This window comes from Equus caballus, chromosome 25 (genome assembly GCF_041296265.1).
Source record: "Equus caballus isolate H_3958 breed thoroughbred chromosome 25, TB-T2T, whole genome shotgun sequence".
Lineage (NCBI taxonomy): Eukaryota > Metazoa > Chordata > Mammalia > Perissodactyla > Equidae > Equus > Equus caballus.
In genome coordinates, this window is record NC_091708.1 from 32886294 (window position 1) to 32993658 (window position 107365).

A 107365-nucleotide genomic window follows, 5' to 3' on the forward strand; every position below is an offset into this window, starting at 1 on the left:
GGAGCGGTTCCCGGAGGCACGGTGTTTTCCAAAACTCAATATTTTAAGGAAGGGTTTCTATTTTCGTCTAAACACACAAAACAACACGTGCGCGCACGCACACACGCGCCCACGTATTCCCTATGAATTTGTGTCTATCAATCAAGATAGCTATGGAATTTAGCGTTGGGTTAGAATTTTTGTTTAAAAGATACAAACAACCTTTATTTTTGCGAATTGGACAAAGGCTCCCTTCTTTGGTTTTGTTCTAATTACTCAGAGGCACCCATTAAATTCTCTTTATGGATTAGGGTCCCGTTTTTTTTCTCGACACCAAACTGGAGTTGGGAATTGTCTTTTACTTCTTTGATTTTGTTTTTTAACTTGAGGGGTGTTTAAGCTTCCCGCCCACCCAAGGCAGAGCTGCTGTCGTCCAGCTCATGACAGAGAGGCTGACCCTGCGGGATAGAGAGTCTTGCTGGTGAAAGGAAGGTCTTGGAATGCCAGCTGGAGGGGCCGTGCCCGCTTGAGGACAAGCAAAGGATCTCAGGGGCCTCCAAGACAAGCAGTCCGTGGGGCCATTCATTTTTAAGAGAAAAGGATTCAGTTTCCAGTCTCTGTTTTTTTTTTTTTTTTCTTTTTCTGCTTTATCTCCCCAAATCTCCCGGGCACATAGTTGTATAGCTTAGTTACAGGTCCTTCCTGTTGTGGCACATGGGACCCCGCCTCAACGGGGTCTGACGAGTGATGCCACGTCCTCACCCAGGATCCTAACCATCGAAACCCTGGGCCACCCCAGCAGAGCACGTGAACTTAACCACCGGCCAGGGGGCCAGCCCCTCCAGTCTCTGTTTTACAAATTTATTGATTCTCAGTCAAATCCATGAAGAATTTGGGACCTATAAAAAAGCCATCCACTGGTCCCACCTCTCCCACCCACCCCTTCCTCTCCACCCCAGGCCGGTGTTAGTGAAAAGAACAGGCAACCTGACCTCACTCTCTTCATGTGCCACATCCTGTTTTCAGATTAATGAGCTCATTTGGTGGAAATTCACCAAGGGAAATAGTTTAATTTTGGAAAGTACCAAAAACTTATCTGTAGTCACTTGGCTTATTTTGGGGGGCTCTTGAAATAGAGGGGGCATCACCGGAGGATTGCTATGTGCTCAGCGAACGGCAAGGCTGCAGGAATCGAAAGCAGAGCCCCATGAGGCTCGACCTGACTCAGAAAGGAGACCAAACTGTTTGGAGACCACTCATCTCTACCGAGTAGAAAAATTTTTTTTTCTAAAAATAAGTTTAAAAACAAAAGTAGTCCATCTGGCGAAGGCCTAAGATCTGGCGGTCTGCGCATGGGGCCGTGACTGAGGAAGAAGAAAGCGAACGCAGGGCAGTTTGTGCCTCAGCAGCCGTTTCACATCCACTTCTGCTCTGCCCGTTCTAAGAGGCACCGGAAGGCTTCCATGCTCCAGCTCTGCCCCCATCCTTCTGCTGTCAGGCCCTTGACACTGGCATGGCCCGCCTCACTTCATAGCCTTTTGAGCTTGTGGCTGCTGCAAGAAGCTAAGGACTGAATGGCCCAGGGGACTCAAAGTTTTGTGAGCCTTTCTGCGTTGAAGATGGTGGAGCACATGTGACAAATCCCCTAAGTGCCTGACCGTCTCCTGGCCTGCCCTATTTCCTAGGGTAAAGATTTTTTCTTTCTTTTTTTTTTTTTTTGAGGAAGATTAGCCCTGAGCTAACTGCTGCCAATCCTCTTTTTTGCCGAGGAAGACTGGCCCTGAGCTAACATCCGTGCCCATCTTCCTCTATTTTGTATGTGGGACACCTGCCACATCATGGTTTGCCAAGCGGTGCCATGTCTGCACCCGGGATCCAAACCAGTGAACCCCGGGCCACTGAAGTGGAATGTGCGAACTTAACCACTGAGCCACTAGGCCAGCCCCTAGAGTAGAGATTTTTAATTCCTTCCAAGATGCAGAATAGAAAAGCGGTGAAAACTGACAAGGCCTTGACAATTAGTACTGGGATGAAAGGAATTGTGGCTGCCTCCTCTCTGCCCCATCTGAAATCTGTAGTGATATATTGGAGGATATATTTATATATTGGAATGAGCACTGGACTAGGAGTCAGCAGACTTGTGTCCTGTTTTTCCCCCTGCCGCTAAACCAGTTGTTTGAGGGAGAAGGGGTGGGAAGATAGATAAACAAACACTTAAGTAATCATTCAAGAAATAATAGTTCTTAGATTTCTTTTTTTTTTTTTTAGTGGAAAATGACCTTAAAGATCTTGGAATGTTTTGGATTTTTCAAACTTTGTTTTAGCTGTAGGACTGTGTCTTCGAATGCTTTCTCACATGGAACCCAAATACACAAACTAGCCAGAAGCAGAGATGCTCTGTTAAGCAGAAGATGTGGCCGGGAGCCTATGCACTGGCCCTCTCTCCTCCCCATCCCGACCTCTGGGCTCTGGGGACACAGTTTGAAAATCATAGACCTAAGGAGATGTTCTCAGGTCCCAGATGTGGAAACTGGGCTGGCTTGCCTCTGCTGTCCCAGCCTGTCCCAGCCCGTTTGCCAACAACTGTGCCTTTGCTTGTGTTATGGTTCAGGGTGCTGGTGGCCAAGGGCCTTAGAAGAGGGAGAGATTACACTGGCCTGGGTCCTTAGCCTTCCGGAGGGAGGTGGGACCAGACTGGAGCCCAAGCATCCTGAGGACTGGGGTCTGAGGTCGTGGTAAAAATAGTAACGGTGACAAAATAGTGATTCCCCTTTATTTAATATCAGACACTGCTCTCTGCATGTCACGTGCATTGCTCCATTTGCTAAAATCTCCAAGAAGGGGTAAGAAAACTATTTTCTCCTTTCCAGATGAGAAAACTAAGGCTTAAAGAGTTAAGCCACTTGGTCGGGCCAAGCACCCAGTCTTTGACTGGCAGGGGGAAGGGCGTTCAGGTTCTGTGTTTTTCCACTTGTTCAGACCAAGCTGGGATCTCACCTGGTTCCTCACTGGCAAGCTGCAAGTTGTTTTCCCACCCTGGGCCTCAGTTTCCTCATTTGTCAGGTGACAAGGATGGAACAGATAGTCCCTGGGATCCTCTGCATGCCGTCACTCTCAGTTTACAAAATCCAGGCCTGAGGGACAGGTAGGTAAAGGGGGGCCACTTGACGCCCGAGCCCAGTCCGGTATGCCAGCCGGTTCTCCCGCCTCTTAATTCTTGACATTTCTTTAACAAGAGACAGATCCATTTCTTTTTCAGTGAGGGGAGGGGAGCCCAGTCACTGTGACCTATACTTCCATTTACGTGTCAGGAGGAGTCTTTCCTGAGGGCAGGTTTGCAAGGCAATGGGTGGGTGGGGGGGGGGGGGTGATTAAGAGTCAGGTCTCTGGGGGAGGTAGGCTCCATGGAGGGGTAAAAGGGGTGGAGGGTGGGTCACAGTTGCTACAGACATTTTCATTGACTTCGCCCCACACAATTTTACTGAACACTTGCAATGTGTTAGGCCATAAGCAAGGCCCTGGATTATAGCTGTGAATGAGGCAGACATGGCTCCTGGTCTCATGATGGCTACCTCCTAGATGTGCATGAACCAAGCAAGTGAATCCAGTCAGCTGATGACAGCCATTTGGGCATGCTCCTGTTTGTCAACAACCCTTAAAATGTGGAGCCCGGAATGGGCTACGACTCCCTCTACTTATAAATACCACATATGCCCAGTTTTGCCCCTGTATGCCTTCTTTTTATCGCCAGCAGCTTTCTTTGTTCCTGGCATATTCACAGATTGTGTTTAGTAAAAACAATTCATGAACAGCTTTCCTGTTAGCATCATCTTAATTTCCTCTGATAACTTCTGGTTCCTGAACCAGGAAATTTAATTAAATAGATGATTACAGGTTATCCACCACCTAGTAGATTAGAAGACCAAATGGCATTGGGTTCTTCAACCCAAATTCAATACCTCCCTGTGGTAACTTACATACAGCTGACATCAACAACAAAGAAATATACCAAACGACCTTGTAAAGACTGTAGCCTATAGTATGCGTTCTCTGCTTTGATATGATGATTAAAACTGTCTCAAGTTTCCTCTGTTAATCCCCATGTTGGTTCTTATTACACTTACTATAACTGGCAATTTACAAAATGTGCCGGTTTACAAGGTTTTTTCCTTTCTGCCTCACTAGAATCTATGAATTATATGAATATAGGAAATTAAATGAATTAAAAGCATTACGGTAAAGCTGTGTCTGATTTCTTCATTATCGTTTCCCCTGGCTCAGCACAGTTCTGGGGGCATAGGAGGCATTCCGTAAACATCTGTTCAATGAATGACTAACCTGCAAGACCCTATCCATAAAGATTTTTACTTAAGGTAACAATAGTGAATGATGATTTCACCATCATCAGAAAACATTTATTAAGCGTCTTTGGCTGGGCCTTTTTCAGGGTGTTGTGAAGTTAGAAATAGCATTCTAACAAAAATTCGAGAAGAAATCTGGGGTTGTTCGTTGAGGGGAGTTTTTAGGTCTGGTGATTTTCCTTATCTCAACAGATTTCCAGATTTTAAGGAAAGGAACAAAGCACCTCTGACGTTCCTTGAATTGGAGGCTCCAGAGCTGTCCCCAGGGTTTTTCCAGTTATCTGTGGGAGTGGCCACTTTGAAAGTGCAATGGGATTTCAGTTTATGATGGGGGTGCCCATGACACTCATGGGGATGGTGATGTGGTCCCGGGGGAGAGCTTGGCAGACGGACCCTTTGATAAGGACAAGCTCCTGGCACACCAACGATGAGGAAGGCAGACATCTTTGGATTAATACTAGCCCATCTACTGCTTCTCCTCGCCGTCTGTGGCCACTCGTTGCTCTGTTCTAAAAGATTGGTTTTGCTATGTGTCATCTTCCTTCTCTCTCAGACTCTGGCAATAAAGACTCCCAAAGGTGGATATCCCGGGGCTCCAAGGCTTTTGCTGGGCTATGGAATTATTCCTCTTCCTTCACACCTACCTTTGTGAGGCTGGGTTTCCTGGGGTTCTTGGCTGGAGCAGAACAAGAATAACTCGGTGTTCTAGCTTGACAGCAGTCAACATCTGGCGGAGGAGGGACGCAGCCTGGTGGTCTTCATCTTACTCTGTCCTGACGACTTAGCCTGAGAGAGAACTCAGGGAGTAGGGAGAGCGCTTACTCAGGAATCACAAGATCTGTCTCCGCCATTGACGGCAGGCCTGCAGGGAAAGTCCGTCCCATCCTTGGGGCTCACTTTTCTCATCTGCAAGGTGGGAGAATGACAGAGGAATTCTTCAGGGCAAACGCTTTAGCCATTCCAACCCTGGTGCTGGGGAAGGGGTATAACTCTCCCACCTGTCTAAGGGCTGCTCTCCCCACCTGGACCAGGAACCCTATAACAGATGCTGGAAGCTTCTACTAAATGCCTGGTCTTTTTGGATCCAGACTTTTCTTTCTTTCTTTTTTTTTTTTTTAAGAGAAAGCAATGTGAAAAACCTCCTCTGATGGATTTCTTTCAGAACTCAAGCCAGATGAATTCCCAGCACAAGCCAAGACTTGGAAGCAAGAATGTGGGGTGGGGAGTAAGAGGCTAAGAACCGGGGCTCCAGCTTGCACTCCTTCAAAGCATGCCCAAGGTGGGGGCTGGGAGGGTTGTGAACGTGGGGTTGGTGTTGGCTCATCTCTTCCAACAATCTTGTCTTACAAAAGGGCAAATGGGGGCCCAGCGAGGGAAATGAGCTTGCACCGTAAGTCACAGGTCCAGAGGTGTCTTCTGCTATGCCCTATGCCTCTGTCTGGTGCCCTTTGTCCCCAGATGTCTCAATACCACCCTATCCTTTCTTGTTCTGCATTCATATCTCTTCGGATATCTCTCCCCAAGACTGAGTTTCCTGAGGGCCAGGGAGCAGGGCATGTTCACCTTTGTAGGCCCCTCGTGCCCAGCCTACAGCTTGCACACGGTGGGGGCCCAGTCAATATCTATTAACAGGGACTGATTTGCCATCCTAAGAGGATCCAGAAATATTAGGAACATATCAGCCCTACATTTCACACTTGTGGGTTCCCAAAATGTATTTAACAAATATATTTTTAGCTTCTACCATGAGCCCATTCGCTCATTTTTAAAAGACCCATAGTCTATACATCTACCAGTGCTTTCTGGGGAGATCATTATCTTCATCATTTTGGAGCTATAATTGAGGCATCTTTAAAATGCAAAATCAAGCAGACAAGAAAACCCATTCTGTCTAGCTGCCATCCTTGGTTACTATCTTCTGTCACCAGTGTCCAGCCACGCAGCCGGAGAGCCTTGGGTAGGGCCCACAGCTCCCTCTGGCCCCTCTGATTGCTGAAACTGGAGCTGCCCGGGGGGGCTGGGCCCTGGCAGCAGCTCCTGCCGGGTCCTGCTTCTCCTTTCACAGAGAACACGTCTGCACATGAGCCCTCCCCAGTCACCTTGGAACCCCTCCAAGGACAGACCTGGAGATGGGCCAGGAGGGAGGGTGCTACGGGAGGACACATCTATGGGAAGCAGAGATTGTGGCATGCAGGCACACACACACAAATGCTTGCACGACAGCCAGATCTTCCAAGGTTTCAAGAGAAGCTGGAAATCTGGGTTTTTACGTGAAATGTCTTGATTTTTAGAACACTCCTTGAGCCAAAAAACAAACCCAAACCAAACGAGCCTCCCCACAAACGGTGTCTGCGGGCCACTGTTTGCGACCTCTGATAGAGCCTGGCACGCCATACACACAACCTAAGCAGATGAACTAATGCCCTACATGTAGCTCTCCTGGACTTTGCACTTCGTACGTGCTTATCCAGTAGCAGACCCTGCGTGCACATAATAGAGACCAGTCATCAAACATGTATATATATATATGCTGTCTCCCAGGATGCCGTTTTAATAGGTTCATTTACCAGCTAAGGAGACTGAGTATGGGAGATCTCCAAGGTTGTGTAGCTAGTGGGTGGCTGGACTTGCATCCCAGGCAGCCTGACCACAAAGCCAGTGTTCGGAGCTGTCACACAAACTGCCTCCCGGACGCCCGCACTCTGCACTGAAATGCCTGCTAATTTGCATCCCTGCCTCAGCTCAGCTCCCTGAGCTCAGGGACTGTGTTTTATTTGCTGTTGCATTCCCATCGCCTAGCACTGTGCCCAGTGGGACATAGAAGGCGCTCGATAAGTACTTATGGGATTGCCCACAGGCACACAAACACGTGTAGAGACACAGACACACGAAAAGCCACACACAGTCACTCGACTCCACTGTGCCCAAGAACACCTGAGCGCTCATGCTCCCACAGGCACACCACCTACCCCCAACCCCCACCTCCCAGGACATCAGAACCCCACTGGGCCTCCCCAAGTCCCCCTGCCAGCTTTGCCCAGAACCTTCACAAATTGTTTCCTGGAAATCTTGAGGCAGCTATGGTGTTCTTTTCCCTTAACTCAGGAGACAACTCAGCAGTTTTGTTTTTCAAAGTCTGGGACTCATAAACCTGGAATCCTTCATTTTTTCCACTAGAATTTTCCTTGGCCTGGTGCCTTTCCCCGGGGCCTTGGCTGGGAGTTTACGCTCAGAGCGCCCTCTGCCGGGCACAGTCCGCCCAACCTAGCGGGCAGTTGCAGAGCGGATGGAGAGGACCTGTCTCAGATGCGACTGCTTTTACAGATGGGGAAACTGAGTCAGATGGTGGTAGTGGGGAGAGGTTGGGGGATGTGGTCTCGTTCCAAGCGTGTGCCAATACGTGCGACTGCTAAGTGGTTTTGTGAGTTTTTTCATGGTTGAAAATAATAAAAGAAGAAATAGCCTCCAGAGCTTTGACACAGAGAAAGGCCCCCTGCTGTCCCCCGGCCTCCGTGTGGGGCAGATGGCAGAGATTTAGGAACTTCATCACATTCTACTTGATCCTTGAATCCCTCCCCCAACCTTTAATAGGTGAGGAAATCTAGACACAGAGAGATGGTGGCGGAGGAGCGGGAGGAGTATTTATTGAGCATCTGCTATGTGCTAGCTATGCTTACAGATCCTCATTTAATCTTCACAGCAACCTGGCGAGGTAGGCGGTTTGGTTTCCATTTTACAAATTAAGACGTAGAGGCTGAGCGAGGTCTCAAGATCAGAGGGGCAGCGGAGAGCTGGAATCCAAATCTGCTGTTTTCTTGGCTTCACAGCCTCCTGGATTTTTCCCACTTGGCTCCAGTGGGCCCGGGGCGGAGCCTTTGTAGCTGGACTCATTGAGGCAAAGTTTCCACCGCCCTCTGCTTGGAAAGGGGAGCCCCTCTCCCCGGCCTCTTCCAGAGGGCAGTGCTGGGGACTGTGGAGAGATGGTTCGAGCAGCCCTATCAGGCTTGAAGCTGAGGGCCCCGAGGTGGAAGGAGGGTCTCGGGGCTGGCAGCTGTGCCAAGGCCCCTTGACTCACCATAAAAACAGGATTGGATGTCTTTATAAACCAAACTCATGAGAGGTTCCAAAGGGCAAGGGTTTTCCTGGAAAAGAAAGCAGGTCCTGGAAGGGTTTTGTTTTGTTTTTCTTCTTAATGGGGCTCTGGTTAATGACTCAAGGAAATGAAGAACACATTTCACTAAGAGTTAGTCACTGCATCCTCCATCCCGCTGCTCTGTCCAAAACCTTCCAAACTTCTCACTTCCTGCAGGAAAACATCCAAACCCCTTATCTTGTTTTCCTGGTCTGGCTTGGCCTTATCTTGCACTTGTCTCATTTAAACAAACCATCCAGGGGTGTCTGTACACACCTCCCTCAATTCCCGATGCTGGGCATTTGCTCACTTTATTTCCTCTCTCTGAAAAGACTTCATTTCAGCGTATCCAGATTTTGTCATTCTTAGGACCCAGCTCAGAGGTTGCCTTCTCCATGGAGCCCTCTCCACTGTGTCCAATAAGATCTATCCTGCTTTGTGCTCATCTTAGGATGCACATTGTAGTTCCCCTAATAGACTGAGATCCTGGAGAGACAGTGTTGGATTCATCTTTGATTCTCCTATATGGGCATGCGCGCGTGCGCACGCGTGTGTGTGTGTGTGTGTGTGTGCGCCCTTTAAACTGCTTAACAATATGATACTCTAGAAAGAGCCCTGGGATCCTCAGCTCTGCCATTAAGAGATTAGGGTTGAAGAAGGATTGTGCTGGAGAGAGCTGTCGTGCGTCTCCCCTTCTTGAGGCAAGAGAGAAGGACTTCATGAAGTCTACTTAGAGCTTGCTACGTGTCTACCGTTGTTTGAGATGGGGAGACATGGTGGACTGGCATCTGACAGCCACCAGAGAAATTGAAAGGACGAGAGATGGGTGCCAAAGGAGAGTTGGCACTGCTCGCATCAGCCTGAATGCCCAAAGTTGGTTTGTGCAAAGGATGCTGTTCCCTTGGACTAGAATTGGGCCATGCACTGGAAGAACGGATGTGATGGCCTCTTAGGTCTGTCCAGCAGGGGGGACAAACTGAAGGGACCGCTGGATTCCTAGGGCTGCAGGAGGAGGGAACAGAGGGATGCAAGGTAGTGCGATGCCCGGATAAGGCTGAGAAGTCTTCAGAGCTTGGGGGGAGTATCTGAAGATTCCACGGACATGTCCACACACAGTCGGCTTTAAAGCCATCTTACAATAGTTCTGGTCAAGGAGGAGCTCTCCTGCTCCCCTTTCTTCTGCTTCTCCTCACTCCCTCACCTCTCTGGCCCCGGAGAGGTCAGAAGTCACAGCAAACCCGGGTGGGAGTTCTGGGGAAAGAAAGAAGTGGCTGTCCATGCCCCCGTCCCCAGCTATAGGGGTCCCACCTGCAGAAAGCCCTGGTTGGGAGAAAAGGTGGAAATTTAAATCAAATTTGGAATTTTCCTTTTGTATGGGACTGATTTATGAATGGGGTTTGTTTGGTGGCTGGTAATCACAGGACTTTTTATTTCCTAAGAGTGATCAGAAAAGTCATAGGATGCTTGAATTTTCATTAAAGGGCAGAGAATGGACTTCTCTCCATTTTCTCTGAATAAATTTTTATGGGAGTTGGGAGATAAAGTTGATTTATAATTACACACTGTGAATCTTATTTCCGCAATGTATTGACCATATTTGCTATTGTGAAATAGGTTGCCTCCTTCCATTATGTTTTCTAACTGGGGGTGTCTGCTTCTACCACTTCCTCCAAAGCGATCGAGTCCCTGTGCTCACCTCAGATGGAGCCACTTGACCATCGCCTGAAGGTTCAGCTGTGCTTCAGGCGTCAGACCCATATCTTCTGGGGGTCTTAAGAAGCCCCATGTCCGAAGGTCCACAGACTCGGTATGAATGTGCCTTTATCACTGGTTCCTGTGTGACAATCAAGTTCTGATTCTGTTGGTGTATTGCATGTAACAGACTTTCATGTATATCTCGCCTGTGGCACGTCTTGTGCTTAAGGATACAGAGAGGAACAACCCCTGTCCTCGGGGAGCTCACGGTGATAGAGGGACACAGACGAGCAGTCAGAACCCTCAGTGTGTGTAGGAGCTCCAGCATAGGTGTGCTCACAGGGAATGACTTACTGGAGCTTTTACTGAGTCTCCCCCCGGGGCTGCCACAAGAGCCTGGCCTGGGGTAAGCACTCTGCCCCGGGCTGTGTGCTTCTTTTGCAAAGGTCAGCTCTTCCGGGAAGTCTTCCATCTTAGCTCTACCTCCACACTGATTGCTTCTTTACTCTGCCATCCCAGCGCTTTGCCCTTCAGCCTTGTGTTCACCTACTGCAGATGTCCTGAACAGACAGAAGCTGCAGGGTGCAGAGACATGCAACTTATCCCAGGCCACTCAGAAGAGTGGGAACCAGGCCTTGAACCCAGACGGGTTGACTCCTGCTTCTCATCCACAGACAGTTATTACGCCGTGGCAATCACCGGCTTTGTGTGTATGTTCCATTATCATAAGCATTTTCTGGGTTCCTACCTAGTTTTTAGAATGATTCTCTTTAGAGGGGGCATGATATTTCATGGAATGTGTGTACCATCATTTATGTAATTATTTTTCCCTTTTTAGGCCATCACTTTATATGTCATATTTAACATATCACATAAAGTACTTTAATAAAGTATAGTGGGTTACTTTATAGAACATAGTCCCAGGCTGAAATATCCAATTGCTACTTGATATGTCCACATGGATGTCTAAAAGCCTTCTCAAACATAACGAGGCCCCCGCAGAAATCCTTATTCTCCTCTATATCAGATTCTAAGAGCTGCCATAACAAAGTACCACAAACTGGGTGTCTTAAAAGAAACTTATTCTCTCACAGTTATGGAGGGGAGAAGTTGGGAATCAAGGTGTCGGCAGGATCGGCTCCTTCTTGGGTTCTGAGGGAGAGGCTTTTCCATGCCTCTCTCCCAGCTTCCAGTAACAGCTGGTAATTCCTGGCGTTCTTTGACCTGTAGACACATCACTCCAATCTCTGCCCCGTCTTCACGTGCCTGTCTGTGTCTTCACGTGGTGTTCTCCTTTCCATGTGTCTCTGTCTGTGTCCCAATTTCCCTCTCCTTATAAGGACACCAACCACATTGGCATAAGGGCCCGTAAGATCCCTACTCCTGATCTCTTCTTACCTTGACTAATTACACCTGCAAAAGCCTATTTCCAAATAAGGTCAAATTCTGAGGTGCTTGGGGTTAGGGTTTCAGTATTTCTTTTTGAGGGACACAGTTTAACCAATAACACCTTCCTTCCTCCTTTCCCTAAATTTGCACCTTTTCCTGTCATTGCCAACTGTGTAAATGGCACCTCTAGCAGCTCAAGCTGAGAACCCATGAGTAATCCTTGATTCCTTGGCCTTAATCACCCCCATCCCACTCCCTTCAGCAAACCCTTTCAGCTCTACCTCCAAAAATATCCTTCACCCATCCATTCCTCTTCATCTCCATTTCTACCATTCCGGTTCAAGCTGCTATCATCTTTCTCCAGGATAGATGCCATAGTCCCTAACCAGTGCCCCTTCCTCTTTCTCAGCTACGGTCTGGTCTCAAGCCCGTGTTTAGTACTCTTTACTGAATAAAATCCAAATATCTCACCTGTGCTTGCAAAACCCTATTAACCTGGCCCCTTCCACTCCTCTGACCTCATTTCCCATCACTTGCTTTCCTTGATCTAGTCACATCAGCCTTCTTGCCGTTCCCTGGACCACTGACCTCCCTTTCCGGAAATGCTTTCTTCTGGCCCTTCGTATAACTGCCCCCTCTTGTCATGAGAATCTTAGCTTAAATGTCATCTTATGTAGTGACATTTGAGAGACCTTCTGTCACCACCCAATCTAGAGCAGCCACCCAGTTATTCTCTATCACAGACCTTGATTTTAATTCTTTGCAGAGAATTTAGTAAATATATTATTTTTCTCATTTATGTGGGTATCTGTTGTCTTTCTCCCCAATTATATCATAATCACAGGAGAGCAGGGACCTTGTTTATTGATTACACCGTCTAGGACTGTGTCTGGCACATAGGAGGAACTCGGTAAATATTTATTGAATGAATAATTAATCCTGCACAGAAGATCTTTGTGTATGAACTGTTTTTTTTCCTTTTGGGAATTTGCTTTATATAAATAATCCAACAAGAGGAGGATTACTGGATCAAGGAATATAAACATATTTTGGCTCTTGAAATGCACTGTCAAATTGCTTTGCAAAGAGCTAAGATCAGTTTTCATTTGTTAGACAACCTTTTGAATCCCACGTGCTAAGGTAGTGATTTCTGGTATGTAGGGGAGGAAGGGAGGCCATGGGCCGGAAGTGGGGGTGACAGGTCAGAGCTGCCGCCCCTGGTGGGCCAGGGTGCTCAGCAGCAGCAGTGATCAACTCAGCAGGCCCCTCATTCCAGTGCCCATCAGGAGGGGCAACAGCCTGGCCTCGCAGGCCCTGCCTGGGACAGTGCATGTAGCAGGACCCATCTACTGTGTGAACTTGGGTCTGGCTGTAGGGGCCAGGGTGAGCAGAAGAGCTGCCATGAGCACCTGCTCTTCAGCACAGCGAGGCATCCTGGAGGCCAGGCTGGGAAGCGGTGAGGGGGTGGAAGCTGAGGACATAAAGCGGGGCGTGGACCCGGTACTGGAGACCCTTTTGCAGAGGCTGCTTCTACTTGGAGTTTTTCTGCTTAGGACACGGAGTCTGGAACATTCGGTGATTCAAGCACCTCTGTACATAAACCTCCAGGAACAAAGAGACCTGTTTTGCCTGGTTCTGCACACACACAGCCAGGCCCCTTTGGCAGTGCCCTGCCCTGTCTCCCAGAATTGATACAAGAGCTAAAATAGTAAATATGTGTAAGGTGCTTGGAACTGTGCACGTCATGGGCATCATCCAAGAGTTGGCCATTTTTAGTCCGAGCCCATACTCCTCATTGGACTGTAAGCTTCCTGAGGGCAGGGACTATATTTGAGGCAAAATAGTCTAGTGCTAAGGAGTCAGGCTGCCTGAGTTCTAAATCCCACTTCCACCACTCGCTAGCTGAGTGACCTTGGGCAATTTACTTAACTGCTCTGTTCCTAGGCTTACTTCTCTGTAAAATGAGGGTAATAATAGTACCAAGCTCATTGGGCTGTTGTGTGGATTAACTGAACTGAGGAATGTAAGGAACCTAGAACAGTGCCTCACACATAAATGGTACTTAGTGAACGGATTAAGCGATGCCCAGACCTGCAAAGGCAGCTGGCTTTTCCTTTAGCGCCCTCCTTCCTCCTCTTTTTTTCTTAAGACCTCTTTCTGTTTGGTGCCCTGTGTTTCTCTTCTCCCCAGAATCCCTCAGCCTTTTCTGCCACCCATTCCTGAAAGGCCTTGTGCACAATTACTCTGAACGAAAGCGCTGGCGGTTAAAGGGCTCCTTCTCTCCCTGCCAGAATCCCTGACCTGATAGGATGCTCTGGAACCTTGTTAGGTCCACAACCAGCTCCATAGACGTCACCTGGGAGATGCAGCATCTCAGGCCACCCCAGACCTACAGAATCAGAATCTGCATCTTCACAAGCTCTAAGACAATCCTTCTTAAACTCTAAGGTGCCTATGACTTTCCCGGAGATCTTTTTAAAATACGGATTTCGGGGCTCCACTCCCACAGTTTCTGATTCAGTGGGTCTGAGGTGGGGCCCGAGAATTTGCATTTTCTAACAGCTCCCAGGTGATGGAGATGCTGCTGGTGAGGGGCCTGCCCTTTGTGAAACACTGTTCTAAGACTGACAGCCTCCAGGACTAACGGAATGAAGCTCTAATAGGGAAATTTGAGGCACTGGGCGAGATTGCTTCTTAACACCCTACCAGGCGGTCTCTGCCTGTGGTATCTTAGCACAAAGATGCTTTTTGACTATTAATGCTGTTTCCACGTTTGTTCAAAATTCTACAGTTCAAAAGTTCTTTCATTTGTCTGATCCTATTTCATCCTGCAGCAATCCTATAAGTTGAGCTGAAAGAATTATCTCATTTCCCAAAGAGAGAATTGAGGCACAGAGAGCTAGGAGAGTCCCAAATCCCGCAGCCAGCCAGCTGCCATGGGCCACCTCACACTGCGCCCCCGAGTTGGGACTTAGGTATTATTTCTAATCCTTACAGCCCTCAAGGCTGAGGACGCTACTCTCACTTTATCGGGGGGCAAATGGCGAGGCTCCAGAAGGTTCAGGAACTTTCCCAAGGTCACCAACCAGGGCAGTTCTCACTCCTTCACTGTATCATTTCCCCATAGTGACAACTCCTTCCTCTGTCTCTGTCTCTTACACACACACTATACACACAATGTAGTCAAAACGAGGGGCTGTTCTAATTTCCACATCCAGCATTTAATTACTGATTAGGTGACAATTCGGCCTTTTGCCTTCAGAGGTGAAAGGAGATGTCAGGAGGAGGATGAATGACAACCGACCCAGCCCCAAGGCCCCAGCAGACCCAGGAAACCTCCTTTCTGCTTTCTCCTCCTACTCGGGGCATATTTCCTTTCTTCTCTCTGTTCTCAGAGTTCAGTCCTGGCTCGAGTTTCCTGAGGATTCTCTACTTGGAAAAAAACCCCTATTAAGCCAAATAGTTCTTTCCTCAGCTCTGATTTCTCTTGCTTTAGTCAGCTTCAACCCCCCTCGACCCCCAACAACACCAACACAAAATGCATAAAACACACACACACACACCCAACAACCAAAACTCCAGCCAAACAAAAACCCGTCTTTCTGGGACAGTTTCTGATTTCTCTCATCTCATCTATGGGAAGTGTTAGCCCTGGACCCCCCCTGGGGCTCTGGTCTCTGCTCGCCCCTTAGGCCCAGCCGGCGGGAGGAGAAACCAGGCACTACGACAAGGGAAGAAGGGGCTGGAACCATAGCACCTGGCTCTCAGAGAGTCTCAGATGGCCCTTGGAGAGTCTGCTCCTTCCTGGCCTGTTTCCCCATCTGTGAAATGGGGAGAGCTTGATTAGATGATCTCCAGGGGATTTTTAAACATCCATATTTTATCATTCTATGTAGGAGGTTCACAAGGGGAAAAAGTCAACTCTGCTGGCAAATCAGAGTCCTTTGAGGGAGGGAGGAGGACCTGTCAGTTCAGAGTTCTACAAATTGGGTTGTATCCGTGTGGACAATGACTTCAGGACACATTTTGCAGATCCACTGAGTTTATGTCTGGTGCTGCCTTCCTTCATTTTTCTACACCAACTGCAGTGTTCCCACTGCCCTCGCACCCTGTACCGGCAGCCCTCACCTGCCTCACCTGTTGTCCTAGCATGGGAGATGGCTTCGAGAGCATCTAATGAAGCACACTCATTGGGCGATGGGGCCGCTGAAGCCCGGAGAGGCAGAGACTTTGCCAAGATCGCAAGAAGACGATGTACTACCCTTCCAGGGTGTGAGAAGGCTGTCCAGCTCAGAGGCTAGGAGCACGGGCCCCAGAGCCCAAACGATTCCATACCGCTTGTAAAGGGGTGTGACCTGGGGCAGGTAACAGCCTCCTGGAGCCTCGACTGCTTCCTTCTTGAAAGTAAGAGGATGCCAGTCATCACAGGATGGTGTGAAATGTTGACAGGAACTCCAAGAAATGCAGTCACTGTGATGCCAGGCAAGAAATTTGTTGAATTCATTGCTTACTGTGTGCCATGGATGTACTATGAACAACCACAAGTCACAGTTATTGTGCCTGGCACTGTGCTTATCAGGTTATATTCATGATCTGTATTATCTCATGTAAGTCTCACAGAAATCCTCCGAAGTGGGAATTATTAGTAGTCGCATTTTTAAGATGTAAAAACAGAGGCTTAAGGAAGGAAAGTAGATGTTCTCCTTTCTATTTATGGCCTCTCGGAGCTAAAGGGACATTGGATATCATCAGGGCGGACCCCCTATCATGAATCGCTCTTGCAACATTCTTGGAAGGTGGTGATGATGGGAACTTGGTCCCTCCTACAAAGCCTATTCTATGTTTGAATGGCTCGGGCTATAAGAAAATGCTTCTTTACAGGGAGCCAAAATTGATTTCTCTGTAACCGCCACTCATTTGCATGGTGGAAAGAACACTGAGCTAGGAGGCAGAGGCCATGGGCTTGTGTCCCAGCCATTGCACTTAACAGCACTGTGACCACTGGCAAGCTACTCCTCGGGGCCTGTTTTCCCAGGTGAAAATGAAGGAATTGGATGAGATGAGCTCTAGGTCCTTTCTGGTTGGACCTTTTAGGATTATATAATTCATGATTGTGTACGTAATACACACATATCTGATTATAATGATGGAAACAGTGAAGGAGTAGACACTGTGTTCCAAGGAACAGATCCATTTCTGCCAACATGTCTGTCAGGATGGGGACCCTGCCAGCTGAGAAGAATCCAGAAGGTTCTTAGAAATGGAGATCTCATCTTGTCTTAAAACAAAATCCCCTCCCTTCCTCTTTCCCTTCCCTCTCCTCTTCTCCTCCCACCCTCTCTCCTTCATTCTTTTCTTTCTTCCTTCCTTCCTCTCTTTCGGACACAGAGGCATAAAGGAGTATTTTAATCTGCCAGTCAAAGTTAAAGATCATGTCCCTGGTGACACGTTTCTCACATCTCGTTAAATATGCAGAATCAATCTGTTTTCAGGAGTAGGGAAAAACCCACAGAAACATGCTCAGAGTTGCTTTGTGTCTCTGAGAACCTCTCAGCTCTTGAGGCAGCAGTTTTCAGTCATGAAGTCCATGCATGGACTCTCATGGGGGCCTCTGAAATAGTATGCAAATTTGTGCATTGTGTGCATCTATGCATCTTATAGGAAAAAGGGTCTATGAAAGGAAAGAGCCGCCCTTGACAACTGGGAGCTGGACTGAGAGGGAGGCCTTGGGGTGCCTAGGAGCTGGCCTGGTTCTCAGAGCCAGGCTGTGGTGTTCTCTCTGTCTGATGTCACAGAACACTGGCATCAGCCAAAATGGATCAAGACAAAAAAACTTCTCCATAATCATGTTTGAGCAGAAAATAAAACAAGAACATTATCCAAACCACAAAAATGACCACATATCCCCCTTTCCTGGCTAACGTGAGTGATTGCTCCTGCTTTTCCTCCCAGTGAGACAGAATTAAGATGCTCAGTCACGGGATTACCCCTGCTTCCTGACAGCATCCAATCCAGAGCAAAGCCCCACTTCCTTGAACCCTCCCTAACATAATCCATCACAAGCCGAAATCCTATAAGCCCTTTCTAACACCCTTTCACTGAGAAGCTCATGGTTCCCACGATGTGTGTTCTCTCTCATTGCCATCAATAAACTCAGCTTTGTTCAATTACCAGCATCTCTTGCCAGGTTTACTGCAGTAGCCTCCTAACCGGTCTCTCTGTTTCTACCCTTGCCTTGTTTTCAATGTAGCAGCTAAAGTAATCCTTTTAAAAGGTAAGACAGACCAGGTCGCTCCTCTGCTCAAACCTTGCAATGGCTCCCCTTTCCTGCTGAGGACAGCCGACGCCCCTTCCATGACTTGCACAATCTGGTCCCTATGACCTCCCTGGCCTCATCTCTACCCACCTACCCCTTTGCTCATTCTGCACCTGTTACGCCATCTTCCTTGCTCTTCCTGTAACACACTGGGCACACTTCTGCTTTTGGTGTGGGCACTACATGCTCCCTTTACCTGGAACGCTCATCCCCTAGATAGCCATCTGGCTCGCTCTTTCACCACCTTCAAGTCTTTGCTCAAATTGCACCTTCTCATTGAAGCCCACCTTGACCTGACACCTTATTTAAAATGCAACCCCTCCCTCCACACTCCCAATCTCCCTTACTTTGCTCTACTTTTTTCCCCCATAGCTTTTATTACCTTCTAACATTCAAGGCCAATCCCCTAATTGTTGTCTTTGTTTATTGTATATCTCTTACAGATGGAATCCAAGTTTCACGAGGGCAGGGAGCTAGGCACCAAGCACCTAGAATTGGGCCTGGCCTACAATTACCGATCAACACATGTTTGTTGGATGTTGCTGAATAAATTTACATTACAGAGGCTAGAAAGTAACTCTGTCTTTGGCTCAGGATCCCTCACTGAGAAATACAGAGCGAGGCTGCCTGCCTCAAACTTGGCTCATTGTCAATTCTACATATTTTCTTAAGACAGAATTTCCTAAATTTCAATCATGTGCATGACAACCTCATGATTTTTGCCCTAAGGACAATCTATACTTCTACTTACTTAAAGCTTTTCCTTAGATAGACTTACTTTTTGACAAATAAATTTATTTTAAAAGGAAATTGTATATCACGGCCCTTGATATGTTAGTTATATTTTTTCTAATATGTTAAAATAAACATTTAGCTATTAAAATGAATAATGTTCCTCTGTACCACCTAAATCATCTTGTTTACCCCCAGTGGAAATGTGCCCTGGGCTTTTCCCTTCAACCAGAAAGATCCTCCTGCCCATCTCTACCTACCCAGATCCACCCATCCTTCTCTAAGAGCCCTCCAGAAGCTCCTCCAGGTCACACAATCACTCATTTCTCTGAGCTCCCTTCACACGTACAGAAAGAAATAGATACCCAGCATTTGGATGCTTACATGCCATGCAGTTTTGCTTTCTGTTTCATGACATAAGATTATAAAATATCTTCTTAGAGCTCTAAATAAAAGAGATATTAGAGTGTTCGACTCTCCTGTTTTACAGGTCCCTGAAGAGATGAAGAGGCTTGTCCCAAATCCCTGCCAGGGGCAAAGCCAAGACTAGAACTCGGGTCTTCTGATGCCCACACTCAGTGGGGCATCCGCAGACACTATTGAGTCCCTACAGTGTGTCTGGCCTTGTGCCCGGAACGGCAGACAGTGCTGAGTAGAAGGGACCCAGACCTGCCCACATGGAGCTTACAGGGGAGCCAGGCCGCCGTACACTAAACAAACAACTATACATGATTAAGTAAATAATTCCAAGGGCCTTGGAAGAGAAGTGCAGGGTTGAGTAGGGGCGCCGGCCTGGTTGGAGGGACGTGAAAGCCTCACTAAGGAAGTGTGTTTGAATGCATAGGAGTTAGCTGACGAGGTGCCGGTGGATTTCTAAATGGGGCCAGGCTCCCTCACAAAGGCTTGCTTTGATGTTTGAAAGCTCAGCTGCACTATGGATTAATTAGGCCACTGTGGCCCGACCTATTGGCCACGGTGCTCAGGGAGAAGGCAGCCCAACAGCTCAGAGACTCTGGGGCCTCCGGAACATGGCCATGGTCCCCTTCATCCTGCGTCCAGCAAGAAGGTGGCAGGAGATGCTTGGGGCCTGCTCTGGAGGGGCCCTCACTCCTGGCTGGCAGAGAGTTTGGGCATATTGGACACGTTGACTGTTTTTGCCAAGGGAGCGCCTACAATGTGAGCTTTGACGTTAACAAAAATAAATCCTTAGTTCCTGGAAGTGGAAAATCTTAGTATTTCTTATGAGGCACACTGCAAGGCCTTGTGCAGTTTCAACTAACTGGTAAAATACAGATTTTTCAAAAAGGGAATGTATTTCAGGCCCTGTTACTGTTACATCCAGAGTTTATCTTCATGTTTCCTTGTGCTATTTCACTGGGGCTGGTTAAATTATATCTAAGACACTCCAACTGCCTCCTGCCCTAGTCTTAGAAAATTGAACCTGACAACAATGTGAGGGTGTTGCAGTGTGGGAGAGGGATGTGTTGAGTGAGAGTCTTGAGGTTTGGTCTCCGACTCTGCCCCTCACTAGGCTGGGGAAATTGCTTCATCTTCCTGAGCCTCAATGTCCTCATCCTAAAATGGGGCTAACAATAATTCCTTGTACCTCGTCTTGAGACATAAATGGGAATCTATGTGAGAACTCTTACATGAGATCTAACGTGCTGCGAAGTGTCACCTTAAAATGAACCTTTGGCTGTGAATCCTGTTTTATGAAGCTCACAGTGAAGCCTCTAGTTAGGACCAGAACGAAGGTCTTCTCCTGAGTGCCGCTCAGTTTCTCTTCACCGTCTCACTGCACGGGGCCTGCCTTCCGAGACAGCAATTATCGGCAAGAGCAAGTTCTTGGGGGAAATGAATATGTGCTAGCGCGGAGGGAAAGGTGGGAGAGAGACCCTCACGGGGGTAAGGAGAGGGCAACAGAAGGGGGAGGGGCAAGGACAAACTCTCCTACCTTCTCAGTTTGCTAAGGGCTCTGACGTGAGGCCTCCTCAGGTCTCTGCCGCTGTCTTTCTCCTCCTCTCCCAGTTGGCCTGTCTTTGTGTGGTTGAAGCTGACCTAGCATGAAATAACAGGCTTTTTTGCTTTTTCACACATTTTGAAAGCAAAGTCAGGCTTTAATGATGAGTTTTCTGTTCCTCGGTATTTTCTTTCAAGCAAAGGCCATGTTTTTGTAAGATACTACATTTCAATGGGGCTATTCTTCCGTCCCCAGCAAACATTCCTGAGTGGTAGGTTTTAGGAGGCATTCCAATTTATTGCTCCTGGTGTCCCATAACCTTGGAATGAGTGTCTGTCTCCATGCCCCCCAGGGCCACGTTATTCCAGAAAGTTACAGCTCTTAAAACTGTTCTCTAATAAAAGTGCCACTAATTCTAAGTAAAGTGAGCTTTCCAAAGAAGACCAGCTGTGAATGTTAAAAAAAAAAAGAAAAAAGAAACTTCAACAAAAGGAGTCCATAGTGGAAACTGTACAAAGCTGAAGTTTTTCAGGCGTTTTCACAGCCGTTTAAAAAGATGTCTTCAGCAAATTCATCTAAAGTAGCTAAAAATGCTTGGCACGATGGACACGTTGCGTCTGCAGGCCAATATTCAATCCAGGTGGAGGAATCTAAAGGGTAGATGTACCTGCCGAGAAAAAATGAAAAAGAATGCCTGTGATGATGGCCGCAAATGGAGAGGAGCCGAATTCAATTGAGCCCAGGCTGTTCAGCTCCCAGGGGGCCAGGCCGTCAGCCAAACTCTTCCAGACCGGCCTCCCGCTGTAAGATCCACAGACCCCGGATGATTGTGAAGCTGTTTGGGGCTCCCATGGTTAAAGGCAGGAATGGCATCTGTTTTAATGTCTATTTTTTAAAAACAGGTAATAAAATGCATATTTTAACATATTCCTCTTTCCACACAGAGCAGTCTGAGAACTTATTGAGGGAGCAGACGTGGTAAAAGGGGGTCGGATGACGTCCCCCAGATTCATCATTAGACCCAGGAGCTCAGCTGCTTTATCCGTCAGCGAGTCCTCAGCTGCCCTGGTGGTTTTAAGGGGTCTTTTGTTTTAAACTCACATGATTTCATTTATGCTCCTAATGGTTTGTTAGTTCACAGCAGGGCACACAAGAAACACGCAGTGTATTTAAGAAGAAATGACATGCCGTTTTGGAGGGGAGCTCAGAGGCCACAAAATATTGGTGACTTACTTGAAACTGAAATTGTATTTTATCTGGAGGGCTTCTTTACCCATAATTAAATACTGTCTTCCTTTCTCCAGGTCAGCATGAGCACAGGATGTCTTTTTAATGAAGGTAATTTCAGCGTTTTTCTCGGCAACAGCTTCGCCTGAGAGACACTCAAGTAAGGTTATCACATTAATGTTACGATGTCATGATTATAAACTCTCTCAAGTGTTCCAGTTCCTCATGGCTATTTATTAATCAGAGTAAATTTATGTCTGCAGGCTAATGGCCAGTGGAGAGTGGCAGTGTCCATATGGTTAAGACTTCAGACTCTGGAGTCAGGCTGTCTGCGTTAAATCCTAGCTCTGCCACTTCCTGGCTGTGTGGCCCTGGACAAATGATTTATGCTCTCTGTTAGGACTCAGACCCTTATCTGAAAAATGGGCATAACGATAAAATGTACCTTGTAGAACTGTTGTGAGAGTAAATGGGTTAATATATGGACAGTGTTTAGAACACAGTAAGCACTATATAAGTGCTCATTATTATTGCTCTTGTAGAACCAGGAATTAAAAGAACCTCTCTATTCGAACACTAGTAATCTCCATAGGTTATATAGCAAAATAAAAAAGCATTTGATAGCTGGCAATGGGCAGCTTTGTAGAAAAGTGTAAGACATGAAAGACTTGGAAAATTTTAAGGAGGATAATTTTGGGATTCCCAAAGAACCCAGAAGTAGCCAAGATGCTGGTTCTCCTACCTGGAATGCATTCCTCCCCAAGTTGGCCTGTTGAGTTTCTACCCATCTTTTTTTTTTTTTTTAAGATTTTATTTTTTTCCTTTTTCTCCCCTAAGCCCCCCGGTACATAGTTGTATATTCTTCGTTGTGGGTACTTCTAGTTGTTGCATGTGGGACGCTGCCTCAGCGTGGTTTGATGAGCAGTGCCATGTCCGCACCCAGGATTCAAACCAACGAAACACTGGGCCGCCTGCGGCGGAGCCCACGAACTTAACCACTCGGCCACGGGGCCAGTCCCGAGATTCTGCCCATCTTTAAACCCATCATCAATTCTCAGAGTATCCGGTAAATATTCCTTGATGCTCTTTGTCATAACTCTCTCTTTGTCTCCCCCTTACTCCCATTATACGTGAATTTCTATCACGGTATTTTCCTTCACATGTCTATCTCCTCAGCTGAGGCGGGGACTAGGTCTGACTCATTGCTATATATTCAGAACCGATATCCACTGTTAAACTCTGGCGGAGTCATCCTAATTATGAAATCCTGAAATCTTCTGAACCTGTTGGTAAATAGCATATAATGGCAACTTTGTAAATGGTCAACTTGAGTAATATACATTCTACTGTACACATATTAGTTCAAGCTGATTTTCTTAGGCTCTCCATTAATATATGACTTCCGTTGCAGCACTGTCTAAGCAACATTGAAGCCCTGTTTGCCAATTCTGCCCCTGGCAAGGTGAGCCATGTGGCTGCACGGGGCCTTGTTATTATTTTTTAAAACATTTATTATGGAAGATTTCAAGCGTATTCAGAGGGAGAGAGAATAGTTAATTAACCTCAGCTTCCATGATCACTAATCTTCTTTTCATTTATATCCTCGCCTGTTCTAAGCATTCTGTGTTTTAGGAGAAACACCAATTTATTATTATTCTTGAACTACAGAGTTGCCCTTTAAATAGTTTAGTTTCTATTGTTAGTGTGCAGTAGTTCTTGTGTGAGTGTTAAGTGTGTGTGTTTTGATATTTATATAAATTCAAAATGTATGTGTATTAAAAATGAAGAGATAACAAAGAATGCAAAAGTTTCCTGGCATTTCCTTTTAAATATCCTAAATATGAATCTTTTGAGTTGACAGGAGATCAAAGAAGAAATGATATTAATAAGGAACTGGAGCTTGGGAATCATGATGTTGCACAAAATTCAGAACAGTCTGGAATGTCTTTTGATACTGTGCAAGAATTGGTACAAAATAAAACAAATAATTTATATTTCTGGAATGAAACCACTTGATTATTTTAGTAAAAATAGGAATGGCTTATTATTGCTTATGATGTGAATGTTGGATGCAAGTGGTGCTCAAAAGTTGGCTTGTGGGGCCTGCCTGGTGGCATAGTGGTTAAGTTTGCGCATGCTGCTTCAGCGGTCCAGGGTTCACAGGTTCGGATCGCGGCATGGACCTAGCACGACTGGTCAAGCCATGCTGTGGCAGCATCCCACATAATGTAGAGGAAGACTGCTGCAGATGTTAGCTCAGGGACAATCTTCCTCACACACGCACACAAAAGTTGTGGAAAGATCACAGTGCTAAACCCTTGCTTATTTTGTCAGAACGGTAATCGTGGTTCAAATAAAGAAAATTTGTCATCATCAATGGGAAACAATGAAGTAACATCACAAATCAATTTCATACAGTGAAACATTTAAAATAATGAAAACGAGAAAAATTTTTTATCAGAGTGTTGATCAAGCACATAAAAATTTGCAAAGTATTAGAATTAACTCTAGTGTATGGTTAAAAATAATCAAGCAGGGGCTGGCCCGGTGGTGCAGTGATTAAGTGCGCATGTTCCGCTTCTCGGTGGCCCAGGGTTTGCCGGTTCGGATCAGGGTGCACACATGGCACCGCTTGGTAAGCCATGCTGTGGTAGGCATCCCACATATAAAGCAGAGGAAGATGGGCATGGATGTTAGCTCAGGGCCAGTCTTCCTCAGCAAAAAGAGGAGGATTGGCAGCAGTTAGCTCAGGGCTAACCTTCTTAAAAAAAAAAAAAGAATAATCAAGCATTTTTAGATTGAAATACTTGATAGAATTTCAAAAGAGAAAAAATCAATATAAACACATTGTTGTAATTTAGCTTTATGACCCTACTCATTGCAAAATTTATATCTACTGAAATGAGAACACAGTTTTTTAAAAAATATAAATAAGATAAAATAAAATTTCCATCTTTATTGAGAAGATCAACTATTTAATATAAAAATTGTTTTAAATAATGTAAAATGAAAAATTGGGGACTTTGAAGATGGCTTAATGGTTTTTGTTGACCTCAAGATACTGGAAGGAATGACTGAACAACCTATCAAATGGTTTTGCTGAGATTTGAGGAGAAAGGAGCCAATGAGAAATATTTCTATGAACCCCTTATTGGTGCAAATGTAAAGCTAGGGGGAAGTCTGGGATTTCAGCAAAAATTCTGAAATTTCTAGGGGGGCCAGCCCCGGGGCCCAGTGGTTGGGTTCACCTGCTCTGCTGCAGGCGGCCCAGTGTTTTGTCGGTTCGGGTCCTGGGCGCGGACATGGCACTGCTCATCCAGCCACGCTGGGGCGGCATCTCACATGCCACAGCTGGAGGGACCCACAGCTAAGAATATACAACTATGTACCGGGGGGCTTTGGGGAGAAAAAGGAAAAAAATGAAACCTTAAAAAAAAATTCTGAAATTTCTAGCTATTTCAATTTGGCATTGACTGAACCACCTATCAAGTGTCTCTGGATAATTAAAAGATACAAGCCAAGCAAAAGTTGCTTTAAAGATTGTCTTCATAAATTTGGTATTTACTATCATATATCTAATACACACTAGATGGAACTAAGTAATAACATGAAGAGCTTAAAGAATTGCAACAACACAAACTGTAAAAGCATTGGGATTTGACAGGCAGCCCACAGTGCTGGAACAGCAAAGGCTGTTTGGAAATCCTATCAGGTCTGACAGATTCATTTTGATGGATATTGTGATACAGGAGTACACACTTACAAAGTGAGTATATATACTTTTTAATGAATTGCCTGTGATATTCTAGCGATTAAGTCAGTACCATCTTTAGGTATTCAAGAAAAAAATCTTTCAGCTTTAATAAGCTGACAGATGAATGAATGATAAAATTGATTGTGTAAAATTAAGTAAAGGAAACTATAAAGGTAAACAGCTGTTACAAAACGAAGAATGATATGCCGTTTGATATAAAGCAAAGTAAAACATCATTTTAAGAGAGAATCTAGTTATATGAAAACGATTTTGCTTTTAGTGGCAAAAGTGAAAAATATAGAGCCAGCCCTGATAGCCTAGTGGTTAAAGTTGGGCACACTCCACTTTGGCGGCCCAGGTTCGGTTCCTGAGTACAGAACCACACAACTTGTCTGTCAGTAGCCATGACGTGGTGGTGGCTCACATAGGTGAACTAGAAAGACTTACAACTAGAACATACAACTATGTACTGGGGCTTTGGGGAGGGGGAAAAAAGAGGAAGATTGGCAACAGATGTTAGCTCAGGGTGAATCTTTCCCAGTAAAAAAAAAAAGGGAAAAATATAATGAACTTTTATGTTTTTTAAAATTTATGAATCCTGAAACTTTGTCAAATGATTTTTCTGAAACTCTGAGAGTTGAAAAGGAATAAAAATTAAGAGAATTAGGAAAACTAAATATGAGCTTTCAATAAACCGTTTTCAGGATTTGGGTGATTATTAATAGAGATATATTGGATACGTAAAAATGTCAGATGGTATCATGAAGACTAGAAACATTTTGAATGTAATTATTGCTAGTGTAGCAGAAACTGAGAGAGGGGTCAGTACCATGAACAACACTGCTGCTATTAGGAAAAATTATTTATAGAGACTGTAGGTCATGTCATGACTATCAATTCACTGGAGATGTAACTGGAAAAGTTTTCTGTGGTTCCTTGTCAAATCAAAGCTCAAACAGGGGCATCCTACAGCGAGTCAAGTGAAATAACACTGACAACTTATAAAAATCAAAAACTTATTTGGAATTATTAGCATGACTTAATGAATCATTTGTGCTACAATTTATAACATTTGACAAGCAGTTTATGACATTTATATTTTCGTTTACTTAGAGAATCAAAGGGAACATTTTAAAGCGTTGTTTTACGTATGAATTCATTTTGTCATACTGGTTATTAAGTCTCTCATTTACCCTATCAAAACTCGCATGGCGTCTAACCCAAGGCTTTGCACTTAGAGGCTCTTTACAGGTTTCCCTGTTCCCACTCTTGCTCCCTCCAACAGAAGCCAGAATGATCTTTTAAAACCACAAATCAGATCATGTTACTTGCCTACCTAAAACCTTTATTAGCTTCCCTTTGGACTTCTAGACTAAAATCCAAATTTCTTGCCATGCCTTATAAATCCTTGTGTGACCCACCCTCCACCCGACTGCCCGACTCCTTTAAAAATGGCTACCTCCTACTACCATCTGCTGTAAAAAGCCATCTGTTATCTCACTGAAAGGGTTTCCCTCATTAATTCCATGTCTGTTTCAAATATAAAACTGGTTATGATTTGTAACTGTTTATTTGTCCATTTCCTTTTTGTTTTTTTTTAAATGTGTCTCCTCAAATAGAATAAAAGCTTTATGAAGGCAGGAACTCTGGCTGTCTTATTCATGTTGTATCCTCCGTACCTAATATAACACCTGGAACATAGTAAGCACTAAACATTTGTTGAATGAAAGAATGAAATGAATGAATTCTCACCAGCTTTGTAGACATCCAGGAGGGTTGCCGTGTATTTAACAAAAGCATTTTCTTCAGTGATGGATGTGATACTAACTTTATAAGCTGGTAAACAAAAAACAATTCATGCTTAATACCGCTAATGCCATGTTTAACAGAAGCCAGAGTTTGTCAGACAAATGAGAAATGAAGCATGGAGAGCTCTTATGGGCCCCCTGAGGTAGTTCTCACTTCTTCCAAGAAGTCTTCCCAAATACTCTCAGTCTGGTTTTACTGGTCACGACCCTAATGATCTGTTCTACTTGGAATCCTTAGCCCTGGCCACCATTATAGGCAGGCTGAGTAGGACTACAGCAAGATTAAGTCAAAAGACAGAAGCACACAAAACAAACAAAATAAGACTTTGTTGGATGTAAAGTTCAGAGGCTGATCTTTTTTTCTTTAATTTTGATTTTTAAAAAATTATTTATTTTTTATTATTGTATTTCCAGTTGTTTTATTGAAATCATAAAGGTTTATGACATTGTATAATTTCAGGTGTACATTATTATTTATCAATTTCTGTATAGCATCTGACTGCAGATTCTGATCCTTTAAGATTAGTGGAGTCATGCCCACGGGGCACTTCGAAGAGCCCCTTCCTTCTCTGTGTGGCCGCAGAGGGGGCCTTTATCTGCCATTCAGGCCCGCTACATGAGCCTCCTTGTTCCATTGCCTGATTCCTTGGATATCTCCACTGGCTTTGATCTTTGGTTTTTGATAGGATTCTGTTTTCTGACTCATCTTTGCTTGGACTGGCAACCATTTGACATGAGCCACTCACAATACTGTTTTCTCTCCATTCAGGCATCAATGTTTAATCCATGGTGTGTTTGACCTCAGTTCTGGAATGGTCAGCTTGAAGGGATCCACCCCTTCTATGCGGCCTGAGAAAGATTCTTTTATTTTTGCTTTGGATGGGGTTGAACGACCTAAAAGTTTTGCCCATTTTTGAGATCCTAGCTAGCTAGCTAGATAAATACAGGAATGAATGAACTCATTGTGGCAGAACCAAAGGCTGTGTAAATTCGTGGCTTAAAATAGATGAAAATGTTCTGAATTTCAGATTCATAAGTCCTTATCGTGGATATGGTCAACGTACCTACTGTGAGCTTTGGTGGAGATAGAATTGTTTTATTTTGTTTCTATTCTGTTATTCCAGCATCAATCCACAGTCTCCAAAAAAAGCCAGCTAAGTCTTTTCTTGAAAGTAATAAACTAAATTCCAATTGCATTTATTCTCTGTGTTAAAACAATTTTCTGATATTTAAGGTTAAAATTGTTCTAAAATGGAGAGAAGTAATAATTTAATGAAATTTTTGTCTGTTAAAACAATATAGTATTGTCTTTAAGTCTCAACCTATTTTAAAAACTGCAGTGGGTCCTGGCTGAGTTAGGCAGCTTTTTAAGTTTTTAAAAAAAGTCAAGATGAATTTGAAGGAAAGGCAGACTATAAACCATACAAAATTCATTCTGATGGCTGTCATTCCATTAAGAGAATTCAGGGTAATATAATGGAAGTAATATTGGAGACCAGAATGCATCCTAGTTCCACTACTTACTCCCTGTATGACGTTGAGCAAATTGTTTAATCTCTTTGAGCCTCAGTTTCTCACTGGTAAAATAGAGATAATCCTCTGTTAGCTCCAAGGGGTCTTATGGGACTGCAGTGAGAAACCGTACGTGAAAGCAGTTGGTAAACACAAGGTGCTGAATCAACGGTATTTATTTCTCATTTATAAATAACACTCTACCAATTTTCAAGAAAAGATTTGAGATTGTGTACAATATGCTCTTTCTAAAAAAAAAAAGCCAGAAATAAATATTAGAAAGTATGGCTAGAAAATAAAGGAGCCAATTCTATGAGGAACTTGAGACAAGACTGCCACTCCACTTGAGCATTTGATTTAGCTGGAGCTCTGAACAACCGGAAGGAGATGCTCCTTTCGAAATGGAGAGAGTCTCAAACATGGACTGCAATTCTGCATATGTTAAAAATTATTTAGTATTTATATTTTTACTTTGTCTTTGAAGGGATTTTGAAAAAACCCAAACCCCAAAACCACCTTTGTCTCAGCCTCTGCTCAATCAACTGGAAGAATACAGTAGTGAAATCTTATACCTTTGTGGCTTCTCAAAAGTCCTTTTTGAATATGTTTTAGAGTCTTTGATTCAATGGGGTCTATAGGAGTAAAGTGTCTTGGCTGGATGTGCATGTCACTCCTATTATTTTTAATGAAAATCACATTTCTCTGCAGAAGGATAAATAACTTTGTGTGCTTATGCTGAAAATTGATGCATTTTCCTTCAAGGGGACACGTGGAATGTTGTGTCCACATAGTCACTCTGTAAAGCTGTTGATCTTCCTCCCTGATCATATATTCATCAAACTCCATGTTTAATGGAACTGTGTATTGAACTTTTGAACTTACCATATGCAATCTCTGGTTTGCATGCTCTTTCTTTTCTAGTATCTGCCGAGATCGTCAGATTCAATTCTCTCTGCATTTGTCCACAGTCAGCTGGATTTCGTGAAAAATGGCAAAAGTTAGGTTAATGTAAGGAAGCAGACACTTTCTTTGCGAGTAAACACAGTTCTCGTGAGCCTGGAGACAATGCACTAGAATCTTACAAATACCAGATTCCTAAGACCTGTCCATTTTCTCTTCCTCCATAAAGTGAAACATTATATAAAGCAAAAACTAAATTAAAAAAACAAAACCGGAATCTTGAACATGAGACTTATTCTTAGCATAGGCAGTCACTGCACATTCAGCTCTTTAGAAAGGTTTGTGCTTCCACTGAAGAAAGGAGGAAAATTTCCCATTTTGAGTATAATCAAAAGTCCCTTGAAGGAACCAAAATGATAACTTGACTGTTTTCTGCCTAAAAGATGGTGCAATGACTACCTAAGAAATGTGCGGATATCAAGGACTTTGAAAAACAGAATAAAACCAACACCACCCCAGACACTCATGGAGTCAATTGTTGATTTTTGGTGAGTTCTGGGTCTTTTCCTTGGTCAAGAAGGCTGCCTTAGGGGCTGGCCCGGTGGCTCAGTGGTTAAGTTCACATATTCTGCTTTTTGGCGGCCCAGGGTTCGCCAGTTTGGATCCCGGGTACAGACATGGCACCGCTTGTCAAGCCATGCTGTGGTAGGTGTCCCACGTATAAAGTAGAGGAAGATGGGCACTGATGTTAGCTCAGGGCCAGTCTTCCTTAACAAAAAGAGGAGGATTGGCAGTAGTTAACTCAGGGCTAATCTTCCTCAGGAAAAAAAAAAAGGCTGCCTTGGATTTTCAAAAGACTGAATGGAACTGGACAATAAACAGAGAATGTCATTAACTGGGAAGGACAAGGGGAAAGAAAGAGGAGCTAGCGGCTCAGTCCTGGGCCTCTGCCTAGTACATTAAACAGATCTGGCGAAAAGTGAGAATTTCACATCATGTTATCCCTCTGATATCCAACAACTGTGTGCTGGTGTTTCTCCACCTCTGTACTGTAGCAACTATCGGCTTGTTCAGGACTTGTCGGGAAGTAGCTTTACAGGGCTCAAGGAGTCAGCTCTCAATCAGCTGAGACTACATTTCTACTTCTGAGAAACAATAGTTTGCTAAACAGCATCCCCCAGATTAGCCCCAGATTACGAGTGGCTGCTTTAAACAAGTGTGCAGCCTAAACATGTTACATGAAGTTTACCTTCTACACATCTGCACGTTGCTCCTTCGCAGACTTTCTCCAGTTTGGTACGGGACGTGCTGTAAAACATGGTGCACTGTTTATCTGTGGCAATGAAAGCGCAGTTAGGCGAGGTGGCTTGGTTAATGCGCAACACATTTCCCGATCGGTGAGTCTGATCACCTATTCCAAACCCTTCCTTTTGTAGCTACTGCCCAGGGAGGTTAAACTATGAATTGCCTGTGCTGGCATGGGCTCCTCTTACCCTCAAAATGGTCTCCCCTTCTGTGCTTGAAATTTTACTGTTCAATATTCATTTCTTAGAAAGAAAATATTTGGTGCTTCCATTAATGAGAGGAAATAAATTGTGTTACATGAAAGAGTTTTGAAAGAATTGTAATTGTTTAGGCCAGAGAAGAAAAGAAAAGAGTATATACAAAATGAATATATATGTATTATGAATTATATATTATATATATTATGTGACTATTATATATTATGAATGATATATTATATGATGAATATATATTCATATTCTATCTCTCAAGGGGAAGAGGGGCTAAGTATGCTCTATGTGATTTCAAATGATAAAACTAGACTGAACAGGTGTCAGAGTTTGGTTCACTTCAAGAATTTCCCAACAAGTAGAACTCCCTAAAGTGGAGTCATCTGTCTTGTGAACAAAAGAGCTCTCCAATCACTTAACAGTCTCAGAAGTGGCTGAGTGATCCAATGTGGGGTCGTTCATTCAATATTCACGGATACACAAAATGTACCTGACACTGTGTTAGGGACTAGGGGCATAAGGATGAAAACCTTCTGTCTGGAGTTGATGAGAAAGACATGCAAACAAATAATTACAATGCCATTTGACAACTGACATAAGGGAGCTCTCTGCAAAATGTGATGAGGATACAGATGGAGCAGAAGTTGATTCTGGGAGGATTAAGAAGTAGTAGGGTCAGTGGGCTTCTCTCAAACGGAGAGGTGCAATGAATACCGAAAGTGAACACCAAAGATAAACTTGAGGCAGAGAATTTAAAAGTTTGAAGCAATCTATCCAGTTATTTTGAAAATGAAGAAACTGAGGACCAGAGAGGTGAAATAATTTGCTCAATGTCATGCAGTAGTCTGTATGTCCAAGTTGGAACTTTTGTGAAGAGTGAGCCCTGAGAGAGGCGCTAAATGAAATTTACAGGCCTCTAGTGGATTTCTAAAGGTTCTGTAATAAAGAGAAAGTAGTCTTCTGAAGAAGTTTTAGAGCACAGTTGATTACCTGGTCTGTGGTATTCATACACTGTGAAAGTAGCAGGACTCAGAAACCCAACTTGAAAGAGTTCAAATATCCGGAATGGAACACAAAGGAACTCATTGGAAGGAATCTGTTCAACAAATTAAAAGCTTAAGGAAATTATAGGAGAGAAGAGATTCATAATATCTAACCTATAAATTCTGAAGAGTAATAGTAAATGAAGAATTACGGGAGGTGAAACTTACTGAATCCAGTTGCAGAATAACATGTCCATCTTTGATTTGGTAATCAGCTAATAGTTGATCCACCCCTTCCACAAGCTAAGAGAGGAAAGAGAAAAGCTTGAATTTACTTCCATGATCTTTTTCTTTAAATGCATTCACCTAAATGCAGTGTTAGCTCATGGAGTGTAATCCACTACTCAGGAAGCGAAGCAGCTCCTCCTCTCAAAAAAAGTCTGAACGTGTTATCCTTTGCACTCACATGTTTTGGACCATGCAAGTACATGCCCCCACTTCACCTTGAAAAATCATAACTTAGATAGATTGTTGGTTCGGAAAGAATATTCTGGGAAATTCTATGAAAGTGACATATGAGGATGAAAGAAAATAGCTTCGTCTGTAAAATAATGCAGCAAAGAAAACCCAGCATCCATAGCAATATTTAAAAGAAAACATTTACAGCTCTTAAGTCTTCTGGGTTTGCACCGATGCCAGTGGGCAAAGAGATGTCCATTACTGCATGAGAGGACCCGGAAGATGACTCTTCTTTGTCCGGCTTATAGCTAAAAAAAGAGATTAGGAAATGGAATAAATAAATGGATAAGATTCTTTAAGAAAAGGCCCTATTCCTTAGTAGGCTTTAATTTTTGAATTTGGGTCTCCACTTATTTGCCTCTCTACATATGCGTTGCAGTCTCCAAATTTTAGAGTTGCAAGTGAACTTTGAGTCATTACTCTAGCTCTTTACTCGCTTGACCAGTAATCTCAATGGACCACCATTCTGGAGATGGAGGAGATCATGGAAGTCATTCAGTCCAAGCTCTTAACTAACTAGTTGAGGAAACTGAGGATGAGAGTAAGGCACTTGTTCAAGGTCACATGACCAGTTCACCTCAAAGCTGCACAAGTCTCTTGATTCTCATTCTAGTTCTTTTCCTCATGGAACATATGCAAAGAAGAATTAGTTGTAGATTAGAAAGAGGCTCAATAAGCATATTCAGGAAAAGGCTGGGAGGAAATACACTCAATGCTAGCAGTTACCTTCTCTGGATGGTGAGATTTTAAGTGTTTATCGCTTTTCTTTTCCATGCTTTTCTCTACTTTCTAAAATTTCCACAGGAGATACTCTATTTTTAAAAAATGTTTCAAGGACTATCCTTTGTCTAGGGATTGTGGCTTGTAGGGAAGCTAAGGAGAAAGGCAAAAGGGGTAAAATGGGAGATTTGCTTCCGTTTTCTGGAAAGAGAGAAAAGAACACTGAAATGGGGAATCAGGAAAGGTGGGTTTTATCCCAGTTCTGCTGAAGGATTTCCGCAAATCATCTTCCTTTCCTAGAGCTCATTTTCTTATTTGGAAAATTAACTTTGAAGAAGTACAAACTAATGTTTTAAATTGATTATAATTCCAAGGCTTCGTTTTGAGTGACAGAGGCTTGGTGTGCTCATTAAGCAGAATTAGAAGATTTCAAAGAGGAGCGAGTTGGTGGGTCAGGGACTGGGGGCTGGGGCAGGGTAAGTGTGGTTCTGCAAAGGCTGAGTTTCAGGTTCCAGCTTTACGTCAAGATGCTTGAGAGGCAGCTGGACATTTGAGAGTGGAGCTTGGGAGAACAGTCACGACTGAAGCATGAAACTGAGAAAGCAGCTTCATGGGGGGAAGATGAATCGATCTCACCTAAAAGAATGAGTATTAGTGAAATGGGAGGTATTATGAGAGTTAGCGAGGTGGCAGGGGATCTCTTTTCCCCAATCACACCTTATAGGGCATTGATAAAGCAGACCCTATTAGAAGTTTTAGATGCAATATTTACCATAATAATTTAAAACATTACAAAATTTCTGGCTTGTAAAAATCTAACCCCATTCTTCACCAAATTAGCAATTTAGGACAAAACAGAAGGCAACTGGGAACTGTAATGACATCTGGACATCTCCCTAACTGGGTGGGTGAGTGTCACCAGAAGCAGAGAACGCTCGCTCACAGATGCAAATGCTCTGTCAACAGGATGGAGGAGGGCCTCCCGAGTGGAGAGTGTCTGTGAAAAGTTGCTGGAGCCTTGATGACTGGTTGCCATGGCGACTGTTTCAACCATGGAACAGAAACCTTCCTTTCAAGAAGCCCTTTGCCTGCTGCCAAAGACAGCAATCTTTCCCAAAGGCATTTTGTTCTGAGAGGAGGAGAGAAAATGAAATCCCTTTTTTCTTTTCTTATGAATACAACAGAGAGGTTGTAAAAAGCTAAGTACACGAAAGAGACCCCCTGAACAGAGAAACTGTGTGCTGGCATTTTTTTAAAATCAGGAGAGAGAATATTTGAAGGGAAGAATTTCTCACATGAATAAGTACTACACGGTTACTTTTGGAATTTATCCAACCCAACTTCAGCAGCGCAGAGCCAAAAGCATACTCCACCTGGCTTTTTTGAACATTCTGTCCCCAATTTGTAAAAACCAAAGGATAGAATGAATATTCGATATTGCATCTCTATTTGCTTTCTTTTTATATTAACAATGTGGAATTAGGCCTCCTGTCAATGAATTCAAAAGAACGAGTCTTTGGTGAGAGCCTTTTTAGGTAGAGCAGGGCTGTGGAACGTTAGAACTGAAAGAAGCTTTGAGGTCAGATGGGCCAATATCCTTGCCTCACAGAAGAGGCCGGGAGAAGTAAGCTGATTGCTGAAGGTCCCTTGAGTACCTCATGGTCGGGGCTGCCTCACAGGCGTCCCAATCCACTTTCCAAGAGCCCTTCTTGTGTCCACGCTAGGTGCCTCGCTGTAGGGTCCTGTGCAATCATTCTAGCTCCCCCTAGAACAAGTCTGCTCATCCCACCCTGTGACAAGTGCCATGGATTTAAAGACAACTGTGGTCACGCCTCCTCCCCCAGAAGAGAGGAAACCAAGAGTAGGAATGGCACTTAGGAGGAAGGAGGCTGCCTGGGAAAGAGTGGTCTCAATGGGAAGACGGTAGGGAAGGAGGACGGGTGTTTGAGGGGGAACAGAGAGGAGAGACTGGCCAGGGAAGGAAGGAGGGGTTGTGAGCGGGCTGCCTGGTGAAGGAATCCTAAGAAGAGAGTGACTGGGCTGGGGACCACAAACAAGGCTGGGAAAAGACTGGGAAGGAGGAGGTGAGAGAGAGCGTGTTGTTCCTCGAGGTCAGCGGTCTGGGATCACACTGACTGAAGGTGGTGGTTTAGACACTGGATTGGCTTTCAGGGTCTGGTTTGAGGCCCTGCCTCTGCCTCTAACTCTGAGAACGTGGCAGGTTACTTCACCTCTTCGGGGTCTCGAAAATCAGAGGAGGACTATATCATCCCTAAAATCCTTTTCAGCTCTAACCTGTGACACAGTCTATGGAATTTCTAATTTATCCATATGGAGGGCTTTGACATCATGTGTGATTATAGGTAAAAACAGCAAAATATCAGCCATAGAAATCGCTATTATTGAGAATGGAAGAGTTCAGGAAACAACACAGCAGGAGGTACTGAGGTCTGATGGAAAGAAGAGGAAAGAAGCCTGTGTTTTAGTTCTGGCTCTGCCACTGACTGATGGCTCTGTGTGATAGCTAAGGTATATACATGTACTTGTAAAAACCTACACTTTCATAAACATTTTAGGATGGTGCCTGTGGTAAGCAGAATAATGACCCCCAAAGACGTCCATGTCCTGATCCTCTGAACCTGTGAATATGTTACCTCAGGAGGCAAAAGGGATTTGTAGATGAAATTCAGTTAACAATCTTGAGATAGGAGATTATCTTGGATTATCTGGGTGGGCCCAATGTAACCAGAAGGGTCTTTATAAGGGAAAGAAGCAGGAAAGTTAGAGAAGGAGATGCGATGTCTGCATCAGGGGTCAGAGTCAGAGAGACATTGGAATATGCTGTGCTGCTGGCTTCAAAGACGGAAGAAGGGGCCATAAACCAAAGAATACAGGCGGCCTCTAGAACCCGGAAAAGGCAAGGAGGTGAATTCTCCCCTGGAGCCTCTGGTAGGAATGCTGCCCCGACAACACCTTGATTTTAGGACTCCTGACCTCCAGAATCGTAAGATAACAAATTTGTGTTGTTGTAAGCCGTTAAGTTTGTGGTAAACTGTTACCCAGCTGCAGTAGGAAATGAATACAGTGACCACTCTAAGCCTCTGGAGTTAGTGTGCAGAGGGTTCGGCATCAGTCGTCCACAATCCTGGTCACAATTAGAATGACCTCTGGGGGTGAGGGCGGCCTTTTGGGTAGTCCTAAGAGCTCTCCAGCTGACCTTCCTGTGCAGCCTGAGTTGAAGACCACTAACTGATTTTACCGGGCAAATGTGACTTTTCTAAGTCAGAGAGTAGAAGCTGCTGATGAGAGAATCTTTTTCTTTTCCTAATACTTATATCACATCTCTACCTTTCTGAAAGACAGAAAAAAATAATATTATAGTGTTTGAAATTAGAAGGTGACCAAAAACGGGAGGTAAAATGTGTACATGAGCAAAAGCAAAGCTGTTCTGTCTCGTAAGTAGCTATTTAGGGAATACCCATTATGTTCTGCATTTTAGAAAGTGGACAATTTTGCAACTTCTGGCTATGTTGAAACTCCAGAAAGATGTGGAGAAATAATACTGTGGCAAAAGCGAGACCTTGAAGTGCATACTCCCCTTGGTGGAGACGGGCTCACCTGGCGCAGGCTACTATGCGCATGTATTCTGAGTCGCCGTGGGCTCTGTAGCTGGATGCTGGCACATACAACAAACAGACAAGCAAACAAATCAACAAAAAGGAGAGTAAACCATTGTTAGCTATTTTGGAAACTGTCAGAACAGAATCATTAATGAGCAGGCTTCTAAACACACTTAAAAATTATTTGTGATTTGGAAGTTGGCTCTTTTGGGGATTTTAATGGCAATTCATGGCTACTGACAATACCAAGAAGTCTTAAATAATTAGAGCAGTTTTCTGCATGCAAAGAACTTGTAATTTAAAGAAAGCGTCCTTTAAGATAAATGCTGTTGGTAACGTATTTGGGGAGGTTGCAGGAGGATGAGCAGATGCCTAGATTTGCTGTAGTTGGAAAGTTTCCTGTAGGAACAGGCCTCTGAGCCACAAACGGAAGCTGTCAGGGCAGAGGAGCAGCACGCACCCTGACCCCAAGGCCACGGTTACAGGAGGACTGGAGTGTGCAAGTGGACTTGCTTTTGGACTGGGAGGGGAGAACCACCCCCCCAGAAGAGGGAATGTGAAGGCCACAGGTAGAAAAAAAAGGCACCTTAATAAAAGACCATAAATACTGGAGAGACCAAGTTGAAGATGGAGGCAGAGAAATGTGTGTGGGTCAGACTCCCTGGAACACAGAAAAGGTAAGGGATGGAAACCCAACAGGGCAATAAGAGAAATGCAGGGTCCTAGAATGACCTAGAACCTAGAAAGGTCCTAGAATGCTGACCCAAAAGCAGCAGAAATTCAAGGTTCTGAAATTAGACCTTTCTGTGGCTTTGCAATTAGTTACATTCTTAAAAAGCAACGTAGTCAAAGCAATTTCTTGATCAATAGTGCATACCTTTAGCTTAAAGTTATTTAATATCAACTTCTAAATTTATTAAAGTTACCTCATTATAATAAATGACAGTAATGTTTACTTGGATGTCAACCTGCTAAAGAAATTGATTAAGAAATTTTGTTTTTTGAGCAAGCATCTTTTTCCCAATTAAGGAAGCTCTCTGACGTACTTTATGCTTTGCCAAAATTCTAGTGTAAATCGTGCTGTTTTACCTTCAATGTCCTGTGTTTCAATTTTCAAGTGAAAGCTGCAAATTTCCTCAGAGGTACTGGTTTTGTGAACTACCGTTCTCACCTATGTTGGGACAAGCAAACAAGAAGATTGTATTTAAAACGGGAAAGTGGAAAAGCTATTATGGCACTTCTACTGCTGCAAATGGGCTGCTTAAAGTATCATTTTCATAATCCAGTGCAAATGGCGAAAATTAAAGACCCATTTTCCCAGCAACTGGACTTTCAGCAAACCACAATTTCAAAAATAGCTGAGAAGCCCAAAGTAAGCAAAAAACACCCTCCGGCCAGGCAGAACCGTGGTCCAAATTCCATGTAGTCAAATCTGAGCATCTCACTCTACACGAAAGGACTCTGGTCCTTGAGCCTGTACACTCTAATTTTACATACAACACTGCAGGTAAGTGTGGTTTTCACCTAACCCACATACCACCATGGTAAACAAATCATGGTGTGTGTGGATGGGCAAAGGTGCTGCCAGGAGTAGGTATATTGAGAGAAACTAGAAATGACAGAACAGTCTTTGAAGGCGTATACATGCTAAAGCTAACAGCATAATTAAAATAATCAATAGAATGTTAATTTATGCTTGGAATATGTAGTTTAAGACTGTGTGGACACACATAAACAGACCAGAAAAAGCTTGCAACTGCCAAATGGCTAAAATAAAAGAAATGTAAGCCCTTACATGAATATGTCAATCCTCAATGATACTGGATAAATGAGATGTGACTGTTACAAAGCATGGAAAACATGTATACGCGTGTATGTTTGTATACAAATACATATTATATACATATACATGTATAACCATAAAAATTACGTATATATGTATATATTTATAATTTCCACAGATACACAGACCTTGTACATACAAAGATTAGCAGCCATTTTCAAAAATAAATTGTGAGGACAGCTACCAAGATAACTAAAAAGAATTAGATACACGAATTCTACCTTAGTCATGATTACCCAAGCCCAGATTTCTGTAACTTTGTGGCAAAGTCTCTAACTTTCTTTTGTGTTACTTAGTTCAGGCAGACACGCAGCGCCCAATGCAGTCGGCTCTCCATGAAACACTTACATGCACTGTGGCCAGGCCACTGCTGTATCCAGTACTGACAACCAGGTCATCATTGAGAGGCACCTGGAAAGGCAGATCGAGACACCATGCTTTCTTTAACATTTAATACAGAGGGAGGAGAGAGCAATGAAAAGGGTGGGCTGACACCTGCCGGCTTGCTCTCAGAGCTTTTGTGAGATTCAGTGGATAAAGCATCGAAGAGCCTATGCACAGAGTAGGCGCTGAAAAATGCTGGCATTTCCCCTTTCCCTTCTACATGTGAAAAAGATAGCTGAGCTCTCCTGAGTAAGCCAGCAAAACCAACATGTCAGGGGGCACTTTTGATTACATTTTCATTTTTATATGGTTATGGTAAAACTGGATCTTCACCTCCTTTTGCCAACTGAATAAATTCCTTTCAGTGCCTAACTCGGGTATCAGCATCCCATGTGCCAAAGGAGACTGTTTTCATTAGCACCAAGAACGGGGAACCTCAACGTAACTCCGAAGTGAGTGCAATCTATCTTTGCCCCTCCAACCTTGCCCGTTGCACCCCTCTCCCACCTCCTGATGGCTTGTCTTAACTCCACTTCCCACTGGTCTCTGCTTATCGAAACCCCACCTAAGCCTGCGCAACCGTTAGGTGCTGCTACTCTTCTACTTAGTCTGTAAGGAGGGGAGTGAAGACATGAACTGAGTTAAGCAATTCTCCCTCCTGAAGAAACTCATCATACAAATGCTCCCTAATTTGTCGAAGGCATGGGAGAGAGCATTTTGAGCCTAAAATGATCAAAATGAGGCCTAAAGAGCCAGTTCTTTGCTCCCTCCAAGGCTGCAGCCTGCTGTTGCCTTTACTTAGCATGCTAGTGCCAAAGTGTGTGCAAAAGTTTGTCAGCACTTCCTCCAAACTTTAGTAAATGTAGGTAGATAAGTCCACTTTCTTGTTCTCCCTGATGGAATACAGCAGGATTTGCTGGAAGCCAGTGCATCAAGATGCTGCATGAGGAATGGGTTCCATGGACAAATAAGTGGCAGATAAGTTTGGGAAATGTTGTACACTGTGTGGGGCCCATTGCCCAGTCTTCCGTGAGTCATCACACTTAATCACACCCATAGTAAATTCAGGGGTATCCTGGAGGAAAGAACTTGTTTAACGTCATTTTAACTAGAGTTTCCCACACTTGCTTGACCACCAAACGTTTTTGCATGGAACACATTTTAGGAAATGCTGGAGGAAGAATTCCAAACTGGATCAAAACAGCCCAGGTTTCACACGAAGGCCGCATCGTGGGCTGAGGTTTAAATTATTTCAAGACGAGAAGGGGCCCCTTACAGCATTACCCCTGTAGAGAAGAGTAACTCCAGCTGTCTCAAATGGGCCTACCATGCTCTTCAGGCCGAGAGCTCCTCGTTGCAGCTTAGACTGCTGGCTCAGTATGTGAATCTCTGGGGAATTCTAAATGCTCCTAGGGAAAGGCTCCCATTACCAAAAGGGGTCCAAACCACAAAGACCTGAGGAGGCCCAGGCACAAAGCAAGTATGGATGTGAACACACATATATCTGTCATGTGGCGGGTGGGGATTGCAGCAAATTGAAGAGTGCATGCCTCTGCCGGCACCCGGTTGCCAGATCTCTCACTTTTTCAAGAGATTTTGAAATTCAGGTCTTTGTTTGAAATCTCTGAATTTTTAAATGTTGGAATATATCCATGTCTATATCCATATTCATATGTATCTATTTTTTTTTTTACTATGGGCTGCTAGTTTGCAATTTTTGTATTAAATATTATTTCTCCTGCCTATGTACTTTGACACTGAGAAAAATTCCCAGTTATTTGTATATTTAAATATACCTTAAAATAATCTACAACATGGTAATTAGAAACATATGTATTAGTAGCTGTGTACTGGCAACTACTATTATTGATATAGAACCTAGTTTTTCCAATGTGTCCTTTTCTTTGGGAAATTCTCATAGGCCATCAGAGTTTTCATTTTTTTTTTTTTAAGATTTTTTATTTTTCTTTCTTCTCCCCAAATCCCCCCAGTACATAGTTGTATGTTTTTTAGGTGTGAGTGCTTCTAGCTGTGGCATGTGGGATGCCGCCTCAGCATGGCCCGATGAGTGGTGCCACGTCAGCACTCAGGATCCGAACCAGCGATACCCTGGGCTGCTGCAGCGGAGAACGAGCCTCTCAGCCACAGGGCTGGCCCCACAGTTTTCATTTTTAAGAATCCAGTAACAGCAAAGGACATGGAACAAGTTACTGAGGGACCTAAAGGCCAATTCCAATTTGGCCCCAGTCTGGACGTGTAACAGGCCAGGTGAGACCACCGGGAGACTCCCAAATGTGTCTTCTCTCTTATTCTACACCTGTACCTTTCTGTGTGCATTCTCCACGTCTGGAATGTTCCTCCCTTTTCTTCACCTGTCTAACTCATTCTGATTCTTCCAGATTTAACCGTCCCATCTAGATGCGTTTGACAAACTCCTTTCATCTCTCAGCCTGGCTCAGGAGGCCCCCTCTGTCCTCCCATTTCCCTATCAAGCTTCTTCTTTTTCATTGTCTGTTTAAATGCCTGTCTCCTCCAGTACACAGGTTCTTCGGGCTTTCCTTTTTCAATGCCCAGTGCCCGAGACATAGCGGGCACCCCAGCTTAGGACACAGCAGGCACTCATTCTATGTTGAAGCAGTGGATAGGTACATCTGTAAAATAAGGGTGGAACAGATGATTTCAAAGCTCCCATCCAATTATAAAATATTATGAAAAGTCCTTCATTTACCTCTAGTGGCCTCCCAATAAAATTCTTCTCTGTCATCCTATAATGGTAGAAGTCACCTTTACGCTTGTAAGAAACATTGATATTCATATTCAAGCGGAGTCGTTTAATCAGGAGTGAGTATTCTGTCAGGCCCTCGATGGCATTAATTGTATCCTGTTGACAATCAGCAAGGCACAAAAGTAAGTTTAGCTTATTTATATACTCTCTGTTTACAAATACCCTTGCTTATGAGAGGGTGGAGCAGCCACCTTCCAGATGGCATTTGGAGATGAAACTACAGCTGGCCGAGTGAAACTAGTTAAGGACCCATGTCTGGAGGCGGAAGGAAGATCTCTCCTTCCCCAGTAAGGATGCTGCTGTTAGCCAGGATGGGAAGAAAATGTGGTCTCAGGTCTAATTTCTCCACATATCCTGAGCGTGTGACCTCAGGCAAGTCACTCTTTGCAGAAGGCCTCCAACTCCTTGCATGACTCTCTCCTTCTCTTCCTCAAGGTCTCGGCTTAAATCTCCACAGTAAGGCCACGAATAAGTTCCCCCTTCCCATTATCCTGTTTTAATATCCTCCTTCAGCCCTTTAGAACATTCATCTCAATTTGGAATACTTTTATGTATAGTTCCTCATTGGCCTCCCCCACTGTAATGTAAGCTTCACGGGGGCAAGTCGCAGATCTTTCTTGGCACCCATTAGATTTAGTAGGTACACACACGGTAGCTATTCAACAAGTATTTGGTGAAGGGATAAATGGATGGACTTTGTTTTCTCTGGACCTCATCTTTCTCTTCTATAAAATTAGGAAATGTGACTAGATCAGAGATCAAATATGTGGCTGCCCGCTCTGCCCATGTCCACAGTGGCCAGTGCGGATTAACAGGGCACTCTTTCCTCCCAGGCCCACAGTGGTACCCACGATGAAACTCGTTCACCTCCCCACATTAGATGAACACTCAAGTAACCCTGAAGGACCCCTCCAGCTCTACATTTTATATACATATTCACACACTCTGTCATTGTCCAAACATCCAGGGAACAGAGAAGATGAGTACCATTTGAGATAAACTTGAATATAGATGTATATTATGCAACTACATAAGAGTTAGTTATAACGTAAAATGTACAAACTCAAATGAGTTTACATAGGTCAGTAGATAGATAAACATATTAACAATTGGTATGTCTCTCTCTTTTTATTTATTTTTGTCCACATGGTGGCCACTGTTTATTACATAGGAGGTGAAATAATTGCTGATCACCTTACTAGCCCTTCATGGTCATTAGGAATCATAAAGGAAGTACCGGGCTTCTGTCAGGAGACGCAAGTTTTCATTTTGGCCCTGCCACTAACTCCCTGAATGACCCTCCCGGGCTGACTTCCTCCTCTCTATGAGAAGGATTTCAGTGCGGACAGCCTCTAAGAGTCCTTTGATTCTAGTCATTTATTCATAACTGTGGTTTGCTCGTTTGGCGGGCAAAAGCATGGAGGCCAGAATGAGTGTTGACTGTGTGGTGCGGGACGCCGTGAACATGTCTCAAGACAAAGAAACGTTACCTGGGTGGAATAAAAGCCGCCTCCATACCTCTGCTCTTCAGACAGCCATTTGACGATTGGATTAACATAACGCATGTCGCTCAAGCTCAGACTGGTGAGTAAAGCATAGGCCGTGGTTTCTACCATACGTGCCGTCCCGGTGTTAGGTGCAGGGCTGTCTTGCTGATGCAGACCATCTTTCCAAAAACGATACATGGGTGGATTACCTGAAGATGGAGAAGTTACATTGATTAATATGATTGAAAAGGTGAGTTTGACATAACAATTCTAGCATGTTGCTAGAAGTTTCTTCCGGTAGTGGTCTTCTGGCTTCTAGAAGTTTCTCACTCTTTTGTAAGAACTTCCTCAAGGTGACCAATAGAAAACAAGATCCCTTCATACGGTGCTATTTGACTTTATTGAGAAAGGTCAACGTGGAAAGTCCACATGTATTAGGGAGAAGCATTATAGCAGAGTAGAAAGTGCAATGAGCTGGGAATTACTGTACCCAGGTTCTTGTTTCTACTCTGCTACTGACCGACCATGTCAGCTTGGACAAGTTCTTTTAGTTCTGTGGGATTCAGTTTCCTAAGACCTAAAGTGTAGACAATAACTGAGTTCTCTTTAGTTCTTAAATTCTATGATTTCATGATTCACATCTTATCATACCCGAGACATTTTTTTTGTGTTGGAACAGGTATTGTACAAATGGTTTTGAAATATATGTAAAGATTCAGTAATTTTTAAATGCTGACAGAAGTCAAATTTTGCAGATGGTGATAAATTTAATACTTATTAAACTTTTAGAAAGCCTCTGCCAGTAGAGGGTTCCCATGGGCCCCACCATGCCTGTGCTGGTGTAGGCACAGTGGCCGATGACCACTGCTACTCTCTTTCTATTTCTTTACCCTCGATCCATAGGAAGCGGTATGTTTATTCTTCAAAATGAAATACATGCCTGTGCAGCCAACCTGGTACGACACAAGCCGGGTCATGCACTCCTCTGCTCAGAAGACTCCAATGCCTTCCCTTCTCTCTTGAAGGAGAAGTTAAAGTTCTAGGGCTCCCCTGGCCCCCACAGCTCCTTGACATGAAGGAGACACAGCACCTCTTGCTCCAGGTGGAAGCAGACCCACACCAGGATGTGTGTCTTGCGGAGCGGAGCAGGAGCTGGATTTCAGCCTTAATTTACTAGCTTGCTTGAGTGGCTTGGACATTGCACAACTGTATTCAGGAGTCCTGAAGAGCTCCTGTAATGACCTCCAAGGCCCTACATGACACCCCCTCACCCTTTCCTTCCCTGACCTCACTTCCTACCCCTCATCTCATCCTCTCCGATTACAATGACCTCCTTGCCATTCTTGAGACAGGCACGCTCCAGCCTCAGGGCATTTGCACATACTATTTCTCCTCTAGGAACACCCTTCTGGATAGCCACCAGCTTGCTTCCTCACTTCCGTCAGGTCTCGACTCAAACACCGTCTTCTCAGTGAGGCTTAAGCCTGACCACCCTGTCTAAAATTGCATCCCACCACCTCACCTTGTCTCCCTTCCCTGCTTTATTTTTCTTTATATCGGCTATCACCAACCTATTCACTATATGCAATGTGTTTTACTTATTTATCATGCTTGTTTCTCCCTAACTAGAATGTAAGTTTCATGAGGACCTGCATTTTTTTTCCTTTTTCTTTTTTTTTTTTTGGTCTGTGGCTTTATCCCCAGAGCCTAGATCAGTGTCTGGCACATAGGAGGATTAATTGATACATATTTGTTGAATTAAGGAATGAATAAATATGTGCTGAATGAACAAATAAATGAAGGAATAATAGCGCTTATTTCACTATATTGTGATGGTTTGTTCCTTCAGGGCAAGGACTGTGTCTTACTCCACTTTGCATGCCACCACTCCCTTCCCAGAATTAACAGACTCTATATGCTCAGTAAACGCTTGCTGAATAAATGTACGCAACGTCATACCTTTAACAGAAGCTGCCTTCTTCAGGGCTGAGACAATTGAACGAAACCGTGGGTGACTTTTATCTCCCAGCGACAGAGCATAAGCAGCAATGGCCAGCGTAAAAGTGTTCTGGGTCGAGGCGGTATTTTCCAGCAGAAAGGTGTCAGCTTTAGTTAGAGCCGTGCTGATTTTCTGGAAACAAGAGCAGAAGATCCCTAAGTTTCTTTGTCAAGCATCAACCTTTCAACTGGTGTGAACTGCCCCTAGGTGGCACAGTCCTGGGGCAGGCAAGATGAAGGGTGGAAAGGGAAATGACCTAATGGAAACGGGTGGTGTCCCGCTGAAGCAAATCCTTCCAGGAGAAGGAGCAGAGCATAATCTTGGAAGGGAAAATGGGGTTGTCCAAATCGGGGAAAGTTTTCCGCCTCTGAGTTCTCACCTCCCCTGTGGAGGCTTTTCCCTTTCGTCCCTCCTTCCCACATCAGACCTCGCCTCTGGGAAGGAGCAGCGTCGAGCACAGACACCGCTTACCTCCTCCCCCCTCAGCATGGCTGCAACGGATTCACGTCTTGAAAAACAACTTTACTAAATAAAATCATAAATAGCTGGAAAAGAGCCACGCTGCCCAAGTACTTTTTGATCCTAAGGATTCCTGGGAAAATAGTCTCTATTATTTTGTCCTGAGGCGACTAAAATAGTTATTTTGGATGAGCGGTTAGGAGGGAGACCGTCACGATGCCGCCAACATCTCGGCTGGCGCCTTCTCTCCCAGCTCCATCTGCTTCTCACTCAGGTACCACTAGGTGCCAACTGGTCCTCTAGGCCCCAGAGAACTGGTCCTCATTGATTATTTTGTCTCGTTAAGTATAAATAACGATTCTTTTGAAACAAGTAAAAAAAATTATTTTGTTTTGTGGTCCAAGTCCTACACATCGCCTTGGGTTTTTCCATCTCGGTTCTGATTGCTGGTTTGAAGGGTGTGTCTAATTCACTTCTGATTTGTAGGCAGTGGTATTTAACCTCTGCTCAGGGATCTGTCTCTTCCCAGAGCGGAGAATTACCTCTGTCAACCTTTGGTATCTTCTAGGTTGATTCCCTTAGGTGAATTCTCTCCTCTCCCCCCTCGGCTTCTAAGCAAATGAAACAAGAAAGAACCCAAAGGCAGCACACACCCCGTGATGGATCCTCAGTAGTTCCATGATGTAGAGTATGGCCCTGAAGAGTCACAGTCACATATGTGTCATAAGATTTAGCAGAGATAAGAGAAGGAAGCTGGCTTATTCTCTCAGCGCAGTCAGACTTATCTGTTCTGGTCCCAGCTCTACCATTCGGTAGCCTGTGACACTGGGCAATTAAATTCAGTTTACTTGCCAGCCTGTTTTCTCAACTGTCAATCAGTGGGTTGAACTAGATGGTCTCTGACATCTAGACATCACAATTCTGAAATCCTTTGATTCTGGAGTAGAAGTTATTTTCAGGGTACCCCCCCGTCCCCCTCCAGTATATGGTGCAGAAATAGATGATAGATATTGGAGAAAGAAAACTCTTACGTACCATCAGGGGACATAGATCGAAAGCCTTTCTAATTCCAATCACAGTAAAGGCTGTAAGATACAGGGTGTTCTCTTGGGCTTCAGTAAGCAAGGTACCCTAGAAAGAGCAATGTTTAAAAAAGAGAGTGAAGTGGTGTCTCTAAAGTGAAATGACCTGGTTCTAATCTCTGTTTTGAGCCTAATCTCCCTCTCTCCCTTCATGCATTCCACTTGGACTGCTTGCTGTTTCTCAGTAAACTCCGGGTCTTTCTTACTCGGGTGCCTGCAGGTGCCCTTCTCTCCCCCCACCTCCCCAGCCTGAAGCTCCACTTCACACCTCTTCACCACATTCACATCCTCACCTTCCTTCAAGACCCTGTTGAAATGCCACCTTCTCTATGCAGCACTGTGTGGTCTCTTCTCCCATATTTTTTCCTTGTAGGGCAATGACTTCCAATGTGATGCTTAGAAGACCTTCCATGAAGTGCCCTCTGGTTGGTTACCTCTCCAGCTCTTTTTCACGCACCCCTAGCTCTCTTGCCCCCAGTTGTTTGAAGTTACCACCCTCTCTCTCCACTTCAAAATGCCAGGCACGCTGTTTGCTCCTCTTGGAATGCTCTTCCTGCCTCCCTCCTGCCTCCCTCCCAGGAGCCTGGTCAACTCATTTTTTCCACTCCCCTAGTCTAGGTTAGATCCCCTGCTTTCAATGAAACTATATTTATCTTTTCTTAACTGTATCACACACTTGAAATGACTTCCTCAAAGTCTGACTTCCCTGCTAATCTCTGTGGCCTCAGTGAAGAAACCTGTTTTGTTCACGGTTGTGTCCCCACCATGTAGCACTTAGTACACATTCAATTAATATTTATTCAATAAATGAATGAACACACACATTTATGTCTTGATTAGAGTTGCTACTATTTTATGTCACTTTCCTTACCAGTGTGTGAGCTCTGTTGTGGTAAGGATACTCTCTGGTCCCTTCTCTCCTACTCTTCCTCCCCCATTGTGCCCAAAATAAGCCCTTACATGGATTGGGTGCTCAGTGAATGGTTGTTGAATGAATGCAGATAGATGGATGGATAGGTGGATGGATGGATGGGTGGGCATCCTAAGAAAAAAATTGTTACAGTATTTTACTCTTCACCTAGCACCGAGATGATGTCAGTTGCCCTCATTTCTTGTAAGAGTCCTGATCTGCTATTGGTGCAAAAGAAGACCATTATGAGACCCACATATTTTTTCCTCTCTTTTTCATCCCTCTAAAATGGGATGAGAGCAAAGCTCAAACTTGTAAATAAAACGACTGCTAATCTGCACGTTTCGTTTCCATACCTGTAATTTTACTGGGTGATACTGGGAATTTTCCTTGAAAGATCCATTTTCTAGTTGACAATTCTCAACCAGCCACAACAAAGAATTACAAATTGAATTTTGGTCCTGATCTGCATATTTATTTACTTGTCCAAGTATTCTTAAAGCAAAAGCTGTTAACCTTTAAGACAAAATCAAATCAATAAATATTTAGACATTGATTCCCTTTTGGCTTTCCATTTACAGTGTGTTTTAGTTCATGCAGTGTTTATTCTTTGAAAGAAAATAACATTTTAAAACATACAATTCCAAAGTAAGTTGTCACCATTTTATAAGGGAAGTAAAGATTTTAGGAAGATCTCCAAAAATCTTCAGTTAACAAATGTGAGCAGCAACATTGTTAGCCCACACACAAACTGAAAATTGATGCCTGATGATAAAAAAAATTGCTCTCTAAAATTAAAGACAATAGCAGTGAAACAAATAGTTTCGGTTGAAGGTGCTGACCCATGAACTTGAGACGTGGAAGAGTAAAATCATAAAAGTCTAGATCGTAAAATTTGTACAAGTTATCTCGTCTAAATTCCTGTCTGAGGTCTGAATTCCCTTCCCCAACATCCACGGGAAAGTTTATCTTGCTTCCCCGTGAGCCATGCTGTTGACACAGAAGTCACCGCCTCATGAGGAAGCTTTCACTGTCCTGATTACTGAGGCAAAAAGCAATGTCACTCTTGACTAACATCTCTCAAAGAATATCAGAAAGGGTCTAATTTATCACCCCCCAATGCCTCTTACACCTCCATTCACTCACTCAGCTGCCTAAGGCTCACCCACGCTTGAGCTCGTCAGATGCCTTTCAGACTCAGACCAGGTGACTCCCTCCCTGACTTTAACATTTTGTTTTCATTATTCTTTTTAAAGAGAATATTTTGGGCCAGACCCGTGGCCGAGTGGTTAAGTTCGCACGCTCCGAATCGGCGGCCCAGGGTTTCACTCGTTTGAATCCTGGGCGCAGACATGGCACCGCTCGTCAGGCCACGCTGAGGCGGCATCCCACATGCCACAACTAGAGGGACCCACAGCTAAAATATACCACTATGTACTGGGGGGTTTTGGGGAGAAGAAGGAAAAATAAAATCTTTAAAATGAATAGTTTATTCTTTGTACTTTTTGTATCTTCCTTGTATTAAAAAAAATTCGAAAGTATTTAGATGCTGGCCATTTTCTTCTATGTATATATTTCTTTCAAGGAACTTATGTAGTTGGGTCTGGGACAGTACCCAAATTTCTATGTTTTTGGCTGAACAGCATCCACTAGGTCTTGCCCAGAACTCTCGAGAGGCTGTGGGTGTTTACGGAGAGGCTATCACACCTTCTCAAGGGGATTCCTGTTCTCTGGGCGCTCAGTCCCCAGACCCTCTTATGGTGGTTTCCAGTCTGCATCAACCTCCACCCGCCACATCCTGGTTGTTATCCTCTGGTTGGTGCGCCCAGGGGTTTATGTGTCTTTTAAAAAGTGCCACCCACACATGGTTAGATCCACTTCTAAGGTACAATCTGTGACACTTGATGACTGATCGGATACAGAGCCAAAAGGAAAGGGAGGAGGCAAACTGGGTCAACGGGGACAAAGTACAGAGCATTGCTATGCACTGATTAAGGGCACAGAGAAACAGAAGAATCAATGTGGCATGGATTGTGTTTGAAGGGCATTTGGCTCTCGGACTCCTAGAAATGTGGCTCTGGAATTTAGGATAGAAGTTAGGCCTTGAGACATCCATTAGGGAATCATTTGCCTAGAAGTTATGGGAGTCATGGGCAAAGAGGAAATTGCACAAGGAGAGATTATAGAAAATAAGAGGGTCAAGGATGAAATCCTGAGGACTCTCAACAGTTAAAGGGCATAATCTAAAAGTCAATTATTCTAGATCATAAACTCCTTAAAAGTGTTTCATATAGTAGAAGCTACAAAGCACCTGGCACGCTGTGTTTTTATTAAATGTTTTTTCAAAGCATGATAGTATTTTTTGCAAATAGACTGCCATATGCACTTTTAATTAATTCAGGTTGTTTTTCCCTCAAATCATCAGAATTCTGGAGGTTATTATGCTTCACCAAATAAGTACTTATTGAACACCTACTATGTGCCAGGTACATACCAGGCACTAGATGTACTCAGAACTGCCCACGTGGAGCTTACATTCTAGTGTCAAGACAGACAATAAGTGAGAGAAGTAAGAATGCTAGTGATAAATTCTAAAGAGAAAAGGAAAGTTGGGGAGAAGGATATGAAGTGTTGGGATGGGTTAATGGGATGCAGTTGTAGACGGAATGATTAGCAGAGGCCTCCCTGAGAAGGTGACTTTTGGTAAAGACCTGAGGGATGGACGGGAGCCAGCCATGCCGATACCTGGGGAGGGAGCAGTTAGTGCAAAGGCCCTGAGGTGGAAACATGGCTGGCATGTTTGAGGAACAACAAGGAGGCCAGTGGGGCTTGAGTGCAATGAAAGAGAGTGTTAGGGGGTGTGGTCAGAGACTTGAGGCAGGGCCAGATCATGTAGGGCCTTGTAGGTTGCAGTAAGAAGATTGGTTTTTACCCTGGGTAAGATGGGAAGCTTCTGAATGGTTTTGAGTTGTGTGACCTAACTTATGTTTTAACAGGTTCACTCCAGCTGCTGTGTTGAGTATAGACTGAAGAGGGAAAAGGGCTGAAGGTGAAAGACCAGAGGAGGCTAGTGCAATAATCCAGGTGAGAGAGGCTTGGACCAGGATGGTGTGTTAGGATTGGCGAGAAGTAATAGGGTTCAGGATATATTTTGAAGGTGCAGCCAAAAGTATTTGCTGGATCAAATGTGGCTTGTAAGAGAAAGAGAGCAGTGAAGGATGACTAGGCTTTAGGCTGAACAACTGGACGAATGGAGTTTCCATTAAGGTTGTTATTCTTCAATTAACTAATCAACTCCGATACGAAAATGCAAGTCAAAACCTTCTACTCACCACGTGCTAGCACTTCCACCCTTCCACATGCTGTAGGAATAGTCAGCATTTCTGTAGGACATGATGCTCACCATCCCTAAGAGGCACAAGAAAAAGAACACAGTGCTTCAGTGACCTCCATTTCTACTCGAAGAGCGCTTTATTAGTCCCTGGGAATGGTAAACTTCCTTTGGTGCTGTGAGGCAAGCATATGCTCTGTGGCCAACACTGAACTTCTCAAAGGAAGTATATGAATCGCTTGAATTGGGAATTATCAAGCAGAACATTCTGAGCTCATTCAAGCAGGAAGGAAGTGCTCTGTAGAGTTTGGAATGCAGGTGTCTTGTCTCTCATCCAGGCATTTCGGTAAGTTAAGCCAAAATGCTACAGCCAATAATATTTATTTATATAGTAGGGTCTACCTCCTGATTTTTTTTTCCTGATGTGCTCTTACAATTAAGTTTTTGTATAATTCATAACAACTTAAATAGTTTAAACTATTAGTTTAAAAATCACAAGATTTTTATGTACCATATGTGAAATGGAGGTTTTTTTTACCTTCTTTTAATTTTTTCTTTAGGTACTGTTTTTTAGTTGATGAGTCAGGAGAAAAAATGTTCCAATTATTTCCTGCTTCCAGGTAGTGAAAAACATAGAAGATTGGGACAATGCTCATCAGTTCCGCCTCGGCATTCCCCTTGGGGAGGTGGGTAAGGATATCAATGCCTTCCTGACTCAGAACTGCAGACATGACATTCCCTATAAGCAGGCCTGAAACAAACAAAGAAACGAAAGTCAAAGTAGACACAATCAACTTCTATCAACCTCCGAGTAACAGTATATTTTAAATAGAGATAAGAGTAATCATCCTTATTCTTTCCTCCTTACCTAGGCGGTTGAATTACTTCTCAGAACAGAAGAGAGGTAAAAAAAGATCTGGTTAGAAAGATGGATTTAAAAGAAATCCCAAAAGTAGGCTTAAAAATACCACTGTAATATGATGGTAAGATGGTGTAATAAAGTGGGCAGGTTGCCGCATAGAGGACGTGGCAAATTGGTTGTCATTCAATTGACAGATTCAGATATTGTAAACCCTATTAATCAATGGCTTCCACAAACCAGAGCAAAGAGGCTGAGCTGTGAATGCCCCTGAGTGCTGTGAGGGCTCCGTCCACAACTCACTGTGTGATCCTGGGCAAACCACTGTCTCATATATCCAATGACAGGGTTGCATGTGATTAAAAAGGTCCTTTCTAGTACTAACATTACGTGATTCCAAAGTTTTGTCTGAGATACAATGTAGTCAGGACATTCTATTATTTTGATGATATGTCATTGAATTGTAAAGGCTGAAGACCAGGGAAAACCAACCAAAGACACCACTTTGGAAAATATACTGGAGGGGAGAGAACCCTTCTGGGACTGGTCCTTTAGCAGAGCAGGGCTGCTCTCTTGGGGCCATTTGCAAGTCATAAAGCGTTTTCTGGAGCAGGACTGGCCACGCAGTTGCACCTCCATTTTAGAGAATTCTTTGGGTCAATGACAGCCCCCACCCTCTATCCGGGGAGAATGAATTTCCATTTAAATCAGGCTAGTGGAAGAAGATAGATGGGAGAGTGGTTGGGGATTTGAAGGTAGGCGTAGGATTAGGGTACTCCCACAGGCACATTTGTACGTGCTACTGAGCAGAGAAGAAGAGAAATAGTACAATCATGAGGATATTCGATTTTTGTTTGAAGCACAAAGTGAAATAAGAAGTAAAAATGGCATTTGTTAATCTACCTTTTATACTCACAGTCCTTTTGACTTTTGTTTTGGGGACCAAATCTAATGGTACTCTGTATGGGAACTCCTTTCGTCTGCTAACAACACCTGAAATTAAAAAAAAAATTAGTAGATTTACAGAGTTCTTGAGGAGACTATTTGCAAGCTATTTATAATATACCCACTTCTAAGGAATTTTTCTTAAATATAAGACTCTTTTATAGCAACAATATTAAAATTTAAAAAGGAAGTTAAAAATAGTGGAGGATTTTTTAAAAACAAGCAAACCCTAGGCTTATATGATCTCTTTAAATAAAGCATTAAATTTGACTGTAAGCTTCCTGGACATTACAAGATAGGAAATAAATAGGTTATATAAATCTTATTCACCAGTCAAAGAGAGCATACTGTTTTGTCCAAAGAGAGAAAATTGTTCTCGGAAATGAAATCTAAAAATAACTAACATATAATTCCTTAGTCAAGGAAATGTGAAGATCAGCTCCATTGGGAAGCAAGCCCTGAAATTCTTTCCACCTTCTCCTCTCAGTCTGACTTAGACACTTTTTCTCTAGGCACAATAACAGAGTTTTAGCATACCTGTATCAGAGTATTTTTCTACTGTAATCATTGGTTTATTTCATAAAAATGATACTACTTATCGTTTTACTGATAGAATACCAAGCATTCTGCTAAGCTCTTTAGATACATTGTTACATCCAATCCTCACAACAACCCTGGATGCTAGGTCTATTATTATTTTTATTTTATAGATGAGGAAACTGAGGCTTTGAAAGCAAATTGCTCAAGGTCACAGAGTGAGTACAGACGGAGCTGTGATCTGGACTCGAGAAGTTTTACTGCAGAGCCCACGGAAGTCACCACAGCTAGACTCCACTTTCCATCGTCCTGCTAAGAAAGCTCTCCGAGGGCAGGAACCATCTGTTATTGAATGCTGTCATCCCAGCACTTAGCATAGTGTCTGGCACATGACAGATGCTAAAAAAATAGTGACATTTTGCAATTTAATGGACAAGCCACATGGCTTGCAGAAGAGACAGGAACCTTCCTCAGGTAACTTCTTTCTTCATTAATCTTTGATAAAGACTGAGGATATAATATTAAAATAAAACTCAGAAGACATTTAAGAGGTTTGCAGTGTGGCTGAAAGAGCATGGAGATCAGAAAGAACTTACTCTATATGTGACACTGAGTAAGATACGTAATCTTTCTAGGCCTTCACTTGCTCATCAGTTAAATAGAGGTAATAATATTTTCCTCAAAGGGTTTTTGTGAGAGTAAAAATAATATAAGTAATAAGGTAATGCTAATGTCTTAATTCTTTGCTATCCCAGAGGAAGTGGTACTCTGAGTATAGTGGTCTTGATTTGTACGTAATTTTTTTTTCCTATTGCTGTATCATTGAGAGAAAAAAAATGATTCAATGCAACAATAAGGTAAATTTTAACCATTTTTTAAGAACTATGGCAGTCTGTTATTTTTGCTGAAAAGAATTGTTAACTGAGTACATTCTAAATTTCATAAGTGCACATGTATTTAGGACTCAAGTGCTCAAATGTTTGCAAACTCTAACTCTGAGAAGATTCAAAATATCTCAATTGAAGGAAAAGTGGGGAAGCAGGAACAATGAGGAGTGGGTTTGTTATAATTAACCATCATTATTGTGTTTTCAAATAATACATATTCAATAAGTATGTAAATGACTTTTTCTGAGGTATTCTTTGGACTGATGGTTCTATAAGAAAATATTATAAATTATTATTGTGAAAGGTAGAAAATTACTAATATATAAGAGAAGTCATGCAGTTAGACTATTTCAATGCTTTGCATTTAAACTAACGGGATTATTTTTCTTTGTTCTAAACCCATCCGGATTATAGTACGATACATACTATCAAGAGTCGCAATGAGCTAAGAAATGTATATTTCTGATTCTAGAAAATTAACATTTTGAAAATGTTAGGTTATATATACACTTTAATTTCTTAGGCAAAAGATGACATACAAAATACAAAATCAGTTTGCCTACCGTAAATACCACTTGGATCAAGAGTAACACCAGCATAACTTTCCCTTTTAACACCTTCTGGCTAAAATAAAGGCAGAAAACATTCAATTAAGAACATAATTAAATTTATATGACCTGAATTTCTTGGATCAACTTTTCTTGACCCCCCTTTTTTTGGGAGAAGGCAAAGTATGTACAAATACTTATATACATAAACGCAGGAATAAGATTTTCTGACTATTTGCATAAGAATCAGAGAATATACTTAGATAGAATTTATTATAAGCCAGGTAATTGGTCTAAATGCTTTGTATATATTAGCTCATTTAACCTAAAAAATACTCAAAGTAGGTGCTATTATTACTCCTATTTGATAGATGAGGAAACTGACACACAGAGAGATCAAGAAACTTATCCAGGGAGTGACATCAGCATCATGGTGGAGTGGGCTGTTCCCTTATTCTCTTCCCCCAAGACACAACCAAAAAGACATTCACTAGCCAACAGGATACCCACACAGCACAATAAGACGTCTGAGAGATCCACAGAACCATACATCTGAAAGTGGGGGTACTGGCTCCCCAGGAAACAGAGGAAGGAAGTGAACAGATCTCCTCCCCCTCCCCAGTGGCAGCGATCTAGGTTACAGTTCTGCACATAGTAGCCAGTGTGCAACTCTAAGAGGAGGCAGGGCAACAGGCAGGCCTGTGCATGAATGCTTTTGCTTTTGGAGTGCATCCCAGCCCATGGGAATGCTCCACACTGAGGCAGCTCAGCCACCACATGGGCACCCCCACCAAGCCCAGCAGCCCAGATGGGCCACCAGTGAGTGCAAAGAAGGCTCACATGTGAGAGAGAGAGCACCCCTCCCTTCCCCTCTCACTGGGTTACCAGCTTGGCTGGTCAGCCAGGACAGCAGATCTGCACCAGAGCACCTGTGCCTGTGTGTGTGACCTATCAAACAGCAGAGGCCAGAGGGCAGATGAGCCCTATTGGCATGACTTCCAGTGGATGGGCACAACTTCCAGAGGACATGGTGGGTTCAGAAAACAGCTCCTGCCCCACCCAGCGGTGGTAGGTGGAATCTGCGACCAGATACTACCACTATATGCCAGCAAAGGTCCACTTCATCAAACACCATGAAGAAATACATTAATACTCCAGATCAGAAGGAAAATGACAAGTCTTCAGAAACCAATCCTGAAGTCACAGAAATTTACAATCCAAATGACAGAGAATTCAAAATAGTTATCATAAAGAAACTCAATGAGTTACAAGAAAACTCAGAAAGACAGTCCAATGAACTCAGGAATAAAATTAATGAGCGGAAAGAATTCATCACAAAAGAGATTGAAACTTTAAAAAAGAAAACAAACAGAAATGCTGGAGATGAAGAACAAAATGACTGAGATAAAAAACAATCTAGAATCCTTAAAAAACAGAGCTGACACTATGGAGGACAGAATCAGTAATTTAAAGGACAGAAATACAGAAATGATTCAGATGGAGGAGGAAAGAGAACTAAGACTTAAACAAAAAGAAGAAGAAATTCTCTGAGAAATATCTGACTCAATTAGGAAATGCAACATAAGAATTATGGGTATTCCAGAGGGAGAAGAGAGGAAGAGAGGAGCAGAGAACTTGTTCAAAGAAACAGTAGCTGAGAACATCCCAAACCTGTGGGAAGAACTGGAATTACAAGTAAATGAAGCCAATAGAACTCCTAATCACATCAATGCAAAAAGACCTTCTCCAAGGCATATATTAGGAAAACTGGCAAAAGTCAGTGACAAAGAAGAAATATTAAGGGCAGCAAAGCAGAAGAGAATAATCTACAAAGGAACCCCTATCAGGCTTTCAGCAGACTTCTTAGCAGAAACCTTACAGGCTAAGAGGGAGTGGAATGATATATTCAAAATACTGAAAGACAAAAAACTTTCAGCCAAGAATACTCTATCCAGCAAAACCATCCTTCAGATATGATGGAGAAATAAAAACCTTCCCAGAAAAAAAAAGCTGAGAGTTCATCTCCACAAGAGCCCCCCTACAAGAAATGATCAAGAATGCCTTTATACTTGAAACAAACAGGAAAAGGTTTGCAAAGCCTTGAACAAGGAGATAAATAGACAAAAATCAGAAGATTGCAGCTCTCCATCAGAACACTTTAGCAAACACTTAATTATAACATTAAAGATAAAAGCAAGGGAAGCATCAAAAATAACTATAAACACTTCATTTTGATCACAAACTCACATCACAAAACTGAAGAATTTGCGACAACAATAACTTAGACAGGGAAAAGGAAAAGGATGGAACCTGCTTAGGCTAATGGAGATAAGACGTTATCAGAAAATGGACTATCTGATTTACAAGATCTTTTATACAAACCTCATCATAACCACTAAACAAAATGGGTTGAATCCTCCAACCAAAAGACACAGAATGGCTGGATGGATTAAAAAACAAGATGCAACAATATGCTGTCCCCAGGAAACACATCTCAGCTCTAAAGACAAACACAGGCTCCCAGTGAAGGGATGGAAGATGATACTCCAAGCAAATGGCAAACAAAAGAAAGCAGGCATTGCCATACTTATATCAGACAAAACAGACTTCAAGATTAAAAAAAAGGCAATGAGAGACAAAGAGGGGCAGTATATAATGATAAAAGGGACACTCCACCAAGAGGAAAAAACACTTATGAATATATATACTCCTAACACAGGAGCACCAAAGTACATAAAGCAACTATTAACAGACCTAAAGGGAGAAATTAACAGCAACACAATAATAGTAGGGGACCTCAACACCCCACTTACATCAATGGATAGATTGGCCAGACAGAAGGTCAACAAAGAAATAGTGGAATTAAATGAAAAATGAGACCAGATGGACTTAATAGTTATATATAGAACATTCCATCCAGAAACAGCATAATACACATTCTTCTCAAAAACATTCTCAAAGATAGACCATATGTTGGGAAACAAGGCAAGCCTCAATAAATTTAAGAAGATTGAAATAACATCAAGCATCTTTTCTGACCATAATGCAATGAAACTAGAAATCAAGTACAAGAAAAAAGCTAGGAGAGTCACAAATATTTGGAGATTAAATGACATGCTACTGAACAACCATTGGATCAATGAAGAAATCAAAAAATATCTGGAGACAAATGAAAATGAAAATACCCCATACCAACTCTTATGGGATGCATCAAACATGGTTCTAAGAGGGAAATTCATAGCAATACAGGCCCAGCTCAACAAACAAGAAAAATCTCAAATAAGTAATCTTAAAGTACACCTAACAGAATTAGAAAAAGGAGAACAAAGTCCAACGTCAGCAGAAGGAGGGAAATAATAAAAATTAGAGCAGAAGTAAATGAAATAGAAACTAAAGAAACAGTAGAAAGGATGAATGAAACTAAGAGCTGGTTCTTTGAGAAGATAAACAAAATTGACAAACCCTTAGCTAGACTCACTAACAAAAAAAGAGAGAAGTCTCAAATAAAATTAGAAATGTAAGAGGAGAAATGACAATGGATACCACAGAAATACAAAGGATTATAAGAGTACACCACAAAAAACTATATGCCAACAAATTGGATAACCAAGAAGAAATAGATAAATTCTTAGACCCATACAACCTCCCAAAACCAAATCAGGAAGAAATAGAGAAAAGGGAGCCCTCATACACTGCTGGTGGGCATGCGAACTGGTGCAGCCACTATGGAAAACAGTATGGAGATTTGTCAAAAAATTAAAAATAGAATACCATATGACCCAGCCATCCCACTTCTAAGTATCTATCCAAAGAACTTCAAATCAACAATTCAAAGAGACTTATGCACCCCTATGTTCATTGCAGCATTATTCACAATAGCCAAGATGCAGAAGCAACCCAAGTGCCTATCAGCTGATGAATAGATAAAGAAGATGTGGTATGTGTATACAATGGAATGCTACTCAGCCAGAAAAAAGACAAAATTGTCCCATTTGCAACAATGTGGATGGACCTTGAGGATACAATGTTAAGTGAAATAAGCCAGACAGAGAAAGACAAAAACTGTATGATTTCATTGGTATGTGAAACATAAACAAACACACGGACAAAGAGAACAGATTTGTGGTTACCAGAAGGAAAGAGGGTTGGTGTGTGGGTGAAAGAGGTAAAGGAGCACATATATACAGTGACGGATAAAAATTAGACTATTGGTCATGAGCACAAAGCAGTCTATACAGAAACTGATAAATAATAATGTACACCTGAAATTTCACAATGTTATAAACCATTACAATCTCAATAAAATAATTAAAACAACAAAAAAAGAAACTATCCAGCGTCACATTGCTAGAAAGTAGTGGAGCCAGGATTCGAACCCAGGCAGCCTGGTTCCAGGGGCTGTACATAGAACCACGGTGCAAGGATGCATAGAACATACCTTGCCCAAAATAAGTTAATACATGTTTACTGAAGTGCATTTCGTGGCTGAAAACAGAACTTGAGAATGAAGACCTAGGAAGACCCAGTTCTGTCATTAACTAGCCATGTGACTCTTGGCAAGGATCTCACCTTAATGAGATAACATGTGAAGACTCAACAGACTGTGTGGATAAATAGTACTTAACAAATGATAGCTTTCTTCCTTTTTTGGCCTGTTTACTCATTTATAAAATGGAAAATATTCTAGACTGTAAATTCTAAACTATAAATACATGGGCCGTGTCTTAGTACTGCTGTACCTCCAGTTTCTAACTTAATGTTTGGAACGTAGATTTCAAGACACACTTTCTGAATGTGTTTGGGGAAGAAAACCTGGAAGGCTATACACGAAATTGTTAAAATTTGGTATCTCTGAGTGTGGGAGTTATTGGTGATTTTTATTTTCTTCTCTGTGGTTTTTCAGTATTCCATATTTTCTGCAATAAGGAAGTATCATGGTTTTATTTAAATTTTCTTAAACATGATTTCATATTTAAAGAAAAGCTATAGTAATTGTACAAAAAAACTGAGATAACCTCTGCCCCGACTCCCACAAATGTTAACATTTTGTTACTTTTATATTACTGTTTTCTCTCTCTTTCTAAATCACTTAAGCATAAGTTGCTGATAACGTTTTTTCAGAATTAAAAAAGGTTTTTTAAAACAATCAGAAAAAGCATGTTTTTCTTACCACCACTCGTAATGTTTTTACCAAGATCTCTTTTCCAAGTGAAGTCTCCAGTGAAAAGTTGATTTTGTGGAGGCCGATTTCCAGAGGAAGCATGCTGAAGGTCACCAAGTGACTGGAGGAGCCCTCTATTCTCTGGGGCGCACACCTGGAGGGTCTGCTCCCCCCAGGGCCAACGCCTAGGCTTTCCGACGTACAGATTCCCTCCACGGGAGGCATTTTAACACAGAACTGAAAGATCACCAGTGAATTATATCAAAACACTTTATGATAAGGAAAGCATGCCCTGACCGTGTTCATCTGGACACAAACTCTCCCTTGATACTTTTAGAGCGTTACAATAACCCCTCAGATTCTAAGGCAGACGAGAAAGCTCATTTCAGACTTTTCTACACACACACCCAAGCTGCTGTATTGCTTTGCAAAGTGAAGGGATGTCTGGAAAGCTCAGCCCTGGCTCAGAAACGTCTTAGCTTCCTCAGATGCTTACCTACTAAATCAGGTGCAAAACTATTGAAGTTTTTTGTTCATATTGCCAGGACTGCGTTTGTTACACCTTCTCTTTACGTGTTTGTATTTTAGACAGCAGGAGCCCCAGGCTCAGGCGCTCTCTCTGTCTTACTCATCTTTGTATCTTTTAGCTCAGCCTTTGGTACTCAACAAACGGTTTTATGAAAGACTGAAGCCTCCATCTCTTGGCGTTCAAGGCCTTGCCCAATATGCCCCCAACAAACTTTTCCGATCTTATCTCTTATTAACTTTCCACTTATACCCTATTTTGCAACCAGACTTTGGTTCCAGAAAGACCTGGGTTCAAAGGTTGGCTCTGCCTCTTACTATGTGACGAGAGCAAATCGCAAGACCCGTTTAACCCTCCATTTCCTCATCTTTGTAATGCGGATAATAACAGTACCTATCGACTTCTGACTCAAAGGGTGAATATTTTTCATCTTCTCTCCAAAGTCTAGCGGACAGAATCGAGAACTATACCCAAAAGAATAAATCCGTACGTTCCAGAATAAATCAAGCAGATAAATAAGAAAGAGTACCAACATTCAACAACTAATTTGAGGAATTTCTCGAAAAATGGAAAGTTCCTTCTCCCTCTTAACTATCTTTTTGGGATCACAACAACCGGAGAGCATGGGGCAGGACTTAGAGAGGCCTACTGGGTTCCTCAAGGCCAGTGATTCCTCCAGGATAGCAGGGGTAGGATGGGGAAGGACAGATATAGAAGAGCCATGTGATAAAATTCAACATAAATTCATTATAAAAACTGAGTAAATTGGAATAGAAAGGAATTTTAGAAAGTGATATAGAGGGGGTCGGCCCCACGCCTGAGTGGTTAAGTTTGCATGCTCTGCTTTGGTGCATGATCCTGAGGTTTTGTCAGTTCAGATCCTTGGCGTGGACATGGCACTGCTCATCAGGCCATGCTGAGGCAGCATCCCACATAGCACAACCAGAAGGACCTACAACTAGAGTATACAACTAGGTACTGGGGGGCTTTGGGGAGAAGAAGAAGAAGAAGGAGAAGAAGAAGAAGGAGAAAAGGAAGATTGGCAACAGATGTTAGCTCAGGTGTCAGTCTTTTAAAAAAAAAAGCAATGTAGAATATTAATAAAACATAAACAAAAACAAAAAAACCCAGGGGCTGGCCCCCTGGCCAAGTGGTTAAAGTTCCATGCATTCTGCTTCGATGGCCTGGTTTCATGGGTTCAGATCCCAGGTGCAGACCCAATCCACTCATCAGCCATGCTGTGGAGGCATCCCACGTACAAAATAGAGGAAGACTGGCATGAATGTTGGCTCAGGGCTAATCTTCCTCAAGCAAAAAAAAAAAAAAAAACTTCCGGCAGTGGTTCTGCTTTCAGCAGTAGCCAAGTAGTTCCTATTGGACAACCCTTCTGCAGATAACTATAAGTTCTAGATAAAATATATTTTAAGAAAAAACTCCCTGAAGTCGCTATAGAGTGGAAGAGAAGGTGACACTCAGAAGAAAGGACTGACACTGGGTAAGTGTCCTGTTTTTCACAGCTTTAAGTTGAGGGCAGACTCCATTATGCCTTGAGGAGTGGCTAACCTCCCCCCTCACCCCAACCCTGCCCCACCATAGAACCTGCTGCCTTACTGGCTGGAGGAACCAGCGGACACAATACGGGGCAGCCGCCAGAGCTAGCAGTGCAGGAGCTCCAAGTTCAGTGTATGAACTTTGCTCAAACCTGGCCGAGCCTTGAGCTACACGCATCCCAGCTAAGGCTAAGAGAACTGAAGTGAGAATTCAGAGTTTGGGTTTGAATTCAGCCAACTCCCTGCTAAAACACACAAACCAAAAGAAAGCTCTTCAGAGGAACATAACAGAATCCAGAGTCTCTATAACATCTTATTAATAAAGTCCAAGGGTCAATCAAAATTACTAATGAAAATGCACTGATAATTTAAAAATTACTTAAAATATTGCAGTACGGTGAGATGTGTGACACTTCAAACACTGTTGAGTTATCAATAATCATGTCTCTGCAATTTGTAGTGCTCTGAGCAGGGGTGCAATACAATGAAAGTACTACATATGGTCTATGTCACAGCTACTCAACTCTGCTGTGGATAATATCCGCACAAATGGTGTGGCTGTAAACTCTCTTCATGGACACTAAAATTTGAATTTCATATAATTTTCCCATGCCATGAAATCTTCTTCTTCTTTTCAACCTTTTAAAAATGTGAAAACCATTCTTAGCTTCTAGGCCATAAAAGAGGCAGCAGGCTAGTCTTGGCCTTTGGGCCATAGCTTGCCGACCCCTGATCTAGCACATAAAGCAAAAGGACAAAGAGATGCAAAAGATTCAATGCTGTTGGCAGGACAGTTTCTCTTACATTAACCTATAAATTCAGGACAATGCCTATCAAAATCCTAACAGAATTTTACCTAAACCTCCAAGCAGTTATTTGATACTTAGAGTCTTATAACCATAGAATGTTAAAAGGTTTTGATTTCAATATATGAACACATTTTTCTTGCACCAAAGTGTGATAGGGTAATCAATAGAAGACATTCAAGCTTAAAATATATAACATTAGGAGAGTGGAATGGAATATGAGTTCACAGTGAGAAAAGAATGATATATAATCTGTTGTCTATAGGAATTTATTTTGGAATTTTTAAATGGGTTGGTATGGTATTTAGATTCTGCTGGATACATTTAAAAGTTTGATATAACCACTTTATTTTAAAAATATCAATACATAAATATTCCCAAAGTTATAGATTTGCATTTTTTTGAACTTATGATGAAAAATTTTAGATGCCAATTTAAAAACATGTCCATGGGTCTATAGTTTTTCCAAAAAAAATTTTAGGGAGTATGTAAGGAAAATTTTTGAAGACCACTGAAATACTCATCTCCAAGAATGAAATTAGAGCTTTTTAAAAAATATAGTTAGATTTTTGGACCACATTGTGTTCCCATATAAAGTTTTGCAATTGTGATTTTCAAGTGAAATCGGTCAGCCTCTTGTATAATTCTCTTTAGAGGCACGCTGGCAAACAGACAAATGGTGGGTCTGACCATGGTTGAAGTTTTTCACGGAGTGTATCCTGGAGCGAGAGAGAATCAAGGGAGTTGAAACCACTTTAACCAGTGTGATTATAATGGTGGCTTATGAATTCTAACCTGAACAAGGAAAGAAGTAAAGATAGAACAGGGCTAATGGACAATTAAAAAGTGGTGGAGTCAACGGATTGGAGGTTTCAATGATGCTGTAGAGCTGTAGCTATGAAGCAACAAGGTGAATGACAGGAAAGGGTAGCAAGGAGGTTGTGATCTGTTGGTGAGATGTGTGAAATCAAGATTTCAGAGGGGATGACAAGAGCTACAAAGTGAGGATGAGTATGAATGGCTAAAATGGAGGAAAGGAAAGGGTTGTTAGAGGCAAGGAGATGAAGGAACTCGGAGTCCAGGGGGATAAATGAACTAAATGTGAACTCACCTTTCCCTGAACCTCCCAGCACACTGATTATCTTAAAGATGTCTATTCTTTAAATTGGAGTTGTATGAATACTTGTCTTAACCCTTCCTCCTTTCTTCATCCCTTCACTTATTAAGCAGCACATCTAGTACAACATTCATTGTAAGTCCTCAGTTTATATTGTTGAACTGAGCTGAATTTTTATTCCTTGAGTATATGATAATCCCATTAATAGAATTCTCAGAAAATTGGAGAATTCTTTTTCCATTTATTTGAACATACCATACATACTACTTACCTGCATCCCAGATGTCCTATAGTTGTAAACAGTTCCTTTCAATTGTATCTGTTCCCCTCGCACAACAGAATATGGTATATTCATTTCCAGGAAGACGTCTTTGAACACTTTTGCCTTGAGAGTATCAGCAACACATATACCTTTAGCCCAGAGTGAAAGCCAAGTAGAAGCATATTAGGGAATTCCTACAATGCTTTATTAGTACTAAAATGTCTCACATTTGCTTTGCTTCAAGGAAAAAGAAATATTAGATCATGTCTTCCTCTGCACTGTCATCCCATGTTCTTGAATTTTCTACTCATTGATTTTTTTATTGAGAAATAATTAACATATAACATTATACTAGTTTCAGGTGTACTACATAATGATTCAGTTTTGTTTATGCTGTAAAATGATCACCACAGTAAGTCTAGATAACATGCATCACCATGCATAGTTACAAATTTTTTTTCTTGCGATGAGAACTTTTAAGGTCTACTTTCTTATCATCAATCTTTATTTAAATAATTATGGGTATTAACAGAAAACTTCATTTGTCTAACAAATATTTCTATTGAAGGCATGAGAACATTTACCAACTAAAGCACCAAATCTGGTTTTTTTAGATATTTAGTATTGGTTCCATTTGATGGGTAAAAAATTTTGTTTGTGGAAACCAAGATTTTGTAAAAATGAAAAATAGCAAACAAACAAACAAAACCACCCCAGGAGTTACTTATAAAGTATCTGCATTAAATCACCACAAAAAAGGATCATATGGGGCAGAAGTTGTATATTTGTTTCTAACTCTACTCAAGCTCCCAGTCACTAAGAAAAAGCAAAGACAAATGGAGACTTGACATCAGCATTTATAAAATGATGACTAACAGAAGAGCAAAAAAAGAAACTGATATGGTCACAGACATGGGCCTATCCAAGTCTTTTTGTAATATATTAAAAAGAATATTTTAATAAATCACGTCACTTAAGTCCTGGATAAACTAAATAGACAATAACAAAAAACTACATTTTGCTAATCAAATCATTCCTTAAATAACATAAGCTTGCTTACCACTATTTGAAATGCCAACACCTTGTATTTCCCAGGTAGTTAGAGAATCAGGTAGCACAAATTGCAGCTGGTTTCTGAAAGTTAAAATGTTGATATTCAAATAGAGGGGAACATTGATTAACCCACCCTGAGAGCATTCATTAACAGAACTTTTGCTTCATACTACTTTGGAAGACAGAAAAAAATCACAAGACAAAATCACATCAGGTATTAAGGAAAAATCAAGCAGGAAAATATATTAAGTAACTCTCCTACTTGTTCTATGTTTTTAGATATTTCACTTGTATGATAATTCAAATTCAGAAGGATACCTTTGAAACACTGCTTATTCAAAACATACAAAACAAAGAAAAAATTATGTCCATTGGGTAGTATGTTCTAAAATAGGGGAGCAAAGTAATGCATCTCAACATGGCTCACAAAAAAGTTGACATAACTAAAATTTTCTGATGAAGATTAAGCTTAGATATTTGTTTATTTCATTCAGTAAGTGGCAATTGTCCACAAACTTGGTGTCAGGCATAGGGCTAAACACTGAGTATACAGCACTCATAAGATACAGCCCTGCTCTCAAGCAGTTTACAGTCTAGTGGAAGAAAGAGTTAAGTAAATAAATTGCAGTTCACTGTTAGAACTGTACCAATCAAGCATTTTCAAAGTTCAGAGGCAGTATCATTGATTCAACACAATCATTGTATGTTAGTGCCTCTACAAGATGACCCTATGCGAAGTCCTTGATATAAAACCGTAATTTGAATTTAGTCTTTGTCCTGGAGGCATTTACATCTTAATGTGGAAGACAGTCAGGTAAACAGCCATTACCATACTGTGTGCTACGTGCAACAGGGTTAATCGGGAGAGGTGATCCATCCAACCACTTGTAGGATAGTGGACAGTGGTAGGAAGGCTTACAAAAGGAAGTGCTAGCCAAGGGGCAATGTCAGACGAAATGGCCAACACTGGGGAGGAAGAATTAGAAGGGACAAGGGTAGAGACGAGGAGACCCGTTAGAAGACTGATGCCAGGCCCTAAACTCGGTGCCTTGACTGCTCCTTGGAGAGTCAGTGCTTAAAGCCCTCGGAGGGAGGGCAACGCTCAGGGACTCAGCACTGCTCATCACTGTTTCCAGTGCCTGGTACAGAGGAGGCATTCCACAGAACCGTGTCGCATGAAGGACTCTAACAAGAAAAGGAACTTGCTTCTTCTTAACCAATGTTTGTTTTATGGTACATATATTTCAGTTGGAAAACAGCTGCTTAATACAGCATATAGCACAGTTGTGCTCAGTAAAGGTTTACTGAAGTGGAATGAAATTAAATGGAATAGCAGCCTTCTTCCCCAGGAGTTCCTCAGGCCCTGGAACCAATTACTAGAACAAAGCACATAAAAGAAGCAAAACAAAACAAAATTTGACCAAGTGGTATTACCGTCTTAACTCTTAAATAAACTATTGGGAAACGGGTAGTTTCCAGATTTTTGGCCACAATTTTTGCATTTCCCCACCTTTTTCAGAGGAATGTCAAAGAGGTACAATACCTTTTGAGGACGTGATGAACTTCCCATAACCAGCTTTCTGGAAAATAGCTCCTTATTTCTGGCTTAGTTACTGGTAACAAGGTCTTTATATCTGGGGAAATAAATATAGTTGATTACAGAAAAACAACAAATTCTACTTAGAGCTGAATTTTAAACTATGGATTATTAATCTATAACAAGCATCTCTGAGAGGTCAAGAAAACATTTTGCTTAGTGATTTCGAAATAGAACTACACAGGCCTTGCGATTTCTCCACTAACAACACTGACAAAACAAATAAAGCACAAAAATATCTTGAATGATTTGTTTCTTGAATTGCTAGATGTTTAGCGTTCCTGAGATTATACGAGATACTGATCAGTCTATAAAGTTATTTGCATTTTTGTAATTAGAATAATTGTGTTTATATTATAAAATAGGGAGATTTATGTGATTCTCTGCCCTAGCTCAAGAATTTATTGACATTTCCTTTAATAAAAATGGACAGAACTTCTGCTTCTGTCCAAGATGCACTAATAAGGCCCAGAGGTACTCTTCTGCTTTAAAAAAATAGGAAACCAGGCACACGATACAAAACGGTTTTCAGACAGTAGAGCATAAGTGACCCAGGACTGTGATCCCTGAGAGAAGGGAGACAGATCAACTGAACCCTGAAATCGTGCAGGTTTACTGGCTGGAGGCAGTGCATAGGCTGCCGTGCGGCAGGGAGAGGAAGCACGCAGACCCTTGCAGAGCTGTTGCAACACAGACGGGAGTTTTGCGAGGCCAAGCCATCTAGAAGGAGGGGCAGAGTCCCAGAGAGGAAGGAGCTGCAGAGACTAAGTTCCATGGAGCTGAAGCTAAAGCAGATGAGGATAGCTGAAAAATTGGACAATGAAAAATCTAAGTACTAGATTGTTCATGAAAATGCTGCTCATAAAAAGCAAAAACCTGAAAACAACCTAAATATATCCAATGAACTGATTTTGGGAAACAGCCACAAGAATTGGTGTTTGCAGAAATATATCCATTCAGATGGACGATGTTTAAGACATACTATTAAGCAAAACAATCAGATTGTGAAACAGGAGCTGTCATTCTGCTTTCACTGGTTTTCTTTTAACTATACACAAATGAAAAAAAAAAGTCCTAAAAGTTCTAAAAGCACATTAATGAGAGTTCTATAAATTCTGAAAACATATTGAGGTTGAAACTGAAATAAGATTTCAACTTTATGTACGTATGCTAGATTTAGAAATCTTTTGCTGTATTTGGTTAGTAAAGGCATAAACAGAATTTTTAAAGGCTGTAATATCACAAAATCATAGAACTGTAGAACTCAAAGGCGTAGGGGAGATCATCTGGCCCAAGGTTCTTGGTTTAAAAATAAGGAGGTTAAGGCTCAGAGAAGATAACTAATCATTAAGGTTTAAACAATGAGTCAGCGGTTAAGTCCACACGCTCAGCTGGGCAGCCCAGGGTTTCGCCGGTTCGGATCCTGGGTGCGGACATGGCACTGCTCGTCACGCTACGTTGAGGCGGCGTCCCACATGACACAACTAGAAGGATGTGCAACTGAGATATACAACTATGTACCAGGGGGATTTGGGGAGATAAAGTGGGAAAAAGAAAAAAAAAGATTGGCAACGGTTGTTAGCTCAGGTGCCGATCTTTAAAAAACAAAACAAAACAAAACAATGAGTCAGCTTTAAACTTGTCCTGGATCTTGACTATAAACTAGTGCACTCTGCTCTGTATGTATATATGTGTGTGTGTGTGTGTGTGTATATATATATATGTTTGTGTGTGTATATATGTATATAGTATACATATATGTATATAGTGTATATATATACACTATATATATCTCTGTTGATTCCCCAAAATAACTTTTTTCTTACAGGCATTTACAAACTATGTTTTCTACTTTCTATTTTCAAAGAGCATGAAAACTGCCTTTCTCAGCAGCATAAAATTACACAAAATTCCTCATATTGGGCAGAATCCTGACAGAAAATGTCAAACTTACGCAGCCTTCCCAATTGTATATGTTTATGAGATTCGTTAGCACGGAGCTGTTCTGCAATGGCACAGCAATCCTTGAAGACTTGGACGCATCTTGGGCCTATCGTAATCCGCGCTGCTCGCTGCTCACAGGTTTCCAAATCATTCCGAAAGGCTCCATCGTAACAACATCTCTTTATCTTTGCATGTTTGTATTTAGCAACTGAAATGGTAAGAATACAAGTGCCTTTGATTCTGAAGAGAGTCATAACACCTTAGGCTTAGAAGGAATCTCAAAGGATACCCACTTCCTACTGCCCTATAATGCCTCTCCCCACAATAGCCATGGCTAGTTGACTGACCAGCCTCCCTTTGGAACTACTTTAGGGAGAACGTGGCTTCATGAGGTCGTCTATTCCAATTCACACTAAACGGTTAAAGGGCTTCCTGCAACTAAGCTCAATGAACTAACTCTTGAAACTGTCTCCTTGCGTTCAGCACCCTTTGAGTAAAATAAGTCAACCATCTGAGAAGCCTTCCAATATTTGAAGGTAGCTCTCATCACTTGACAAGTGTTTCCTTCTTCAAACTAAATATCCTAATTTTTCAGACACTTCTTCTATGTTATGGTTGTGGACCCTCACTGGTAGCATCATTCTTCATCATAGGCACTCAAATTAATCGGTGTCTCTCTTTTCACAGGGTTAGAACTTAGAATGAAAATAACTCATATACAAATGGAAGGAATTATATTCCTGTAAGAGTGACTGTTAGTTGAACTCAGGTCACAGACTCCCAGTTCAATGTTCTTGCTATTGTAACATTGCCAGTTATCATATTTCTATTTAAATAGTTTTAAAATAATTTCTATTAGACATTTCCCAAAGAATAATCCAAAATACCATTAAGTGTTTAATATATGAAATAGAAGAGAGAGATGTCCGGGTACACCCCAACGTCAATCAAATGATGGGTTTTGTCAGAATACAATGGAAGAATATGATTTTAATTGCTAGATGAAGTTTGTAGAGAGGAAATATTTGTGACAAATAAAAGTTAATCTTTTAGACTTTAGAGATAGAAATACTAAAGATTAATTTTCAGATTAAAGTTATGACAAATGAACTGTTGGATTTATTTGGATTAATCTTTCTGAGGGAGGTGACTAGATATCTGTACATATGTTTCTTTTCACCTATTTTATCTGAATTAGGGGAAATTAGATAATGTCTAGTTTTCTCTAGCTTTTGAATAACATGATCACAACTTTTTACAATCATATGAAACTTTTAGAATACCTTCTTCCTCTATTCTCTTTTGCAGCATTCTTCTTGGCCTGAGAATTTCTTTACAAGGCTCATCTGTTTAAAACAAAAAAAAGGTAAAGAAGGAAAAGAATAATAAAATCTCAAAAAAATAAAATTCCATGAAATTACTGAAGTTTTTAAAACGTTCATAAGTCATTCATTCATTCAGAAATATTGAGAGCCTGATTTCGACTAGGCATTGTGTGCTACACATCTTAATATGACTTTTATCTTGGAGGAGCTCGTGATCTAGTGTCAAACAGCACGACTTGTTCAATCTGAGTTTGGTTTCAAATCCTGCAACCTTTCTGATTCACTGATCACAAAGAAATATCTAAGCATTTAGAGCGAGTAAAGTTTTTGTTGGGTATGCTATTTTTGTTCTTTGTGCTATATTATTACAAATAATAGTATCAAGTTTAATTATGAACAATTTTAAAACCATAGAAAGAAGAGGATTAAGCTGTGGTCCTTGCCCTTAAAGAGCTCACAGTGCTGTGGTTGAGACAGGATGTATAACTAAGTCTAAGGATGTGCAACAATGCACTGCTATTGTATTACTTATGTATAGAGCTAAATAGCTAAAGGGCTTCCTGAAACTAAGATCTAGTCCCTACAATGTTCTCCCTATACAAAGAGGAGGGAATGATCAATTCTATACAAGAAAGTGGGCTCATAGTGTAGATGATTCTTACATTAGCTTCTCCAGGCTAATAAAAGGGAAAGCAGTCCCGAGGAGCAAAGGCCCAGAGGCGTAAAGTAACATAGCGCCACCCAAGAACTACGCTTGGTTGTTTAGCTTAAACATACGGTAAGGTAGAGCAGGATGAGAGAGAGCTGGAGAGAGCTGGAGAGAGCTGGGGAGAAGATCACAAAAGGCTTTGAGTAGTTCACTAAAGAATTTGTACTTTATCTCGAAGTCCAATGAAACATTTTATACAGAGGAGTTACGTAGCCATGTCATTCTGAGATCAGTGTAGAGAATCTTCTCGGAGGATGGACAAAAATGAGATCTGGGAGCAAATAATCAATGTAAATTTCAATAGTCAACTTGAAAAATAAACAAAAAGTGCTGAGCGTCTTACCATTCTCTGGGGTGTCATCTGCGTTTGCGTTGGTGAGGAAGGTGAGTCCAGCCAGGTGGAATACATCTGCATTGTTGCGGCCACCACCTGCCCCACAGCCCAGGTCGTTCTTCTCTAACGCCTGTAAGACCTGTCCAGAAAGGCAAAACGTTGAGCCTATTCAGCTGTATAAGCCATTCCTCTAAAGAACTAAAGGTACGAGCTGTTACATGATGATAAACTTGTGAAATACACAGGCCACTCATTCATCATAAGACCAAAGACCACATTTCCCAACTTCATTTCTTTAGCTTGTCCCTTTGTATTTATAAATACATACCTTTTCAAAATTACATCAAGAACTAAGTCTTGATCTTTGACGAGGAATTTCTTAGACCCCAGCCCATGGTGTTTTGTACATGGAATGCATGCTGCAATCAATATAATGCCCCCCTCCAAAAAAAGAATGTGAGTAAATGCATGAATGAGTGAATTAACAAAAAAATTAATGTTTAAGTTGCTAAAAAAAAAGGAGCAAAATCTCTTGTGTTTTAGGGCTCTGGATTGGGAGTGGATGAGGACTTGTTTGGGGGGGCTTATTCCAGTTTTAATTTTGACCCCAAATGTCTTTTCCTTTCTGAATGTTTTTAACTTTAAGTTTCTCAGTTCTCTCTTGCTTGTTCAAAGAAATTCAAGACTAGAAAATAGTAGCAGAGCATAGGGGAGATAAAGGGGACCTTAGGGGCACTGAATCATTTTCAAATTCTTTTGCACCACAGATTTTAATGAGAGTAAAAAAACAAACAAAACAAAAACTCAGAGGTTGCTTGTCCAGTCTTCTGTTGTGCTGCTAATATAAAGTTCCCCTGTCCCATATCCCCAAACCCTCCCAACTGATGGCACTTTTGCTCCACGAATAGAATTGCTAGCATGCTCAAGTGTTTCTAAAATGCTTAACTGTGCACTTGGAAAAACAAAAAAGAATCGATCTGTCCTTTGGGAACTAACATCAGGACGGCTTACCCACCTAGAGCCACTCTTCTGAGTAGATTCTAGAAAAGCAAGCCCAGTCTTCCCTTAATTCTTCCTCCACAACCTACCCTGGTGGCCACACTTTGTGAAGCACTAGGCAGAGCCACACCACACACCAGTAACCAAGGCCATGCCCTACTTAACTCTTTCCATAGGCCTCTTGGTCTTCATTTGGACTCCGTATATAGCACTGTCCACTGCTGATAAAGCCACCCAGGAATCTGACTCAGTTGCCATATTAAGGGATACTTGTTGGCCTGGAGAATATGCACCTGCTCTTGGAGACAGACGAACCTAAAAGGTGATTGGAAAAAGAAAAGAAAAGGTCAACTGTATGATAGAACTTCACAGGGTAGCTGCGTTTACAGTCTCCTTTATTCAGAAGAAAATTTGAGTGTGACTTATAATTTGGGACTCACCTGGAGCTGGTTGCCACACTTTTCTTCAATATTTAACCAGACCGAGTCAGACACTAATTCTGCTGTCTGCTCTCCTGTGACAATGTAATAGACCAGGAGACGGGCCGAAGGAACCATGTTCTGTGTCACTGGAATGTTTATACTTTGATAAGATGAATCTGGAAGTTTCTCCCTTGTGCCAAAGTGAACAATTTTGCCCTTGGATAAAATCTGAAAATAAACAGTAGCAGCAACAATAACTACAAAAACAAAATCTTTGCTTCAGGATAGAGCTTGGTGCTGGAGTAGGAATTATGTTAAAGAAAAAGAAAGTTAACATGTATGGGCCTACTATGTGCCAAGAACTTTCACATTTACTCAACTCCTTTAATTCTCACAATAAAGCTAGGGATTAAGTTCTAAATTGGAGGCATAAGGTTAAAAAAAATTACAAATCACGTGGAGCCAAAACGTCCTCAAAGATCTCTTAAATTGTCCTTAGAGAGCAGGATTGCATATGTGGTTTTTGTATGTCATCCTAAACAAGTTCCCTAATTCTTCAGTCAATATGACCTATGGTCCTCATTTATGTTTTAATTTCTTCCTCAAAAATGTTGAAAAAACCATCACCACCTCTTTGGCCCGGCCATCAGAATAACTCATTCTGTTTCTTTGGCAATTCTTGGGAAGCTCTTATTTTATTTTATTTTATTTTGAGGAAGACTAGCCCTGAGCTAACTATTGCCAATCCTCCTCTTTTTGCTGAGGAAGACTGGCCCTGAGCTAACACCCATGCCCATCTTCCTCTACTTTATACGTGGGATGCCTACCACAGCATGGCTTTTCCCAAGCGGTGCCATGTCCACACCCGGGGTGCAAACCAGCGAACCCCGGGCCACCAAGAAGTAGAATGTGTGAACTTATCCGCTGGGCCACTGGGCCGGCCCCAGCTCCTATCATTTTAGTCACATTCTTTCCCAAGTTTCACTGACAGGCTTGATTGGCCACTTCCGTTTAATATGAGTGATGTAATAAGGCTGTTGCTGAACTGTAGAATTGGAACAGGTGTGATATGATTCAACTCTTAAGAGTAGGATTGGGGTCCCCCTTTTGTGCCAAGAAAATGCACATATTTGAAATAGGTCTAGGCAAGGCGTGTCATCTTTGGCCATGAAATAGAGCGGAGGTAATGTGAGAGTTGAGTCAGGCTGTCTCTGTGGAGTAATCATGCTCTCCTTGGTGAAAGGCATATCAGACAAGGAATTCAAATCAAAACCTTCGTCTTCCAAGCTCAGTGTCTATGACTATGACTATGACGAGTCCTCTCTGTCCCACAGTTCTGTGAAATGGTCATGAAAATCATCCCCTATCATAAAGGTTTTTGAAAAACTGATTATTAAATTAGATGATGTTCTTGAAAGTGCTTTGTAAAAATAAATGTAAGGAATCATTCTAACGCTTCTGTATAAGCAAACGAGAATGTTCCAGGTGGGGGAATAATAGATGTAAATCTATCATTATTGTACTTACCAAGTAATTATAGTGAGTTATTTTGTCAATAAATGGACTTTTGGGGGTAACAATAATACTCAGATGTTCTCCCACGAGCAAAGTTTTATAATTTTCAGTCCAGTCAATATAAAGGTAACTTTGGCTGAGAGATGAATATGCTATTGCTTGGTAATCTTTGCTGGCCTGATTTTCTTCCGGAAGATGTGGGTCATCGGTCCTGACCTGAAAAGGAAAATTTCAAGAAAGACATGTGGACTGTGATGTAATGTTTTCTGTGAAACATACTCTTTAAGTTCCTTTCTTTGCTTTATAAATTTCTAAATTTCACAACACCAAATGCTAAAGAAAAAACCCCTCCATTACTCCAAAGTTTGTACAGCTGTGGTATCAAGTAACTTTATGAAAGATGATGGACAATAATTAGGATAATATGGGGTTATGGGCTGTGGTGGGAAAGTCTGGTGAAGTGAAGAGAGAAAGATGCTCCCAGAACAAATATTGGTAGCCTTCTTGAAATGTCATGGCAAGTTGGGTACACTTCTCCTTATGGATTGGGATGAGAGGAACTGGGGTAAGAGAAGGGCAGACGTGGGGAGGTTTTGAGCTTGGAGGATGGGAGCTATGAATGAACATTACAGAGGCTCTCTGGCCCATTATTTTGGGAAGTAGTGGCACAGAGGAGTGCTTATAAACATGGACTGGGGCAGAAATGACATCATGGCAGCAGTATCCACCTTTGACAGTAAGAAGTTAGTAGCTCATGCTCTGGAGTGAGATATGCACTGGTTTGCATCCCAGTGCCACCATTCACTACCTCTGGATAAGTTATTTAACCACAAGAGAGGTTAGAAGCCTCCATTTCTTCAGCTGCAAAATGGCAAGGATAATATTCTCTAACTCATAGAGCTGCTTAAATGGGAATTAAATGGGTTCTACATAATGAATGCTCTTAGCACTATGCCTCCACTTCAAAAGTGCTCAGGAGGTGGCAGTGAACGTGTGCATACTGCAGTCATTGATGTGCATGATGAGCTTGCCCATTTTTTATATGGGATTGGGAACTTAAATGTTACTTGCTGGGAGAGAAGACTATTAGGTGAGCTCTAAGGCAGCGTGGTTCACCCAGCTAGAAAACAGGGAGGCTTCCACATGTGACCCTTGTGTGGCCCTGAACAGAGATAAAAAGTTGGGGGGGGGGGCGCGGGGAGAGAGAATATTCCTACCACTGACTTCCACTGCTATACCTATTCTGAAACTTCTAGAGTCTAATATGGTCTTACTGATGTAACAGAAAATAATGATTCCCAAACTGATAGATTTATCTACCTCAAGGACCATTCAATGGATTAGCAGATTGCCCCTGGTGGTTTTTTTTTCCTCTGGATGCAAAATTGTGGAAATGTTCACTGGACTCATGTATAAAATCTGCCACATCTGTTTTGCACGCTAGCCAAAACACACAGTCAAAAGTACACATTGTCCTAGAGAATTTAACAGGAGAATTCAGCTCACGTTAAACTCCAGCACCGTCACTCCAGATGGGAGATTAACCACAAATGAAGCCACTCCGTCACTGGACTGCGTTACGCTTTTCTTTGACTCCAAGTCGGACGTCTCTTGGTTGACATCGACCGTTTGTGCATTCAGGGTCACCGGGACCCCTCCTACCACTTGGTCAAGCGAATCCTTCACCTGCACCTGTTTGTCAGAAAGTCCAGATCCATGTCAACAGCTCATCACTTCTTTTAAAGCACAACAATTCTGAAATAATTTCCCTTCCTCCCCACCACAGTATAAATTAATCATGTTTAACTCAGGAAAGAGAAGTATGCTCTCAGTTTATAGAAAGGTTGAATTTTATTTTGTTAAACCATTTTTGAATGGATTCCCTGTATGTGAAGCAGATTCAGAACATAAATATCATTCTGTCAAGTAGATGTGATAAGATCTTCTGCTATCTAACTTCTGTGTTTCTTCAACTGGTTTAGGACTGTATAAAGGAGAAAATGAGGCAATCACTTCTGGGAACGATTCTCCTGGATATGAGAAGCAATAAATGCATCTTTTTTTGCCCCTTAATCTCTACCTCTCACCACCATGCCTATGGTCATATATAACTTCCACAAAGATATACTTCACTTTTATATGTGATATTAAATATATAAGATATTTTAAAATAATATAAATATATTGTACGTAATAATATATTTATGATATATTATATATTGCTCTATATTATCTGTAATATATTATATATTATCATATGTATTATACAGTAATAACCAACTCTAGTGGTCTAGTGGTTAAGATTTGGCACTCTCACCACCACAGCCCGGGTTCATTTCCCAGTCAGGGAACCACACCACCCATCTGTTGGTTGTCATACTGTGGCAGCCATGTGTTGCTGTGCTGCTGAAAGCTATGCCACTAGTATTCCAAATACCAGCAGAGTCACCCATGGTGGACAGGTTTCAGTGGAGCTTCCAGACTAAGACAGACTAGGAAGGCCACCCACTTCAGAGAAAATTATCCATGAAAACCCTGTGACTAGCAGTGAAACATTGTCTGGTAGAGGGTGAGAAGGTGAGAGGATGATGCATAAAGACTGGGCAGGGTTCCACTCTGCTGTACACAGGGTCACTAGGAGTCAGAATCAACTCAAGGGCACTAACAATAACAAGTCATGTAGTAATATATTATAAATTATTATATATTATATACGTACACAAGAAACTATAGGCATATCCAAAGCTTGCCTGGTCTTGGTAAATCTTTTTCTCTTAAAATCCAGTGACCCACAATGAGCAATAAGTCACACATTTTAATTGTACTAAAGTTGATTTTTAAAAGCAACATGTTTTCAAAGAGTAAAAAAATAAAACATTCTGCTCTAGCTTTCTAAATTAAGGACAGGGAACAAAAATTTCCATTTGATAAATAATTTTTAAAAATCAAGTGACTGTTTTAACTTCATACTATCAGCATTTAAAAAAGGAAAAGTAGAGGAAGGAGAGAAAACATTAAAGAGGAAGGAGAAAGCTAAAAAAGACAGAGAAAAGAGAGTCAGGGAGAGAAAGTCAAGATGAAAAAGACAGAGAAGACCACAGAAAGATGAGCTCAGACAGAGTTATTCACGAAGAGAACAGAGAGTGAAAAGCACAGAAATGCAAACTCAGAGACACACAGGAGGTAAAAAGTGATGAGAGAAAGGGGTTTATTTTCAAAAGTGATATCTCTTTCTTAAGGCTTTTAAAGAACAAGCCACCAAATAATGTTAAATGTTAGTATTTTTTGAACTACAGACTTATGGGATTTTATTTATGTATCATTTAATGCAGTGCTTATTTAGGGATGAGTAACACAAGCTATCTTACTAAATACTGACACTTGGGTCGAAATCACTCCTGAGGCTGAAGCTGGCCTGCAGTTTCCCACCCCTGTCCGCACCCTCGGGAGGGGCAGGTTTCACAGAGTGAGTTCCCTCCGTGACTTGCCTCTTCAGCATCCTTCCTCTGTTTGCCACCCCCCATGTTTTCCGTAAACAGAAAAAGACAGTCATACTCATCAGTCTTCCCCCCTTCATCTACCTTCACAGAATATGGAATTCCAGGCTTCAGGAAAAGAGGAGTAGCAACCAAATTCAGTTTGTAGGGAGAGAGGACATATTGGATGCCAGGAATTTCTGCCTCTTCAGAAAATCCACCTAAAGAAATGACAAGGATCATGTTGACCTTTTTAAGGAGTATAATGATCGGCATGAGCATCTGTTTTGTCTCTATATGTCTCTACATGCTCATTCATTCACTCACTCTTGCCACACTCATTCATTTACCAGTGGTAGGTAGGACATGGGTCTCGGTTCAGAGGGGCAGCACAGAGAAGAGCTTAGACCTCAGGAGTTTCCAAAGCCTTATGGACAAGGCTTGTATGTAGAGAGTGGACGTAGAGCTATAGAACTGGACCGAGGAAGAATGCAAAGAAGGGACACCACCTTTTCTCAGTGGTCTGAGTTTCAGTTGAGTATATGCAAATGATTAAGGAGAGAAGGAAAGGGTAGGCCAGAGACTGAGTCTTACAGGGGGTTCACCATTAGAGCCCAGGGATATGGAGAGAGATGGAGAGGAAGACAGAGGAGAGTGCTTGAGGAAGAGAGAACTCTCAGAGCCCACTGGCAGAGCCCAATAGTGTTACCGTCCAGCTAAAACTTAAGCTAAACTATTAAGAACATGCAAAGCTCTAGAACTCCCAAACTCCTTTCCAATATTACATCCCTGACAACCCCTATACATACTTCAGCCAACTGGATAATCTGCTATTCTCACAGATCAAGCTTCGCTTCCCACCCTTGGTATATCCCCTCTATGGAGGGTGCCCCACTTCACCCTGTAGACCATCCCTGTCTCAAAACCCTACTTATCCTTCAAGACTGATCATCTTCAGGACACTGTTCCTGGTTGCTCTACAATCATCTAGGAGCTCACCTTCTTCTGAAGGTCAATAAGCATTAAGCACTTTGCTTAGAGCACAAATGGAATTTCTTTTTGTAACATTCTTTGTTTACCTGTCTTATAGCTGATGCTAGTTTGTAAGCCACCTGAGAGCTAGAATTAGACATCATTCATGTTTGTAAGCCTGCATGTTTAGCAGTACTCTTTGAATATCTCATAAATATTGTATAAAGTGAATTAATTTAAAATAAATTGAGGAAAAATAAAAGTAAGAAAGAAACATTAAATAATGTCAAAACCGATAGCCAGGGAAGGAGTATAAAGTCACCACTGCTCTCCAACATCTACTGAGCACCTGATACGTACCAGGTGCTCCATAACTGGATAATTACCTCAATTCTTCATTCTCCCACCTAGAAAGACAAATTTAAAGAGGTGGGAGGGACCTTAGGGATCATCTGGTCTAACTCTCATTTTACAGGAAAAAAAAAAAAAAAGAACAGACTCATTGTGGCTAAATTATTTGTTCAAGGTTAATTGAGGACTCAATATAAACCTGAAAGTATAAAGAACATTAATAATCAAGATGTACCAGAAGTAAGACAATTTGACCCAACTTGGACTAATAATGAATGACTATTAAAAACCACTGGAGGAGGGTTGAGAGCACTAGACAAGATGTTAAGGATGCTAAGAAAGTAGTAGGTGGACCCACAAAAGAAGAGGAGGAGGAGGAGGATGATAAGAAGTAGAGGAGGAGGAGTGCTAACACTTCTATGGTCTTCACCATGTGACAGATACTGTCTTAAGTGCTTTGCATATATTGACTCTGATCCTCACAACGCCCCTATGAAGGATATACTATTATTGTAGCCATTTTATAAACATTGTTACTTCCAATTTTAGATAGAACTCCTGAATATTACAGCTGAAAAAGGCTTTAGGAGGCATTTGGTTCAACTTTATTATTGCACAGGAGTCTAAAATGATAATAGTAATATCTTTCATTTGCATAGCACTTTATCAGCATTTTTACATACATAATCTCATTTTTATTTTGATTCTTGCCAAAGGAGAACATTGGGGTGCAGATGTTCAAGCCAGATCACCTGCAAAGCCACTCAGGATATCAACTGGGCGGATGTCATCCCATTTTTGTAGTTGAGGCAATAGGGACCCAAGGACTAGAGATGGGCATAGCTAGCCTCTAATCCCAATTTTTAATAATACACTTTTTAATAATTTACTTTTTATAAGTAAAATTTAACTAAGAAAGAAAATAAAATATGAAAGAATCATAGAAATTATTTGTACTTTTAATATGCTGTCTAAAAAAAAAGAAACTTACCCGTAGACTCTGTGACTGTGACACCTATATAAAGGTACTTGTCGTTTATATCTTCTAGACTTTCATAGGACAGTTCTTTAATTGCCGTTTCAGAGTTAAATGTGACTTGAGCAATTCCATTTATCAACTTTTTAAAAGGGGAAAATGAAAGAGTTATTTCAGAGAACTTACAAGGAAAAATTAACAAAAATCTGCTTTTACTAGCCTCTAAATTGAAGGCAACTGTCAGAGGAATCATCACCAAGAAAGTGAATGACTTTTTAATTGTGATTAATTTTTATTTTAATTATGAGTTCACAATTAAGTCTGAATGTTATTTTCTAATTTATTTGTATAGAATTATAGACATGCAAGAGTCTTGAACATCACATGTTTCAACAGATCTTTTTCGTACTAGCTGACTTCCAAGACATCATCCATCTTTCTAGGCCTCTCGGCTTACTTTTGCTCTTAATTGAGAGCTTGTTGGGTTTTATGATATTTAATTTGTACTTCACTGCTTACATGTTTAAACACTAATTTAAAAACATACAATGGGGAAGAAGATATGGGGTTAAGTCATACCACATTATTTTGTTATTAACCACAACAGTAAAATAGATTTTGCCTTATTTTTTCTTCTAAAATTGAGTACCTTGAGGCCAGAGATTTTTGTCACAGCTGACTTTAAATTTCTTTAAATATCTAGCATAGCATTGTGTCTAGCATAGAATCTCGCATTAAAAAGAGGCATCTAATTTATATCTTGAATAAATAAAACTGTGTTTTGAAAAGGCAAACCCTAAATAAGTGATGATGCAAAACTACATGAATGTGCAACAGTGAGCCGAATGACGTGAGCCCTTATCATCTATTGTATAACGTCAAAACACAGAGCAAGGGAAAAGGGGACCAGGGCTCTAAGCTGAGCTCCAGCAACCACTACAGCACTTAATCACAGGCAAGTAACTTTCCAATGAATTCATTTGCTCACAAATATTTACAGAGCACCTATTTGCCAGGAACCATACTGGCTCTGGTCATATAACCGGAACAATTCAGATCCACAAAGGGTTTAGTGTAGAGAATGATAGAAAAGTAAATAAGCCATTACAATAAAGGTTTTCTCAATCTCAGCACTATTGACATTTTGGACAGGATAATTCTTTGCACAGCTCTGTGCATTGTAGGAGTTTAGCAGCACCCTTGGCCTCTACCCACCAAGTGCCAGAGCACCCTCTTCCCCAGTTGTGATAACTGCAAATGTCTCTGGACATTGCCAAATGTCCCCTTGGGGGTAAAAATCATCCCCAGTTGAGAACCACTGCAATACAGTGAAAAACATGCTCCCCTGAGAGAGAGTCAAGGCCTAAGGGAGCACTTGGTGGGGCAGGAGTTTAGAGGAGGCAGGGGGACTTCCCAGAGAAAGGGTGTCAGCTGAGACTTAAAGAATGAGGAGGAATTAGCCAGGCAAGGAGGAGGCAGGAGGTGACAAAGGGAAAGAGCATTCTCAAGCAGAAGGAGCAGGCCGCAAAGACCTAGAGTCAAGAGTGACTAGGATAAGTTCGAGAAACTGGAGTGATGAGAGCAAGGGAGAGAAAAGGGGAAGATGGCATGAGATACGCTGGTGAGGGGGGCTGATGCCAAGGAAAGTGGACTTTATCCTAAGGACAGTGAGAAGCCAATAGAAGATTTTCAGCTTCAATTTCTACACCTATACAAAATAAGGAAGCGCACCAGATGATTTTGAAGTAACTTTCCATCTCTAGCATTCATTTAGGTGCAAGCAAATGTGTCTTGACATCTTACCGTTGTCTTTTGCGTTGCTTTTTGCATCATTTCTTTTTGATCATCTTTTAAGTCTTCTCTTATTCCAAAAAAGACAAAAACTTCAGCCTCACTGACGACTTTATTATAAAAATATCTGTCAAACAGTAATGCCATAAAATTGTTTTGCTAACATGGCTACAATAATAAAATTCAGATAAAATGGAACAATTTGAAATTACATAAAGCACTTGATTCTCTTTATTTTTTATTTTTTTTATTTTTTTAAAGATTGGCACCTGTGCTAACAACTGTTGCCAATCTTCTTCTTTTTTTTTTTCTGCCCTTATCTCCTCAAACCCCTCCGTACATAGTTGTATATCTTAGTTGCAGGTCCTTCTAGTTGTGGGATGTGGGACGCCGCCTCAACGTGGCCTGACCAGTGGTGCCATGTCCACGCCCAGGATCCGAACCCTGGGCCCCAGCAGCGGAGCACACGAACTTAACCACTCGGTCACGGAGCCGGCCCCTTGATTCTCTTTAAATTGTCTTCCATGCACTATTGCATTTCATCCTCACAAAACTAGAATAATAAGGCCCAAGTACAGATTTCTATTACTATGTGCTAGATGAAAAAACTGATCTGAAGGAGATCAAAAGATTCAGGTCCAGGGCTCTTTCCTACAGGACACCTCACTTCTTCAATGATTTTGATGTCAGTCGGGAGCTGCTCCCTAGTTTTCTTTCATATCGTTAAAAGCAGCATGTCCTGTCTAATCTCATTCTTATAAGTTCTTTTTGAAGATTCTAACTGCATGTTTCTTTTTTAGTTTAGAATTAAAGTAACAATAAAGAAAACTTCCTGCAGAGCCAACAATTCTATAGCAAGAGCTAACTTTCTTTATTCATAGTTTGAACAAATAAAGTAAGGTCTTCATCAAAAGAAGCCAATTTCTATAATTCTCTAAGTGAGACTTTTATGTTGGTTTAGACTAGGTGGCAAACACTATCTGAGAATAAATGCTAGCAGGAGAGACAGTATAAGGTAGCATTTGAGGGCATGGACTGTGGTACCAGACAGACCTTGTGACTTACTAGCTGTGTGATCTTGGGAAAACTACTTAACACTTATGCACCTCTGCTTTTCCATTTTCAATATGGGGATAGTAATAGTATCTACCTCATAGAGCTTGCATAAAGATTAAATAAGCTAATATACACAGAGTGGTTTGAAATGTGCTGACACACAGAGCTATACAAATTGGTTATTGTTATTAATAACTACATGATATTGTCATTTTTAAATGACCTAACCTTTTGTGGTGGATTGCTTGCAAAATTAACCCCAATTCTCCACTTCCTCATGTATCCACCACTTTTGCAGCTCCTACCATGGAAAGGGTGTGAAGGGAGTCTATTTCCTCTGGGCTGGTCTTGTAACTTGCTTTGGACAAAAGAATGTGATGGAAACAATGGTGTGCCAGTCCCAAGCGTAGGCCTTAAGAGGACTTTTATGCTTCCATTTTCTCTCTTTGAGCAGTATTGCTGCTTCAGGCTACCCTGTTGGATGATGAGAGACACACATGGTCCAGTCATCCTTGTAGCTTCAGTTAACGGCCAGCCAACAGCCAGACGTGTGAGTAAAACATCCCTAGATCAGCCAGCCCCCAGCTGACCAGCCAACTGACTGCAGGCACATGGGAGAGCCTAGCTGACGTCAAACTGGACCAGATAGGCAGAACTGCCCAGTTGACTCGTAGATGGTTGTGGTTTTACGGCATTGGGTCTTGAAGTAGTTATGCAGCATTAGCTGGCTGATTAAGCCGTTAAAGAATGATAAGAAGTGAAGCCTTCATATCTCAGTCCCAACATCCTAAGTTATGCTGGTTCCTAAACATACACATTGAACTTAAATCTTCAGGATTTTTTGGCTAGTGAATAACCAACAAAGCTACAGTCAGAATCAGCTAAAATCAGAATGAGTAAATAAACTGTAGGCACGATGGGTGCCAGCCAGGCAGCGTAATAGTTAAGTTCGAAAGCGCTCTGCTTTGGCGGCCTGGGGTTCATGGGTTCGGACCCCGGGTGCAGTCACACGCACTGCTCAGCAAGTCACACTGTGGCAGCATCCCACATACAAAATAGAGGAAGATTGGCACAGACATTAGCTCAGCGGCAATCTTCCTCAGCAAAATAAATAAACAAACAAGAAAACTATAGGCGTGATGTCTCCTCAAGCAGTCAGTTCCAGAGTCATGGCAGATATTGCCAATAAATCACAGATCCCAGCAACATATATAAATGTATTAAATCAACACATTGTACACCTTAAACTTGCAGCTTGTTACATGTCAATTATATCTCAATAAATCTGGAAGAAAAAATCACAGATCTCACTTTGGGCAACTATCACCAACCAGAGTTGACACTCAACTTAGCTGGATAATCTGGAAAAAAAAAATAACTTTCTTACCTTGCTTTTATAGTAACTTCAAAATTATTGAAGTCCTTATAACCAATGAAACTATTTTCTGGTTCTATTGAGATAGAAAAATGTGGCAACACTGAAAATAAAAACAAAGAGGCAATATTACCATTTACATTGGAGTAGCCTTTAAAGCATAGCAACCAACTGTACTTTCTGGTATAGTTGGACAAGCTGTAACATCAACACAACATCCACCTAGTCATCATCATCATCATCATCAACAATGACAACAACATGTCTGGGAAGCCTCGCACTCTGCCAATCAGAGGTCAATCCATCCTCTCTGTACCAGAAGCACTTTGCTTATACTCTGATTTCAGCACTTATTATAGGCAATTGATGATTTCCTCCACTGGAATATGGGCTCTTTGAAAACAAAACAGACTGTTCTCTATTTATCTTTGTATATCTCTCCCTTTCACCCTCCTCATAAGTCTTAAACATAGTATATGCTCAACAAGTGTTTATTAAATTGAAAATAGAAAAGGAAAATTTTTGCTTACTTAACACTTTCCCTTTTTTGTCTAGTTGATAGAATCCATTCAGTTTCCAAATTCCAGCATAAAACCCTGACTTTCAGCAAGAAGAGAGAGCTTAAAATTAGCTATAAGAAAGAACATCCATGCAAAATTAGAAATTAGAACAGACAGGAAGGGGGTTTTTGCTATCTCTTTGGTGTCTTGATTGCCCAAGAGAAAACAATTTCACCAGTCAAAATGGCACTGTCTTCTCTTTATATGAACTCAGACCATGTACCAGGGCTTATAGATTTTAATTCTATTAAACTGAACACAAGTTAACAGAAAATTGGGTGATTGCATGTCCCTGATATTATGGACAAAGACTGACACCCAAGGGTACATGAGAGAGTTGGCTTCAGATATGGCTCGTGTGTTCCCTGGATGGTGAAGGCCAGATGTGAAAGAGCAATGCAATTTGTTGCTGTGGGCTGCATTCCTGTGCCATTAGAGATCAAGGCCAGTCTGTTTCCTCCAGGATATGAGGTGGAGGAAAATATTTCATCCTTTCATCTAATACCTACTTGCCATGTAGTGGGCACACTCTTATCCAAGGGATATATACTAGTGAACAAGATAGATACAAACCCTGTCCTTGATGAGCTCACAGTCAGGCAGGGAAGACAGACATTAAGCAAATAATGACACAGATAAATACCTAAACCAGTTATAAAAACTGATATAAATCAGTACAGGGAATCCTTCCCAGGAAAGAGAATTTAGGGGAAGCTTTGCTGAATAAATGGCTTTTCAACTGAGACTTGAAAGGTGAGTAGGAGTTGGCTAGGCAATGAAGAAGGGGAAAAGTCTTCTAGGCAAATGGAACATCATATGCAGTCACCACTGCTGGAGGAAGTGAGGGGAAGAGTGGTGTAAAATGAGGCTGAAGAGGAGGAAGGCAGGAGCCAGCTCAAAATAAGGATTTTGACTTTCGTTATAAAAGGGATGAGGAGCTACTGGGAAATTTTCAACAGTGAAATAACATGATGAGATTTGTGTTTCAAGATTATCTTGGCTAATACCCAGTGGGAAGAGCCTGGAAGTAGAGTAGCAATTAGGAGGTTTTGGCAGTAGTCCAGGAGGAAGGCTTGTGATGAATCAATGGGTGTCTACAGACAATAAGAGGTGGATGAATTCTAGATATACATAGGAAGCAGCAAAAACACTTGGAGGAAGGGAGATGGGTTAGGATTGCATGTTACCGAGAGCCTATAACTTTAAAGTTTAGTTACATTACAACAAATTTGTTTCGTCACTATTTTGTTTACTAATTTTTAAAATTGGTGCGTTTATTCTCCATATTATTATGAGTCTCCCGGGGGAATAAAAAGTGACTTCAAGCAAAAAAAAAAGTTAAATTTGATATCAGAGCATACAAATACTCTAGTAAACAACTACAAGAAATGGAAAGATTAAACTATTTATGTGTTAAATATTAGTCCATTAATATGATTGATTTAAAAATAAGAATATCTTAAATTTCCAGATAAACATGTTAGGGATTTTCGAGCCAGAAGGAAAATAACACTGCACTACGGGTGTGGAAATCCAGTTGGTCTTGTTGCATCACTAATTGGTTGTAATGACTTGAGTAAATCATCTATTATTCTTACTGCATTCTGCTCATCTCCTCTCTGATTGTTTAAGTTTCTCCTAAAATCAGAATTCTGGAAAGGACCTTAACTAGTCAAGCTCCTCAGTGGACTAGGTCTCTTCCAGATCTATGATGAGGAATTCAAGTCGAGAGAGACTGGTGTGCTTGTTCAATGCTAACAAGGGGGTGCTGGAACGAGAGCTCAGGCATCCGGACAACCTCCCACCCCCTCAACCAGTGCTTCTAACCATACCAGCAGGCTGCCTCCTCTTAGTCTGGGATTGATTTGACATTAAGTTCACTAATGACAAGAATTATTGCAAAAACACTAACTCTTTATAGGTAAATGCTTAATTGTCAGAAATTACCATATTCTTTAATTTCAAAATATGCAGTTCCCGTTGTTGAAAAGTCCTCTTTATATTTAGCTTGAATTGTCCACACACCGTATCTGTGGAAGCAAAATATTTAAAATTACAGAAGTCATCAAATATTTTTAATTCACCCAGAGGAAATTAATCATTTCCTGTTTTGAAGAGAGACAAGTAAGTAAAGATGTATATGGCCTAAGTAATATATTTTATTTGTGACAGATTTTTAAGCAATAAACAGAAATAATTGAGCATTTTCAGGGTAATAGAAATTTAGTAATTAGTTTTTTGTACATTGTGTTATTTTTTTCAGGTATTTTCTCTTAATGTAGTCAATAGCTTTGATTTGAAGAGCTTATCCTCCTTGAGAATTTACTTAATTCTGGAGCTTAATTTTACTAACATCATACTAAAATCTACACTATAGTAGAAAGTCCACAAGAATGTCTCCAGAAATGTAAAACACAGGTCAAGCCTATCCAGATGATAAAAGTGACACTTCACATAAATGAAATTGTGGTTGAAGACAAAGTATGGTTTGTTTAAAGAGGAAAATGACCTGGGTTTCATTAACGACCTTCATTCAAAAGTGTTTACTGAGCACTGGATTAAACACTGGAGATAAAAACTGAGCAGGATTGAAGAGTCACTGTCTTCGCAGAGCTCGTGGTCCATGGATGTTCAAATTCCCATGTTTCTATTTACTAGCAGATCCGACTTGGGAAGTTACTTAACTTCATTTGTGAAATGAGAAAAATTATATCCACCCTGCATATTGGTTATGCAATCAATAAAGCTTAACATTACAGTTATTATCATCATCATTATCATTAATTCAATGAACATTTATCAACTGCCTGCTATGCTGAAGTGTTGGAGACACAATAGTGAGCAATACAGACAAGACCTCTATCTTCAAGGAGTTTACAGTCTAGTGGGGAATAAAAAGGCAAGTAAATTAATAAATAATACTTACAGAACTGAGATAAGTGCCACGAGGAAAATGAACAAGAGAGTAAAAGGAAGAGAGGGATTGCATTAGATGGTGCATCCAGGGATAGGCTCTTTGAAAAGGGAGTGTTTACCCTGTGTCCTAAAGGAAGAGAAGCAGCCAGCCTTGTGAAGAGCAAGGTGAAGCACATTCTAAGCAGAGGGGACAACATGTGCAAAGGTACTGGGGATGGGAATGTACTGGTCACGAGAGGCTAACGGAACAAATGGCACAAGATGAAGTTGGAGAAATGATGATAGTTATAAAATAATAAAATCAATTCTGTGCTATAGAGCATGCAGTATTTTTAAAGACATATACAATTTAAAAATTATCCAAATTGTTTAAATCTTTCAATTTCATACAAATTTCTAGAAAATCTTCATATAGTGAATTAACTGCAAAATCCCATTTAGAGGGCAGAGCAAAAATGACCATAAAAAGATTTTGCTTTAAAGTTATACTGCAGCCATTTATAGGTACACTTATCTTATTTGTCTACTCTGAATGCCTTGAAGTCAGGGACTGTGGACTCTTTGTTTCTGTTTTGAATCTCTCATGCCCATTACACTTAGACCATACCGGGAATGTGTTCACTAAATATTTATTACACTGGGCTCTGTTTAAACATGTTCTTAAATCCTTCAGCATGAGGCCAAATGCTAAATGACTCCGAGAACACCCTCTCTTTTGAAATCTGCCTTCTAGCAGTCTATGCAGCAAAGAATACAGAGGATCAATATTTTTATAGCTCTCAGAGCACACCAGCCTTTTAGTCTATTAGATTAGACCACACGAGCTGTCTACACACCAGTCTAGATAGTCTATAAGATTCCTTGACGGGTGGAGGGATGGATGGTTTTGACGGAAGAAAAAACGTTGGGGACTATTTTTGCCTCTTTCAAATTTTAATTTCTGTATGTAAAGAGGATTGATGAGACGTATTTTTTTTGAGAAGTATATTTTTTGAAAAAGGAATTTTTTTTTGCCAGAGACTGAGCCTAGCTTCTCATTAGACTTCAAAAGACTTTGCATGTCCTCATGTCCTTCACACTGGCGCCTTTGTTAACACTAGGTGACTCCATTTGACTTGTTATCTGCCTCATAACGAAAAGTTCCAGATGTGCTTTTTAGAGAAAACTTTATTAACAAATACTTTAAAATACTTAGGATTAGATGGAATCTTGAAGTCAGGAAAAGAGACAATTCCAGTATAATCATTTTCTTCCACAATGTCAACTTCTGATCCTTCGGGATCCTTTGAATAAAAACAAACAACTTCAAAGCACATAAACCACATTTGAAAAATTAACTGATTATATTATCTTTGATACACAGAAATATTTACTAACAAATATCCACATGTTCAAATTAAACATGAAGGAAGAACATGATTTAAATGTTGTGGAAGGCAAACATGGTTCCTTTAAGCTACCTCCCTCCCTCTTTTTGGGCCTTCTTCCATCTCTTGCCTTACCAAAAAAAAAAAGAGAATTGTATATATCAGTCTCCAGGGTATCTTGGTCTCAATTATCTAGAAGAGACTCTCTATTGCATGACTGAAAAGTAGCTCCTGTTCTATCTTTCTTACTTCTGACTCTCTGCTCTGTCCCTCCTTTTCTAGCAATCCTCCCACTTCTCCACATATCCAAATTCTACTCATTGTTCCAGGCCCAGTTCAAATCTCTTTTCTTCCTTGAAGTGTCCCTTGGCCTCCCTGATCTCTTTGAATTTCTGTAGATTACAGTCTATGTCAATAGTTAGCAACCACAATCTTGGAACACTCTGACATTTCACAAGTAATTTGTTACAAAATAGTTAGATATTAAAGTTTGTGAAAGGTTTATAATTTTTCTAAGTTAAAGGATTCAAAGTTATCCTTATACATCACTCTTTTTCACTTGTGTTCTGATAAGTTTTCCGTTTTTTTGAGTAGGAGAAAAGGTGTTGCAGCCTATAGTGAAGGACTATCACTAATACGCCTACTGTTAATAGGTGAGCAGTTATCTTCCCAACAAAATTTGGTAGGGTTGTGACCCAAACTGGGTAAGACCACCGGAGTTGATTGCATGTGTGTCAATGTCATCTGTTATGAATGCCATGGCTGATCAAAGGTTAATAGCTGCTGATCTTTGTCTCATGGTTTAGCACTATTTTTCACAGGTATTAGTATGGTAGTTACTCAACTCTAAGTTCCTTAAGTGTAAGTATCACAGATTGTAATTCTTTTTCTTGAATTGTACAAATCAAAAATCTCATGCATAGTAGGTATTCGATTAATTCTTAGTGATTTATCGATACTCTTTAGGAAAGAAATCATGAAGGATATATTTACATTATTTAGTTGACAATCATAACTTGCTGAGATTTTTACTTGAGCTTATTATATCTGTCCATCCTAGAGGTTTAGACCTACAATGTTATGCTTACAGGAGATGTTCAATAACCATTTACTGAGCATTGAATGAGTTCATGAAGTGTTAGGGCAGGGTTACGGGACAATGGATCTTGTCTTGAAGATGAGTTAAATTATTATCTAAATAAATAACATACTTACTATGAAAGTTAAGACAGTTTCTCTTTTGGCTGGCTTCAAGTCATCATTCAGCGAATAAACTCTAACCTTTACTGTAAGAAAAATTGATATCTGCTAAACACAATGGTATTTTTATTTTTTACAATAATGATCCTTAAAAATGATGATTCAATTAAAAAAACCTCAATCACAAAAATCAATGCACAAAAATCCTTATTTAAGAGAAAGAAAAAATTAGTTTACAGACATGTAGATTACTAAAGATTCTTTTCTTTTAAAGAGAATCCTCTTGGATTCCTTTAAAGAGCTACTTGTAGTGAATTTAAAGTTCAGTTCACTTTATTAAGGTATCTTTACATACAAGCTTTTTTTTTTTTAAGATTGGCACCTGAGCTAACATCTGTTGCCAATCTTCTCTTTTTTTTTTTCTTTTTCTTCTCCCCAAAGCCCCCCAGTACATAGTTGTATATTCCAGTTGTGAGTGCCTCTGGTTGTGCTACATACAAGTTTTTTGGAACACATATACAGGAAAAAATTAGGCAGTTTTTTATGAAAAATCTTGTAGTAGCGAAAGTGATGTTACCATACGAATATATGGGAGTATAATATATTGTCTCATGTTAGACTTGAAGATTTTAATGGAAAATTAGATATTTGATTTAGACATTACACAGTCTTCCACTTACAGAAACCACCAAGGCCCCAAATTATCCCATTGTTGCTGAAGGCAGCTTTGAATTGTATGGTTTTGTTATATTTCTTGAGCCAGATCCTACAATTGTTCTCTCATGGTTAAAGGATTAATGTCAGGGGCCCAATAATGATTAGTTCTCTTCCATTTCTTTCTGTCAGTTAATCTCCATCTTTTAAACAAACACATCTGTTTATCTTTTAACTCACAGCTGTTTGAGACTGCTGATCTATTTCCCTGCAATGACATCTCGTAATTTCTGTAGGGTTTTCCTGATGCTCAAATCTATTCATGGCCAAAACTTAACTCACAAAATAAAATTGAACTGGCACCATAAACATCTTAACGGGTCAATATTATGCAAAGCTCTACATAAGAAGCCCCGTTAAGCTCTCTAAAATTGGTTTCACTAAGATCATAAGGATCAAAGAAAGATGTTCAGCAAATTCTGCCCCCCACCCCCCTGCCCCTCACTCCTGTCTCCCACCTCGAATCCTTCCTCCTGCCTGTGAACACATCCTGTCCGGGACTGAGCATTGCTGGGAAGCAGCCAGGCGCAGTAGGTCACAAAAGTTAAGAGTACAGGCCCTGGAGTTCAAAACTTTGCTTTCACTCCTGCCTCTGCCATTTCCCAGTCTGGCCTGAGCAGGATGCTTAATCCCTCTAAATCTTAGTTCCCTCATCCGTAAAACAGGACTGCTAGTATCCGCTTCATAGTGTTGTGAGAACTAAATAAGGCAAAGCTTTTGCATAGTCTGGCACTAATCAATAAGTGTTTATTATTTTTAAATTATTTTTGTTTTATCATTATTATTTCTACAACTACTACTTGTCTACTTTCTAACCCAGTTTGTGTTCAGGTTAGAAAATTAATCTTGTCTTCCCAGCAATGGCATATTGGAGGTAAGATCAATAAAATTTTTTGTACCAAAGATATGGCTTTAAAAAGTATACTGTTGACAATCATATTGCACTACAAATGTATCAAACCAATATGTTGTACACTCTAAACTTAGACAGTGTTGCATGTCAAGTATAACTCAATTAAAAAAATGTATTGTGTGTCTTCTGTGTGCAGGCACTATGCTAGGCACGGAGGTGTGAGGAGTGGAGTGGAGGAGAGAGGCAAAAACATGATCACACGGGGATATGTAAAATTCCAGGGGTGGGAAGGGCTACAGAGCACATTGCCTGGCTTTCTGAGCATGCAGAAGAGGCAGATGTGAAGTGGTCAGGGAGGTCAGAGAAGGCTGCCCTCTAGACCAGTCCTGCAATGGCATGAAAGGTTGACTAGGAGTTAATGAGGCAAAGGACGGGCATGAATGTACCAGGCAGAGGTACACAGGCCTTAACATCGATTGGAAGCAACTGAAAAGGGGTCCATTTGGCTTGTGTCCACAGATGACAGGGAACATGGTGGGTGATGAAGCTCGAGGGGAAGACAGGATACAGGCTGAATGGAACTGAAGGTTCTGGTCAATACTCTAAAGTCCTTTATCCTATAAAGCCTTGAAGATTTAGGTCTCTATCCTAAAGATGCTTATACTAAAAATCTCTCAAGGATCTTCAGATTAAATGTGTCAGCTGGGATATTACAGCTATAAATAGCAAGATTTAATCAATTTTTTAAAAAAGTACTTTTAAGTAATTCTTTTTCTTCTGTGTAAATACGGCTTTGTGCTACTCCACAGATTAAGTAATAACAGAAAACTCTTACCTAGTGCTTATTCTGTGGTAGTCACTGTTTTAAATGCTTTACATGTAGGAATTCACTTAACTCTCACAGCAACTTTACTAGGTAAGTTCTATTATTATTTCCATTTTACAGATGAGGAAAGTGAGGCTCAGAGAGGTTGAGTAACTTGTGCAGGGTCACAGAGCTAATCACAGCCCAAGCTTGGATTGGAACCCAGACAGTTGTCTCCAGAGTGTGCTTTTAACCACTATCCTTCACTTCCTCTCACTAATGGGTCAATATTTAGGAGAAACTTCCCTACGTTTCCTCTGTGATTAGAATAGATGAGGATACCACATCTTACAGTAAAGTCCTCATAGAGAAATAATAAATGAGGCTAAGAAAGGTCCCAGGCTCTGGGTATTAGACTACTTATCGGACAAAGCCCGAAGACCCTAAGTGGTAGGTAGTATCAACAGGACTGAATTAATGAAGATTCCCCTAATACAGGAGGAGGACAAGGGAAAGAATATGTTTATTTCTAGGTATGATTATGTTTAAAAGGGCCCAAGCTTTATGGGCAGAGATTGTTTCCTTGTATACCAAGTCATCTTTGGAGTCAAGAGAGGGTACTATTCTGACAATGATATTTTGTCCAAGACGAGAGAGTATCTCACCCTCTCTAGGCCTTTCCTTTCTTGGCTGATCATAACAGGTGCTCCTGCTGAAATGGCAATGGTGTAGGCCCATTCCACCCCACTATTGTCATCATCAACATCAACCAACATTTAGCAAGTATGCATTATGTGAAAAGTTTTTCAACAAGTCTCGCTGGTCCTGCCTGCCTTCCTCTGTTCTTTGCCAATCATATCGTTATTAAAACTTCATGACCTCCTCCTCCCACATACAGTTTTCTCATAATTCCATCTCTGATGTGCTCAAAAGTCAATGATGGCGAGAGGAAGAGATGGAGGAAACAAAAACTTTGCAGACACATGAACATATCTGGACAACATTCTCACTTTCTTGTGTTTTTACCTTTAGTTCATTTGGAATAAATCCAGTTATTCCTCAGTCATAGAGTTTTGCCTAGCTGTCCTGCCCTTTCTCCCTCCAACAGAAGAGCCATGAAGATGAAACAATATTCTAACAGGAACTTTCTTAGGTAGATTCCCTTAGAAAATTAATACCCATATATTTCTGTGATCTAGTTTATTCTTTGCTGAAACATCTGATCCCCTAGGGGTGGATTTGTTTTCTGAATTTGAAGATGAGCTCCAAAGTAATGGAACTTATTTATGAACATGGCTCTACAACAAATTATTTTCCCATTGTTAAAATTATATTTACAATTACATATTATATTTGTTTAATAAATAAGATATAACACAACATTTCACAATTTTTAAAAAGCTTTTTTTCTACTTGGAAATAAGTGATGGGGCAGATAATGTAATTGTCAACTTTGTAATTTCCATATGAATTTAAAATTTATATTTAAAATCAAACTTAAATTTAAAATTAAATTCCATTTAATTGTTTATTTAGCAATTTCCATATACACTTAAAATTAAAAGGGTATTTATAAGTGTAAAAGTCATTGGGAATTGAGACTCCTTTGAGCAAGTTGGAAACCTGTCTCCACTTAATTTCATGTTTTAAAAAGCTCTACAATATAGTGTCAATTCTCCCCCCAGAGAAAGAAGCATCTTATGTCCTACCTGACTGGTGTGGAGTGTAAACAGGCTTGTCTGTATGAATGAAGAGAAATCCATTGTCATAGGTTATTGGAATTTTTTTTGCTTTTGAAAAATGCTGAGATACAACATCCAAATACACATGTGAAACTGAGTTTTGTCCTCCAGACAGTTGTTTGGGTTGTACCTGTAAAAGAAAATGTTGGTGGAAAAGAGTACGATAATTTTAATATTATAAAACATGTTGATTTTCTAAATACCACTGTAATGTCACGAGAACAGACAATAAGTATGTGTATTTAGTCATTTGAAAAATAATAGAGGAGCCAAAATGTAAATAAATTTTACCCAAAGCCCTTCATTGTCAAATATAATAATCAAAATTTAGCTTTAAGCAATTGAAAGTCTTTTCAGTTCCATGTTTCCTAAATTTTACACACATTTAGTGAAAGTACTGCCATGGAACTCTCTTAACAAACTTGTGGCTGACTTTATTAGCCCATATTCACCATTCCCTCAATTCAACATCCTGACTGATGTTAAGTACACTTTGTATTCTATCTGCATCCTTCTGCTCCCGTGGGTTGAGCTGCACGCTTTCCAATGTGTGTATGTAATTGTAATTATCCACTTTACATTGCATGATATACAAATTTAATACATATAAAGTAGTAAAAGAAAGGAAAATGTTTCTATGAAAACTTAGGCTTTAGAAACATGTGATAGAAGTTAATCACTAAAATCAACTGCTGTGGAATTAGATATGTGGATACTGTAAACATTTGGAAAACAGGAAGAATCTATAAAGATTTTGCACTCAGATTGCTTTGCAAGTGTCTTTAACTTCTTTCTCCACTTTAAAGAAACAGAAACTGCAGAACAAAGATGATTCGTTAAAGGTGTGACACATCATAAAGATCTGATGCTGTAATGAATGGACCCATACTTAAAGAAAAGACCTTGGCACAACATCAAACAACTGGCAAACATACATACATTATAATGTTAAGATAAAATTAAATGCTGGAAATATGTATTGATTTTTATGCTTTCCCTTTTACCTTTTCAATTAACCACCTAAATGAGCACTGTTCAATAGAACTTTCTGTGATGATGAAAATGTTGTATATCTATGCTGTCCAGTATAGTGACCGCTAGTCACATGTGGCTATTTGAGCACTGGAATGTGGCTAGTGTGACTAATGAACTAAAGTTTTGATTTTAGTTAAATTTGATTGACAAATTTAAAGGTAACAACCACACGTGTGTGGCTAGTGGCATCAGAGAAGACTGCCTCCTGAAAATAACTCTCCTAGGAAGTGAATTTTAATTCCTAATAAACCTAATAAGTGGAAGTATTTGTTAAGAGGTTAGACTATTTGTCATCGAGAACATTAATGAAAGAATTCCTGCATTTGGTTAGAATTGATTTAGATCAGTGTTTCTCAAACTCAAGTAACATACAGACCCCTTTTAAAGGATAAAAGAGTCCTGGAGGACTCTCAGTGTCGACTTTTTATTATTTACAACATAATAAAAAATTATTTTTATTACAATGTTACTTAAATATGTACACACCTAAAACTAGGTATAATTTTCTTATGCTTATGACTTTTATTTAATTATAAAATCAAAACAAATTTATAAAATAAATTCAAAATGCTAAATATTAATACAATTCTAACTCTAAGCTCTTTATACAATTTCAAATTTTAATTTCTTTTTAAAGAACTCACCTTAGAGAAACACTGGTCTAAATGAACCTCAGAGCCCCTTCAAAGTCTAGTCGTCTTTAACTTTCTGGTTCATTTTTTAATGTAATCAGAATTTGAAACAATATTTTGGATTTATGTATTCAGTGTGGTGAATAAATAGTAAGTATTGTTACTGCACAAAGGGCACAATCTGCTCGCCATGAGACAAAAGCCAGTCGTCAAGAGGCAAGATAGTGGCAGAGAAAGGGTGTTTTATTACAGGTTGCTAGCAAGAGGGAAGATGGCTGACTAATGTCCAAAAGAACCATCTTAAGGAGGGCACAGAATCTTGAAGCAGTTACATAGGCCAGTGGGTTATAGGGGAGGGGTTAGGAATGTTGACCCTCTAGTGTTACAGACTGGAAGTTGCCACACCAGGTCTTTCAGTTTTTGTTGACGATGGCTATCAGCATAGACTCTCTTTGGGGGTCACCACATTCCTAAGGAACTCAAAGGAACGAAGTTATCGTCTTATCGTAGCCAGGAAGTACATGTACAAGCAGGGGTCATAAAATCTACAGAGCAGTTAGATCTCCAGGAGTGTGTGCATTTAGCTGGGTTAGTTAGTCAGAAGTCATTCAAAGTTACAATACGGTCTCTTTTCTACAATATGGCTTCCCTTATGTCAACCTTATGTTGAGCTGGTATCAGTATGAAAGTTATTTTTAGTTATCAGAATTTTTAATAAAAAATGAGTTGCAAGCACTTATCTAACCAAGTTATACTATACTTTCTTAATAGAAGGAAAAGTTATTTGATCCAGGTTTTTCTTTCTATTAGCTACAGGTTGTCAATGGGAGCCATTCACTTTAGTAATCAATAATTTTATTAGTTTTAGAAGCTATAGTGATAGAATATTGGAGTTTAAACAAACAGAGATTAAATAGCATCCATGGGTTTTTGTAGGTGATGCATTACATATACATCAATATGCATATTCATAATTCTCTACTTCTTTGTAATGGCAATTTTCACAGTAAACAAGTATTTTCAATTCATTTCCAAATATTTTCACATTAGCACAATTTTGTTTTCCAATAAGAATGTTGCAGTTTACATGCATTGCTCAAAAAGCAGATGCAGCTCTCCTATTCAGAATTTTCTGTTTCACCCATATCATCCTCAGCAACTAACATCATCTAATAATCACACAGTGGAGAGCGGTATAAACGATCAACTCTGTGTGTTATCAATATTCAAACTTTGTAAACATTTTATTGAGAATATTCTCTATGTATAAATAAAATGAAGGATGAATACATACTGTTAAGATTGCAGAGTTTTGGAATTTGTTTTCTGTGGATAAAGTAACATGGCCTGAAGAGTAAGTAAATTGTTTATCAGGATAACTTTTAATAGACACTGCTGCATCAAATGTTTCGGTGTATCCATAAACTTGAATTACAATATTTTCAGACGCTCCAACACGGAATACTTTTGGTGCTGAAATGACATACCTGTTGAAATAGGGAAAGAGAAGAATCAGTATCTTTATACAATATATTTTGTTATACTTTGGATATTTTTTATCTCACTTGAGAGATTCAATTTAAAATAGGCGAATTTTGTCAACTTAAAAATGATAATTTTAAATCAAAATTTACTTGGGGTCTATGATAGTGTCTGTATAGTTTCCAAGAAGAAATAACTGGGAATTAAGACTTGAGAAATAGAGCCAGAGACTTAGTTAACATTTAGAAAAGTACTAATGGCACCTTCCCTGAGCTGCTGCAGCAAAGGAAGACTTTTAATGATGTTGACTGGAACATGTAAATAGTGTCAATATTTTAGCCCAAGGAAGAAAAAAACAACATAAGCACCAGTGATTGAATTCCAGCTCTGCCATCTACTGGCTGTGTGCCCACGGTAAAGTCACTAACCCTCTCTGAGACTAAAATAGCTTAACTGTGAAAATACCAGCTTCTTCACCAGACTGCAGTAAGGACAAAATAAGAGTATGTATATGAAAGTACCCAGGATGCTTAGTACTCGATAGATGTTAAGATTCATTAATTTCACTAAGTTAGATGAAAGGAAGTAATCTTAGAAGTACTGTGTTACACTAGTGAGTGGATAAAGAAAAGGATAGAATAAAAGTGAGCTGGGGGAGTGTATTTTGAAAAGGAAGTAGTGATAGAGGTCCTTGAAGAGTGAGTAATTACAATCTTATAACAATAACGGTAATAACAGTAATTGAGTAGTTACCATATATGAGAGGCTGCATTAGCACGTTACATACAACTCTTTTAATCTTTATAACAAGCCAACGAGGTAGGTACTATTATTATTCCTATTTTACAAGTGATAAGAGGTTAATTGGACCAAGGTCACATGGCTTGTAAGTGAAGGAGGCAGGACTTTATATGCAGGTGTCTCAGTTGTTCTGTACACAACTAAGGTCAAAGTTACAAGCTATGTTCACAACCATAGGCTGTCCCATCAATTTTGTTTTTCATGTGATTTATCCAAGAATGGAAATGAATCTACATAAGTTTTTGAAATAAAAATTTTAAAAGGTGTGACTTTTGGTTGTTTTATTAAAAGAAAACTTACAAATATAAACTAGGTTATTCATTATGTATCAAAAAAGTATCTAATTTGAATATGAGCACTACATATGCTGTTACATAGAAAAAGAAGTGTGTCTCAATCCAAATGGGCATAGTGATTACTAATTCAAGCGGCAGAACAGGCTTGGGTGCACCTGTCACCCCACCTGGCAGAATTATTGCAGGCTTCTGTCAACATTACAACACTTTTTAAAAAGTCTTTAAAAATCAGCGTGTCTTTAGTAACAGTGAAATTAACTTGGAAACAATTAGATCCTTTAAAGCATCTGGCAGTTCTGCTACACGACCATTAATTTGGAATCACTTATAGGCAAATTCTAAGAGAGAAAAGAATCTCCGGACTTCCAACCATCATCTGAATTCCCAACGAACTTAGCTAGGAACAGCAGAAAAGGGGAAAAGTTCAGCTTTGATGATCATAAGGTACATTTACTGAAACCTTATTCTTTACGTATTTTAAAGCACTTTATATGTTTAAACTCACTGTGTTGCTACAACTACTCTGTGAGGAAGGTCTTAGTATCACCCCCATTTTACAGATGAGGAAACTGATAATTAACTTACCCAAGGTCACACAGCTAATAGGTTGTAGAATTAGGAAGTGAACCTTAGCAGCCCGTTTCCTGAATTAACACTTTCAGTTGCATACTAAACTGAACTTATCAGGAGTTTTGCAATCAGAAAACTCTAGGGGAGAAAAGCTATTTTAATTTCAGTATTCTCAGAAGTTGTAGATTTTTCAATTTAGTCTTGTGTTAATTTTGAATTGTCTATATGGTGGTGGTGGTGAAACATAAAATAGTCAGTGTTTACAAGTCCCTGAAAGATGGCTCTGGATCCACCCATCATACAGATTTTGGTCCTTCGTGATTTGGCAGTAGCACAATCTATCATACAAAAAATCTCATCTTTTTCTTATTCTCTTTCCTGTTAGTTGCAGAGGATCAGCCCACTGAGCTTGCAGAGATGCAAGAACGTTACTTTGGCCTCTATCTGGAATGTTCTTTCCCCAGATATTTACATGGCATCCTCCCTCACTTCCTTAAAGCTCTGTTTGAATGTCCCCTCCTTGGAGAAGCTTCCCTGGCCACACTTTTTAACAGTGGCCCGTCATTTCTTTATCCTCTTACTCTCCTTTATATTTCCCTTCTTGGCACTAATAACTACCTGACTTTATTTATTCATTCATTCATTTGTTCATTCATTCTTTCATTATTTGCTTCTCCACTAGAATGTAAGCTCTATGCCATCTACTATCACCCCAGTGCCTATCACATGGTAGGTGCTTAATAAATTTTTGTTGAGTCACTCAATCAATCAATTAATTAAGTTAACTGATTACCATGTTGTAAATGGTGCATTCTCACTTTTTCAGAGAAAGAGAGGAGATGCTTGTTAAGGGTCAGGACTGTTTGGTAGAAAGAATTTAGTATCATGGGACCCAGGTTCTAGTCCTAGTTCTGTCACTAATTTGAAGTCATTTAATCTCAATCTCTTGGAACTTCAGCTGCTTGTCTTTCAAAAAGGAATAAATAGGGGCCTGCCTGGTGGCGTAGTGGTTAAGTCCATGAGCTCTACTTTGGTGGCAGCCCAGGGTTTGCAGGTTCAGATCCTGGGTGCCAACCTATATGCCACTCAGCAAGCCATGCTGTGGTGGCATCCTACATACAAAATAGAGGAAGAATGGGGCTGGCCCTGTGGCCGAGTGGTTGAGTTTGTGCACTCTGCTTTGGCAGCCCAAGGTTTCACCAGTTCAAATCCTTGGTTCGGACATGGCACCACTCATCAAGCCATGCTGAGGTGGCATCCCACATGCCACAACTGGAAGGACCCACAATTAAAAATACACAACTATGTATCGGGGAGCTTTGGGGAGAAAAAGGAAAAATAAAATCTTTAAAAAAAAATAGAGGAAGATTGGCACAGATGTTAGCTCAGCAACAATCTTCCTCACCTAAAAGAAAAAAAAGGAATAAACAAAAACTACTTAGGTATTGGAGTGACTGTGGCCATGTGAGAAAATCAGATTAGGAGTGGGAGAATGCTATACACTTATGATATTCTAAGTGTATGTTTATAATATATTTTACATATTTATATGTACAGGCATGCCTCAGAGATATTGCTGGTTTGATTCCAGACCACTGCAATAAAACACCACAATAAAAGTAATATCGTGATAAAGCATCACAAGAATTTTCTGGTTTCCCAGTGCATATAAAAGTTATGATTACTCTAAACTGCAGTCTGTTAAGTGTGCAATAGCATTGCGTCTAAAAAAATGTACATACCTTGATGAAAAAATACATTTTTGCTAAAAATGCTGCCTATGCTCTGAAACTTCAGGGAGTCATAATCTTTTTGCTGGCGGAAGGTCTTGCCTCCATGTTGATGGCTGCTGACTGATCAGGGTGGTGATGGCTATGCCAATTTCTTTTTTTCTTTTTAACAGCCATTTATTTTACTTTATTTTATTTCTTAAAGATGGGCACCTGAGCTAACATCTGTTGCCAATCTTCTCTTTTTCTTCTTCTCCCCAAAGGCCCCCAGTACATAGGTGTATATTCTAGTTGTAGGTCCTTCTGGTTCTGCCATGTGGGACGCCACCTCAGCATGGCCTGGTGAGTGGTGCTAGGTCTGTGCCCAGGATCCGGGCTGGGGAAACCCTGGGCAGCTGAAGTGCATGAACTTAACCCCTCAGCCATGGGGCTGGGCCCTGACAATTTCTTAAAATAAAACAATGAAGTTTGCCACATCGATGGACTCTTCCTTTCACAAATGATTTCTGTATAGCATGGGATGCTGTTTGATAGCGTTTTACTCACAGTAGAACTTGCAAAATTGGAGACCCTGCTGCTGCTTTGTCAACTAAGTTTCTGTCATATGCTAAATCCTTTGTTGAGGAGTAGACTCCATCTCAAGAAACCACTTTCTTTGCTCGTCCATAAGAAGCTACTCCTCTTCCATTAAAGTTTTCTCATGAGATGGCAGCAATTCAGTCACATCTTCAGGCTCCACTTCTAATTCTAGTTCTCTTGCTATTTCCAACACATCTGCATTGACTTCCTCCACTGAAGTCTTGAACTCCTCAAAGTCATCGTGAGAGTTGGGACCAACTTCTTCCAAATTCCTGCTAATGCTGATATTTTGACCTCTTCCCATGAATCACAAATGTTCTTAATGCCATCTAGAGTGGTGAATTATTTCCAGCAGCTTTTCAATTTCGTTTCCCCAAATCCATCAGAGGAATCACTATCTATGGCAGCCATAGCCTTACAAAATTTATTTCTTAAATAATAAGACCTAAAAGACAAAATTACTCCTTGAAACATGGGCTGCAGAATCGATATTGTGTTAGCAGACATGAAAAAAACATTAATCTCATTGTATATCTCCATCGGAGCTCTTGGGTGAGCAGGTGCATTGTCAGTGAGCAGTAATATTTTGAAAGAAATCTTTTTTTTCTGAGAAGGAGGTCTCAACAGTGGGCTTAAAATATTAAGTAAACCATGTTGTAAAAAGATGTGCTATCATCCAGGTTTTGTTCTTCCATTTATAGAGCATAGGCACAGTAGTTTTCACATAATTCTTAAGGGCCCTACAATTTTCAAAATGGTAAATGAGCACAGACTTACTCACCAGCTGCATTAGCCCCTAACAAGAGAGTCAGCCCGTTCTTTGAAGCCATTGACTTCTCCTCTCTAGCTATGAAAGTCCTAGATGGCATCTTCTTCCAGTATAAGGCTGTTTCATCTACATTGAAAATCTGTTGTTTAGTGCAACCCCCTTCATTAATTACCTCAGCTGGATCTTCTGGAGAACTTGCTGCAGCTTTGACATCAGCACTTGCTGCTTCTCCTTGCACTTTTATGTTATGAAGATGGCTTCTTTCCTTAAACCTCATGAACCAACTTCTGCTAGCTTCAGAGTTTTTTTCTGTGGCTTCCTTGCCTCTCTCAGACTTCACAGAATTGAAGAGAGTTAGGGCCTTGCTCTGGATTAGGCTTTGGTTTAAGGGAATGTTGTGACTGGTTTGATCTTCTATGCAGACCACTAAAACTTTCTCCATATCAGCAATAATGCTGTTTTGCTTTCTTATCATTTGTGTGTTCACTGGTGTAGCACATTTAAATTCCTTCAAGAACTCTTCCTTTGCATTCACAACCTGGCTAACTGTTTGGTGCAAGAGGCCTAGCTTTTGGCCTATCTCAGCTTTCAACACACCTTCCTCACTAACCTTGATCATTTCTAGCTTTTGACTTAAAGTGAGAGATGTGTGACTCTTTCTTTCACTTGGACATTGAGAGGCCATTATAGAGTTATTAACTGGGTTACTGTCAATATTGTTGTGTCTCAGGGAACAGGGATGCCTAAGAAGAGGGAGAGAGATGGGAATGGCCGGTTGGTGGAGCAGTCAGAACACGTGACATTTATCAATCAAGTCGCCATCTTACATCTGCGCAGTTCATGGCGCGCCAAAACAATTACAATAATAACATCAAAGATCACTGATCACAGATCACCATAATACAATAATAACGAAAACGGTTGAAATATTGCAAGAAATACCAAAATGTGACACAGAGACACGAAGTGAGCAAATGCCATTGGAAAAATGGTACCGACAGACTTGCTTAATGCAGGATTGCCACAAACATTCAAACTGTAAAAAAATGCAGTATCTGGGAAGCACAATAAAGTGAGGTATGCCTGTATACATTTATGGCAAACGGAAAAAAATTGAAGTGGTAAAGAAGAGTCCTTAATACAAGTCCTGCTTCTGTCTCTCTCTAGTGGTGTGACCTTTGGCGTATCACGTGCCCTGCTGGATTTATCCTTATATATGAAATGAGTAGGTTCCTTTAGATACTCTCTAGATCCTTTTCAGTACTAAAATGTTATTTCTAGATATGAGATCAATATTTTTAAGATGCAGTTTAAAATACACAGTATTTCAATAATAATACTAAAATTTGTGAAGAATTAGCTCATAAATTTGGAAGTAATGACAACAATAGTTTTTCAAATCACAGTACTAGAATTGATCTCCAAGTAATCCTGCTTTACTGTGTACAGTACACACAAAACTATGCCCCAAATGGAAATAAGCAATAAATGCCAAGAAAGTTTATTATCTTGAGGTTATTTTGTACTTTTTTTGAAGAGGAATTTGAATAACAACTTATGTAAATTTTTATAAATAACAGTTCCATAAAGTTGTCATGTTGTTCGCCACTCATCAAATCAAAATGCATCCATGACTTTCTCATTCAGAGATGAGACTATCCACTTGGTGTTTTCAAAAGTAGAGAGTTATTTTCAAATTAACACAGTCTGTTGAATTTACTTTTTTGCTCATCACAACTAAGATGTATTCAAAAATGAAGATGGGTTCTTTTACTTACGTTTGCTCCTGTCCCCAACTTTTCCCCAGGAAGATTAAAAAACAAAGTACGCCCCAAAGGCCCATGGCTGGAGGTAGCAGTAAACCATGGACGTAACCTTCTTGAAGTTACTCTCTTCTTAAATAAACTGAGCTTGAAGGATTTGGGTAAGTTAGTTTACTGGTTAATTATTAATGTCAGAGAGAGGGACTTCTAAATAGGAAAGCTAAGTAGGCACTGAAACACCCTTTAATGCCCAGGTATAAAGAGAGGAGATATTTTATAGGGACTTACACCTAAAGAATTTATTTTGATTAATACAAATAAAGGGATTCTAACATCAGAGTCTGGCACTATGACGAATGGCTCAAAGCTAAACTAGTAAGTTGCATTGCCTTTGGCCATCACTCTCTTAACCAGGCAATTGCTCTGATGTTGTATCATGTGTGAGCACGCCTCTGGTAGATCCACTCTGATACTGACGGGGACCCACCTGGATTTAGCTTCAAGTTGAGGCGATTTTAGAATGTGTCGGGTTTAGACAGGGCTCATGAGGTGGTCTTCCTAGAGGAAACCTAAGCGGTAGGGTCGTTGGCACTGGGAATGGTCGAAGGATAAGATGGATATGCAAAGCAGGTCTTCAGAATATTCCTTGGTCTGTTCCAGTCTACAGAAGAAGTTGAACATTAGGTGGAGGAAAGATTGTGACCAGCAAAGAAATTGCCATGGTTAGGACGCTGGCATCATTCTCTAGGAAATAAATAACCAATCAGATACTTCAGTAATATCTATTAATTCATAAACCAGAAATTCAAAATTTGAATTTGTTCAGACACAGAATGTGTCTTTCTTTTTTAAAAAATAAACTCATGTTATACTTTTCAGGGAGGATTTTAACAATTTTAATATAAGAGCTCAAGAAAAATGAAGCTTCCTATAACAAATGAATCTAGTAATTAATTTAGAATAAAATAGAATTTTATCTTTAAGATTTTTATGTTTTATTTTCTCTAGAAAAATTTTTATTTACTACCTTCCTTTTATTAGCACTCACTTCTACTCTAGTATAGAATAGGTATTCTATTTTAAAGCAGTAAAATGGATTTCTCTAAACGTTTTTCTATAATTTAGATGTTTTATGGTCACATTGGCATTCCTTGCTTTGAATTAATAAAGTTCTATTTTGCCAACACTTTCATAATGAAGTCACTAGAAAAAAAGATGCACAAGGGAACACTTGATATACAAATTTCACTAAAGGTCTCTCTTGCATGTGTTATTGAAATGCAAAAATCTGCCACTATTGTCTGAACATCTAGCCCATTTATTTCAAAAGGAAATCTGTAAAATGATTAAACTGAGTTGCGAAAGATGGGTCAGGTTGAAACAAACAAAGTACTTTGCCATCATTTTCGGGAAAAGATATTTAGCAGAAAGCAAGAACACTCAAATCATCATAGATAATATTTGTATTTTAGGTACCGGGAAGTTTGTTTGCTTGTATTATAGAGTCAATGTGGATAAATGATATTTGCAAACCATTGACATATTTCTCTGGTAGAAAACATTTGAAAAATGATGGATCTCGAAGGTTCTCAGTAGCACTAAAGTTCAACAATTTATAGATCCTCAACTGTGTTTAACTAAAATGTTTTATCTACACAGTTCAAAGATGGGTTCTTCTTTACATTATGAAATGTCGACCTTTAGGGGAGTCTGGCTTTATACAAACGCTGCGTCTCTGAAAGAGGAGAATCCAGGTCTGGCAGAAACTTTGGTGGTCACCTGACCTTCCTGCTAATGCCACCTCAAATCTACCCTCAAGATCGAGACCAAATAAATGACTTCACTCAGTTCACAGGCCCTTCCTGATCCAGGCCCCACTTGATTCTCCAGCCTCAATGTTCCCTTTCTTCACTCCAGCCAAGTAGCTGAATTACTTGTTACTATTCTCTGAAGTCATCATGACATGAAGGTGCTCCTAGCAGAGTAATAAACAGTCAGCCAAATACTATTACTATTATTTGTAACCTATTCCTACCTTTGATTTGATGTGCCTTTGGAAACATGGGTCAAATAAATGGATTACCGCTACCATCACCGCAAAATGAGACTCACTCAGAGTCTATTTAAGTGCTCGACCATAACACCAGTGTGCAAGGGAATCTTGGGGCACAAACTACATTCAGTTGGGGTACATTGTAAGTAAATATCTCTCATTAGTTATTTGTCTTACTACATACTTAAATGGATGTTAAAAAGACATTTAGCTACAAAAAGCTTATTGAAACAAAGTCTTACAGGGAAGTGAAACGTGTAGAACAGTTAGAATAGAGGTGTCCAAGTGAGCAGAGTACGCTCTGCCCACGTGCTCCCCCAAGTGGCCCTTGAGGAGGCTCTATGGGAACCCTTGGGTCCCCTGACACATGGTTTAAAAATCATTAACTTAAAACACCAAACAACCTCTTCCAAGTGTTCTCATTTCACTTGGTCCATTCCTGTTACTTCCTTCTGCCAACATCCCCAAGTCCAGCTTGAAATTAGTTTTTCAGTCGATCAGGCCAAAGGAGGAACCAACCTCTTTTCTCCTTGTGCCCAAGATCCACTGCTTTAACTGAAAGTTAAAAATCCCTCTCCCAAGTGACTTGCACTAGCAGGGCCAAGCCCTCTAAAAGCCCCTTGTTCTTCACAATCCTGCTCCTGTATCCCACATCCAAGACCCTGCTATCCCAACATCGCATCAGGAATTCACCACAGACGCCAAGAACCCTGGTAGAGGGTAGCGGAAAAATAGACGCTCCAGGTAACACCCTAGAAAAATTTCTCACATCTGCCTAAGGAGACTAGGAATGCTCTTTGTAGCATTATTTGTAATAGCCAAAATTTGGCAGCAACTTAAAACAATGGAAAAATGATAAATACATTACTGTATATTCATGCAATGGAATGTGATGTTGGCTGATAAAACCAACTTGCAGAACGACATGAAGAGCATATAATAACATTTCTATTTATATAAGTTTAAAAACATACAAAGCAATGTCATTGTTTACAGACATTTAT

At 40.9% G+C, this 107365-nt stretch overlaps 1 protein-coding gene across 1 annotated transcript; it reads right to left on the minus strand.

The window, feature by feature from the left end:
• Window positions 1-20700: 20700 nt before the first annotated feature.
• C5 (complement C5) lies at window positions 20701-104515 on the minus strand. Its single transcript, XM_023628784.2, has 41 exons — window positions 104324-104515; window positions 97613-97805; window positions 94619-94781; window positions 90553-90623; window positions 89162-89253; window positions 87002-87084; window positions 84507-84597; window positions 82076-82190; window positions 80288-80414; window positions 78079-78194; window positions 76004-76189; window positions 74510-74713; window positions 73001-73210; window positions 72726-72875; window positions 71571-71700; window positions 70477-70539; window positions 69204-69401; window positions 67196-67286; window positions 65660-65733; window positions 64609-64748; window positions 60348-60575; window positions 55193-55253; window positions 53164-53253; window positions 51940-52152; window positions 51403-51478; window positions 48427-48586; window positions 47114-47209; window positions 45580-45751; window positions 43624-43829; window positions 42077-42229; window positions 39313-39375; window positions 38211-38292; window positions 37120-37177; window positions 32927-33029; window positions 32491-32565; window positions 32270-32375; window positions 31015-31098; window positions 29748-29837; window positions 27298-27381; window positions 21798-21936; window positions 20701-21231 (listed from the first exon to the last, which is right to left on the minus strand). Exons 1-41 carry the CDS (start codon window positions 104386-104388, stop codon window positions 21093-21095), a joined length of 5040 nt encoding a protein of 1679 aa, XP_023484552.1. The 5' UTR covers window positions 104389-104515; the 3' UTR covers window positions 20701-21092.
• Between the last annotated feature and the right edge of the window lie 2850 nt (window positions 104516-107365).

Bases quoted from the DNA above. Each gene is read 5' to 3' on its own strand.
- C5 (XM_023628784.2), bottom strand. From the start codon at position 104,388: ATGGGCCTTTGGGGCGTACTTTGTTTTTTAATCTTCCTGGGGAAAAGT. The intron at 67,287-69,203 runs GTAAGTTTGACA...TTATTTCCCCAG, and splicing joins TATACAATTGGGAAGGCTGC to ATATAAAGACCTTGTTACCA. The intron at 65,734-67,195 runs GTATTGTACCTC...TTTAACTTTCAG, and splicing joins GTTCATCACGTCCTCAAAAG to AAACCAGCTGCAATTTGTGC.